Below are 144179 nucleotides of genomic sequence, written 5' to 3'. Positions count from 1 at the left end.
GGTGAAATGACAACTTTTCTGGGGCAACAGGTTCGCCAAAGCTCGGCAGGAATCTTACTGCATCAAGGGAAGTACGTTGAGGATATGCTGGCAAAGTTTGAACTTCAAGATTCCAAGAGTGCCAACACTCCCATGGCAGAAAGGCCACTAGTGTCATCTGATCTTGAAGGGAGTCCCGTAGGTCAAACATACTATCGATCGATGATTGGGTCTCTGATGTACCTCACAGACAGTCATCCTGACATCATGTTTGCAGTCTGCCAATGTGGTCGTTTCCAGGCTAATCTTAAACTCTCTCATTTAATTGTTGTTAAATGTATTTTTTAGATATCTACAGGGACAATCGAAGTTAGGTCTTTGGTATCCCAAACATTCAGAATTTGATCTTTATGCTATTGCTGATAGCAATTATGGTGGAGATGACATTGATAGGAAATCCACATCTGCCGGATGCCAGTTCTTAGGAGATCGTCTAATTTTATGGTAGTGTAAGAAACAACAGACGGTATCCACCTCAACCACCGAAGCGGAGTATGTTGCCGCATCAGCTTGCTGTTCTCGGGTTATCTGGATGCAAAACCAAATGCTGGATTACGGTTTGGAATTTCTTGATACTCCCATTTTTTGTGATAATGATGCTGCCATTGCTATTGTGAAAAATCATGTTTAGCACTCCAAAACCAAGCACATCGATATCAAAATCCATTTTATTCATGACTGTTTCGATCGTAAATTGATTCACCTTGAACAAGTTCACACTGACAACAATGTGGCAGACTTATTTATAAAACTGGTCGGAACAGCCAAATTTAATGTGCTTGTGTGTTTTCTTAAAATGCTTCGTTTCGAGGATTGAGTCTTTTTGGGTATAAATTTGTACATATTATTTTAATTTTTCACAAATTTAGGGGGGAGAATAATTAAAAAGTCAAAAATAGTGTGTGTGCGTTCTTTTATTATTTATTTTTCTTCTCACGATTCATTCTCGCTTAAAATTATGTTGGTTGCTCAAGTTGGAAGGACAGATACTTGTATATGTTTGGTCCGGTGATCTACTTGTAGATTCACAGGATAACCATTTATCTAAAGAATGAAAGCATCTGGGCGATTGTGATGTGTTTTCTTTGTTTTGAATTCTCTCACTTAAAATTCTGTCGATAATTTCAATTTGGAGGGACACGTATTCCCATATGTGTTTTGGTCATGTTAACCACCTGTGGTCATACGGGATAGCCATTTACCTGAAAACTGAAGAGTGACCGGGGCGACTGAGTTCTTAACATGTGTATCTTCTGTTACTCTCTGGGAAGTGATATGATTATTCAGTTAACAGTTTTTAGAAGCTTCAAAATATTTTCAAATGAAAATTGATCCAACCTTTGGAAAATGATAGATAAATTGTTTTTGTGTGCCTAACGGGTGAAATTATTAAGCTTAAAAGGCTCTAGAACAGTCATTGATTTTTATGGTAGCTTTCCATTATACGTAAAAGTTGAAGTGATATAAAGTAAATTTGCTAAACTTACCGTGGAGAGTCATTTGAAGAAATGTGCATGTCTCCATATAAATCTTTCCAAATGATAGGCAGAAAAGTAATTACTCATTCATACACAAGCCTGTTAGTGTCTTGATTATCAAAAATATTATATTTCTAAGTTATTTCTCAAGTTATAAAAAAAGGAAAAGGAAAAAAAATAAAAAATAATAAAAAATAATAAAAAATATATATGAAAAAATAATAACAAATTTTGATTATTGTGTTATTAAAAAAAACGTATTTTCAAAACTTAAAGGGTCAAACTAGAACTACAGAGATGGGGGCATAAAAGTAAGTCCTATCATGTCTCGAATGAAAGGCCTGTAAGTCCGGATGGCTTGTAAGTCAAACGTTCAACCTCAAAGCTCAAAATTTTGTTTAATTATCTATAAAATTTCTTTTGATCAAGCACTAGGGGTTGGAGTCAAATTGGGGTGATCTGGGGAAAGCCAAATAAGCTTTGAGAAGAGATAGGCGGCATCACTGGTCCCTGAGTGATGTCTATCTAAGCTTTATGCCGAACTAAACCTAATCCATATCACTGATGCAATGAAAATCATACTAAGTACGTTATACCTGCTATCAACCTGTTTCTTTATGTCATAATAACGCTGAACATGAATCCTAGTGACAATATGATTCCATGTTCGGATCTTTTCATAAAAGACGGCATTTTTATCAAAAACTAAAATTTGATCCCAAATTTTTGCCAAATTACAAGAAGACCGGGTGATTAAATTTGTTTTATTTGTTGTTTTTGGTCTTATTTTATTCATTAATTTTTTTATTTTTATTTTTTTTTATTAATCTTGTCGAAACAAATGTGTTAAGAAATCATTTTAAAGTCTGTTTTAGCTTTTGTCTTCAGCTCATGAAATCTGATGTCAGTTAGTGTGTTATAGTTGGTTTAGCTGGTATGATCTCATCTCAAGTCTTTTCAAGAAAAATCAGAAAAATAAAAAAATTATAAAAATTATGTCTGTCTTATTTTGTTTTATTTAATTGTTTTCAAAATATTTTGGTTGATCTTTCTATCAAAGTTGATTGTTCTTTCAAGACTGATTTCTTGCAATGGAAGCATATGAAGTATCTGAGATTCAAATTGGATGATGTTGTCAAAAAGGGGGAGATGATAGATTATTGGATGCAGATGCTGAAGTTGCTGATCACTGAAGTTGCTGATTATGCTCTAGTGAAGATTCTGAAGATCTTGAAAGCATCAGTCTAAGGGCAAGATTGTTGGGTCAAGATTTGGTTAGACTGACGCATATCAAAAGATCATGACATGATCAAAAACAGATCAAGACTGAAGTGAAATAAACAAGAACGAAGCTACAAACCAAGGGGGAGATTCTTGGGTCCATATTTGGTGGTTTGTACTTAGTTCTATGTTTGTTGGGTTTCGTGTTGGGCTATGTATGTAAACCGAGATCACTAAGTGATCTCGGTGGGCTTTGGGCTTTACTTATGGCTTGATAGTTGGCTACCTTATATATAGATCTTATTGTATAGGGTTTAGGGGTTGAGCATTTGTTGAGAGCCACCATAATCTCTAGAGAGCATTATATTGTTTGGCTAAGTGGTTTATGTATCTGACGATTTATTTATCAATAGAATCGTATGCATTGAAACCATATTTCATCGTGTTCATCCTTTATTATTTCCAAGCATTCATTGGGTTCATCGTTGTTCTTGAATCACCACGTTAACTAGATTCCGCCTATTTGACGTGTGTTGGTTGATATCATATTGTAGTGATCCAGATTCGGGACTTACAGTAACAATTTCCTTTTTCTTTCTCGCCATAAATCGAACAACGAAGGTGGAAGATGATGAATTGTAGGTGATGAACGATAAGGATGATGAGAGGTGGCCGGACGATGGTTTCGACAAGAAAAAAAGGGACGTGTGATGACATCCTTGTGATATCAAATAACACCTTGGATTGGAGGTAGTAGATGAACTTGATTTGTTTGAGGGATGATCGATCGTGAGCCGAGGAAGAGGCTGTAGTTTACGGGTTTGGGGGATTAGGGTTGGGATTTTTGTTTTAAGATTATTTTGATCCTAATTTACAAGAATGGTCCTTGTTGAAACATGTTTCAACTTAAACGAACCTTGTTACTTCCAAACTAGATTATAACGAATCATTATAACTAAAACACTAACCCAAATTTATTAAAATAAAGCCTCATTGTTATTTTGTCATCACTATTTTATAAAAGCCGAAAACGTATAAAATTACTCTCACTAAATTGCAATTTCTTGAAACAAGCTATGAATTACACACGTGATCATTTAGCACATAAATTCACACAGATAATATTATAATGTATGTCTGAGATATTAATTTCATGTTTCACCAACGCTCGAGGGTCAGACTCACATGATTCGGTAACTGCCCGAATGACTTCTATGTGAATGTTTGAGCAATAAATGACACACTTAATTAACCATAATTAAGTGAAATGCATGAACGTATGTTTGAGATAACGGGTTTGTGCTAACGGTGTTATCCTGAAATTTCCGGGTGTCACACACATAAACACCATTTGAGATGCTTAAAGATTCATATACTATTGATGTTGCATTTTTGTATGGATATGCATTTGGTTGTATGAAGGAATATCATTCAAAAAATGTTCCATAAGACTTTTTCACAGTTTATATTTAATAGTTTTGATTAGCAAACAGTTTTCCTAATTATGTTTTTTTTGGGGACAAACAACTTTTAAAGGAGAGTAATGTTAGGTATTAAATAATAGAGGGACTAAATTGTAGTTGTCAAATACTTAGGGTTATATTTGTAATATGCTTATCTCTACTATATATAAAGCATGAGTTAGGGACCTATTAAATTTTAAGAGGTACCAAACTTGATGTTCAATATACAATCCACATTGCTTAATGTTATGAAATTTTAGGGGCATTGTGGTCTTTTGGCAGGTACGATTCAATTCAAATAATCAAAAATTAGTTACAAAGTTGGTCCTTCAATTTCCATCATTTTTTTAGTTTGTATAAATAGTTCCACGTATACCCCCTTATCTTTACCAATTTATTTGACAAGTTTATTGAAAACTTTAATTTCTTTTATATCTTTTAATATAATACGTTTTTAAAAAAAATCAAACTTCTGTTGCGACGTCCTTATTTTTATCAACGTTTCAATATAAATTTTGTTCAATACCAAGACATGGATTGTAATGCACAAGTTAACCATGCATCATTATCAATGTACAAGACTAACATAATAATAAACACTTTTCCTCTTTAATTCATATTTTTAAAAGGGGCAGTCTAACAATAAACTTGTTCCCTCCAACATCTAAATAAACATATGTTCCCTCCAACTCCGCCATTGTAAACCGACATCTATCGTCTGAAATCTTAATCATCTAACTTCAATCGCAATATTCAATTATCATAATAGTCGTTGTGGAAGATCTGGCGAGTTCGTCGCCCTCACCTTTTTTGTGTTTTCAACATATTTTAATTTGTTAATTAATGGACTGAAATTGATTGTATTTTTAAAGCATGATGGATGAATGGAATCTCAAAGAGGATTCGAAAGCACTTGATCTGTTGCAGGTAATATTTACATAATTCGGCTTTATTATATCTTAATATTCACTAATCAACTTTGACCATATAATTTGAGGCTTTTTGGTTCCGGTGATAAGTTTTGTCCAACATTTGTAGCTATATAGACCGAGTTTTATTTTATTTTGTTTTATTTTATTATTTTGTCGGAAATCTACAAATGTTGTCTGCAGCCTTTCACAGCCACTACATCTCTAGGTTAGACGCAAAATCTAAATTCTTTTGTAGTTAAATTTTGAAATTTATGTGTTTGTAGTTGAAAGTGAAATCAAATTAGAATCAAGTTCGATTTTATTCGATTCGGTTATAATCCTATTCGCCATTGCTTACAAACCCTATCTCAGGATCTCGCTCCCAAGGTTTAATTATTAGGGCTTTTTGGGCATTTCCTTATTTAGTTGATTGATATATTAGAGCTATCATTACTCACTACTGGATTAATTTAGCATGATTTGTTGTAGTTTTGAATCCACAGAAACTTGGAGTTAACGAGGAGAGCTACATTGTCGATGTCAAGAAACGAGAGGTTACCAAAGGTATGAAGTTCCTAGGGTTCTATACTTTGTTCGTTCTTATCTGTTTGATAAACATTAGGTTATCAGTTTTATGTTCAATTAGGGTAAATTAAGTTTTATCTTCATACTAGTTGCCTGTTTTCATGATAAACTTATTCAATTTCGAATTGTCATAATAACAAGCTTTGTTCCTGTAATCAACAATATATAATTCAAAATTGATTTGTGGTTTAGTAATTGACCCTGCTTTATTCCTCAGTGATCAGTTAAATCCTTAGAAACTTCATATAATTAGTTAATCTCACATAATTTTCTTTTGTTGTATAGATAATATGATTATAAAACAAATATAATTGAGAAGCTAAATGTTGTGTTAACTATTGAAATGCAAAGAGTATCTTTCTTGAACTTTAAGTACTTTCAAGTATCATGTATGTGGCTTGAAAGAGGTACTAGCTGAGACCGAACCTAGAATTTGGACCCAAATGTGGCTTAAAAGACTTCAATGCTTCGAAGTTTTAAGTACTTTAAATTAATTAGATTAATCAAGAATCATTAAACTATTCATATATACAGACATCAAGTTAATTAACAACATTTCTCAGTAACAAAGTTAGGCTGAATCAAAGGACCAAACACAAATTTCTATAAGTAGCACATGATCATGGTAAACTAAGACCATCTAACGGTTGTTATTCGTCTACTTATGATATATTTTACTTTCACAAGAACTAACTGTAACAAACCAGTGTAATTGTTTTTAGCATAAATGCATTAACAATGGTTTTATATTAATCTTCTTTCACATGCAACTATATGTACCAAACTGGTGAAATCCTTTTAGTATAAATGAAAAAAAAAATGGTTCTGTATTAATTTTGATTGTTTTAATAGGATGCTTCTGTAGTGTTAATCACGCATCATCAAAAGTATAGGGGTGGTATTGTAAATAGTTGAAACTATGTTTAGTTATGATTTAATAGATGTTGTAAAGTCTAGGGTCTAGATGTGTCAAATTCGAATATTGTAACTTCCATGTACACATGTCTAGTTATGATTGGTCTATCCATGTACACATCTCAAGTTATGATTGGTCTATGTAATCCAAGTTCAAGTTATTCAATATATATTGTTGTTCATATTATCTACTTGTTCATCTAATATCTTTATCAATTCAATATCAAATATCTAGTTTCGGGCCAACATTGGTATCAGAGAATCAGGTGTTTCACGAATTGATTAATAGATTGAACAATTGAAGATTGGAGGTGGATATTTCCAAGGTTAAAAGAAATTTCCGGCCAGAATACGCATCAGCAGCGTTTTTCCGGCGATAACAACAGATTCCGGCAACCAATTTCGGCAGTTTGGTTTTTCGGTGGGATTTTTTCGGGCAAAGAAAGTGAAACCAACGGCGGTAGTTCGGTGTTTTTCTGGCCGTTGAGTTTCGGGGCAGTAAATTGAAAGTGGTGATTCTTGTTTTGTGTGTTTCTATCAAGTCGGAATTCCAAAACAAGGGAAAGTTTGTTTGAAAACAACGGTTCCGAAGTTTTGGTCAGGGGATTAAAGATCAATGCAGAAGGCGAGATTGATTGTCAACGCAGGAAGCGGGATTGACTATCAAAGCAGCGAGATTGATCGAGATCAACGCAGAGAAGGCGGGATTGATTTTCAACGCTGGAAAGCGAGATTGATTGTCAATGCAGAAGGCGAGATTGACTTTCAACGCGAGGCGAGATTGACTTTCAACGCAAGGCGGGATTGATCAGAACTAGTGGATCAAAGAACCAGGTTTTGTTTTCGGAAGAATTGTACAAGTATAATGAGGAGGATTACTTTTAGTTTAGGTTGAGATAAATAAAAGTTGATCAGATTATTACTTGAGGGAAGAAAAGTTTGCCAGAATAGGGAAAAATAAGACACGGAAGATGGTTCAGTCAAAAGATAAGGAAGTTGCAACAACAAAGGATGGAGGGACATCAATGACTTTCCAGTGCCCGATCCTTAACGAAACAAACTATATCATATGGGAAGCAATTGAACCAAAAGCAGGGACTGAGGTCGATTAGAAATAGAATAACACAACAATTGCATTACTATACCAAGCAATTCCTGAAAATTTGGTATTGCAAATTGCTAATCTTGCTTCAGCGGAAGAAATTTGGGAAGCATTGAAGGTTCGACATGTTAACGTCAACAGGGTTAAGGAGGCGCGTATTGAGACACTCGAGTCAGAGTTTGAATCTCTGAAGATGAATATTGGTGATTCACTCGATGTCTATGCTGGAAGAATAAGTCAAATTGCAACACAAGCAAGCAGTCTTGGGCATACGATGAATGAGAAAAGATTGGTTCGGAAACTTTTGGGTTCTGTACGAGAAACGTTTGTTCAAATTGTTGCATCAATTGAACAGTTTGTTGATCTTAACACTATGCCATTTTAAGAAGCGGTTGGGAGATTAAAGGCTTTCGAGGAGCGCACGAAGAAGAAAATTGTGGAGGAAGATATGTCTGGGAAGTTACTATTCAGTGGAGCAAACGGAAAATGGAAAGGTAAACAGCAGAAGTGTGAGCATTGCAGTTGTAGAAACTCAACTCAGGAGGACTTTGGACATAGACGTGGGAAAGGTCGGATGTCAGGGAAAGGTCGAGGTGATAGTGGAGTGCAACAGGACAAGAGCCACATAAGGTGTTACAGGTGTAATGAACTTGGACATTATAGGAGTGAATGTCCAAACTTGGAAGGAAGAGAGGAAGCAAACTTGGTCCAGGATGAAGACGAGGAACCAACGTTGCTGTAAGCAGGTCTTGAAGATGATGATCGTGATTAAGGGGGTGAATGTAGTGTTAATCACGCATCATCAAAATTATAGGGGTAGTATTGTAAATAGTTGAAACTATGTTTAGTTATGATTTAATAGATGTTGTAAAGTCTATGGTCTAGATGTGTCAAATTGGAAGATTGTAACTTCCATGTACACATGTCAAGTTATGTTTGGTCTATCCATGTACACATGTCAAGTTATGATTGGTGTATGTAATCTATAAATAGGGCCAACAATTGTACGTTTAAATCATTCAATCCAAGTTCAAGTTATTCAATAAATATTATTTTTCATATTATCTTCTTGTTCATCTATTATCTTTATCAATTCAATATCAAAGATCTACTTTCGGGCCAACAGCTTCTCTGCCAATATGCATTTTCAATAGTAACAAACTGGTATAATCTTTTAAGTATGGTGCAAGGATCATTGTGCAGGGCAATCGGGGGTACTAATATAAATAACCAGTCAAGGTTGAGTTTTTTTTCATCATTTCCAATGTATATTCCGTAAATAAGTTCTTATATATTTAATTAATGTCTTAAAATTTTTATGTAGTCATTCACATGCTACAGTTACCATCACGGTTTAACAAATACGCAAAAAAATTCAGGTGGTAATAAAATGAACAAGTGTATGAGTGACAAGTATCTTTGTGCAAAGTTGCATTTTGTGGACCGTGTGGGATCAGAAAGAGATTAAAGGACTGGTTCGTATGGCGTGCAGTTCAAAGAGGTGGTTCATTTTAACAAAGGCCTTCTTGCACTTAGAAACGTCATTAGTGCCGTTGGTGAAGAATACAAAACTAGAAGCAGGCGCTATCGTTCATTGCGATAGTAAATTCATTTACCTCTTACATGTTAGAGTTGTAATGTAAATATGAATTTTTCATATGATTCAAATATTTAGTGTCATTTATGCATAATATACATTTTGCTAAAATGGTAGGATTTGCTTGACAAAAACAACAGAACTGTTATGATTGGTAAGTACACTTTGGTATCAAAGTATTAAATTTGACACATCATTATTAAGTTTATAGTTATGTTATGCTTTCACGCCGTCTGTTAGTCATTCTGATATAAACGCTAAGGGGAAACTTTGAACACATGAAAGTATGGGAATCATGCACGGAACATTCAAAATAAGCACGTGGTGAATAGAGATCCAATGTCAAGTGAAATGTTAAGATTGAAACAAGAATTAGAGTGTTTGCAAGCGGAGCTTTGTGCTCAGTGGTGGTGGTTTCTTGGTCGAGTTATAGGTTAACATGTGTATTGATATATAAGTATAGACTGTATAGTTATATATTATTAAAAAATTTAGTGTTTTCACCTTTTCATTCAGGTATGGGAATGGATATCTTGGCTTCAAGCTACTAATCAGCGGGTTGATCAGTTTTGTAATCAAAATCTAGCTGTTAAAGCATTCCCAATGGGTTCTCTATCTCCATCTTTAAATTTAACTAAAAAACATAATTTCTTTAATTTATATATCATTTTTTAATAATCTTCCCCAACCCATTCCTCAATTTGTAATTTTTATTGTAAATTACGTAAATTTAAGGTATTAATATGTATAAACAATAATAAATAAAAACTTTCAGGTCAAAAGGGTCAGTCCGGGTCAACCATGTAAATACGAGTTGTGTTCGGGCTTACGTGTCTGCCATGGTTTTCGGAGCATGTTCGAGTTCACGTCAAACTTTCGGGTTGGACCCGCGAACACAACCTGTTTCAACACTCTTATACCGAGACACAACATGACTAAAATACTCAAACATGATGGTAGCAAAATTAGTCGAAATGACAGATCTGTTAGTTTTATAACATATATGACTTTGTGAAGTCAAGATTTTATTACCGCCGCAGCATTGCGCTGGCACTCTACTAGTATACATAAACAGGAATTATACGAATCCAGACACTAGCTCTGATATGGATGAGTCAAGATGCTAGAACAAATGGGTCAAGGCAATTAATGAGGAAGAAGTGTAGTGTGAAAATGAAGAGATAAGGTTTAGAAAATAAAGGCATTAATTATGTTTATTTAAGCTCTTTATTTTAGCTTTAGAGATATCATTTAATGTTTATGTTTATCAAAATCAGGGGTTTTATATCTTTTTAATCAGAGACCTCATACTTTTCGAATTAGATTAGTCTATCAATATCATCTTTTATTTTCTGGGTTCTATCGTTTGGTTCTATTTTCGGGTTTTAGAGGAATGGTGGTGCAAACAAGGGGTAGCGATGGTAGAAGTAATGCGTCCAATCAAATCACTGCTCAGTTGGCATCCATTACTGCACAGCTCAACACCATGGTCTCGCGATTGAGAGGTGATATTGCAGAAAAAAAATCCATGATGTTTCGAACACCACTCAAGTGCAACAATCAAAATCTATTTAAAGAATAAATCTAAGAAGATAACCCTAGTGAAGACAAAGATAGGCTAAAACCTATTTGGGTTGTACACATGGAAATCGAAGATGGTGTACATGTGAGGATGGAAACTATACCTCGTGCTCACATAAATTAAGGGGACGATAAAAATGATAAATGGCTAGGTATGATGGGTTGAATGATCTAAGCATGTTGAAAAGCAGAAATAGGGAAACCCTCTCGATGATTTGGAAAAATCCCAAGATCATGTGGTAAATGATGTTGGAGATTTGGAATAAACCCAAAATTGCATAAAAACCAGGCTATGTAAAGCATCTTGAACTAAATTTTGATGTTCAAGCCAATAGGGCAATCTAAAGCATCATAAACTAAATGTTGATGTTCAAGCCAATTGCAGGTCCTGAAAACTCTCCTGCTTATTATTAAAGATGGTAAAATTCATCTTCATCTACATTTGGTTCAAGATAATCGCGGGGTCCTAGAAACGGGTTAACCTATAACTGAATGGTTTATTGCTTGGCGCAACACTTCTCTTCCTGACTTGAGGAAAAATCGTTGGTCCCGATGAGATGTACTGATACGAATCCAGGCCAACTCTAATAATGGTTGGTCAAGAGGCTAGATCAAACGGGTCAAGCCAGTAAATGAGGAAGAATGGTGGTAGGAAAATGAAGAGATAAAATTTATGAAACAAATGCAGCTAATCGTGTTTATTTAAGCTCTTTCTTTTAAGTTTAGAGATATCAATGTTTATGTTTAACAGAATCAGGGTTTTATACCTTTTTAATCGGAGATCTAATCCTTCTCGAATTGGATTAATCTATCAACCTTGATGACGGGGGTAGCCCAAAGTCTGGTAAAATGGCTTTCACATAGTAACGCTAAAAAGGTTAGAAGGTTAAAAGGTTCGTTTCCCGCCCAATTTAGGGAAACAAGTACGTGAACAGTAACCACATGCAATAGTACTACGTCAAATCACTGTTCCCTTTGAAGAAGGGACATGCTCAGAAAAAGTAATATTATTATAATCGTTAACCAACGGTCAAAAGCTTCCCGCCCACAAAATGGTCAACCCTCTAGAAAATTGGAGGTTCATTTGTTTATCCATCGGACAAAAGGCTTACATATCTCTCTATATAAAGAATGTAAAATCAGCCGTTAAAGAACACACCAGATCTGAGAGTTAACATATACTCTCTGATCTTCTCTTCTTCTTTGAGAAACTAGCGCTTTGCTTGTTTCTTTCTTACTTCAAGAACATCATAGCTTCACCAAGAACTTCATCCAAAAACCGGTTCCAAACATCTTGATCTTAGGTCTTCGGTGAACTATAACAAACAACAACAAACTAGTGAACCTCTCTCTACGTTTTGCAAACGTAGAGGGACACCATGACCTGCGTTAGGTTAACCGGAACCCTTGAAGCCTGTTAGCCTAACCAGTCTATTCACTATCATTGGTCTTATAATTGTTGTAACAACAAGTTGGCGCCCACCGTGGGGCTACGCCGCTTACTTATCTTAAAGACCAGTAGTGTAGCTCCATTTTCATCAAAATCATCATGTCGAAAAGTGAATCTCCCGAAGAAGTTGACCAAGTGTCAAGAACGGCGACACCAAATGGCGACCAATAAACTCCGGCCACCACCACGCCTTTTTCCACTCCGGGAAGTACTCCGACGGGACCTTCGTTCCTCGAGTTCTCACCTTTCCGAACTCCAACTCCTTCACGATCCGGAGTTCGTTCTCCTCACGTTGTAATCTCGAACATCCCGGAGCGTGTCGACTTGACACCGGAAGGGGTAGCATGACATTTTTTGCAAGAAAGAGAAAAAGGGATAAGAATAAGGCTGGATTATAATGATCCGGAACCCTCACTGTCACTCAGACCTCCACCTTCTCTTTTTACCAGCTCACAACCAACTGCTTCTCATTTGGAAGCCGGTTGAAGTGTAACCTGCCAACCTTTTAACCCATCTCCTTATACCTACGGGAGGCCAAGCCCATCGGCCTTCCCTTTGTTCACTTCACAACCCCTCGGGCATGAAACCACTCTTGAACAAATATGGCAGTCACCAACTTCAAGTGTTCCTCCTCCTACACCCACTACATGGGAGCAGGCCATGTCGGTCTTGCCCTTGGCTCGGAGTGCAGCAATGAGCACCCCCATGGGAACAAACCAAATAGCAGCAACTACTAAAAGCCTTCAAGGCTTTAACCTCATACCTCAGATGATGGCTCAAATGATGGCACACTTACCTTGGACCCAGCTCATCAACCAAGCACTGAGTACTCACCAAGGAGCAACAAGTCATAATCTTGCTACAAGGGTAGAAGATGACCTTGCAAAGCCTTATAAGCCCGGTAACCTATCTTGTTTCTCTCAACGAATCGCCAATTATGACTCTCAAACGAAAATCAAAATGCCACCCCATATAAAAACATATGATGGGACCAAGGATCCCGAAGATAACCTCCAGGTCTTTACCGGTGCTGCCCGAATCGAAAAGTGTTCCCACGCTGAATGTTGTTTAATGTTCATGCAAACACTTGTCGGATCAGCCAGTGTATATGGTTCAACGACCTTCCTGCCCAAAGCGTTCGAAGCTTTGATGATCTGAGCAAAGGTTTCTTGGCCAACTTTTCACAACAAAGGAGGTATGTCAAGGATGCCATGGTAATTTTTCAGATAAAACAAAAAGATGACGAAAGCCTTCGAGACTACATCGAAAGATATAAGAAGGAAGGGTTAACATATGTGGGGGCCGATGAAAAAATGAGGGTGGCAGGCTTCATGAACGCCATCACCTCCAAATAACTCACAAGGGACTTTAACAATTGCCTACCTAAAACCCTTGAAGAAGCTCTTGAACAAGCTGAGGCTCATATCCGAGGAGAAGAGGCGAGGCAACAGCCCCAGGCGAAAGAAATGGAACTTCAGTCCCTATGATAGACACCCAAGGAGCTCCGATCAACGAAGGCCTGAAGGTCGGAACCTTCCAAGCAGGGAAAAGAGTGTGAACTTCACAGCTCTAACCAAAACCCCTCAGGAAATCCTTGCCACTGAATAAGTGAAGCACAACTTCCCACCTCCTCGACCCTTGCCCAAAAGCAAGAAAAATGAAAACTCCATCTAGTTCTGTGAGTTTCACGAAGAAAAAGGTCACCACACAAACGATTGCTTTCAACTCAAGAGAAAAATTGAGGAAGCTGTTAAGTCTGGAGAATTGGCCCATTTGGTAAAGGGGGTCAAGGACAAGATGGCCGAAAGAAAAGGAAAAGAAGTGAATATGGTGAATATAGACCAAAGTGTTCCCCACAAACGACAACGCTTGGAGGCTTGGGAGATTCAATGCGTCTGCTTCCAACCACCTCAATGTGACTTACTCTCAAACCCTTTGGTGGTAGAAGCGAACGTGGGAACACTCAAAACAAGCAAAGCCTACATTGACACAGGGGCGGCCACAGAGATCATGTATGAAAGGTTCTTCAATCGACTAAGTAAGGAAGAACGTTCAAGGCTTTAACCTCCGGGTCATCTATAAAAGGTATCGCCGATATACCCTTGAAGCCTTTGGGCCAACTAACCCTTGATGTCTGTTTTAGTGAACGCAAGATGAAGAACACCAAACCACTCACTTTTGTGGTTTTCAACATACCTTCCAACTATGATGTAATCATGGGAAGGCCAAGACAATGTGCGTTCAACATGGCTATCTCGGTTGGTCAAGGTGCCGTAAAGTTTCCCACCGATATGGGAATTGCAACCCTTCAACCCACCCAAGAGTTTTACACGGTTGAAGGGGAAAGCTCACGAAATGAAGATGACGAACAAGGTTTGATCATAACCCCAAGTATCCCGAACAAAAGGTACGGGTAAACACAAGCCTTTCCAAAGAAACTCTCTCACACCTTGAGAAGCTGTTGATACACTATAACGATGTCTTTTCTTGGTGCCCGGAAGACATGGCGGGCATCCCCCGAAGCATTGCAGAACATGAGCTAAAAATACCACCCGATGTTAACTCTGTTGTCCAAAAGAAACGGAGTCTGGCTCTTGAACGAAGCTTGGCAGCATGTCAAGAGGTTGAAAAGCTTGTCCTAGCTGGGATCCTACGTGAGGTCAAATATCAGTCTTGGGTTGCCAATCCAGTCATGGTTCAGAAACCCGACAAGTCTTGGAGGATGTGCATCGACTTAAAATACTTGAACAAAGCATGCCCGAAAGACTGTTATCCTTTACCCGAGATGGACCTCAAGGTTGACTCTTTAACCAGCCATCCCTTTAAGTGTTTTCTCGATGCTTACAAGGGTTATCATCAAATTCTCATGAAAGTGGAAGATGAAGAAAAAACTGAATTCCACACGGACAAGGGTATTTTTTGTTATCAAAAGATGCCTTTTGGCGTACGAAATGCCGGAGCAACCTACCAACGTTTAAATTACAAAGCATTTGCCAGCCAAATTAACAAAAACCTGGAAGCTTATGTCGATGACCTGGTAATCAAAAGAAAGACTGAGCATCAAATGCTCGATGACATACAAGAAACCTTCCAAAACCTGAGGAAGATCAACATGAAACTCAACCCCGGAAAATGTTCATTTAGGTTCGAAGAAGGCAAGTTTTTGGGACACATTGTGAGGAAACAAAGCATAAAAGCCAATCCCAACTAAGTCAGGGCTTTTCTTGAAACTAAATCTCCACAAAGCAAAAAAGAAGTGGAAAGTCTGAACGGAAGGCTTGCAACCTTGAAGCGTTTTACCTCCAAGCTCGCTAAAAGATCCCTACCCTTCTTCAAGACACAAAAGGGTTGCACCAATAAAAAAGACTTCAAGTGGACGGAAGAAGCAGAAGAAGCCTTCAACCAAATGAAGCAACACTTGGCTTCACTTCCAGCTATTGCAGCTCCCGAAACGGGAGAACTAATCTCTGTCTATCTCTCAATCGCTTAAGAAGCATTAAGCGCGATCCTAACCATCAAACGAAACAAAGTTCAGGTACCTGTTTATTTCTTTAGTAAAACGTTAAAACTGGCAGAGATCAAATATACTCCTTTGGAAAAACTTGCTCTGGCCTTAATTCAAACTACCAGAAGGCTTCGAAGGTACTTTCAAGCACACCCTATACAAGTGGTCACTGACCAACACATCAAAAGTGTGCTTGACAAACCAGAAAATTCAGGCCGATTAGCCAAATGGGCTGTGGAGCTAGGTGAGCATAACATCACCTATGTCCCAAGAAAAGCTGTCAAAGCCCATGTCTTGGCAGATTTCATTGTAGAAATCCCAAAGCAAGTCATTCCTGAAATACATACAACTGCCACTGAACCTTCTGACCCTGAAGCCTGGAAGCCTTTTACCGATGGAGCTTCCAGCATTGAAGGGTCAGGAGTTGGGCTCATTTTAATCAACCCCGAAGGGTTAGAATTCACATATGCTCTCCGACTTGAATTTCAGACCACCAACAACGAAGCTGAATATGAAGCATTGATAGCTTGTCTGAAAATGGCCAAAGAGATGAAGATCCAAAAGCTACAAGTCTTCACAGACTCGTTGCTTGTTTCAAGTCAAGTCAATGACAGCTATGTAGCAAAAGAGCCTAACATGAAGAAGTATCGTGATAAGGCAAAAGAGTTGATGAACACTTTTCAAGAATGCACCATTAAACAAGTCCCAAGATCACAAAACAATAGAGCCGATGCCCTGAGCAAACTAGCATCCCTCACATTTGCTCACCTCACCAAGAAAGTTGTGGTTGAAGTGTTGAAAACCCCTTCAATCCAAGAATTGGAGGTTCAAGATGTAATCACTGAAGATGGTCCCAATTGGATGACTCCCATAGAAAAGTTCCTCAAAGATGGTGAGTTACCTCTGGACCAGACAGAGGCTGAAAGGGTTCGAATCAAGTCCCGACAATATGTGTTGCAAGGAGAAACCCTTTATAAAAAAGCTTACCTTGCACCACTACTAAGATGTGTGGGCCCTGAACAAAGTCAATATCTGATCAAAGAGGTTCACGAGGGGATATGTGGAGCTCCTTTTGGGCCATGAATGGTGGTTGCAAAGTTGATGAACCTTGGATACTTCTGGCCCACGATGCACCGAGATGCAACAAAACAACTCAAGAAATGTGAAGCTTGTCAAATTCATGCACCGGTTCCCAAAAGCCCTAAGCACGATCTAGTCCCCATCTCCTCGGCTTGGCCATTCTACAAGTGGGGAATGGATATCGTTGGTCCATTCCCACCAGCCAAGGGTGGGGTAAAAGTTTTGTTAGTAGTCGTTGACTACTTCACCAAGTGGCCTGAGGTCAAACCACTTGCAAAAATAACAGGAAAACAAGTCATCGACTTTGTATGGGAAAGCATCATTTGCCGCTATGAGCTGCCAGGAGTGTTGATCACGGATAATGGGAAGCAATTTGCTGAGAAGCCTTTTAGCACATGGTGCAAGGAATTCAGAATCACCCACGTGTTCAGCTCAGTTGCATACCCACAATCCAATGGGCAAGTTGAAAGAACAAACAGAACCATTGTGGAAGGAATCAAATAAAGGCTGGGGAGACATAACAACAATTGGCTTGAAGAACTTCCAAATGTTCTATGGGCAATAAGAACAACCGAAAAAACAAGCCACAAACGAACACCTTGCAGCTTAGTGTTCGGATCGGAAGCCGTAATCCCAGCAGAAGTCAGAGTTGTGACTCAAAGAACACTCAACATGGATCTCGAATCAAACAACAATGAGACCATGTTGAATTTGCAACTCCTTGAAAAAATTCGAGACCAAGCCGCAGTACAAGAGGCTAAGTACAAGCAAAAAATGGAAGCTTATTACAATGCAAGAGTGAAACATGAATGTTTCAGGCCAGGAGATCTTGTACTCCGAAACAACGAGGCCAGCAAGAAAGAAAACCAAGGAAAACTCGACCCAAAGTGGGAAGGACCATACACAATCCTTGAAGCTCACAAGGGTGGATCCTACAAACTGGCCGACGCAGAAGGCAAAAAGCTTCCAAGACACTGGAACGGAAAAACCCTTAAAGGGTTCCATGTCTAGTAAAGATCATAAAATGTATTTCAAGAGATGTATAGCTCTCCTTTTTGTAAACAACAACCTCTTGAATGAATGATGAAGTCTTTATCATAACTTGTATTTACTATCCTATAATCAGGTTGAGAACCTAGCAAGAAACTCCATGGAAAGGGCCATGTAAGGGGATGAGCTCCCAGGCCACATCGCTCAATAGGTTCAAGGGTTAAATGAACCTATATAAGGGGTGAGTTCCTATATCAATCCAACTCCATGAGACTTAGAAAATTTTTCAAACAAAACTTGTCTCATAGACGGGTCTGAACAGCCTACACCAATTCATTCCTTAAGCTTTGAAAAAGTTTACGAAATAAATATACATTAAGTAATGATACAAAGGATAGCCAACATTTGCTTTTTACCTAATGAAGCCTTGAAGCTAAAGTGACTGCAGCACTAAAACTTCTTAAGGAAAGTTAGCTAAAAAAACACATCAAACAAGCAAGACAAGCAACAAAAATATAAAACATCAAAAGCTACAATTCATAAAAGAGCCTCTAAAGGCCATAACTAGCATCATCCATAATAAGCCATCTACGCTAAACAAGGAAATCACAAGGATTCCCATATAAGTGTTCAAACGGCCAACAAAGGCCAACAACAACCATAAAACATATACCTTAAGGATTTCATGTCAAGCCTAAATTGTTCAAAGTACATAACATTGTTTAAGAGTGCAAAGAAAGCTACGAATAAAGTGTTCAAAGATCAGAGACAGGCTTTGAAGTACTAGCCTCACCACTCTTGCCTTTCTTGGACTTCCTCGCCTTCAAATCACAAACGACAGCTGAACCTTAGAGGCTAGCCGCATGAGACCCCGTCACTATCTCCGGATAAGGTCTCTTCGTTGTCACCAGAACGGGAACGCTTCTTGGACAAAGACTCAAGCACCTCAGAGCAAACCTTCTCACCAAGCCCAGCTGGTTTAAACCCTGTAAAACGGAAAGAGGTTTACCGAAGCAAGATGAAACTTCACCCACGTAGGGGTAAGTAAGCCTTTCCATCGCTTGAACGACATCTGAAAAGAGCTTGGAAGCTTCATGATTGAACATAGACGATTGCTCCAAGGGTTGACCAGCTTCGTGATGTTTGAAACCAAAAACAAAGCCCAAGTGTTTCCCATAGTTCAGCAGCTTCGTGTAAACACCACCCAACACTGAGTTAAATTAGGAAGAATGAAGCAGGTAAGTCACATCCTGATGAAACCCATGCTCAATCAGCCACCGGTTGTCGTTAGTAGCTTGGGTGACTGAAGCCTTCAAGCCTTCTTTCTCCATATCAAAGGCTTTCTTCTGAACCTCAAAGGCTTCCCTATCAGCTTCCAGCTTAACCCTGTCAGCTTCCATCTTTTTCTTCAACCTGGCAACCTCAATCTCATGGCTACGAGAAAGCTCATCAATCTTCTTCACATAATCCTCCTCCTTCTTTGAAAAACTGTCAACATCTTTTTTCATCGCCACCATAGAAGCCTTCATCTTCTCTTTCTTCTTAGAAAACTCCTCATACTCTTGCATCCCCTTCTGAAAGCGAGTAACGCCCTCAGCTAAAAGGGCAGAAAGGTTGCAAGAGCTGAGAATTAACCCTGAAAGCATGGCATCACCCTCCATCTCAGAAATGGTATTACGAACTCCAGGTGGAGCAAAGTTAGCCAACACATCAGCGCAAACCTCTGGATCCTTAAAGCTATCACCAACCTTAACATTCCACCCAGGGACATAAACCTCATCTACACTCAACCCTTGAACAGTGGACGCTGCAACCTTTTTACCAACCGATTTCCTCTTCTTGGAAACAACCAAACCCTGTTCCTTCTCCACCTCTACACTTGGACCCTGATCCTCAGCAACTTGAACATCATCGCTGACATCCACTGGTTCATGTGAAGATGATGGACCAGAAGACTTCAACAAACGACGATTAGAGCGTCGGGTAGAAACTTTAGGAGCAATAGACTTAGTGAAGCCTTTAACGTTCGGAACTCCCACATACCCTGAACCTTTGAACCTACTCTCCTTTCCTCGAACCACAGCGTTTTCCCCAGCAGTAGCCACAGCATCCCCGAATCCAACATCGAAGGTATCATCACTCTTCATAAAATCCAAAGCCGACATGGCTACAAAAAACAAAAGAAGATTGTCAATAACCATATCATGGAAACAAAAACAAATGCAAGATAAGCAAATGCATACCTTTATCATCTCTCACAAGCACGGGATCCCGATTAGGCTTATCCCACAACTTGCTAATTCCTAATAAAACGAGAAGATGTTCGGGAAGAGGACGAAGACATGACGGACACTTCCTAATTGATTTCAAAAACATATAATTCAACTCCGATTCAGCCGGCTCCGACTCATTCAAGACGACCTCGGGTTGTCTCCAAACAGGTTTGAAAGGAAGAATGGAATCAGAAACAAAGAAAAAGCGATCCTTCCAAGAACCAATGGTCGTAACCGTCGAAGATATCAGGCAAGTATCAACCTGAGTATGCTCAAAGGTATACCAATCGCCGTTCTTTGCTAGACGGAAGAAATGGCGGAAACCCAATAACGACGGGTCATTCCCTAAAGCCCTACATAAAACCTCAAAATGTAAAACCCTAGTAAGACCTAAGGGGTGAATCTGACCAAAAGACACACGATACTCTAACACGTCCAAAACAAAACTGAAAACGGATGGCGAAAGTTCGAAAACTCAAAATGGCGACAATAAAGGGATATCGAACCCGCCGGACAACGGTCGATCGAAGCGTCGGCCGGTGGAGCAACCGATTTAAACTCTAAACCTATACCCCAATAGAGGAAGAACGATTCAACCTCCTCTTGGGTTAATCGGGAATAACTCACCAATATATCCTTACGAGCACCCATAATTTCGAAATAAAAGGGAAGGATTTAGACTAACCTGGTGAAAGATTGAAAGGAACTTGATGAGTGTTTGAAGAATATTGTGGAACTTTAAAAGAAAAAATGAAGAAAATGAACAGTTATTACTATTAATAAAAGCAGTTATTGGAAAGCGCAACCTGCAGTTACCATCACATCATCTGTCTTGTCAGAAATTCAAAAAATAACCAAAACCATTCAAAGCCTCGAAGCCTTTAAGCAATAACAAAATGTGTGCAAAAGTCAGAAGCCTTTGAGCCTACTTCTCAAAAACCTCTGACTTGGGTAGCCCAAAGTTTGGTAAAATGGCTTACACATATTAACGCTAAAAAGGTTAGAAGGTTAAAAGGTTCGTTTCCCGCCCAATTTAGGGAAACAAGTACGTGAACAGTAACCAGATGCAATAGTACTACGTCAAATCACTGTTCCCTCTGAAGAAGGGACATACTCAGAAAAAGTAATATTATTATAATCGTTAACCAACGGTCAAAAGCTTCCCGCCCACAAAATGGTCAACCCTCTAGAAAATTGGAGGTTCATTAGTTTATCCATCGGACAAAAGGCTTACATCTCTCTCTATATAAAGAATGTAAACTCAGCCGTTAAAGAACACACCAGATCTGAGAGTTAACATATACTCTCTGATCTTCTCTTCTTCTTTGAGAAACTAGCACTTTGCTTGTTTCTTTCTTACTTCAAGAACATCATAGCTTCACCAAGAACTTCATCCAAAACCCGGTTCCAAACATCTCGGACTTGGGTCTTCGGTGAACTATAACAAACAACAACAAACTAGTGAACCTCTCTCTACGTTTTGCAAACGTAGAGGGACACCACGACCTGCGTTTGGTTAACCGGAACCCTTGAAGCCTGTTAGCCTAACTAGTCTATTCACTATCATTGGTCTTATAATTGTTGTAGCAACAAACCTTATCTATTATTTCCCAGGACAAAAAATTTTTAAGAGGGAGTAATGTTAGGTATTAAATAGTAGAATAACTAAACTGTAGTTGTCGAATACTTAGGCTTATTTTTGTAATATGTTCATATACATAAGCAGGATTTGTGAATCAAACTAGTGCTTTGAGAGTTATCCCTTATTATGTCTTCTTCGCTATCTCTCACTCCTTTTTCTGTCTTATTCGCTATCTCTCACTAATAATTGTTAGTCAACTTGTAAATTAATATTCGTGTTTTAAAAAGTATAGTCGGAGATGGAACTTTGGTGTGGAGGTTATTGGTGTAGGTGTAGGTGTGTTAAGCAGGTCGTGTTCGTGGATTGGCGGAGTCAACTGATGTGGTCTAAATTATATATAAATTCAATATATACTTCCTACACTTTTAAGTATATTTGAGTTACTTTTTATTGAATAATATTTCAAATTGGTTCATATTTGAGTTTTAAGGGTTTTGTGAAACGAGCTAAATCGATTAACATATGAACAAGTTTTATACTGTTTAAATATGTTATTGTTTTGGTGTTATTTTAATTGTGGTACTTACAAGAAATAGAAGGAAAAAATAAAGAAACGGAATAATAGTAATAAGAAAATAAATATATTGATCACCCCATGTTGGAATTATATTCCATGAACTCCTCTTGTAACTAATTTTATTATATATATTTTTCCTTTGAATGTAATTAATTTCAAGATTTAGGTGGGCTTTTTCTTTGGACGCATGAAAACTTAAAAGTTAATTATATAAAGGGATGTTGGCTATGAAAAGGAGGACACAACATAAGGTTATTTTGAATATATATATTGGGGAGGAGGCGCCTGTTGGATTTTGGTTGTGGGTGTCAGAGCACTAATTCGACTAAGAGAATATTATTCTGTTTGTGGGGACAGCAAGGAAGAAAGGACTAAAGGCAAAGAGGATTCTTGGAGTTTAATATTTGGTTTGTTTTTTATATTCTTGACGTTAATTTAAGTTTTATACTTTCAACGATGAACTCCATTAATAAGACTTATATTTTTGTTTTAATGAATATGAGTAGCTAAATCTTTTAGAACTGTCTAGGTTTGGTTGATTGACGATGCTTTGACGATTGTTTCAAGTTGATTAACGAACATATAATTGATTTTCTATTGTCAAGTTTATATTATTGTTATTTTATTCTATGATTGCTATTGGGTTTGTTCAATATTATATTACTTAAACTCCGTGTGTTTTTATCTTTACATGAATTAGTTTCGTGTTTGATTTAGGATTGCATGTTAGACTAATTACTTGGTGTTTTCGGTTGTTTGCGGTAGACGTCACCGTAGGGTTTGATTGGTTAGAGTTGTTTATCTCAGTAGTTCATCTCTTTTTAGTCGGACCAAGACATTAGGAGTTGGTTTATCTCTTTGGTCTAGTCGATTTAGTTAGCCGTTGCGAGACCACGTGTGGTTTTCTAGCCGTTGACTAGGTTACTTTGTAAGCCAAGTTATTCAATCTTTAATATTGAATTACCCTTTATTCCCTAGGTTTGTAGGATTACGAGCTTTAGAGGAATTTGCGATTTTGATACGGACCAAGTAATATATCATTAGGGTACTTAGAAAATCAACCGTGTTTTATTCTTCTTTCTAGACGTTTTTAGGGTCTTTAGTAAAACTGACCGTGGAGACCTATTTTCCCTAATCATTGTCTAGTTAGATTATCTTTAGAACATGGTTTTATGTGTTCTTTATCACCCGAGCGTCGTTGATATTCCTTAAGATACCTTACCTAGGTGGTTCCCCTTCATCATATTTGAGAGCTTTGTTAGTGTCGTTAAGTCTCGTTAAGTTTTCTCGTTAGGTTTGTTAAGTTAAGCAAGTTAGTTAAATTAATTAAAATAAAATTAAATAAATAAAAAATAAAATCAATTAGTTGGATTAGGGTTTATAATCTGAGTCGTTCTCACGTGTCTTCGAGTTCGATATCCGGACTTTTCTCATCTTTGCTATACGCGACCGGTATACTTGCTGTTTGTGTGAACTAGGATAGATTGTTTGGTTTTTAAAGCTTAGTTGCGATTCGTGTTTATTATTTATATATATTTTCGCACATCATCAACCCAACTCAAACCCGAAAGTTTGATATGAACCCCGAAAATCATGAACCCGAACACAACACTTATTTTCGCGGATTGACCTGAACACGACCCGTTTGTCCGATTTTTTATAATGTTTTCACGTATTAATACTTTAAATTTACATTTTTACAACAAAAATATTCTAATTTATATATAAAAAAGTGAATTTTAATTATAATATATTATGCTAATATCAGTTTTAAGTTTTTACACAATACTCCCAACCAATTTATTCAATACATAAAATACAGTTTAAAAAATAAAATAAAAAAATAAATGGGTTAAACAAGCCAACCCACAAAACCGTTGGGTTGACCTGAACACGACTCATATAGGTAAAGGGGTTTGCCTTTTGACCCAAAACTGACCCGAACCTGTTTATACCAAACCCAACCACGCAAATTTCATGTTAGATTCGTGTCGGGTTTTGTGTCAGAAATTAGAATTGGTCAAAGAAAGAATTGGTCATAATACTCCTAACCAATGTATTCAATAATTTCATGGCGCAGGACTGCAAGATAGAATTGGTCAAAGAAAGACGAGTATGCAATATTTGTTGTGGTTTTTCATTGCATTTAGAATTTCATAATCGGAAAACTAAAGTATCCAAACGCTAGAAAACAAGCACAAAGCCACAACTTTTCACTCTTTCAAGCCTGCTTGCTTCTAGTTGTGCCATTGTATATTTAAGTTGACTACATCTACTGACTGTTGTTTAAGAATAATCATCATAAAGACAAAAATGATTAATAAACAGGAAAATTCTCAAAATATTCTATTTTTAGTGAGAGAATCTAAACATGTTCCTTCAAAATTCAAATATTCCTTTTATCCCTATACGAGTGACGAAACTACAGGAGGGTACGGGGGGTCCGGTGACCCTCCGACCAAGCGTGTTTTATTCCTTCAACCAGTTGGTTTTTTCTTGACTTGACCCCAAAATTTTAAAAGTAAAGATAGTAGCAGTGTGCGAAGTTGAAGAACAAAGTGTAAAAAAGGTTCATCGGAATAAATTTTTGATCTCTTAAAAGTTGCAGGTGAAGATGTGTGAAGATGATGGGTTCACACGAAAAGAGGAGGGGTAATTTAGTAATATACAGCCATAGAGTCAAAACAATCTAGATCAATCGGTCAATGTTCGTGCATATTTCTTAACTATTTACTTGATTTTTTTAAATTTTATTTTAATAAAGGAAGTAATCATACTGACTTCATAATAATAATAATAATAATAATAATAAAAACTAACAATTTAACATAAGTCCTTTATTTAATTAGAATTTTACTTTTTATTTATTTTTACTTTGTTCGATTACTTGACCTAGAAAATTAATTTAAATTTTTTATTTTATCATTCTTCGTCTTTTTACATATCAGTAAAAAGTTATTATTATATATTAGTGTATGTAATATACATAATAGATAGATAGATAGATAGATATGTATAGACCCTCTCTGTAAAAGTTTCTGGTTTCGTCACTGCCCTATACTAACTCGTCTTCGTCTCTACATTTAAAAATCGAGACGACATGTTTCTTAACCTGCCACCTCCCCTCCATATTAGCTCATAATCCGTCGCCTCCCCGCCATGTTAGCTCAAAAATCATCATCTCCCCTCCATGTTAGCTCAAAACTCGTCGCCTCCCCGATGTTTTAGCTAAAAGAAAATCTACATTATCTTTACTAAAAACATGGATCCAAAACTTAATTAAATAAATATTTAAATTTTATTGGTTTTTAAGTTCTTGTATATTGGATTTTGGATAATATTATGATTTAGAAAACTCATGCATACCATCAAATCATTTGTATATTGGATTTTGGATATACTTTTTTAAATAACAAGATTTATTAGATTTAATTTTTTTAGAAAACACAACGGGGAAGCGACGAGTTTTGGGGGAGATTTGAATTTTAGAGGGACATATATGGAATCTCTCTCTAAAAATGAGACATTTTGAGAATTTCCCCTTAATAAAACCTTACAAGAATCGGTGCTATATAAACTCCATGAATGCATCCAACACCTTCTGCAGTGAGCTTAAAAAGTTTGTAAAATGGTTGGTCAGATGATATTAGTTTGCATCGAGGTGGGTAGAGAGATTACCGATTGCGCACTCGAATGGGCGGTTCAAGACGTGATCAGGCCTATGGATTCACTGATCATACTTGCCATTATCTCTTCTCATGAGCACAATCCTCAACCCTTGAAGAATACTCAACCACGTCATAACTCCAAGGGATTCTGAAGAAGCACGGACCTAAACCAGGATAGGGTAGACCGATGATTCCACAAAGTATGGATCAAATAACGAGTAACACAATTGTACGAGTAAACTCCACAAGTCCGATGACGAAAACCTGGAAAACCGAACACCGTGAGCTGGTTACGGGAAGGACAAGAGGGGGGTCTTCCCATAACCACTCGCCGGCGTGAGAATAAGTACAGTTCTATATAGAGAATATATTTTAAGTGATGGATGTAATATGTGAAGTGTGTCTGAATACCTCATGATGATGGAGAGGGTCTTTATAGCCGTTGGTTAATGGGAATAGTATTGGTACAGCTGTCCTCTTTTAGAAGTGCTCTTTGTAACAAACTGGACACGTGTCAGCATATCATAAAACGAGACAACTGGCTATGTGCACGGTTATAACAACCTTGCCATATGTCCTTTCTCAGTGGGTTGTTACATCACGTGCTTTCCAAGAAAGGATCTTCGCGTAAATCTTCTAGAAGGAAGTTGGTTACAACTGATTTGCCAACATCACTATTTGGATGACTTTTGAGGAAGTCCTGATCGACCCACGGATAGCCTCTGGGGTTTTCTTTTGGTTTTCCACTGACTTAAGTGTGGCAATCGGCAAAAACTAGCAACAAATGTGACCGTGCTTACGTAAATAAAATAATATAATAAACAAAGGATATTATTTTAGTCCAAAAACTTCAAACTATTTGAGATATATTTAATTAAGTTTGAAAAAGACCAATTTTGTCGCGTAGCGAGCACTGCGCAAAATGACCTCAGGTGACAACTTAGAAACGGATAAAATCCTAAACGTGTCTAAATGGCCTCGGAAAATTAAAATTTATATTAGAATACTAGAGACATTATATAAACTTAATTTTAGAAGGTTCGAATCATGAAAACTAGAAAAATAAACGTTTGAAAGCCAGTAGATGACACCATAAGGACCTGACGCCAAGTTTTTCGGAATATTAGTTCCTTAGGCTTGTATTATCAAGAATCCAATTTTGTTCAAAGTCTGACAAAAATTATTACAAACGGGATTCGTTTGATTAGCTAAAATTCGTTAGACGTTAAAACGGAAACTTAAGATTATTGTTTAAACAAGAATCATAATTGATCATAATTGAAAGTTTGGATTGGATAGAATTATTAAAGATTAAAAGTTACTATAAAAGGAAACTTTTTGATTTGGTGCAAATTGCTTAATAGTTTGGCTAGATTATTGAACACATGGATATATGAATGATTTATGATTAGTATTGTATTAGTAACCACTATTGTGAATATTGTTGAATTCATAAGAGAATCATTAACGTGTTACTTGCTAAGAATGGAAACTTTTGTTAGTTAATAATGGAGAATCTAGGACCAAGTTGAAAGATGAATTGTTTGGGTTCTTTGTCAAACTAGTTGAATGAGATAAACATGAATCATACTTGATTACATTTAAAAGCTTGAATTGAATGAAAGTTGTGAATATAACCAAGTTGCTAATTATGGAAACTTTATTATTTGAAGTGTTGAGAATGCTATTGTTAGATGATGATGATAGAATGAAATAGGACCATGTTATAAGTTTTTATGATCTGAAATATTAGATGTAAAAACATCATATTAACATTATAGAAATAACATGCTCATATGTTGCTAGAAACTTGAAGTTAAGGCTTGAGCATGTTTAAATTGAGAAATTGGTTTAGTGTGCATATTTGGTGCTATATGATCAAACATAAATGTAATGGTGATTTACTTGCTATTATGTGTGTATTTGTTGTATAAAATGATTTAGTTTTCATATTATGACTTAAATAGCTTGTTGGTAACATTAACGGTCAAAAAGTTCGACTTTTAATGTGAACCGACATGAGTTTTCGGAGTTGTTATAAAACAGCCCCTAAAGTCATTAAACTCTTATATTTAACATAAGTTGAAGTATAAGAAAAACTCAAAATAGCAAAGCTTGAACCTGCACAGTTCGTGTCACGAAAACCGACACAAAAACGTTAAAATTGACGTCTTTAAGAAAACGGTAACTAAAATAAAAACCGTGTCATTTAAAAAAAGACAAATAAAACTTGACAAAACTATATAAAAAGTGTTTTTAATAATTTAAAACTCCAAGTTTTCACGAAAAGATAACCGGTTCGTTTTAAATGCAAAACCGACGAAACCGACGAAACCGACAAAACCGACAAAAGTGATGTCATATTCATAACTAAAATAAAAACATATATTTTCAAAATATTCCAGCAACTAAAAAGGATAAATTTTTATAAATTATAATATTTAATTAGAATTATTAAATAAAACAATTGTTGGTTATTTTTACTTGTTTACATTTCTAAGTGCTTATTAATAGAATTATAAGTTCGGAATTCTATGTGTTTGTGTGCTTGTGTGATCACATAGATTAAGATTAAATAGAATAAAAGTTGTTAGCGAATTATTCAAACCCGAACTTAGAATTAACAAACATGTACTAATATAGGACACGAGCTTTTTGGACATATCCCGGATTCAAATGTGAGTTTTTCTATCGACCCCTCGTTTTCGAAATGTTTTTATTTTGTTATGGGGGAAAAGAATATTCCTTCTACTGATTTTATTGAAAATTTTATAAAACATTTTATTTTACAAGCCGTGTAAAAAGTAGGACGAGTCAACAATTGGTTAAATAACGGTTAACCGAATTAATAAGATGTAACACTCCGTAAAACAGGTCATTTTCCGTACAATGCCTAAATATGATTTCTTAACGTTAATTCCCACATGATTAATTTTTGTTAAGTTTAATCACGACGAGTCTAGCATAGGCCGCATATGCATGATACATTGCATACAAGTAATTTATTTTTATTTATTTAAATTACTCAAAATTTCGGATTTGGTATGACGAACATGGACGTTGGTGATACTTTTAAACAACACGAATACATATATATATATATATATATATATATAAACAAACTAGGAGTTTGAGTTTTATGTAATACAATTATATTTTATAACTATTTCTATTATCGACAACGAACACGAAATGAACTAAGAGCGTTTGCTATATTTAAAATCCTACACGAACTTACGAACGTTTAAGTTATAAGTAGTGAATAATATTTAAAAAAAAAATCACGCACACAAATAATTCTAATATCTAAATGCATACTATTAATAAATGTCAATTTGCTTGAAATTAAATATTAAATGTCATTAAATAACAAATTTATTCCTGATTTGAATTACAAAACAAAACTTGTAGGTTCCCAGCCGGATTTACACGGAATATCTCGTTCTACGTAGGTGCGGAATCCCTACGTAAGACGATACAAGCGTAGAAGACGATACACGTTAACACGATCAAACACACGTTACAATAAACAAAGACACGTTGTATTGCAACTGGAAACACGTGATTCTCTGATCACCGATTACACAAACTCTAAAACTCGTATACTCTCGATTCTATCTGTTCTGTTCTAAGCCGTAACCTAAACACTTATAAAGCACGAAAACTTCGCCTAACATGTTTAGGCGAAGTTGTCACTAACTTCGCTTGGTTCACAAGTTCGCCTATATCAGCGAACTTGTGAGCTAACTTCGCTTAAAACAAAATACAAATCCAACTAACTCGATTACAGACACTAGACACTGAACTACTGACATCATGTACCAACAGACTCCCCCTTGGCAGTAGCTTCATATCTCTATCTTCAAGCACGTGTCTTGTAATCTTCAACAATCTTGTATCTTTCATCTTCAAGCATGAACGCCTTCTCGTACACAAACCGAAACAACTCTTTGATATTTCTTCGCTTCTTCTTTCCAAGCAAGAATATAAAATATCTTTTTCTCGTTCAGCACCTGCAGATCAGCTTGTGACAGATTCACTAAATGCATAGGATCATATACTCTCATCAGCTCTTGTTCATCTTCATCCTCCATTACTGCCTCAGCTGTTTCACAATCAACGTACCACCACTTCAGATCTTTGAGCACATCCTTGGGCATTTGTTTCATCGGCACTTCTTTTAAACACCGGATCGGCTTATACTTCATGATCATCCAAGGCTTGCCATCTGCTCTCATCCCTCTATCTTTATCTTCAATAAGTTTTCCTTTCTGTGGTTTCAATAGCTCGAACTTTTTCTCCTTTATACTTTCCTTCCAAACAATCTTTCCAATGACCCTAGCCATGTTATCATCACTCTTGTTTATCAACCCCAACCTGGCTAAGTCCTTCACTTCACATTCAGGCAATGTATTCAACGATCTCAACAGCCTCTTGAAATACTGAACCCCATCATACCTTTTAATCACAAAGAGCCTCAACTGCTCATCATATAACCAGCATATAATCCCCTTTCTCGATTCAGCATAACCCCTGATGTTGTAACTTTTCTTGAACATAGTAGGGACCGCCGGTTTCTTAGTTTTTACGAACCACTGAGCATAGCCTTCTTTCCATCTTGGCTGCTCTTCCCATTCCGTCTCATCGCTTCCCATATCTTGACCTATATCTGACTTATCAACTTCCGGAATCTCGTGCTCAACGTTTTCCTCTACAATCTCTCCCTCTTCAATCTCACTATCTATGACAATCTCAGCCCCAATCTTCTCTATCTCTTCAACCGGTAACACATCGTCATCACCTATAAATTCATCATCCATCTCCTCAACATCCACGACCACCACCTCATCACCTGTACCGCCCGCTGCACTTGTTGACTCCCCATGAGATGTGGAAGTCCCAAGAGCTTGTTCAGTTCTTGGCAACTCTCCACATGCACCTTTCGATGCACTGGGATCATCGTCTCGATCATTTCGCTTCTTAGTCCTCAGCTCATCGCCTTTACAGCTCGTCTCCCCCTGAGATGCCAAGAACTCCTTCAAAGCATCAATAATTTTTCCATGTTCGATCAGCAGGGACGACTGTATCTAATTCTCTGCAACGAGGCGCTGAATAGCATGGGTCTGGATAAGATTTACCCTTGATTGTTCTGCCACGACCCTTTCAAGCGCTGATATTCTTTCCGAGTCGGATAAGGTTGCATCGAAATCAAACCTCAGATGTGATATATCTTGAGTGTACTGAGAAGGGATTTCCAATGTAACCGGGACCTCAGAAGTAGGTGTAAACGTAACCACAGGTGGTAGCATAACCGACAACCCTGCAGTAGCAACAACTGCCGACTCAATAAATCTTGCGACGACCTCCGATGGAGTAAGAGTTGGAGGTGGCAAAGATACAATCTCCGGAGCCGATAGGTGGAATGTAGTGGGTGGGAGGCCAAAGGAAGATGAGATAGCCACCACGGGAACATCCGTGGCGCTTGGCCTTGTAACTGGTAATGGTGTAGGAACCATAGTCATACCGGACAGTGCGGGTGGAGTGAAACGTACCACCCTTGAGCTCTCACCAGCTCTCGAACCTGCACCTGCCCGTTCCCTTCTTGATCTGCAAACCAACTGATGTACTTCTTCCTCATAATCTGACTCGCTGTTATCATCGGTTCTCTTTCTTTTCCCATGAATTCGTTCTTGAGTTACCAAAATTCGTCTCGCTTCCGCCACATCATCATCAGAATCAGAATCAGCCACCGTTGTAGCTGTCCTAGTCACATTCACACTCGAAACCCTTTCAACTGAGACTTGCACATTTTCCTCAGGGTCAACCCTCTCCATATCAAAGAATCCTTGACCGCCAAACGCAGCATCAAGGTCTACATTCTCCTCCAGTGACACAACAAGAGCAGCAGGTATAGCTTGAGGTGCTCCAGCCTGTTGTGGTTGAGGATCCCGAAACTCGTCCCCACGAACTGGAACATACTCCGGGTTGATCAAGTACCCGAATAATGGAGTATGTCGAGGACGGAGCTCAGGTTTACTCCTCGCACTGGAAGATCTGCACTGGGCGAAAATCCTTTTGCTGACACTTTCTACATATCTGATTGGGCGGCGCTGAGGTAGCGTTGGAGCAACGTGATTCAAGATCATCTGAATGAATCTTGGATACATAAGAAATCTCTCACACGCCACCGCTCTTCTCTGACGATCTATCTCGTAGAAGACCATCTGACTAAAGCTGTAACGCTTATTGTAAGTCAGAGCAGTCATCGCCGACTGCATGGTCGTGCCCATCCCATCAGTACCAGCCTTTATCCCTGACATGCACACTATCATCACATGCATGAGAAAGCGCCACTGGTCGAGCAAGAACCCCTTGCGTCTCTGAGTGTCCCCCAAGGGACCAGAGTATCCCATTCTCCGAAACGCTCCATCTCGGAATGGAGCCACAAAATCTGTCGGATCGTCTCTCGTTTCTTCTCCAAACCGCAAAGCCGCCCGGATCTGTTCAGATGAGAACTGAACTATCTGATTGTTGACCGTTGCTCGCATAACCGGGGGCTCTACGCGACAGTCATACTCCACTGTCTGCTAAAAATCCTCAATGTTTGGCAAGGATATCGGCAGTGTTGTGGTAATTGCGTGGAATATACGCGAGCGTAGTAGAAACGTGATGATCTCGCGGAAATCATCAACACCGCTCGCATCCGGGTCCAATGTGATGTACATGTTATGCCCCGGGAAAAACTGTCGGTTGTTGTCTCCACCTTCATCACCACCTGCACCGCCTGCTCCAGCTACAGCTGCCATTTCTGCAACAAACAGTCTAAGTTAGAGAAACGTCAAGGCAAATCACAAGTTCGCCTATTACCATGAGCGAGGTTATGATGTATTCTGTATAGGCGAAGTTAGAGGTGGGGCGATGTTGGGAACAACTTCGCCTCAACTTGAACTTCGCCGGATAACAGTTAAGTAAAAAGGGCCAGGCGAAGTTAATGATAACTTCTCCTAACCACAACATCGCCTCATAAACTGTTACATAATTAATTGTCAGGCGAAGTTAAACCTCAGGCGAAGTTACGGATAACTTCGCCTAAACTGTAACTTCGCCGAATCTGAATCAGCAACAGTTAAGGTTTTCAATTCGATGTGTAGTTGGTGAATTTGGAGATCGCGGACTGTTAAACACAAGATTTGATGACGATTTAGACGATTAAGTTGTTTACGACCACGTAATAACAAGTAAAAAAAACGGATGTTAAGGTTTCGAAAGTCCGAGGTCACGAAACGGGTCGAAATACACTTTGATTAACGTTAAGGACAGTGATTAGATGATACTATCGACACTACACACCTATAACTCGGATTAGAAACTGAGAAAGAAAACACAGATTGATCGATGCTATATGTTCGCTTAGGGTTACGATAAGTTCGCCGGGTTACCGGAAGACAAGTTCGCTGGTTGTTTGAAAATAATGAACTGTTTGACCTTAAAAATCCTTTATATAGGGTCAAGGTTATACAGGCGAAGTTATGAATAACTTCGCCTATTGCAGGCGAAGTTATGGATAACTTCGCCGATATTAAACTTTACAAAACAAACCCCTATAATTTGAACAATTTGCAATTAAGTTTTAAAACATCCTTTAAAGAGTTAAATGATACAATCAAGACCAAGTAACCAGATATAAAGTTATAAAACGACATAAGTGGAATAAAACTTAGAAATAAAGTACACGGGATCAAATTTCAGTCTCGACAGGGACTACCACGTTTTAGAAAAGATCCGAACAGGAATCATACTAATTAAGTGATTGTCACACAGATCCATGTTCAGCTGTATTATGACATAAAGAGACAGGTTGTAAGCAGGTAAGTAACTTAAAATTGTTTTCATCGCTTCTGTGATACGGGTTAGGTTCAATTAAGCTCAAAACTTAAATGGGCAACACCTCAGAGATTGTGATGTCTCCTATCTTTTCTCAAAGCGTATTTGGCTTTCCCCAAGTCACCCCGAGTTGACCTCGACTCGTAGTGTCTGATTAAATAGTAAGTACTCGTCGATCTGTAGAGTCTTCTTCCCATTGTCTTTCTTTCATCTTGATTGAGAAGAATTAACATTATAAGCTCTAAAATGTCTCAATAACACAAATTTTTTTTTTAAACATTTACACAGCTTCAAGTAAACTACTGCAAGTCCCGAATCTGGATCACTGCAGTTTCTTGACACACCATCTTCTCGGGAATCAGAACATTCACGGGCTCGTGTATGACTGGGTAATCGATTTTCTGCCTATCATTCGGAAAGATATATATGGAAACATGCACAACTCTTAAGGAGTTTCCACGTAAAATCGATGAGATTTAGTTAGTATCACTTCTACTTTTACGCACCATAAAAAGCTACCATGACATACAATGACTGTTCTAAAGTCTTTTAGGCCTAATAACTTCACTAGTTAAGCACACAGAATCAGTATATCTATCACTTTCCAAGGTTGGATCAATTTTCTGTTAAACATAGTAAAGGAACTTCTTACGAAGTAGTAGACTTGAAAAATAATTTCATCTCCCATAAAAATTTTTAACTTCTATCGCCCCGATCAAGTCGAAGTCTTCAGGTAAACGGCTATCCTTAAGATCCAATGGATCAGCTGGACTGACCACATACGAGTATGTGTCCTTCTAACTAAGTATGAACGACTAATTTTCAGCGAAAGAATTAAAAACACATCATAAACCGCCCCGGTCACTTTCAGTCATCTGGTTAATGGCTATCCTTATATTCTACAAGTAGAAATGAGGACCAAACATATCCGAAGATATGTCCTTCAAACTGAGGCAACCGACATAATTCTAAGCGATAGTGACGTTTTTTTTTGTTTTTTGTTTTTTTAATACAAAGACGAAAAACACGGTTACTCGGGATTGATCATCCCATTCAGCTCAACAAGGTTTTGAAAACGAGTTTTGTCAAACGCTTTAGTAAACAAGTCAGCGAAATTATCTAACGTATCAACCTTTTCGAGCACAATCAATTTCTTCTCAGCACAATCCCGTATAAAATGATGACGGATGTCAATGTGTTTAGTTTTGCTATGCTTTACGAGATTGTTAGTTACTGAGATAGCAGCAGTGTTATCTATGCAAATAGGAGTATGAGTGAAATTCAGACCATAATCGCGCAATTGCTGTTGTATCCAAAAAACCTGGGAGCAACAGTTCGATGCTGCCATGTATTCTGCTTCACAGGTTGAAATGGCGACTGAGGTCTGCTTCTTGCACTGCCATGACACTAATCTGCCTCCAAGAAACTGACATCCACCTGTTGTTGACTTCCGATTCTGATTGCATCCTCCATAATCAGAATCTGTGTAGGCGACCAACTCCAAGTCTCCTCCTCTCGTGTACCACAACCCCAGCTTAGGCTTGCCTTTGAGATACCGCAATATCCTCTTCACACCCTTCAAGTGAGATTCCTTTGGGTTTGCCTGAAAGCGTGCACAAAGACAAACTGCAAACATAATATCAGGTCTAGAAGCAGTTAAGTACATTAAAGAACCTATGATTGCCCGATATTGGGTGGGGTCCACGTCTGCATCACTGTCTGAATCAGCACCCAATTTATGATTGACGCAAACTGGAGTATCAAATGGAGTGCTGTCCTCCATCTTGAAGCGTTTGAGAACGTCATGGACATACTTAGTCTGATGAATGAACATCCCATCTTTCTTCTGATCAACCTGCAGTCCTAAAAAGAAAGTTAGTTCACCCATAGCACTCATTTCAAACCTCTTTTTCATGACGGCTTCAAATTCCTGACACATGGCGACTTTTGATGCAGCGAAGATGATGTCGTCCACGTAGACTTGTACCAGAAGAAAGTCGCGTCCTTTTCTCTTAAAGAACAGTGTGCTATCGATCTTTCCTCTTTCAAATTGATTCTCAAGCAAGTAATCGGATAGAGTTGCGTACCAAGCACGAGGGGCCTGATGTAGCCCATACAGTGCTTTACTTAGCTTGTACACGTGATCAGGAAAGTCTGGGTCAGGAAAACCCGGAGGTTGCTCAACGTACACAACCTCATCGACTTTACCGTTAAGAAACGCACTCTTCACGTCTAACTGGAAAACCTTCATCTCCTTGTGTGCAGCAAATGCCAAAAACAGTCGAATCGCTTCCAATCTCGCCACAGGAGCAAACACTTCATTGTAGTCGATCCCCTCTTGCTAATTAAAACCCTTTACAACCAGCCTCGCCTTGTTGCTGATAATTATCCCTTTTTCATCTCTCTTGCATTTGAAAACCCATTTTGTGCCAATTGCATGCACATTTTTCGGTTTTGCAACCAAATTCCATACCTCCATCTTCTTGAACTGGGCTAACTCTTCTTGTATGGCTTCGACCCACGAACTGTCCTTGAGAGCCATTTGATAGTTCTTTGGTTCAATCTGGCTGATGAAGCAGGTGTACAAGCATTCGTTAATGATGCCTGTATCTTTAATGCTTGTGTAAACACAGGTGTGCTCATTCAAGCTTTGTCTTGTTTGTACACCGTCGGACAGATCACCTATCACGTTCTCCAAAGGGTGATTTTTGTGAACTCTCGTAGTCGGAACCGAACTGACTTGCAGATTGTCTTCCAGGTTCGAAGGTAGCTCATCAATGGGTGATTGTTGTTGAGAGTGAAACGGATTGAAGAATTCCTCTTCTGTAGAGGCAGCAGGGGTATCGACAGCATTTGACGAGGAAGGTTGACATTCATCGTACAGCGGTCTTTGCACAACATTTTCTTCCTCATCATAAAGCATCTTCGTAGCTATTCTCTCATTAACTTCTGCACAATCCAAGTAAGGCATGTTAAAAGATTTAAAAAGCCTATCATAGTCGAAAGCCCCAGCGGGTCCCGTGCTTGGTTTTGGTGATTTGTAACTTGTGATATCAGTGTTACACACCACCTCAACCTTGCTGGTCGATGTATTAAAGACTCGTCTGTTGAGAGTCCCAACAACATATCCGACTAAAATACCTTCGTCGGCTATTTCACCAAATTTTGAGTTCGTCTTTAATATCGAACACGGGGACCCGAATGGTTCGAGACCACTCAAGTTAGGCTTTCTCCCATGCATAAGTTCATAACACGTTTTATTCAATCTTTTAACAGTTAAAACTCTATTAAGGATATAACAGACTGTAGCAACAGCTTCAGCCCAGAACACCACAGGAAGTTTCGAATCAGCCAGCATGGTTCTGGCTCCTTCAATTAGCGTTCTGTTCTTCCTCTCAGCCACCCCATTTTGTTGCGGAGTATACGGAGCGCTGTACTGGTGGTCTATCCCTTTCTGTAAGCAGAAAATCTCCATCTGATAGTTTTTGAACTCTGTCCCATTGTCACTCCTGATGTATTTAACCTTTTTTCCCCATAATATTCTCAACCTTGGTAATCAAATTTATTACCATCTGCACCGTTTCATCCTTTGTCTTCAGGAAATATACCCAAGAATATCGAGAGAAATCATCAGTGATCACCAAACAGTATGATGTTCCACCTAGGCTTTTTACATTCACGGGACCGAAGAGATCCATGTGAAGTAGGTCTAGGGTACTGACTATTGAATTAACCTTCTTTGTGTGATGGGATTTCTTGTGTTGCTTTCCCTTTTTGCACGATAAGCATTGGTCTTCAAAGTTGAAATTTTTCAAGGGAACACCCAGCACCAGCCCATTCTTGACAATGTAGTTCATTTTCCGAAGATGAATATGCCCCATTCTTCGATGCCATAACTCGGACTCCGATTCAGTTGCTTTTGACAGAAGACAAGATTCTTCTGTTGCCATCTCAGTCGACCTCATATCCATAACATACGTATTCTTTTCCCTTGGAGCCTTCATTACTATCTAATCCTCTGGTATCTTGAAGCTAGGATACAGTACGATCGCTTCATTTTTGGTAAAGTGCACAGTGTAATCTTTGTCACAGATCTGCGATACACTCAGCAGATTATGCTTCAGTTCTTCAACAAAATTCACTTTCTCTAACGTCATTTTACCATTAGTCACCGTCCCAATTCCAGTAATCCTTCCACCACTCTCTCCAGCAAAACTTACTCTTCCTCCCTGAACAGGTTTCCATTCGTGTAACAAATTCTTGTTACCCGTCATGTGCCGGGAACAGCCGCTATCCACAACCCATAGATTGTTTGCAGCCCTGTTCAACTGTTCCTGCACGATTAAAGCAGAGGATTAAAATCTGAGGACCCAAGACCTATTGGTCTTGGGTCGATACATCCCGTACTTTGGCTGTCCAAAGTTAGTATCAGAATAATTTCTGTAAGTCCTAAAAGGATACCTTCTTGTAGATTGACTATGAGGCCATCCAAACCTTCGTGAATTAAATGAATTATTACTTATGGTTTGGTTGTTAGCAGTGAAAAACTGAGATCGTTTTCTTTGAAAACCTGGATTAGTCCAATTTCTGAACTTTGATGAGTTTTCATTTTTACCATTATTGTACTTACTATTAGTTCTGTTCTCAGTTTTTGAAGGCCTCATACCTCTGAATCTCTGCTTCAGAGGGCAATCAGCAATTAGGTGTCCTAATTGATTACATCTGAAACAACTCCTGTGTTCAACTTTCTTTTCAATAGTTGTTTTAGATGTTGAGGCTGCATTACTGCCCGTTTGTCTCACATATGGTGGGACATACGGGTTTAATGGAGAATTCTTTTCATTTGATATATGTTCCTCTCCACGTTTTGGTAATACTGCCTCTTCTTTTGTCTCACTCGACTCGGATGACTTGTCCGAGTTTGATGAGACAGGACTAGGAACCGAAATCTTAACACTCGAAACAGGCTTACTTGTTTCGCCTTTACTAACTTCTGGTTCTTTATTAGTAACCTTAACCGGAACTGTCTGACCAAAATCAACATCAACATATTTCTGATTACTAGGATCATAAGTATAGTTATGATTGTAAGGTGGTGGAACTTCATGATATCCAATTCCTCCCCTTTTAACTGGGGAACCTTGATCACTAACGAGGTGATCAAGTAGAGCGGAGGAATTTCTAAATTGCTCAAGTTTTTTGTTTAGTTCCACCACTTTCACCTGGTGATCAGCTATCTGTTTATCCCTTTCAGCTATTAGTTTGGTTTTCTCTTCTAACACTTCATAGCTAAGATCAATTACTTGTATTTTTTCAGCTAGACTTGCTTTAAGACTTCTGATATCTTTCTCACTAGCTTTTATTTTTACCTTGTAACTATTTTCTCTAGCTTTAGTGAAATGATGATCTTCTTTTAATGTTTTAAATTGAGCATCCAAACTAACAAAATGATCAGCTATAGTTGTCAATTGTTCAGACAGATTTTCACATTTCGTACAAGGGAGTTTAGTACTTACCTCGGTGAGCTGGTCTGCCACTTCTGCCATGTAAGCTTCATTTTCTCCAGTTACTTTCTCACTTCCTGCAGTTTCGATGTTCGCTAAATTGGCCTGTTCGAACACTTCCTCAACATGCAGATTCCAGTTGTACTCCTCGTTTTGTCTGGATATCATGGCTCTATTCTCATTACCACCCCCACTCTGTTGTGTAGACCTGTTCTGACTACGTTCAACTCGTTCATTTGTGCACTCCTTAGCAAAGTGTCCATTTTGTTGACAGTTATAACATCGCACCTTTGACTTGTCAAAACCTGGTCTTTCACCAACAAACTTTCTACCTGTCTTCTTCATAAACCTCTTAACTTTTCTCACAATCATAGCCATCTGCTACTGCAGATCCATCTCTTCCAGATCATCAGCATCGATCTGATCATAGTCTTCGTCCAAAGTTGCAGGAACAACAATCTTACCCTTAATGTAATTTTCATATGAAGTAATGAAAGATGCATAGAGAGCAAACTGCTGTTCAGCAGATTTAACACTCATGGGCATCTTTGAGTAGTTGTTGTTCGAAACACTTGGGGAAAAACTACTCTTGGTTGCTTGAGGTTTAGAAGCATTTGATCCACCAGCTACAAAACACACATCACCATTCATGTTGAGAGATACATGACCTTCATGTGTTGAGTTAGCGCCCGAGTCTCCCTTTGAGTAGTAAGCAGATGATTCAGACTTCGAACTTGAACTTGAGTTAACTTTTGCACCATACATTCCTGGATCCTGAACCTGATCAGTTGGTGTCTCTTTTCGAACCATGTTAAGTTCAAAAGTTCGTAGTTTGTTGACTGCTGTTTCCAAGTCATAGTCGGCAAAATCTTTGTCTTCTCTCATCAAGACAGTGTACATCTCCCATTTCGGTGGGAGAGCATCAAGAAGCTTTTCCACGATCTCATCTTCTTTGTAAGCAATGGAATAATTGCTTAGTTCGGTCATCAGATGATAATATCTAGTGATGATATCATCAAGTGATTCACTCTTCAAGTACTTGAACACCGAGAATTGGGTTTTAAGTAGTTTAATATTTGATGCACGAATCCTCACATTACCCTCAAATCGGCTTTCAAACGCTTCCCAAAGTTCTCTAGCAGTTTTATACTTCCTGAAGGTGTGAAGAATCTCTTGTGGAAGAGCCATTGTTATCACTGCATGAGCTTTGCATTCAGCCTCATACATTTTCTTTTCTTCTTCTTCCATCTTATTATATTTCTTTATCTGTTCACGACCCTCATACAAGGCAGTTGGTGGAATGTAACCATCTTGAATGCACACCCACATCTTAGCATCTTGGTATTTAACATACTGTTCAAACCGATCTTTCCACGCTACAAAATCGGTTCCCTTAAGCATCTTCGGTGCCTTAGTAGCTGAACCCGCTTCCACTTCGATCTTCACCAGTTCCGTAATATTAATAGAAGTCATCTTTTACGAAACGAAAACACAAAGAAACACGAAAATAAAAATTTTATTCTTAACAGTACTGTAGGCGAAGTTAAAGTTAACTTCGCTTAAGTCTTATCTTCGCTTGAATTCGTAACGTCGCTCTCTTTTCTAAATTCGCCTGATTTGGCGAAGTTGTGGATAACTTCGCTTGAGATAAGCGAACTTGAGAGGTAGGCGAAGTTGTGGGTAACTTCGCTTGAGATAAGCGAACTTGAGAGGTAGGCGAAGTTGTGGATAACTTCGCTTAACCTATATATTCGCCGAAACCCTACGAACAGTAGCGGCAACTTCGCCTGATGAACACGATGATTTTTCAGGTTTGATTTCTGGGTTTTGCGAGGTATGTGAAGGTGTAATGGGTTGTTTATGATGGTGGGAGGTGAGTAGGACACAAAAACTCGGTAAACTCGTCCCGCGAATAGTCGAACGGAACGATTTCTACACCCGCGTGATAATCCCGAACCACACAATCACGAGCAAAAGCTCTGATACCAATTGTAGGTTCCCAGCCGGATCTACACGGAATATCTCGTTCTACGTAGGTGCGGAATCCCTACGTAAGACGATACGAGCGTAGAAGACGATACACGTTAACACGATCAAACACACGTTACAATAAACAAAGACACGTTGTATTGCAACTGGAAACACGTGATTCTCTGATCACCGATTACACAAACTCTAAAACTCGTAAACTCTCGATTCTATCTGTTCTGTTCTAAGCCGTAACCTAAACACTTATAAAGCACGACAACTTCGCCTAACATGTTTAGGCGAAGTTGTCACTAACTTCGCTTGGTTCACAAGTTCGCCTATATCAGCGAACTTGTGAGCTAACTTCGCTTAAAACAAAATACAAATCCAACTAACTCGATTACAGACACTAGACACTGAACTACTGACATCATGTACCAACAAAACTCACGACCATTATTCCTTGGAAAATAAAATACACGCATACACCTTGCATTTATATCAAAGACTTAAATAGGTGTAACTATGGAGTCACAAGCAATTGGTCAATATTTTCAACAAAACAAATCTTTCATCAATCACCATCACCTACCCCTACCCTTTTCACCCATCACATTTGAAGATTTGATCCAACCCACTCCCTAAATTGGTTTTATAACATCACACACACACACTACATGTAACTGTTTACTTGCACTTATTATAAAAAAATGAATAAATAAATACATAGTGTGTTTGATGATTGTTAAAAGCTTCAAAGACAAAATCTTCATCACCATCCTTACGTCACTACCAACCCCTCCCATTTCTTTGACTTGAGCCCCCATCCTTACACCATCTCATGCCAGTAAATCTTTCCCATTCCATTTTGATTGAGTTTATTTTGTTTACAAGTCCACTCAACCTCCAATATCTTTTGTTTATTACTATTATTATTATTATTACTTCTTTCATTATTATTATATAGTTCGGTTCATTTATATAGGAGAACACATGGAAAATTAAACAAACTCACAACAAGACATAACATCACAACCACACTTTCCTTTCTTTATTTTTGCAATCGGAACCATCCAAGACCAACCATAATTCTCCACTTAATTTCATCAAACTCATATAAGTCAATGCTTTGAAGATATTTCAAGTAAAACAACAATGGGTTAGAAGTTTAAAAGAAGATGTACAAGTTTTAGGTGGGGAAATCAAGCTCAAGATCTTCTATTTTCTTTTTAATCTCTAATCCTAGTGCTAAGTGAGCTAAATTCCTCTAAACCTATCTTTATACTTTATATATTGTGTTTATGTTAGTTATAACACCCAACTAAAAATCTACCCACTTAACAAACTAGAGAGAACTTATAGTCATGAACATAAACATATTATGCTTGAAAATTTCTTAAAAGACTTGAAAGGGTTAAATGATATGGGTTAAAAACATGCTTAAATGTAGTTTACATATTACTAAGATTTGATTAAAGTGATTAAATACATGTTGTCATACTTTTAAAAATCACTAAATGTATTTATACAAGAATGTTGTTTATATACTTGTTAGAAAATAGGCTATTATTTATAGTGTGTTACAAAGTCCTAAAAATAGCAAATAAATTCATGTTGTTAAAACATGGGTTTTGGTATAAATTAGGCACACAATTTAGTATATTTGAAAGATGGAATATAAACCTATAAAAAAATACATAGTTTTGATTATATAAAAAAATAATAATAATAAATGAGCTAAACACGAGTTTAAAAGTTTATGAGCTTGATTTGTGAAAACGATATATAGATTTATGGTTTTGGGTGAAATGTGGATATATGGAGATTTTATACCATTTTAGTGTAAAAATATAGTTTTATGGAGTTATAAGTGAAAAGATATATATATATATATATATATATATATATATATATATATATATATATATATATATATAACAAATATGGATTTTAAGTATTGAACTTATGTATTCAAGTCATAAATGTGTTTTATAACTATAAATAAACAAAAGTGGTCTTTTATAAGTTTTTTTTATGTTGGAACGTTCATTCGATTTATAAAACTTAATTATGATTTTGACTAGTTTTATGTCATAGTATTAACAAATAATAAATATCATATTTTTTTATGATGACATCTTGTCAAACGATAGTTTTACATAACTTTAAATTTTGGAGATAAATATATATGTTAGACGTAAAAGTAATATTTTTACGAGTTAAACGAACAAAACTATATATATATATATATATATATATATATATATATATATAAAGTCGGTTTTAAAAGTTTTGAACGAAATATAAAACATTTATGATTCACAAAAATATTTGTCGTAACTTAAGGAAAAATTATCAAGATATATATATATATATATATATAATTTTAAAATATATTTATTACTCGCCCAAACAAACATGTTATATCCAAATTTACACCGACACTAATAAGAATTATAATCTTGATATTTATATAACTATATATATAAATATTTATTTTCAAAAAGAATATAAAAACTTATCACCAACGGTTCGTCCAGAAATTAAACTGAACGTTCGGTTGGTGAAAGCAACCGACACAAACATAACAAACGAAACGCTCGGTTGGTGAAAGCAACCGACACAAACATAATAAACGAAACGGCTAGTTGGGTGAAAGAGACTGGCATAAACCGACTTGCGAGTCGATAATGAACTAACTGACCTTACGCCTTTAGGACGTGTGAAGGCAGCGGAACTGTGGTTAATCTAAAATTGCTAGCAAATCAACCACTGAACTCACAATGTGAGTTCCACGACCCCCTTTTACTGTTTTTATTATTTTCAACTGGGGGGAGAAACATACACAACTGCTTTATACGATAGTTAGAAACAAAACAACCGATCCTTATACGAACTTGAGTTGAATTATGTAGTGCTATAAGTCCCTTGCTTGCATAATATAACCATTAGCTAACGTAGTTAGCCACAGGAATATACGAATAGTACTATTGGCCTTGACATTCCCCCCTATTTTAGGTTGGTCGCGCTAACCTCCGATATTGCATCGAAACAGGGTGCGTATATTCCATCTGTGAGATTTGAACAGGGCAAAACGGATATAAGTCGTGGTTTGGTTATAGGCTCATAGGTCGTATATTAATTCGTAGATTTAGCGCAGTCTACGGAGGATTACCGTATTTGTTTCAATATATTATCGTATACTTATTTGTGAACTGGTTCAACGTTTTATAAATAACGTGATTTTATATCGATTCTTAAAACTTGTGGACTCACCAACCATTGTGTTGACCTTTTAAATCGTATGTTTCTTTCAGGGAATTAACAAGCTTGTAAGGAAATCATGAAACCGGGACCACGATGCAAATTAGGATACCTATTTTGGAGGGATTTCAGATGTATAACCCGACTGATATCTGGATCATATACGAGAAATCTCTTATTATGTATAATTATCTTGTTAAAAATATTTCATGGTTTGTAAAACTCTTTTGAAAGCTAATGGTATCCTAATATTACTATGTATGTGATAATCATATGCTTACGATATTCATGACGTCACGTGCCCGCGTTTCCGCCTTGGCGGGGTGTGACATAAGGGCATAGAAATATTGGTAGATCTATCAGGATGACGCTCCCCACTTCCAATCGCGTTGGGTTAAAAGTGGGAATATTTTGAGTATGGTATACATCGAGTTATCAATTTTGATACACATACACTTGTTGCATTCTTTGCTCGTCTACAACAGTACGATTTGTTTAAAAGATAAAATGCTTCGTTTTTATGGTAAACTCGATTATTATGAAGTTTAAAGATATAATTACCATGTTAAAAAACGGTAGAAAAAGATTACCGCCGTTACTTATGGTAATAGATTTTGAACCATTGTATGGTGAGATTTATAAGCATTCGTTTACTACATTTCATGATAAGTTAGTAAAGTATTATTTACTATGATTTTTATGATGACTTATATTGAATTTTCGATTGCCATACTTTCATAATATATATATATATATATATATATGATTGATTTCTTTTGAGAACTACTTTGAGTTTTAAGAACTCGAAAGAACTCAATGTAACAATTATTTTTTTTTGAATTTTTATTACACGTATGTAATACGTAAGTGTAAGTAACGTAAAAAAAATACAGTATTTTTTTACACACCGAATCGACTTATTACACATATGTAACTAACATTTATGTGTAACTAACATTTAAACTTGTGTAATCATCAAAAATATTTATTCTCTTTCCTGATTAATTTTTAATCAGATTTATTCTTAGCCACATATTTCTTACTCATTTAGTTAAATGTGTGGCCCATATTGAGTTCTTAAAGTTCTTACAACTCATTAAGATTCTCAAAATATCTCTCCCATATATATATATATATATATATATATGATCGATTTCTTTTGAGAAACGCTTTGAGTTTTAAGAACTCGAAAAAACTCAACATAAAATTTTTTTTTAAATTTTTTTACACATGTGTAATACGTAAGTGTAAGTAATGTAAAAAAATTACTGTAATTTTTACACACCGAATCGACTTTCTACACATGTGTAACTAAAGTTTAAATTTGTGTAATTAACAAAAATATTTATTCTCTCTCCTGATTCATTTTTTAATCAAATTTAATCTCAGCCACATATTCTAACTCATTTAATTAAATGTGTGGTCTAAAATTGAGTTCTTAAAGTTCTTATAACTCATCAAGTTCTCAAAATATCCCTCCCCTATATATATATATATATATATATATATATATATATATATATATATATATATATATTAATTATTTTCGAATAAAGAAAACTCACCAACATTCGTGTTGACGTTTATTTTAATATGCTTTTCAGGTAAATAAATGAAGTATTGAAGCTTCGTGAAGAGAGCGGAAAATAGTTACGTGTGTTTGAATGAAAAATGTTGACTTTATGTTGAACTTGTAGTTTGAATAAATAATCGTGTAACATGACACGTGTAATAACTCTTATGGGTAAATAAAGTTCAACTTTTATTATAAATGTATACTTAATTGTGATTGGCTAAAATGGCGTCTATCACCATCCGAATGACTTAGTCAAAGGCTTCCGCTGTTTAAATTAAGGTTATCGGGGTGTGACATTAAGTTATGCGGGTGGCTTCTGAGGAAGTCCTATATGACCCGAAGCTATCTTTTTATGGGTATTTGAATCTTTTCACTACCTTACCTCTATAGATTCTTTTCTCGTAAGATTAACTCGCCACAACAACTTAATTAATTAGCCATATATATACGCATAATGAGTTCAAATGAAATTGTTTATCTTTATTGGTACATGGTTTACATTTTTTATATGGAAGTTGCGAAAATAATGTATCTGATCTAACTATCTATCTAATTTGTCTACCATTAAAATCATACGTGTCACCCTCACGTCGTTCCAACCCTTGTCTAAAGCAACCAAATTGCTTCCCTTACACCACGGGTCATAACAACTAGATGTATCATTTCTCCTTCTTCCCAAACCCTAATCGCACACCGGTTTCTACGCCTGCCGGCTCAGAATATCCATCCTTGAATCCAATCCAGGTATGTTTCTTAGTCGTCACAATCGTCTTCTTTCTTAATCCTCTCAATCCGCGTCTTAATTAATCAACTTAAGAGTTTCAATACTCTTTTTAATCTTCACAATCTTTATTTAAATTAACCCACCCCTTTAGGGTTTCAATATGGGGTTTGATGTGCCTAAAAATTTCCATTCCCGTCTCTAAACTTCCGATCGCTCTTCTCCACTGATAACAATTTAACATTTAAACGCGATTTCAGGTATGTATAGTTTGTCTCCTTTCATATAATTATGTTGGTTTATGTTGAGCTCATCTAATATTACGTTTTAATCCTCGGTTTAGGTTTTGAATCATGCGATTGGATCTACACTCTTTGTTTTTGGTTAATTTTAAGATGATTGATTTGATCATTTATTTTTTCACATAAACAATTAGGGCACAGCCTGATCTTAGTCAATTCACTAAGATTTATATGATAATTGCATATACTGATGTATTGCTTAGACCACTCCCATCAACAAACCATCAATGGTTTGTTTCACTATTTGAAAAAAAAGAAAATTAAAAAGTAAAGAAAATATGACCAAATCAGTTTGATGCAGCAAACCAATTTGCAAACCCATCCACGGTCACTTGTCAACATTTTAATGGATCTGTTTTTAATTTCTTTTTCCTTTTTCTTTCATACTTATTGTTTTAACTATAATATTGTTTTTTTTCTAATAACTTTCAATAATTAACTTTTTAAAAACATATAAAAACATAGTCTTGTTCAATCTTATTTTGTGAACACATTGCTATAAATTTTATTAATAACAGAGTTTGTAAAAAAATATATTTTTTAATATTAAATAAATATTAAGTATGTTTCAATCAATCAATCAATCAATCATGCCCAGTAAAATCCCACCGACAGCAAAGCTATAAGTAGGGTCTGGGGAGGGTGGGATGTAGGCACACCGTACCTCCATCCAAAGGAATAAAGAGGTGGCTTCCAGAGAGACCCTCGGCTCTAAGTACATGTTTATGAAGCAAAATAAAGGAAATCAAAGTTTAACAGTTATATAAAAACTACTACTAATTATAATAATATTAATAATAAGATCACAGTTTAACAGCTATATAAAAGCTAATAATAATTATAATAATAATAATAATATATGTAATGGAAATACCATTATGGTATGTGACCTAAATAAGTTAAGTCTAAGCCCTAAGGTATTCAATTCTCTCTAAAATTCCTTAACTTTAATTCTACTTCTCCACGAATTCCTATCCTCAACCATGTCCTCGGAGAGTTTTAGGTCTATCAAATCAAGCCTAATCCTCTCATCCCAAGTCAATTTCGGTCGTCCTCTACCCCTCCTCCCCTCTATAGTAATGTTTTCTACGGATCTAACAGGATTCGTCGTCTGTCTTCTCTTTACATGTCCAAACCATCTCAATCTCCACTCTCTTATCTTGTCTGCTATGTTCGCCACCCCTAATCTCTCGCGAAACACAACGTTTCTTATTCGGTCTAGCCTTGTGTGCCCACACATCCAACGTAGCATTCTCATTTCTGCTACCTCCATCTTCCGCACTTGTGCCTTCTTGATGGCCCAACAATCTGTTCCATATAGCATTGCAGGTCTAACTGCCACCCTATAGAATTTTCCCTTTAGTTTAGTCGGGAAACTCTTGTCGCACAATTATTATTAAGTATGTTTGATGAATATAAATATCTTTTTAATTTTTAAATTAAATATATTGTTAATTTTAAAATAAAGTTATTATTTTTTATATTACTAGACATTTTTAAAACAATAATTATAAATTATATTTATATAACAAAAAAAAAATAGTGTAGATTGAGTTACTAATGAGTGTGGAAAGTTTGGTTTGTTTGGATTGTGTAGGTGAAATTAAGAGAAATTAGTTTTATAATAAAGATTTGGTTTGGTTGGTTTGTGAATGGGGATAGTCCTAGGGTTATGATTTGATGTTGTTTGAGCTTTTAATTTATGTCTGAAATCAATTGCTCAACTTTTGAGATTAGATTGTTGATATGGACAATGGGTTTGATTGATGAACATGAAATCTGTTGTTTTCTTATCATGTTTATAACTTATTTGGAATTTTCTTTTCTGCAGGCTGTGAAATTGAAGAATAAAATGATTACTTTATCTCCAAGTTCGTTTCGAAGGAATTATCAATTTGTTGATAGCTTCTGATGCATTAACTTATCAATTTGTAGCGGGAATGAGCTATCAATGGAATTGGAGGTTGGGGAATTTCAAATTTTTTATTAGGTTAGATATGGTATTGGTGAGGGTGGATTCGGAGTAACAACATTGAGAAGAAGCGATGAAGATTGGTGCCATTTGATTTTGGTAGTGTTTGATTGATGATTGACATTTTCTGTTTTGGGGTGAGAATTGGGAATAGTTTATTGGTTTAAAGTAGGTTCAAATGGATTAATATAACTAATATTTCTAATTTACATTTGCAGGTACTGCTAAAGAAGCTCCTATAGTCACACCATTTAGAATGGATTTTGTTAGGCAAAATAGAGCTGTCATGGTTGGACCCAGGTAGGACTTTTACTTCTCAGTATGCATTTCATTTTTTCTTAAGTTATAAGAACTTTCATCTATGCTTTTGAATTAAATAATAATATTTTATGTTTTGAATATATAATAATCGTCCCACTCAAATTTGACTTTATATTTTACAAATACATGTTACATGCATAAAGTTGGTTGGGCTTTTTCAACCTTTTACTTTTAATTATTGCATTCAGTTATACATTTTTTTTATATAAGAACGGATTTACAGTTACTTTGTAATGATTACTATGGGGTAATAGAGAAAAAAACTTGATTCTTTTAAAAGCAGAGTAACATTGCAAGAGACATGAAACATAATAATATTATGAAAAAGGATTGAGCCTTTTTGGTTCCTATTTTGATGATTTGAATTGGTTAGAGATCGTAACCGAGTTAGACTGGTCAACATGTGAACCCACTAGGTTAAACTGAACACAGGCCCTTTAGTTAAACGAGTTTTATAGGCGATGATGTTGTCTGAGGCTCTTTTGTATCTATTATAAATGACTTGAATGGGCTAAAGACCGTATTTGGGTTAAATAGGTCAATGTGTGAACCTGTGGGGTTCAACCGAGCACAACCCCTTTAGCTAAACAGGTTCATGGTTAGACCTGAACATGGCCTAAAACCAGAATGTTATAAGTTTTGGTTAAACTTTTTGTCTCCTTTTGTTCGCTGTTTTATGGAGTCAGAAAGCGGAGGCATGGCAGTTGGGCTGAGAGCTCGGTCCGCGGGGCCTTGGAGATGATGAAGTTTAAGGAGTTACTTAAACGTAAAGGCGGGCTACAAGAATATATAGAGTGCAGGTTTGTTTCTATAAATCTGGTATTCGCATTCATTTTTTAATTTATTTTATTAATTCGTTTTACTTATTTCAGGAATCATATTTTACATCTTTGGAATGAGGATGAAATGCGCATATTACCTCTGTTAGAACATGGAATATCTTATATTAATATTGCAGATGAGCCACGGCATGCTTCTTTGATTAGAGATATCTACTCATTTCTTGATCAATGAGTTTTGTAAATTGCTTTACACATTTGTAAACTTCAATCAAGTCTTAATTGTTACACATGTTTCTGTTTATGTTTAACAGATTGACATAAACTTTGGAGTTGCTTCTAAAAAGGAGATATCGCTCTATCAGATGGTGGTGCAAAGCCCAATTTCCGGATTTCGGGAGACGAGAATTATGGAATTTCCTTTATTCTTGAAACTCAAAATTATGATAACTTGAATTTCCTTTTTTTTCTTGTAAAACTAAAAATTATGATAACTTGACAGATGAAATTGATACAGTTATTGAAAAAGTTAAGGACGTGGATCCATCTTCAATACCGTCAGACCGACAAAGACGTTGACACGTGGCTAGAGATTTTATAGACACAGGAGTTTCATCGGTTGGGACTTGGAATTAATGTGTCCCTGGACAAATGTGGATGTTAAACATGTTACTTTAGAAACCATTGTAATTACCTTACTGAATTCTATGGAACAAAATTGGTGTACATCATGATATTGCAAGATTCTGCTTAGCCTTTTACAATATGGTTTGAACTTTGCTTTCAGTTGATGTAATTAAGTGATGTATATTAGAAATGTTTTTGTTTTAACGATAACACTTACATGTGTTTACTCAAATTGCATTTTAGTCACTTTTGGTAGCTGTATTTGTAAACTTTGTACATAGATTTTTTCAATTGGTTTTAATCGATCTTAACAAAGTTATATGCTATGATAAAACAGAATTTTGGCTTTTTTATCTGGTACATATTTCTTCTTCCAATTATTATTAGTTAGGGTTTAGATTATTTACATTCATTGTTCATGATTTGTTGATGATGATGATACATCGGGCGGTATGTTACGGAAGACTTTATCTTTACGTATATAGTTTTAAAACAAACCTTCTTTCCACAGGTTCAGATGAATGGCAATGGATTCTTTTGGTGCAGAGCTACACCACATTTAGCAAATTACAAAATAATTGTAAATTACAAAAGACGGTCCAACCTAAACTGCTAAATGTTTTTGATAAAATGCATAGGTCTAACCTTCTGGGCACAAATCCAACCTGGTTGTCAACCAACTTATGATCATTTGGTAAGAACTATTATTGTTATTTGTTACGTATAGTGCGATATTTCATTTTTTTAGGCAAATATATATATGCTTTACGGATGTAGTAATTGATAAATAGCTAAATAACACCGCGTAACACGCGGGCTAAAAACTAGTGTAATCATATTGCATTATCTTTGTACTGATTGTCTAAGAAGTTGATGATTAATGTTATGAACCTGGGTCTAGCCCAGATAAGATCCATAAAGCCCGGCCCAATCAAGCAGCCCAACAAGGGAAATGGCAAATGAAAGAATGATCAGAAACAAACAAGGAGAATGATGAATAGTGTTTAGAATGTGGTTGTCTTCTTCTTCTTCTTCTCATCCCCTAGTCTTTAAACACTAAGCTTCTTTATTGTTATCTTGTTGTATTACGTTCGGTTCTCTGTGTGGTAATTCAGAAACGTATCATATTTAGTACCAATTGTATTACTTGTGAAATAACCATTCACAGCATTGGTGCTTTCATTGCTCCTTAGCACAAATGGCTTTGGATGATGATCTACAAGTGAAGCAATCTCTTACCCTAATTGAACGTCATGCTCTGATTGAGGAGATCTACAATCAACTAGCTCAGTTTCCAATTCCACCTCCAATTGAGCTTAACGATTTACCAGACGATCCAGCTCCACCTTTACCTCGATTCACTGGTTTACATCCAACTAAATGGCTTGCATATGCTGAAACGTAATTCACGTAGTATAGAGTCTATAACACCCATCGGTTTCCTTATGTGTCTACTTATTTTCATGACGAGGCATCAATTTGGTTTAGATTTTCCCACTTTAAGGAATGGTCAGATTTCAAAAAGTCCCTTGTGCACCGATTTGCTTTTTCTCGGGATGATCAGATTGCATATTCGTTACAGTCTATTAACGCATAATCTGCTCACCAGGTGTATGATGAAATGCCTGACTGTATTAACAAATGCTTAATGCAATTCATGAAACCATGGATGATGAGGGATTCAAGATCCAAAATGACTTAGTGGTTGATGTTCATGAGTCACTTGGAGTTATGGTTGCTCAAATGGATATATCAAATTTTATAATTGTGCTTGCACGTGTTAAAGCTTGTCTAAATCTAGTCTTGGCAGATGTATCAAAGGAGGCTGATATGGTAGAAACCAACGTTTATAATGATGATTCTTAGCTGATTCATTTGTAATTAACTCCTTTGCATGGAAACCGGGTTGGGTTGCGAATCATGTTCAGGTATCTCATAGGAAATTCATTGTCCTTGCTGTCAGTACACTTAAGTTTCAGTTTGATATTTTTGCTGTGGTAATCGCTAGTTCCAATGCTCCTTTTGGTGGTACATTGCAAGAAACTGATTCAGGTTTTGTTCCCATACCACCCACTATTACAGTTGTTTGTGACAAGCATAATAGTATTAGTACTTTTGGTAGTCTGCTGTCTGGGTCATATTTTGGGGCTGGCTGGTTAAGGAGGACCTTTAGTTTTGATCCCGGTCCAAATAGTATTTGCACGCCTTATTCTAATTGTACTTTGATTTTGGTTCAAGGCCTTTTCGCTCTTTAGTTCTACTTTTTGGATGGTGATCCAAACCCAACCGACGCTTGTACCACCCTTACAGCTAAGTATTCTACACAAATGTCTATTGCGTGGTATTACACCGGTAACCAATACATAGAGGAGAACGAAACGCTTTGTTATCAACGCGCATTGGTTGTATTTGCGCCCGATAGTTTTAGCGGGGGAGTCAATGTTCAGTCATACTCATGCACAACTACAAATTTTGCAGCTTATACTAGTTTCTTATCACCTGGTGATAGAATTATGGTGTTCGATACCCCTTCGAATGGCACACTAGTCATGGCTATTATACAATAAATGGACAGAAAGTGTCGGGAGCTTCGATTTTCTTTAAAAGATTTTCGGATAAGGTTGATTTAAAGACGTGTGTTGTGGATTTTGAGAAACATGAGGCATGGGCGGTTGATTTTCACCCGAAGATACTTGTTTGTGGATGGTTTATTTTCCATAAAAAGGGTTTATTTTCGTATAGAGGTGTGCTTTTGACTCAAGTTAACGGTAACGATCGGTGCGACCTTGAAGAAAAGATATATTTTGTTGCATGCCCTACACTTCAAGGTGGCCCACATCATCATCACAATGCAGTTTTTGACTTAATTTTTGCCTTAACAGTTGGCTTGACATGGAAGCCCCCATGGTGTTCTTTCTCTTTTGCTCTAAATCAGTGGGTTCATCATCAAGTGAGATAACCCTTATTGGTTGTTAGATATGAAACAACGAGTCTAGTGTCCCTAGAGTCTATGGCTAAATTGGTTTCCCTTTTATTAGCATGGGGTTGTATCCGGGGGGCAAAGCAAACACCAGTTGCAAACTCCTTACACATTCCTGTGTTAAAATTTTATATTGAAGATCAGGCAACCCTTGTGCTTTTAAAGGGTCTGCTTACACGGGTCAATTTTTATAAAAGTCTACTAAATGAATAGTCGATGTTGGGAACTAACAGGTCAAATTGGGCTTCTGGTTTCTTCACACAAAGTGTACCGAATGATGTTTTTCAACAGGATGGTAATGTCATTTGGATGATCCCATGGCTTGGTGTTGTTGCTACTGTCCAAAATCAACTACTTATGCTCAAAAATTTTTGGGCTGCAATTATTGACATTATGCATGCCAATTCAGGTTCTCAAATTGCTATTAATAGTTGTGATTCTCTTTGGTTGATGGTTAATACGGTATCAATTTCTTGTGGGTTGTAATGTATACGTGTCGCATGGAGCATAACACTAATGCACAGGCGAAATAATCTAAAGAGTGTCACTTTCGATCAGAGGCAGCCACGTCGATCTCACGTACATGACACGACTGAGCGTAAGGAAACGAATGGAATCAAATTTTGGATAGAAAATACATATTGGGGACGAGGTTTGATTAACACTAGCACGGTGGAGGGAAATCTTTTCTGTAATGGTGAAGCAATGGAAATGAGCTTGATGGGTTTTTATATTATTCAAAAAAAAATTACAAAAGTCAAAGTCAATCAAATCAATTTTGTCATAGTCAACTGAGGATTGCTAATGCAATGAGTATGAGTCAAAGTCAACATTCCTATTGGGTGCTTCTAAAACCTAATATGACATGGAGGATTATGCTGAAGTATTTAACCATGTATATTCAAATGGCCAAATCTACTTTTTTGAAGTCGGAGTTCTGCTGGAGATGGGCTTGTATAGCCTTGAATATTATTCGGGCCAAGTATTATACATGTACGAGGACTAGACTGGAACGACTCATTCAATTAATAATAAATGTTGAAGGCGTCGTGACTATACCGGGAAGTGCACAATTTAAGCAACGAGATTACAACGGTAACCTTAGCACATTTGGTCTTCCATTTGCAATAAAGGTGTTTGGCGATCTTTCCCAAACGGAAAACACAATTGTTTTCCTTCCTGTTATGCCATCCTTTGATGCTTGTTTTAGGCGTAAGCCACCCGACATACAACAAATCAATCCGTTACACCTTGAGGACAAGGTGTATTTGAAAGGGGGAATAATGTTATGAACCTGGATCTAGCCCAGATAAGATCCATAAAGCCCGGCCCAATCAAGCAGCCCAACAAGCGAAATGGCAGATGAAAGAATGATCAGAAGATATAAGGGAGTGAGAGCAAACAAACAAGGAGAATGATGAATATTGTTTAGAATGTGGTTGTCTTCTTCTTCTCATCCCGTACTCTTTAAACTCAGGTTCTCATCCCCTTCTCTTTAAACTCTAAGGTTCTCATCCTCTTCGTTATTGTTATCTTGTATTACATTCGGTTCTCTGTGTGGTAATTCAGAAATGTTTCAGATTTAGTACCAATTTGTATTACTTGTGAGTTGTGAAATAACCATTCACAACAATTAACGTCTTGCGGGTGTCCTTATTCTTTGTTTTGTAACTCTGTGTGGTAGGCATGTTGAGGAAACAGAGTGTTAAGTAAAACGATGTGTGTGATAATGTTGGATTTGTAGACAATGGACGTGATATACCGCAACCAGTTTATAATGTGTGTTCACAAATGACACACCATCTCTTCTCCCTTCACATTGTTGTCAAGGTATGCATTATCTTTGGGTTTATTTCACATATAGGCAACATGTGTACATTTTTATTTAATCTTCATTTACATAATGTACGTATATGTACATTATCATTTATCTTACATGTACATATGTGTATAAAGAATAATATGTATACAAATAAAAAATAAGTGTTGTAAATATATGTATAATTTTGCTAAACCGATATTTTTTATTATTTTTTTTATGAAACCGGGATGAAAGATAAAAAATTTTTGGTTTTTTACTTTTTTATTTTCGTATTCTTTTATAAGTTTTTTTGTGGTCCAAAACCGATACTCTTATACGAAGTTTAACCAAAAATTCAAAGTTTAAAGTTCTGCCTAAAATATTGAAATTTACTACCTAAGACTGAGTTTGATTAACTATAAACCTCATGCTATTATTTTAAACAACAAATAGTTATGTGTTTTTGAAGTTGATACTTATATTTTCCCATAGGGTTGTCATATGTTCAACTTCCTCAATGAGTTTTTGAACGTATTGCTGTTTGGTTTCATGGTACCAGGTTCAGTATACTGAAGTATAGGTTATAGCATATGCGCCAGTGAGGCCAGTCGCAATGGTAGCAACCGAGTTATATGAAAAATGGGTGATTCTTGATAAGTATGTATGCTTATCTACCAAAAAAATTAAAATTGACTAGAAATTGAGTTATTCAAAATATTTTCTATGTCAATGTGGCAGACGATTGAAAATCGAAGGAGATTGTTGCTTGGATCAACACTTGAATTGCAATGTCGTACTCATAGATGGACCCCTTCACAAGATTCTTAGATCAGTGAACTTTCCACATACCAAAAAGGGTGATCAAGAACAGGTCCCTACTATGGCTGATGTGTTAGGTGCTTTTTTGGCCTACAATCAAGCTCATAAAACAAGTACAGATGCATCAGATGTTACCTCAAGCTCACCTAGCTAAAACGCAAAACACTTCATCAACTAATTCGAGCTCATCTTCTGCGAGAACTGAATGTGGTCAGCAAAAGACTCCCTCTCCAGCTGCAAAGTACACACCTCCGCTCTCAAAACAGTATTCGAAATCACAACAACTGGATCAGATTTCTGAATCTGAGATTAAGGCAGTTAAGGCACCAGCTCGAAGATCGATATCTCATATTACAAAAGAAAAAACATACCAAAATGGAAATCATTTGATATTTAAAGATGGTGAGATAACTAACAATTTGATTAATGTCTCATTATGTTTAATAATTTCATGCCAATGGGATAACTATCCTTTTTGTATATAGAACAGATATGACAAGAAATGTAGATACGAAGCGAGAAATCGAAACACTAGTACCATATGCCACAAGATTAGACCAAAGAGTAAAGAATAAATTAAAAGGAGTTTAGACAACAAACTACAAGAAGGGTATCTTTTAGTCACACAAATACTCAAATTATAGACAGAACCTCTAGCGTAAGAACATGTCTCTATCACTAAAAGAGCCACCTAAAACACCACCTCTTTGTTCCATATGCAAGCATAGTGTTCCAGTTTTTGGTAGATCAACACGAAGGTTCAGCCATGAAGAGATCGAGAAAGCGACCGATGGATTTGCAACAAGCAACTTCTTGGCGGAAGGTGGATATGGTGCGTTTTGAGCGATGGATAGGTTATGGCGGTTAAGAAACGTAAGATGGTTAGGGCACAAGGTGCAGCTGAGTTTTGTTCTGAAGTTGAAGTGCTAAAAAGTGCACAACACAAGAATCTTGTCATGTTGATTGGTTACTGCATTGAGAAGGAGTGGCTACTTGTGTATGAGTTTGCTTGTTATGGGTCTTTTGGACAAGCACTTATATGGTAAATGTCTCTCCATTCCTTATTTATATTATTGATTCTGAAACATAAAAAATTATTTTTCATATTATTTTTAATACACTTGTAAATATGATATCCTATTATTTCTTAGCACTTATCTTGAAATATTTTAAGCAATACTGTGACAAAAGCAATTTGTCAGTGTTAAAATTTGCATAATTTTTGTATGACCATGCTATGGGTGTAAATGAGACGAGCTCGCTCATGAGCTACTCAGATTGGCTCGATAAAAGCTTGAATCGAGCCGAAGTTAAATGTCGTTATCAAGCTCAAATAGGCTCATGAGTCTAAACAATCCTGCTAAATTTAATTTTTATTTAATATATAAATATAAATTCACATAATAACTTATGTATAAATATATGATTAGAATGACTAAATATGTAAAAGCTAATGCAGATGTGTATAAATAACATAATTAAATAATAAATTAAAAAACGAGCCGAACTTGAGCTCGGCCGGACCCTCTTGAGCTGTACAAAATTTGTTAAAAGTGCTTATTATTGTAATTCTAGTGCATCCTTTAATAACCTTATTATTGCATTGCATACCCTCATGACCATTTATGAATAGTAATCAAACTTTTGATATGTGCAGGAACAATTAATGATGGTAAAGTGATGACTTGGGAGAATAGAATGAAGGTTGCATGTGGTACAACAAGAGCCTTAAGATATCTTCATGAAGACTGCCGTGTCGGTTGCATAATACATAGAGATTTCAGGCTTAACAATATACTCTTAACGCATGATTTTGAACCAACGGTCAGTCATCAAAGGTCACTTAGCTCTCTCTTTACTCATTTTCTTGTTCTAGTTTTCTTTATTGAAAAATGGTGCATTCTTAACATAGGTAGGGAGATTTTGGACTAGCTAGATGTCAACCGGATGGACGATTAGAGGAAGAGACGTGGGTTGTTGGTGCATTCGGGTATTGATTTACCTACCTGTTCACTATATGTTAGTGTTACAATAATATGGTAATTCATTGGAAGCGTTGTTCTATTATTTTACAGTTATCTGGCTCCTAAGTATACACAAACTGGATTAATAACAGAGAAAGCCGATGTATATGCATTTGGGGTCGTCCTTTTGGATATTTTAACTGGCATCAAGGCCACTGAATTCTCACGAACCTCTAGGCAGCAGTATTCTTCTGAGTGCGTAAGAATCTTCATCAATGCACGTACTCACAGCATACCGATTAACTGATCAGTTGGATTCTTGTGCGCATTTTTCAGGGTCGAAGTTTACTTGTGAGGTGGCGGAATACTGAATCTTCTCTTCGTCAGTACACTTACTTGTTATTACTATTGCTTCCATCTCCTCAAGCCACCTCACATTTGTGATGGCTCCTTTATCTCCGTGAAACTCCTTTGGTCCGTAATACTTGAAGTTTTTGAACGAACATCCACCGATTTTGAGTTTCTTTCGTTTCTTATTCTTTGGGTTATCGTTATTAGCTGTAGAGCTATCATAAGCTTCTTCCTTTCTTGAAGGAACATATTTACTTCGATTCCTCTTGTTAGATTTTGGTCGACTTTGACTCATAGAAAAGTCCTTCATAGCTTCCTTAGTCATCTTTTGAATTTCTTCTTTATATTGGGCGGGAATTTCATTATCCTTATCTTTATTGTTAATGTTTTCTTTGTTCACAGTTTTCTTGGGAGGACTATTGTGAGAGTTTGCACTTTCTTCTCTTCTCTTGTTAGATTTTGGTCGACTTTGACTCGTAGAAAAGTCCTTCATAGCTTCCTTAGTCATCTTTTGAATTTCTTCTTTATATTGGGCGGGAATTTCATTATCCTTATCTTTATTGTTAATGTTTTCTTTGTTCACAGTTTTCTTGGGAGGACTATTGTGAGAGTTTGCACTTTCTTCTCTTGACATACTACAATAAAATTTTTAAAAGATAAGTTTAATATTCGAAGAATTCAAAACATATCTTTTATTTATCTTATTATAGTAACAAGGGTGCATATTATTTTTATTACAATTATACTCTCTACAATTACTAATGTTCTATTTCTTCCAGCGGATAACTAATTTCTTAATCTTGCTATCTTTCTTGATAGTCTCCTTTTCTTTTCTTCCACTTTCATCTCTTCCATTATTTCTTCCTTTTGAGTGTGAACAACGTAGGAATATTGAGTTGCCGGAATATTAAAATATTCCAGGGGATATTCTTCTGGATAAGTCATTACTTCTTCCTTTGGCGTCATTGGTTTCTTGGATCTACTTGATCCTGCTCCATATGTGTTATGATTGGGAATTATTTGAGCTAGCGGAATGTCAGAATCATAGGAATCTGAATCTTCCTCCATTTTTGTTTGGCATGTACTTTCATCGCTAGATATAGGAATTGGGAGAAAATACGTTCCCATAAATCCTTTTCCTTTACCAGATCGAGGCTTAACGGATTCTTCGCTAGATTGACAATCGGACATCTGCGCGAGGTTTAAGTTTAGAGATAGGTAGACGCTCCTATCTTATTTGTTATATCTTATCCGTATTAGTTATGAATGATTTCTTGATATTTTTCAACTAAGTATCTTGTTTGCTTGAATCAATATTCGTATAATAAGTTTTCAAAACTTATCCTTAATCAAAGCCTAGGTATAATTAAATACCTAATTTGCTAAGATTGATGGCTCTGATACCAACCTGTCATGCCCCACTTTAGGGCCTAGGCGTGTGACCAATAGTTGGTACCTATTTTGTAAATACATCAGAGTTGCGGGTTTTATTTCAGCGGAAGTCTTTAATAAAATATTATTACTTTGAAAACTTATTAAAAAGTCGGGTTTAAATATTCGTCCATCGTTTAAAATGCATTTCTTTAGAAAACATAACTCTTTATAATATTGTGAAATAAAATATCTGAGCCATCAGATAGCATCTAATGACTATAACTCCAATCTTCTATTCCTTCTTGCTTGTGTGTTCTAACCTTTCTTGTTTCTCTGTAACATGGGTGGGAAAATACGTCAGCACAAAGCTGGTGAATAACGCTGACTCTAAAATCTCTTTTCAATACCTTTGTGAAACCAACAATAATACATTTGTGACTACTCATTAGGCACCCAACTAAATTGGGATCAAATTACCCTAAGTACCTTGTACAATTAATTATATACACAATATCATTTCTCTGAACAGTTCCGTAGACCTTCAGAGGCATGTTGATGATATGCATGGCCTCGGGGAAATGCCGAGTCACCATGTATGTTTGGATCTAGACACATGTATACTCTTAATCAGAGTGTCCGTTTCTTATTATTGTACACAAAGCATTTAAGGATTCGTAAATCCTATGCAAACATTCTGACTCAATATAAAAAGGTTTGGGATGTATTCACCTTTTCTGTTTATAATCAGTTTCTGATACTGATTCTTGTTTCTTGTTCTCTTCTTCTTGTTTTGTTACCTCGGACCTATAGTACGAGAATAACCTTTGTATAAATAACTAGATCAACGATCTAGCTTTAGACCTTTAGTCTATTTCGTATAGCTTTTAACCTTGATAAAATCATTTGTTTCTTTAAAACATTTAGACCTTTAGTCCTTTGCTTCATTTACCAATTATATGCTACGTTTCTTTTTCAAGAAGAAACGTCTATACTGAGTTTCTTCTTCAAGAAGAAACATTAATTTCATAATTATAATCTCTTGTATTATATTTCTTAGTCATAAAGAAATACTATTTTGACTATAACCTTTGCTCAAGAAAAATTATATTATTCTTAATCGTAATCAAGGTTTGACTATAACTTCGACTATGGTCTATGCTGTTTATAATAAAATAATAACTTAGGCAGAACCCCTTACCTCACACGGGTATTCGGAGTTAGATATTCCTAAGTTTATACGGGCAGCACTTCTACTCTATGCACGTTTATCGAGGCGTCCTTGATCCACCTTTTCTTGGCACGCAAATCGAGGCAACGTTCGAGTGTCGCCGGGTCGTGCACGTACTTCAAGACGAACGTCGGGTTACTTTTGGGTGGCACGCACTTCGAGGGTTACTTTTGGGTTACTTTTGGTCTAGTCCCATAAATTTGAATTTCTAATTAATGTCCATAATAATGTTTTGACCAACATTTACATGAAATATATATCAACATGTTTCCGATTTACAAGTTACCGTTCATACTATTACAAATTCAAATTTCGTTCTAAATGTTAAAACAACTCATAACTTCAATTCTTTATTTTTGTTTACCGTAATAGTATATAGTTTTGGTATATCATAAAAAATTAATTTGAAATTAATTATCCATAATTTGCATAATAATAAGTTCTCTAAAATTAATTGCCGATAATCGGTAGATAATAATGAGTTTACTAATTTACATAAATAAGTAAATGAAGGTCTCGAATTTCTCTATGGTATTGCTCTACATTTTTGGTACATTATTTAAATTTGAATTTCTATTTATTCTCGATAATAATTGTTTGTCAAACATAATTGTTTCTATATATGTATGACTAACATAAGTAACTAATTTATACCAAATTCAATGCTTTGAATTTGGTAATTCTAAACATTTTTTGTGTATTATTAACCATTAATTTATAATTATAGTCCATATTAATAATAATGATTTGACTAAAATATATAATTTTATATACATTTAAATTTTGACTTTATTGTTACACTTAAACAACTTAATCTAATTGTATTTATAAAGATTAATAAGTTAAGGGCCGTATACAATATATACAATATACAATATACAATATACATTTAAAATTTTACTATAGTGTCAAGGACCGTATTTTCATAAATTACAAAAATATCTCATTCACATTATGTTTAATTAAGACATTATTAAAATTATACTTTACAAGTTCGTTATTATATATATTTATCTTATAGAATTATATTCTAATATTATATTCTAAAAAGTTTGTTATTATTTACAATAATTTACAATAGTTGCCAAATGTTAGGGATGGGTTTATAATTTACAATATTTACAATAAGTAATTTCAATTTATTTCCCCCAATTCAAATTCAAATTAACTTTCCGGTAATTGTATACATCTTTGGTATATGATTTAGACTTTATGTTATAATAATGATAATTGATAATTATTTGACTATAATTTTCAACCTTTATATGAACTTTACAAAAATAAGTTATAGATTTTAATTAACAAATCGAAATTCAAAATTATCTTCCAATCTATTTCAATTTTAAATCCAATATTATAATCTCTACAACTACTACGAATTATTTCGTACTTTCGTTTTAAATATTACTCGGGTCTGAAATATATTGTTAATTCAAATACTATCATTTGGAACCATATTGAACTATGACCCGTGTTTGAAAAAATTAAGTATATATTTTGTAAGTTCTTATGTTAATGTTTTTATATTTTCAACCTTGTGTAACACGGGCTCTAATCTAGATATCAATAATCACGATTATTTATTCCCATAAGAAAAAATTAAGTATATATTTTCAAGTTCTTATTTTATTGTTTATATATATATATATATATATATATATATATATATTTCGTAAAATAGCTATTTGTGAACATGGAATGTTTCTTAATTTATTCATATTATTCCCATAAGGAAAAAAGAGTTTTCTAAATAATTCTATCAGAAATTCACAATTCTCAAAATGTGGCATTTAAAGAACAAAATATCACCAAATGTAATGAGAATTGACATTAAGTTTTGTAATTATCTCTATATTATTTAGTAAAAAAATTATCTTTATTTTAATTTTTTTCAAATTAACCAATTTGATTTTAATTTTTGTAACTATTTCTAAATTAGTAGTATTAATCAGTAAAATTAGAACTGATTTGATTTCAATTTTTGTTATATGTCATTAAACTTTGTAATTATCTCTATATTATTTAGTAAAAATAACATAACACAAGTTTATTATTTTGATATGTTTTTTATTATTCATAAAATTCAGCCATAACCTTCAATTTAATATATGTAACTTCAAAGTTTAATTAGAAAAAATTTAATAAGAAAATGTACATTTATATATTTTCGTTTTTAAATAACATCCTTAATTTATGCTTAATATATATAACATATTTAAACCTATTTTAAATTCAGAATTTAACCAATCTTTCAACAAAGTTTTAAAGATTTTAATACTTTTCATAATTTTAAACCAATTTTAAAATCTTTCTATAATTTTTTGAAGTTTTCAAATTAACCGATTTGATTTTCATTTTTGTATTTTTTTAAATTAACATATTAGTAGAATTAATTAGTATATTTATTCAAAATCGGTTTTTGTGCAATGCTGAAAGTCAAACTGTATAACATATTTTTCTAAATTTCATATAAATGGTGAGAATTGGAATTTGATATTCTATTAGATATATATATATATATGTATATATATATATTGTTTTTGACATTTAGAAATAAATATATTAATAGATTTAGTTGAATGTGACATTAAAATCATAATAACTTTAAATATTTGGTAATGCTTATTAAAAATATTATTTTTATTTAAGAAATGAATATTGAAAAATTATTATATCTTATAATTCATGTAAAATTATCATTTATTTATAAGTACAACATTTTTATTTCATTATATTTATATGATGTTACATATAACTTATGTTTTAAATATGTTCCACCGTGTGTAACACGGGTACTATCCTAACTTATGTTTAATATGTGTGTTTGTTTAATATGATAGTGAAAAAATGTTATGGTATTGTTGATCATTTTGTTGCATTTTTTTTAAAAAAAAACATCTGAATTTTTAAGATTGTGGTTATAAAGTTATGTTAAATTTTATGATTTTCTAAAATGTTATTCTTATGAAATTTTATAATTGTCTACATTTATATGGTAATTGTTACATTCACACATTTTGTTTTTAGTTTTACATAATCCTCTAGATATTAATGTTAACATAAACTCATTATGACATACATTAATATTTTCGTTTCATACTTAATCAGATTGCATGGTTTGCTTCGTTTTTCAGGTTCTAAAGCAAAATGCTTTTGTTTTTCGACGGAAATTTTTATTATCATATGTATTCAATAATTGTTTAACATAATTTATCCACAAAAAAGTTATAAAAAACGGATGAGAAAGCTTTGGCTAATTCCTGAATGATATATGTTAGGAATCAGCCATATGTCAAACACACTTAAATGAAAATTAACATGTTATTAAATATTGATTAAGACTTTATTTTAAAGATCAATTAATTATAGTATTATGAAATACTAAATTTAGGTTTTTTATTGTCATAATAGTTTGTTTTATAACATAATTCTATAATATACTTATAAGAAGAAATGTCTTATATATTGTTTATCTTTTAACATTGATGTGTAATAAATGTTAAAATTGATGTGTAAATAAACACGGGTATTATCTTAGAGTAATAAACATAACAGTTATTTATGTGTAATAAATGTCTTAGATAGAGTTTATCTTTTTAATCAACATTGAAATAAAAATTTTGGTTTATCAACATTGTAGAATTGTTTTATTGATTTGGAGATTAATTTCCTTTGTTTGCTTATTATTGTAATAATGGTATAAGTTATAAAATATTTTAACTTTTCATTTATCTTTGTTAGTCTTGGTATGTTTTTGTATTTGATTTAAATAAGTTATGATGTCTTATAATTCATGTAAAAGTATCATTTCTTTATAAGTATAACATTTGCATTCCATTAAATTTATATGATGTTACATATATATTACGTTTTAAATATGTTTCACCGTGTGTAACACGGGTACTATCCTAAATCAATATTAGAATCTAATGATATGTTTCTTTTAAGAGATTTGAATACCTTGAAACTTGCTAATGTTAGAAAAGAAATGATAAATTTTGATTTGGAAAATGAAGTTAGTGAGAAGGTAAAATGGTTGTTAGATTGTGAGAACTATGAGTCAAATTTTGATGATCTTCTAAATTTTTTGGAATCTGAAGGTTAAGTTTAAGGTAACACTTATTCAATAACTTAGTTATGTAGTTGATTACTCTAAATTTTTTACTTTCATTGTTTACTTTGTGTTTTCTGTTTAAGCTATTAGTTTAGTTCATAACTAGAAACTTTAAAAAACGTACAATAAACTTACATAATCGTTTATTTTGTTTGTCAGGTTGTGAATGTAATTTGCTTTTTTTGGTGAAATGTAAGGCCACGTTACCAGTGCCCTAAATTTGGTGTTGGATTTACTCATAAACGCAGTTCTAAATATCAGAGTTAATTAAAGCTTCACGCGGAATATAAACTTCAACCATAAACATTACATAACTTCCAATTTTTGTCTTATCAGACATTCATAGTAATTTAAAAACAAAACATAGTCTTTTAAAACATCATAACATTTCCTTGAGACGCCAGTGTCTTCAATTCGATGTCATGTGTCCTCGTCAAGCGAACTGCCTCATTCTACTCACCTGCGTGCATACTAAAAGTCAGCTACGCTGAGTGAGTTCTAGTTAATCACACATAATACAATACATACACTTACCTTCCATTATGCATCCGAGGATGCATAATAATTACTTTACTAACTTACTTTCATTACATAATTTCATACATACATTCATACTTTATTACTTTCATACTATATAATTACTGTCCATTCTCTCTCAGATATTATTAGGATCTGGTCCCTCTTCCTTTGTCTATCTCATATATTATTAGGGTCTGGTCCCTTTCTTGTCTATCTCAGATATTATTAGGGTCCGGTCCCTTTTTACTTCTCTATCTCATATATTATTAGGTGAGATAGTATTAGGGTCTGGTCCCTTCTATCTCAGATAATATTAGGGTCTGGTCCCTCTTTCTTCATCTTCGTACATACTGTCTTTACATACCCATAACATACATACTTTCTTTGATATTCATTCATATTCATATTGTACGTATATCTATCATACACATTCATCTATCATAAACATACCTCCCTTGTTAGCATGTGCAATATCCGAAGATCGTTCACATACCGACAAGTCTTCATTCACATTTAAGATATACATACATAACATATAAACCATACAAGGCATACACTTACCAGTTAAGGTAAGTGTATTAACTATCACATCGAGTATGCACACAGCCCCGAAAACATAACAAGAAAATGGGGCTAGAACTCACCTGGATTCTGTTGCGTTCACCGTTAATAGTAATCCCCTTCTTTAATTGAGCACGGCTAACTATTATTTATACATGAGTGTTAATCATCCGCATACTAATTAAGTGGGTTATATAGTTAGCCTATGTATCATCTAAGTTGGGCTTTCTGTTAGACTTAGGATAAAGGGGCCAGCTTGTTAACTATCTGGGCCTAACTTGACTCAAGACCAAAACCCAACAGAAAACTAGTCAGCCGAGAACTCTTGGCAGAGAACTCAGCTCGTGACCGAGAACCATGGTCTTGACCGAGAACCCCATGGCCGAGAACCACCTAGCCGAGAACTTGGCCGCCGAGAACTCTATTTGGCCGAGAACCCGTCTTGGCCGAAGTCTCAAGTTGACCGAAAACCATAAGGGTTGACCAAGGATCTTCACAGTTGGCCGAAAACTCCCAGCTCAGTTTATTTCCTATCTTAGGTTCCCACCTTGCCCAGCTACTTGTTATAAGATTCAAATCATGAACCTTTTTCCCTTTATTATCATCACCCATAATTGTTTTACACTCGATAGTAATCCTTCATCAAGATCTAGTCTATATTAGGTATAAAGTTTGGACCTTTAATCCTAAAACATTCTTTAAGCTAGATCTAGGGTTTCATTCATGAACCGTAACTAACCATGAGTCCTATACGTCCATATTATTCATCAAGTTTGAAACTTTATGATTTATCTAGACCCAATCTAGTCTATGTTCAATTTCCATGGCTAATCGTTCATAATAATGCAAGCTTTAAGATCAAGAACATACCTTTATATGGTTACTAGGTTACGGCTAGCTTGTTATGGAGTATTGATCTTGTATCTAGCTTGAATATCTAGGATCTATCAACAAAAGGTTCGATTTTTGATCTCGGCTCCTTGTTCTTGCTTGCGGCCGAAATGGAAAGATTTGTAGGTGTGTTTTGGTATTTAGAGAGAATAAGATGGATAAGTAGGATGGAAATGGAAAGATTTAGGGTTTAAGGGGTTTTTATACTCCCTTAAGCCCATGGACCTAAGGCCCATCTTTTCTTTTTAGTCCATAATTACTCCATCTAATTTACTTACTTATCTTTCTCTCTTAACATTATTTTATTTACTAACCCAAGTAAACTTTTCCATAATATAATATTTAAAATATTATTATTTGAAATTTGGGATGTTACATGGAATTTTGAAGAAGTTGATGGTTCGGAAAATTGACTCTGACATATTTAGATCTTCTTTTGGTCCCTCCTTTTTATGTGTATATTTAGTTTGTTTCAGTATTAAACTTGTATTAAGACAATCTGAATAATCAATAGTTTGGTTACTAAGTTATGTTTATTATGTGTGTTTGTTTAATATGACAGTGAAAAAAATATTATGATTTTGATGACCAGTTTGTTGCATTTTTTAAAAAAACATCTGAATTCTTAAGATTGCGGTTATAAAGTTATGTTAAATTTTATGATTTTCTAAATGTTTTCTTGTGAAATTTTATGATTGTCTATATTTTTATGGCAATAATTACATTCACGTATTTTGTTTTTAGTTTTACATAATCTTCTAGATATTAATGTTAACGTAAACTCATTATGACATACCTTAACATCTTAGTGTAATACTTAATCAGGTTGGTATGTTAAACACCGGTTGAAATTAGATAATACAGTTTAAAAACTAATCGGGGACTCAATTAGACAGAAAATTTTGAAGTTCATACTAAGATAATATTGTTTAAATATTTTCATGACTTTGCTAATATAGACAAGTTTGCATAACTATTAACTGTTTATGTAAACAATGTTACTCTCTAATATTTTGTTTAGGCCATATTAATGTTAATATATGGTTATCTATTTATGAAAATTTATGGTTGTCTATATTGATTTTATTATTTATCTATTTTCAACCCATGTGTAACACGGGTACTATCCTAGTAATATACTAGTGAATGATCAAAACATGCCATGAGGGTCTCCTTTTAGAGGGAATTCTAATTTGGCAGGTAATGCTAAATATAAATGCGTAAATTAAGAAAATTCGGTGAGATACGCTTAAAGACAAAATCAGGAAAGAACTGAAAATAGCTAAAATTTCGGGGATGTCTTTAGTGATAACATGAAAAGATGGATTCCATGTCCGAAAGTTGGGTCAGACTATATATATCAATCAATCAATCATACCCATCAATAGCAAAACTATAAGTAGGGTATGGGGAGAGTGAAATGTAGGCACAACGTACTATATCCAATGGAATGGAGAGGTGGCTTCCAGAGAGACCATCAGCTCTAAAAAAATATGTATGAGGGGGTATTAGAGGAAATCAAAGTTCAACAATAATATAATTAATAATAGCACGTAGTAAAAATAATAATACTAATACATAAATAGATAAAAATATATAATATATGAAAAGAAAATAACATAATGGTGTGCGACCAAAAAAATAAGGTAAAAAGAAGCCCCTAAGGTATTCCTTTATCCTTAATAAAATCCTTAACTTAATTTCTACGTCTCTAAGAATTCATATCCTCAATCATGTCCTCGGAAAGGTTTAGGTCTAGCAAATCATGCATAATCCTCTCCTCCCAAGTCAATTTAGATTGGCCTCTACCCCTCCTCCCCTCTATAGTAATGTTTTCTACGGATCTAACAGGATTCGTCGTTTGTCTTCTCTTCACATTCTTCACATGTCCAACCCATCTCAATCTCCACTCTCTTATCTTGTCGGATATGTTAGCTACCCCTAATCTCTCCCGAAACACATCATTTCTTATTCAGTCTAACCTTGTGTGCCCACACATCCAACGTAGCATTCTCATTTATGCTACCTCCATCTTCCGCACTTGTTCCTTCTTGATGGCCCAACAATATGTTTCATATAACATTGCAAGTCTTACTGCGACCCTATAAAATTTTCCCTTAAGTTTAGTTGGGAATCTCTTGTCGCACAATATACCTGTGGTTGTTCTCCATCTACACCATCCTACCTGAACTCGATGGGCTACATCATTGTCTAATTCCCCATCGCTCTGGACAAATGATCCTAGATACTTGAACTTCGTTACCTTCGGAACCACTTACCTTTCTATGGTGATCTGACAACCTCATTGTCATTTACCTCACCAAAATCACATTGGAGGTACTCCGTCTTAGAGCGACTAATCCTTAAACCTTTGTCTCTAAGGTTGTTCGCCACTCCTCTTACCTCATGTTTAGATCTTGTTTTCTCTCAGCAACTAACACAATATTGTTTGCGAACATCATGCACCACGGGAGTGTCTCCTGAATCGAATTTGACAACTCATCCAAGACTACTGCAAAAAGAAACAGACTCAGCGCTGACCCCTGGTGAAGACCTACCTCCATTGGGGAAAAATCAGTATCCCCCACGGGCGCATAGACACTTGTTGCACTCATGGTATACATATCCATAATTATCTCTATATATATCCTCGGGACCCATCTACCCTTCGGACACTCCCAAAGCACTTGGCGTGGCCACACTGTCGTACGCCTTTTCTAGGTCAATAAACACCATATGAAAGTCAGACTTGCCAGATGATCGTCTCATTGACACATTTGCTTATGCTGCTTACTGGCCTCATGAGTCGTAACTACGCTCATAGCCCAAGTTATGTCATTTTATGTTTCAACATTTATTGCCATGTTTCCTAGGTCTAGGTAGTTCAAGTAAGAGTCTGCTAGCTTTTATATTATTTAAATCAGCTCGGCATCACTTATGCGATCTAAAATAACCAGAATCAGAATATCACATAACATTTTATATTACTCTAATAATATACATTTCGGTATGAGAGTTTCCATTGTTTTACTTATGTAATCCTCAAAAGCTAAATGATACACCTATTAATGAAATAAATATGTAATCTACTATTAATGATATATATTTGAGTTTAATCTATTACTTAACCATGGTGTTTGCAGGTCTTGAGAATATTGGAAGAGAACTTTAAAGTAGAAATGCAGATGCTTAACCATCATCAAGAATAGTCTCCACAATCTTTTTTAAAATCAAGTTTAGAAAGCTATAATTCAAGTAGGGACATATTATTAAATAGGCATGAAAAAGGTCAAACTCAAACCTATACGCGCGGTTACAAAACTAAGTTCGATATCACTCAAATTGGAGAGTCACCAAGATACCATTCTTAAAACGAAAACACCAAGACACGAGCGTATGAAAAGCGATGAATATTAAGAGTACTTACAAGGGTCACTCCAGAAATATACTTACAAGAGTACTTACAATTTCATTCATTCTTGTTTACATCCTTAATAGTAAAATCATTAATTCTCACAAAAGTCTTTTGACTTCTGTTAATTTATTCATTTTGTAACACTACTTGTTTATCTAACTGCAATGATTCAAGCCATGAACAACCCATATTTTTACTTATACACGTCAACCCTATTATGCATCGTCATCGTTATCGTACTCAGTATATCTCACCAATAGCAAAGCTATAGTAGAGTCTGAGGAGGGCAAAATGTAGACAACCTTACATCTACCCTTTGGGAATAGAGAGGCTGCTTCCGGTGAGACCCCCGGCTTGATAGTAGTTTTTCATCAAGCCTAGGACATAAGGCACATAACACTCAAACCATCGGGACACCGCCGATTGGTGCATGTGCCCTTGTCTTTCGGTTAAAGCCACCACATGATGCCTGATTTACCTTTCGCCATTTTTAACATTATTTTCACGAGATTAGCAAAATAACGTCAAAATTAGTGCAATTTCACTTTTGTCCACACGAGGTTCACCCATATATACATTATATACACTTAAATTCATTAGGTCAAATACATGTTTAAACCATTATCTAAACTTGTCAAATGAGGTCTTAGTTTGGCAAGTAAAATGAGGCAGTAAGCCTATCAACTGAGTCGGTGAGTTTCTCTTCTTTTTTTTCTCCTTTTCTTTTTACCTTTTTTTTGGTTATGTCAAGAAAAGATAACGAGTCAATCTTTTGATTAAACAGGTTGGCAAGTCAACTTGTATAACTAATTAGCCTAAGCAAATTCACACAACCCATTTTTTAAATACATTAGATACAACAAGCCCTGATTACTTTCGTGTTGTGTTCGTTTTTCAAGTCATGCCGGAAATTGGCATCCCTACAACTAAAATCCATGAGGCTTAGATGTTTTACAGCACCAGTATTCTTTTCTAGGGTTGTGCATGGTTCGGTTTTTAGGTAAAACCAAAACCGAAGTCATCGGTTATTTTTGAATATAAAAACCGTTCGGTTTCACCTTTTTCGGTTTTACAATTTTCGGTTTTTGGTTTTTCAATTATTTTCGGTTTGGGTTCGGTTATAGTCGGGTTTTTTCAATTGTGTAGACATTGCAAAAAAAAATTAAAAAATACAAAAAACAAAAAACATATGCATGTTATATGAAACTATACAGAATACAAAGTTGCTAGAGAATAGAGTTTAAAATTCAACAAAATTTCTTAATCAGAAAACACTAAAAAGTTTAGTTCTAATCTTCATTAATCATCTTGTTCATCTTCAAAGTTTAGTCTCAGGCTTCATAATCTTCATCACAGGGGTGTGCGTAGTGCGTTTCAGTGCGGTTTTTTACTACAATCGAACCGAAAACCAAATTTTCAGTTTTATGACTTTTTAAAACCGTTGGGATTCGGTTTTAGGTTTTTCGGTTTTGGATTTGGTTTTTTCGGTTTTCCAACTCGAGTTAAAACATTTTGGCCAAAAAAAAAGTTGACCCAAGATATTCAAGTTGGGCATGCTATTTTTTTTCTTAAAACTAATAATTAATAGAATATTGAATATTTGGACTTCAAATATTAAAGCTAATAAAAGATATATTTAAAATCAAAATACAAAATCAAAACTAAAAAAAAAACAGTATTATTAGTTATTACTCATATGTAGAAACCAAATATTTTTGTTAATAACCATATGTTAAAACTAAACAAATAGTTATCAATGGATTTTGTTTTAATGTTTACAGTTAAAATATTATGGCTATTTGATTTTTTTTGTTAGTTCGGTTTTTTCGGTTCTTAACAATATACAAAACCAAACCAAAACCAATATTTCGGTTTTTGCTAAAGTTTAAAACCAAACCGCCAGTTTCTAATTCAGTTTGGTTTATTTGGGTTTTTCGGTTTCGATTTGATTTTTTTAGTTTTATGTGCACCCCTACTTCATCACCATTAATCGGTTCGGTTCGGTTTTTTCAATTTTTTAAAAGTGTAAAAGCAAACCAAAACCAAAAATTCAGTTTTTCAAAAAAACAAAAAATTAATCGTCTATTAATGCTTCGGTTCGGTTTTTCCTCTTAATTCGGTTTTCTGCTTACCCCTACTTTATGCAGTATTTGGAAACGCTAAACTACAACAAAATGTATTATAAAACCATAAATACTGAAGTCCATAACAAATTTGCCATACTAAAAAAGCTTGTATTCAGAAACATTCTGTAGCAAACATCACTCGTAACGAAAACGTCAACAAAGATACACGTGATGTAATTCTCCCGATAAACTCAATGGTGTAAACCGTTAGTATTAATCAAAATACTTTCAATAAACTACCTTCACTTTCAGTTAAACATATTCGGAAGCGGTCTAACCGCCATGAATGCATCAACCATCTGCAACGAAAGATAATGCAACGTGTAAAATCTAACATAAAATTCTTATCTACAAACTAGAACTCTAAACAACCTAAGGCGAGCTTGGCTTGGCTCGTTTAAGTTACAGGAGCATAACTCAGCCCACTAATAATTTTTCAAAGTCGAGCTCAGCTCATTTACCATTTATTACTATTTAATTTAACTTGTGTGAAAAATAGGCTCGTCTATGCTCACAAGCATAGTAAAGCCCTAGCTAGTTTCAGCTCAGCTCGGTTCAAGCTAACAAGCCAATCTCTAGTGGCTCAAGAGCGTTTTGAAACCCAAATTATTTATTTATTTTTTACATGTTTTTCTATAGTCAACGTCGAAATAATATAGGCTTCAATCATGACCGGTTATTCAAAAATTAAGTTGATATGGGAAATAAAAATAATAAAAAAAAACTGTGCAGTGGTTCATTTGGGTCAACTCAAATTAGTCAACGTGTCAATTTAGGCCACCTATCAGTCAACGGGTCAATTAGTCAAAACGGTCAACTATCACAAAACAAAAAAATTGTCAGAATACCTCATCTGTTACTGCCGCTCTTGCTGCCCGGTGTCTTTCCACCATTTCGGTTAAAACATCAATTAATCTCTTCTTTATTTCACCAGTAAGCATGCGTCCCGAACCATATTCCTGAAATAATTAAATTTATAAAATATTTACTTAGTGCACGGTTGAACAAATTTCAAATCTTTACAACAATATAATGACATGAAAGAATAGTTTTCTTACCTTCCTAATATTTTCAAGTTCCTCATCATCCTCCAAAAAGAAACTTAGGTACTTGAAAGGTATATCCACCTAAACAACATGTCATATTTAACAAACCATATTAGTTCACCTATAAAATAATTGTATTCCAAAAACATATGCTATTCTTACAATAATATAGTTTTTAATATCTTAGAAAAATTGCAACCACACTTGAACAGTGTTAGGATTTAGGATAGTTCTTTGACTCATCCTAACAGGAAGTCAACCGGTCAATATTTATCAAAGTGGATATTATTATTATTTTTTCAATCTAGGGTATCAACATAAGTTTTAGATAGAAATAATTAATATACCTCAAGATTCACTCCATGCTTCCTATGATTCTCAATAGAATCTTGTCCTCCCGAAAAAGCATATTTGTTTACCTGTATATACGTTAATATAATCATCATACCATTATTAACAAGACATTAGAGATAAATATTTGGAAACAGTTAAAAGGCCATTTGCACATGAACATTTCATAATATATAATCAACTCAATACACGGATAATCCCTGTGCTTTACCTATATTATGGATTTGATACATTTCTTTCATAAAAATTACACCTTTAGTCCAGTTATTTAAAAAAAGATAACACATTTAATCCCCAACCTTGGACAGGGTATCTTTTTCTGTTAAATGTGTGTGAAATGACCAAAATATCTTTTTTTTAATTCCTAAATTAAAATATTAACTGTATTATACTCTTTATGCAACCCATGTAATACACTCGTGTGTGTGTGTATAACACAACCCGCACTTTTATTTTTGAACAATTAATCTAGAGATATTCTTGTATTTTTTTAAAAAAATTAACAAAAAGATAATCACATCCTAAGGTGGGCCTGTGGGGAATAAATGTGTTACTTTTTTTAAATCACTAGACTAAAGGTGTAACTTATAACTCAATATAAGATATAAGAAACACACCTTGTCCTTAATAACCTTATGAGAGTCAGTTACATATATTGCAGAATTTGGATCACTGGCTGACATTTTGCCTGTTTCTCCCTAAAATATGTAACAAACTAAATAAATACATCACAAATAAATAAATGCAAACAAAATACTTGATAACTAGAATATGATTTTATTGTACCTGAAGCGCTGGAAAGAATAATGACTCAATTAATGCAGGCTTATTATAACCTAACCGAGGTGCAACATCACGTGTTATCCTAAAATAAGGATCCTGAAATAATAAAAATATTCAAAAGCAATTATCAAAAAATGAATATTTTATTTGTGGTAAAAGTTTTCCATCCAGAAAATCATTCTCTATTTGCTTCATTTTCTATCTACTAATCAAATAAAGTATTACAACAACTTGATGATAAAAACGAATGCACTATAACCTGTTCAGTTATCAAACGGGTTAAATTAGTCAACTTAAAAGAGCGATTAAAACAAAATTCATGTATGCAAGCAATTCTATGGGCCAATAATCTTCACAATAGTTGTCATAGTTTCGCTTATTGCGAGCACTTAACAGAATACATTAATAGTGATTATCACCACTACTTATAAAAAATCTAGAAAAAAATTAATTTCTGAACTAAAATACAAAAGGAAAAAAAAAACAGAATGTACAAAAAGTCAACCTGGTCAATTGCACACGGAATCAAGCAGCGAAGTTTATCATTGCCAGAAAACAAGTGTGGAAATGAATTCAAGAATGATGGAACAGCCTGCAGAAAAAGTGTTCATAGAATTACCTAAAACAGTTATACAAATACTACTCCCTCCGTCCATTTGAATATGTCCTATTTTGAATTTTCAAAGTCTTTATTTATAAACTTTGACCTTAATTATATACTTTTTGTGTTATATAAAACTTGATAAAAATTATACCGATAAAAACATTTTTTAAAACATACTCAAATCATATAACTTTCATCAAGTGTTATCTAACGCAAACAAAATTATTTAAGGTCAAAGTTTATAAATAAAGACTTTGAAAATTCAAAATAGGACATATTCAAAGGGACGGAGGGAGTATAATTTTGCAACAAAAATGTTACAGACAGTCCAACATTACATAAAATGATTGATCATTTGATTGTGATTTAAAAGTCTAAAAAATATTGTTCCAGCTTCTTCTTGACTCAAAAAGCATTATTTTAAACTTTTAATCATATAATTTCCAATTGTAATTCAATGAAATACATAATTATGAGCAAAAAAATAAAAAATAAAAAATAAAAATGCTGACCTGGACCGGCGGGAAACTGACTTTTCCAATATGGTCTTCACCAGTGAAACCAAATATGCCAACAACCTGCATAATTCAAACAAAGCACATTCTTAGGATAAAAAGACTCTGATAGATAGCATTTTAGTTTTAAAACAGTAAATGGATAATTTGTAAGTTTATTGCTACTAAATCTCACCTTATTGTATGTGACACATTTTGCAACCCTTACCATGTTCTCATAAAAGGCACTGCAAGTGAGAATCTTTCTTTAGATGTTTTAGTAAATAGAAGCCAATAGAAATACTAAAGGATAAAAATTAAAATGATAAAAAAAATTAAGATGTAAAAAACTGTTATTTAAAAAAAAGGTTATTTAAAAAACTGTATTATTAAAATAATATAGATTTTCAATCACATTTAACATTTAAAAAAAATGGACAAAAAGTGTGAGCCAATCCAACCCAACCCGCCCAATTTTCAACCTTAATTATTCCTAAGCATACTCAACAAAATTAATACTTGAGAATTCTCCATCAAATACTATATATAGCTTTCAAAAGTTATCACATATCGTTACTTAGTAATGAACCAAAAGTTTCCAATACAGAAAAACTGATAAATTCAACTAGATACTTAGTGGGCCACTAGGGACTAGGGAATCAATTTGTATTTTCTATACGTAACATGATCGTTTACCTAAAGTTGAATTCTCTTATTCTCTCTATATAGTCGAGATCAAGAGCAGGCTTCAAACTTATTCGAGTATCGCATGGCTCACATTATTCCATTAAACTAAAAGGTAATCAATCCTACACAGTATTTTATAACATCACCCTCCTATTTATAATATATATATAAGCGATATCAAAGAAGAGTGTTATGAAGTTTGGAGTTGTATGGAAAATATTTATAAACATGTGGAAATCTACATGTAACAAGTTGTAAGTTACCCGCCAACATAATAAAAATCTGAGAAAATAAAGGTCCTTGAGACATCAAATCCACAAGCAATAATATCTTTTGGTTTCTTCTACGGTAAGATTCTTCCACAAGAACTTTTCATCATCAGTTAATTGTATAACTAGAGGAACCTTAAATGCATCCTGAAAATATCTGCAAAGCAGTTTGAAGAGTATGTTTACAATACAAATCCATTTCCCAATTGCATAAATAAAATAAAAGTACGTATAGGGTTACTTGGTGAACATGAAAGGAACAAATGCAGAGCTTCAGAAGAAGGTGTGTAAAGATAGAACTTTTCACCACGTTCATAAGCATCCAGGATCTGATTGAGCCAACAAGTAAGTTCATTTCATTTATCCTATCCTTGAGAAATTAAAAATACCTGTGGGCGAAGAATACGTTGCGGCGGAGAAAGATACTTCCCATGGACTCGTTCTTCCTCTCGTTTCATTTCTCAAACCTCAAAAACCCTTGTTTCAAGGATTTCTTTTTTTCTTTTTTCTTTTTTGAAAATTAAGAGAAAATTATGATTCTGGGTTTGTTGGAAATTATGGACCGGTTCATAATTTGGCTATAAATATAAGACTACTAGTCAGGTGCCCGCACGATGTAGCGGGAAACAATACTTAAAGGTTGTTAGCACGTCAAGCCAAGGCTAGCTCTAGCTCGACTCGAACTTAATACCGAGCATGACTAACGTTCGTTTAATTATTTTAAATGCTTGAATAACTTGAATACTTTTAATCACATTTGTATAAAACATATAACAAGGCAAAGAAATTAAAGTTAAGTAATGTTTGGATAAACATGAGGGGTCAAAGTTGTAATTATTAGCTAAATTTTGAATTTTAACAAGTTAAAAAGATAAAGGATTAATTATGTAGTTATATGAAAACATGACATTGTAAACATTTGTTATTTAAAAAACTTGTGCATTCATGCATTAATAACTTGTATATTTTAAACCGTCGATCTGTTTTGAAAAAAAAATTATATTGAAACGTTGACAAAAATATGCTTGTTTAAATAGGTATGTTCAGATTTTTATTAACCATATTTTTGTAAAACATATATGAAGAAAACTAAAAAGGATAAAATTAGAGTAAAAAATGGATAATCATGAGGGGTTAAAGTTGTAACTAACTCTTAAATTTATAACTTTTAAGTAAAGTTGAGGTAACTATGCTTGTAATTATGTTTATACAAGTCAAATGAACGTGGGTGATATGTGTGTAAAAGACAAATATATCCCTACTTAAATATGTACATAATGATAATAAGTTATAAATCCTTTAATATGAAGTGTCTTAATTTGCCCATGTGTATTATATATAGTATAGATATAGATATATATAATCTTAAAATAACATAAATAATAATATGTTGGAGAATACTTCACCTATCCGACCACAAATTAACAAAAACCTCCAATAGGAGGATTGAAAAGGCAGCCGAAAAAGGAAAAAACAACCCTCTCGTAATCCATTTGTCTCATGCCAGCAGGTCTTTTCCTACCGTTGCCGAGAGCCACCTGTCGCTACCGCATGATGCCGATCAACCCTACGTCACCATCCGATGTTGCCGCTACCGCCTCTCGCGCCATTGTCACTCTCTGTTTCATCGGTTCGTTGATGTGTGAAAATATATATGAAAATAATAAACACGATTCGCAACTATGCTTTAACCAAACAACATAATCTAGTTAACACAAACGGCAAGTGTACATGTCGCGTGTAGCAAAGAATGAGGAAGTTCGGGTATGGAACACAAGGACACTAGAGGTGGCTTGGATACTAAAGCCTAACTAAGTCCTGTCCTAAAAGGATTTTTATTGATTTTATTTTTAACTAATTTACTTAACTAAATTAACTATCTGAACTAACTTAATTTAACGAAACTAACAGAAAGACTTAACGGAATATAACTGATGAGACAACGGAACTACCTAGGCAGGAAAATTAACAAGGATTATACGAGGCTAGGATGTTAACGAATATTGAAACCGCTATTCTAATGATGAGCTATCATAGATGGAGCTAAGGTAATTGGTCACTACGGTCAGTTTTACAAGAAAACCCTATAACATCTAGATAACTTTTAATTCACGGTTGTTTAACTAAGTATAAATCACAAATCCCTCTATGGCTCGAGCTAATTACAAACCTAGAGGATAATGGGTAAATCTATAAATAGGACAAAATAAATTAATTTAATCAAAAGCTAGAAAGCCATCTCGTAACGGTTAATCTAAATTAACTAATCAAGGAGATAAGTTAACCCCTAATGTCTTGGTCCAACTAAAAGGGGTGAATCTACTAATTTGGATGAATAAAGAAACACAAACCCTAGTGGTACATCTACCAAGCTTAATCAACACACTCAGTAGCAATCAAGCATGCAATCGACGAGTACACGAAACTAGTTCATGCAATAATCAACTACACGAGGCTCATGAAACCTAAAATTCTTCTAAGTCAGCGGACATACACGGAATAATATCACAAATCAAGAATTGACTATAACAAAACAATCAAACAAACGTTAAACACCCAAAAGACTCGTTAAAACATATGTTAAACACAAAACCTATCCGAGCAAGTTTAGCTAACCATAGTCAAACCCCATAAGTAAATAGAAGAATAAAGTGTTCGAGATGATTCATAATCGGATTCCAAAGAGTTTTGAACATAAAACCGAATTACAAACTCACTAGACTCATTAAACTTCTCGATTCACGAACCGAATGCTCTTCACCTGAAGTAGAAGCTTCTCCTTCTTCAAAATACTCCTAAGCCACCATTCCTGTCTTTTCTTGTTGCGAAAGGTGTTCTAAAGAGGCTTAAAACTTTATATACATATATATATATATATAACATTATATACAATTAAAATAAGGGTTGTGTCGGTGGTCAAACCGACACAAACTTTAAGGTACCAGGATGTTGAGACAGACCGTCTCCAAATGAGGCGGTCCGTATAATGGTTGAACTCCTTGAAACGGCTTTAAATGTCTTGTGACGTGGGCGTAACAGTGTCACAGACCGTCTAATAATGAGACGGCCCGTCTCAAACTATTTTTTGTGAGTTTCTTCAGTTTCCGTTTCCAGTCCATATGCTCGGGATTTCACCAAAACTCCACCAATATGTTAATTTCTTGTGGATTCGACAATAAATGCACTAAGTACCCAAAATCAAGTGAAATAAACATAATATTAAGATAAAAGTGTGTAAAAATCGTAATATATAAATGTGTAAACCCGAGCATATCACTCGTTAATTAGCAACATTCGTTGAACCTCAGTGTCTCAACTAGTTATTCACAAACCGAGGTATATCTTTCTCATCTATTTTATTAGATAGATATTTTTTATTTCGTGCTCATGTCGTTCGTAACCGAATCCTGTCGGGTTCGCTAAAGTATTGATTGCTCGTTTTTATTCCGCCGCGCATATATTAATTAATTTGATTAATTTTTATTTGACAATATTTATTTAACCGGACTTTAATAAATAATTTTTGATTGATCACCACTACAACTAGGGGTGTTCATCGGGTGAGCCCGATCGGGGTTCGGGTTAATCGGGTCGAGTTAGTCGGGTTTGTCTTAAAAAATATCTAACCGACCCTATTATGGTTCGGGTTATTCGGGTTTCGGATTAATCGGGTCGGGTTAATCGGGTTGACCATGTTACTTTATAACTTGAAGTTGATTTTTATGTTTGTAACTAGTGGGTTGCATTTCTCATCCCACTCAAATTTCAATCTATTTCACAAGTAATTATCTTATAATTACATATAGGCTTGTAAATGAACCGAACAGACATGAACAAAGGCATGCCCGTGTTCGTCCTTTTAACTTTAAACGAATACGATCACGAACACTTAATCAAACAAATATCTATGTTCATGTTTGTTCCTTAAAAAATGAACATGTTCTTGTTTTTTATGATCGTTCATTTAAAATCTAAATGAACAGTTCACGAACATAAATGAACACAATTAAACAAAGATAAACGAACTTGAAGGAATATGCACATACATAAACGAGCGCAAACATACATAAAAGAACATAAATGAACACATTTAAATGAACAAAATTATAGACATATCATGGTGATATAATTTCTAAATGCAAATAATATTTAACATTTTTCTATTGATATGTGGACGAACATGAAAGAATGTAAACAAACTTAAATGAGTGATCATAAACGAGTGTTCACGAACATAGATGAACGAGTGAAACATCTGTTCATGTTCGTTCGTTATTGTATTTGAAGTAAAGTATCATCACTAATTGGGTTATTCGGGTTAACACGAAACCCGATTATTTTCCAAAAATAAACCCGAAACCCGACCTTATTAGTAATTCGGTTATTTGGATCAACCCAAATAACCCGATTAATACTTTTTGACCCTATTTAACCCGACCCTAATTAGCTTATTCGGGTTCGGGTCGGGTAGGGTTAATCCGGTTCGGGTATTTTGGAGACCCCTAACTAGAACCCCAGCATTGGTACCAAAGCCTTGGTTACAACATTCGAGTCAGTAGCGGTCTTTTAACCTGAATTGGAAGACGGACTTTAATTAGTTTTTGTTTATGATCTAATAAAATTTTAGGGCAACTTTAATTTTGGTCATATTTTTTATTTTTTTTACTTGACCACCCTGTTTATTTTGTGATTGTTAAAAACTATGTAAATCTGGTCTGACCTTGTTTTGTGGTTGATTCTTTCATTCGATTTTTGGTTTTATGGTTTTGGTCACCTTGATGGTTCAAAGTTGTAATAGTTAGGGATTTTCCGTTATTTTATTTGTTTTGTAAACACTGTAATAAACGAAGACCCGAAGGAAAAAATGGGGAAACTAAATAGGAGTCATGAAGTCAGTGGGAGTTGCTCGAGACGAGTGGATGCGCTAAAGTTAATCCTTGTGGTTGTTTGCGTGTTATGACCACGTGACCCGATCACTCTTGCTATTAGGCTCTAGTAAGACCGAACAAATTTTAGCCAATAGATATATATATTATTTTGCTATTGTAGTTGTTTGTATCTTATAATTGTTATAACACAACCAACCGAATACCAACATAGTTTTCAAAAGGAGTTTTAAAATATTAAAACAATTCTAAAATGGTTTTACAACTTGTCAAATTTTGCCATTATAACAAAGTTAGATTTAAAACAAATAATAACCAATTAAGTTTTGCAAATGAAACTAAATTTAATTTTCCAAAACTATTAACTTAATAGATATCTATTAACTTAAAATTAGTTGAATGAATCGTGACACACTTAGTTTTAATAGGTTATTTAAAACTAAAAGTTATGAGAGATGAAAGGGTTGAAATTGTCTCGATTAAATATAGTAAAACTGATTTTTACTCTATTCGGTAAATATAAAAATTAAATCCCAATTTTAAATCAAAAGTCCATGCCATCCTACTATAAGTTACACTTGGTGCATACTGCGAAACTTTAAGTGTTTGGAGCCACAACACCATACTTGATTTATAGCCCATCCCTCCAAGGTTCAAGGGTTTAGTTGACACATCGCGACTATTACTTTACCTATTACGTGCCATAGCTGTTTGGAGACTAAGGTGGACATAGATGAGGCTAAACGTATATAAACAGACAAGTGTTATCTTAAAAAGCCTCATACCTGAGAGTTGTGCTTTTACACAATTGGCACCGGTTTTCAGACTGCATATCACTTACTAACGATGTGTGCCACAACTTCCGTAACTGATATAGCCAGATTCTCAAATTCCTACTCTATTCATGTAATTGGGTCATTAATAATAATCGAAAAACTAATAATGTATCTTTTGCTTATTCGATAGATGTCTTCTGAAAATAGCTCCTCATTCGCTCTCAAGTCAACCCTTGGTGAATGACACCAACTTTCTCAAATGGCACTGCAATTTGAAACTTGTTCTCAAAATGACAAAAAAATCTCTACACTCTCAATGGACCAGTTCCTATCGAGCCTGAAAATGGTACAACTTCCGCTAGAAAAGCTCTTGTAAAGTATAATGTGGATGTCGATGATGTAATATTCCAAGTTTCGTTCAGTATTTAAGGGATTTGGATTTATTTAGATGTTGGAAGTTAAAGGAAAATATTCAAAGTATGAGGGGCTAAGTGTCATTAGATGAAAAGTTTTAAACAGTGACCAATCTTATAGTCACTCGGCTTTGATACCAATATGTAACTGTAACAACTCGGTTTTTTCATTTATTAAATAAGTATATAATACCCGACCCGTTTTCGTTTTCGGGTAAATTTAATCAATAAAATATCGTATTTATCGAGTTATTATTATTTTATTATCATTGTTTATTATAATTAAACTAGGTTAGGTACCCGTGTGATACACGGGTTGGATAAATTATATTATAAAAAAGTCAATGAAACTAAAGGTTCACTCAAAACATCTAATACATTACAATTAAGACAAATAGAATTACATGACATAGCTCTCATAAATCTCTAAAAATCTCTTTATATACAAAGTTTGTAGTCTTATTTGAAACTTGACCATCTTCATCAAAAATGAGTACTTTGAGCCCTTCTCTTGTTGTAACTCTAGACAGCGCAACATATAACTGGCCATGGGCGAAAACTGGTTGTCTAAGAAATAAACCAACCCTAGAAAGTGATTGACCTTGGCTTTTATTGACTGTCATTGCAAAACAAACAGCAACTGGAAACTGCCTCCTTTGAAATCTGAATGGAATTTTTTTATCTGTTGGTATAAGATTTGATCTTGAAATATAAGTGCGGTCACCAATATTGGTTCCAGATATGACAACAACTTCAATAAAACGATTATAATGTAATCTTGTTCCATTACATAGACCATTTTTTTGGTTAACATTTCTAAGTAGCATGATCGGTACTCCAACTTTTAGTACTAACTTGTGATTTGGCATTCCAGAAATTTTTAATCCATTTAAAACATCAGGAGAGTACAAGTTTTCTTGAAGCGTGTCACGAACATTTTCATCTGGACATATACTATCAGAGCTAAGGTATTCTTCTTTTCCTGGAAACATGGACAACAAACGATCGTTAACTTCCTCAACGACCTCATTTGTTGGTGCAAGTAAGGCTCCTTCACTAAAGAAATTTGGATTTTCATAGTCTTTGAGGATAGAAGGATATACAAAGTCAATTAATTGTGAAATAGGATCAATGGTATCCTTAATAAGAAGATCGTTAGGAATATCAAAAGTCGCGTCACCATCATTTTGACCACCAAGTTTTCCCTCTCCTAGATCCAAAAGCCAATTAGCGAACTCTTTTGTTTCTTGTATTTTAGATTTGTCACTTCCAACGGTTAACCTCATGTTTTTTGTTAGTTTAAGTACTTTACAAGTACCCCAAAGGTAGGATGAACACAAAGATGCATTAACAATTTCTTGCCTCGTGCCACCTTGAATAACAGGAAGAGTTTGTCTAAAATCACCACCAAAAACGACAACTTTCCCACCAAATGGCCTTTCATTATTTATGTTACCACTTTGACCCAACATGTCTTTCAAGGTTCTGTCCAAAGCTTCAAACGCATGTTTATGAGTCATAGGTGCCTCGTCCCATATAATTAACTTTGTTTTCTTTAATAAATGGACAGCCTCAGTGTTTTTTTTAATGCCACAAGACGAAACCTCAGTAAAATTTATAGGAATTCCAAACCTTAAATGTGCTGTTCGTTCTCCTGGCAATAATAAAGATGCAATGCCGCTTGAAGCAACATTCAAAACTATTTCTCCTTTGGATCTTATTGAAGCAGAAAGTGTCTTCCACAAAAAGGTTTTACCAGTTCCACCATAACCGTAAACAAAGAATACACCACCATTATCACCTTCGATTGCTCTGTTAATATCATCATAAATTAGTCGTTGTTCAGCTGTTAACTGACTCAAAATACACCGAACCTCATTTTGTAAAGTTGGTATGTCATACGATAGCTCCTGACTAATCAAACGGTTGTTAGAAGACGATAGCGACACATTATCAGGATAAGGCATAGTCGAAAATCTTCTTAAGCTATAATTGTTGCGTAGTAAAAATTTCTCAATCTCATATAAAGTCAGGTTTTTAAGTTGCTCTTCAGTTAGTGATAAATCTGTATATAATTAAAAACAAAATCATAAATACATTATTCGAATAATATTAAAACACATAAAAAAAGTTGAAGCTTAAATTATAAAGTAGAGTATAAGGTAAAAAAGAACCTGAAATATTTAATATACTTCGTTGTTGGTAAAGGATGTTGTCTGACAAATACTCCCATGTCTTCTCCCAAACAAATTCTGGCCTCGAAATACTATTTGACATTAGCATATAAGCAAATAAATTACGAAGAAAAAAACCAGATCCCGATTGACTCGCTTCTTGAATTGCCTCGATATATTCGCTGTCATCATCTAAAAGACCAAGTGCATAACACGCATCTCAAAAAGTAGCATAAATTACACCATTAACCGTTTTAATTTCGTCGAATGATCTTGGTCCTTTTACTTTGTTAAGAAGAACTCTTAAAAAATATGCTTCACCAAGAGAAGGAGAAACATGATGGATTCTACCAACTGAGAACCCTTTTTTTCTTCGTTCCCATTTTCGATCTTTAAGTACCCAAATAAACTTACTTGGAAATTCGACATAAGTAAGTTGTCGTGCAAGATCGTCATGTTGATTACAAGCCATCTAAGATGTGAACATGGAAGAATTTACAGATGCTTTCTCCAGCACATTCTCAATGTCCTCGTCAGCCTCATAAACAACTTGTTGTTGTCCAGAAAGATGAAATGGGAGGCGCATCACAGAAGGATACCTATAATGAATATCAAAAGAAAAAATCCTCCATGATGCTTCACACAATCATAATATTCTTTTATTTCATCTTTTTCTGGAAGATCATCAGCTCCTTCATTGTTTTGTACCACTGAAACAGTAGCCCTGTCTGGACCTTTGTTAATATACTTAAACAAATACTTGATGGACCCTGCTTGGTTGCACCACTCAACATTTATATGTGCCTGATATCTTTTTAAAAGTTCTTTGTTATATGGAACCACACTACGATTATCTAACTGTATATTTGACCTTTCAACATACGATCCGGAGTCCCTTCTTCTATATATAGGGAATCCATCTGAATCAAGTGAAGTTGCATTAGAAAACTTCTTTGGGAAGTTCTTTGAACATCTTTTATCAATCATACATGAACACTTTAAATTAGCAGCCTCACATGGCCCATGCATCATGAACTCCTTCACGAGTGAATATAAAGTTGGATCTTCTTTTTCATCTGGAATCTCGGCACATATAAACTGGTCAACATTCTCAACAAAAGGGAGTTTGTGATCGGGATGCAAAAATAAACATAAGTGGGCATGAGGCAATCCACGTTTTTGAAACTCCACAGTATAGACAACTACAAAAACGTTAAAACGAATAAAACAGTAGTTTTGTAGATATTGTAAGTGGTTATATGATTACTATACACAAAAATTAACAATATATAAAATGCTAATATTTATTGTATAAATATTACATAATAATTAAATAAATTGAAACATACCTACTGAAACTCTACCAAGTAGTTTTTTATCTTTTAGGTCCTTAATAATTGAATCAAGCTTCATTTTAAATATTCTAGATAAGATATCAGGTATGTCTTCGAGATTGATGTTGGTATCTTTAAGAAAACGTTTAATTTCTGGCCATTTTGGATTACATGTGATGGTTATGAAAAAGTCTGGACACCCAAACCACTTACATAGAGCCATTGCATCTAGATAATTTTGCATCATATATCTAGCACCACCGGTGAAAGATGAAGGTAATATTACACGGGTTCCAATGCTAGAAACATCAGCATTTCCTTGGATATGTAAATTGCGTAGGTTCTCATAAGTTTCACATCGAAGATGTTTTTGTTGATGACGCACCCAAAAAAGTCTTTCACTTTCAATCATTGTGTACCCATCAACTAAAAATTGTTGATACAACCTACGAGAAATAAGAATCAACGAAAATTCGTTATCCCTATCTTGAATTCTATAAGCAAAGAATTCTCTCATTGTACATTTTTTCAAATTTTTAGTAGATGAACTTGATGTTCCTCTGTGAGGAATGTCAATTCTGTAGCAATCCTCTCCATACGGAAATATTATAGGATAATGAAGACCAGTGTACGAAGGATGCAGTTCACTAATGCGTTTAAGCTCTCCGGACGCATTTCTACAATAATATCTCGACTTTCATATGAATCAGTAATGTCTCCAACAATAAGAGCTGCAACTTCAGATATGGTTGGTAAGTTATATGTTCTTCCATCTTGTTGCCTTTTTCCAATAAGACGGAGTTTTAGGTTGCAATTTGGATTTCGTTTGTAACAATCTCTAACCATTCTGTATGTTTTGACCAAAACATTTTGAGAGTCTAACATACTCTTCAATTCTGTTATAATTTCCAGATCAATCAAGTCTGAAGTTGAGGTAGATCCCCTGGTTGTGTCACTGCAAAATATTATTATTATTAGACCAATGTCTATATAAACAATGATAAAACCAAATAATAATAATAATAATAATGTATATGAAAATTTATTATACATACCCACATACTGTCTTTCTGTTTGATACTTCATTATCCGTGTCATATATGTATAGTTGGGAGAATTTAGGTTTTCCCTCTTGGAGAGGTAGAAGACTTCCAATACGATGAAAATTTTGTCCACCAAGTCTAAAAATGTAGGGGGCTTTACCAGTAAAACTAAATATTTTAGACCGTTATTAATGGAGTTATCAACTTTTCCACCCATTGAAGTAAAACTAAATATCGAATTCTAACGACGAATATTGTTTAAAAAGTATTTGCTTTTAGAGCCAACACCAGTAAACAAATTTTTATAGTTTAGATCAGGAGATTTTAAGCTTGGAAGTTGAACCTTGCCGTAACCACAACATAACAAATAATTTGTTATCCCATTATTTGTTCTACCATGTACTCCTTCATTTTTCCATAACTTTGCGTAACAACTTCCACACGTCAAACTTTGATCACCATGGTCCAAATAATCTGTTACACGATTTGAAATAAATAATTATAACTTTGTTATAAAAAACTACTAAATTTTTGATTTTCTGAAATATATTTACCTCTAGATATTCCTACAAACAGGTCCCTAACAATATCGTCAACATGTATATCTTCGTTATGCATAATGTCACTCGTATTAGATGCACCTGCTAAAATTAAAAAGTTAAAATTATAATAACGAAAACTATTGCTAAAATTGGAATGTTGTATGTGGATGTGTTCATCTATAACTTCAGTTTTCGTAACCGGATCGGACATTAAACCGGACGCATCACTGGTTCACTACTCGGAACGGTTGAACCGGCCCGCTCGGATTTAAGAACCGGACAACACTTATAAACTGAAATTGCACAATATATAAAATATAATAAAAATTCCCGATTTTTAGGAATATAATTTGAAAAAAAGAGACTACTATCAGATTATGAACATATTAATAGTAAAAAATTTCTAGATTAAAATTTTATTATTAAAATAAGTAACGTGCAATATTTTTTTTAAAGTAAACTTAGTTTACATTTGAATAATTATTTGTATTAATATTGCTTCTTATCAAATTAAGTAAACAAACTGCTAGCCCAGATGGCTTTGTACATTCCTTATAATTAACAAGTGTTGAGTTCAATTATTTGTGATAGCATTGTTTTTTTTGTTTAACAATTTATAATATTAAATAACTTATGTTTGAACCGTTTCATCTAGACCACTCGGACCGGCTGGACTATCGAATTCCGGTTGAACCGGTCAGACCGGCCGGTCCTGTCCGGTCTCCAAAACAATGTCTATTACTTTCAATTTTATATTCATAACAAAAAAATAATAATAATTAATATCTAACTGCATACCAGCATTTACATCCGATGAATTTATACTTTCGTTGACGCTAGAGATGGATGTACGTTGATGTCTAACAGACGTATTTGAAGAGGAAGCAATTTTTTTGTCATAGGATATCCGGTTATTATTTGTATGTAAGAGTGTAGTATTTTGAAGCCATAATGTAGACGCGTGCAGTTTAGATCTTCTATTATCCAAAATTAGTTTTCGTGCTTTTCGTTTCTCAGCAGCAATTATGTTAACAACTGTAAAAAAATATGAAACAAAGGGAAAAAATATGAATATTAATAGAATTATACTGAATTACAAAACAGAATCGTAAATGCGACATGCCGTTCGAAATATCCAATAAGGGAGTTCTAGATAGCTCAACTGCAATAACAAAAATTAAATCAAATCAAATAAATAAATTGTAATTAACGTATCTAATTTATGCAGGTAAGTATAATGTGTGAATTTAATATAAATAGTGAAATCTTACTATTTGGTGTATGATTACGATTTAAACCTCCACCGGTAGACGGACAGTACGAATTTGATATATCATGTACAGTTAATGTTGACGCATGCACTTTTGGCTTCTCAACAGCTTCTTTATTGAAAACTGTCATATAATTGCAAGACATATATAAAACATAATTTATGACAATAATAATAATAAAGAAAATAATAATAATAATAATAATAATAATAATAATAATAATAATAATAATAATAATAATAATATGTTACAATGAAATTGGGTATAGAAATAAGTACATATTGTTGTAACTACATGTACCTGGTTTTTGTATAATGTTTGACACTCCACTGGTCGAGGAACCATCGACATTTGATGTATTATGACTGGTTAATGTAGACGGATGCACCTTAGCTTTTCTATTATCCAAAATAAGCTTTCGTGCTTTTCGTTTCTCAGCAGCTTCTCTGTTATAAACTGTTACAAAATTGCAAGCTATATATCCTTAATATAAATAAACATACTAATTCTATTTTAGACCTAGAATGGGTCTAAAAATCAATGAATATTTGCATATCGAAAAGGGTGCATGTGGTGTACCATGTGAAACGTCTGAAAAGGGAGTTCTTGTTACTAAACCTAATAAAAAAAGTTAGAAAAGTGAGTTAATATATTCCTATTTATATTTCAAATTTTGGTGTAACTATAATGGGTCAAATTAATAAGAATGTAAGTTTGTATATCTTACTACTTGGATATATACGGGCTGATCTTCCAATGGTAGGCGAATTATGGTCCTTTGACAAACTATCAGACGCATTATATTTTGATTTTCTTGAATCCAAAATGAGTTTTCGTTGTTTTCTTTTTTCAGCAGCATCAAAATAGGCATTGTTTTTATTAAACACTGCAACATAGATAAGTATTTTGAGTCTTTGTTGTTTTCTTAATTTAATTTAGCAAATTTAAATTCATGTTAAAAAAATCTCACTATCAAATGGAATACCATTTGAAATGTTCGACAATGGACTTTCAGATGCATCAACTGAAAAAAAAAACAAACAGGCACAATCTTTTATGTTAGATGTAATATAAAATAAACTAATATCCCATAAAGTTGATTATAAACATGTATACGAATAACTTACAATTTGACCTTGTTGTATATATCTTGTTAGAAACATCGTTCTCCGAATTCATAAGGTGAGCATTTGATCTTTTAGACATCGCCTTGTTATTTAACACAATAAATACATTAAGTGTGAATTTAAAGCGTCAACAACATGACATAAATTAACAAAAAAAAAACATTATGCAGTCCAATTGGGTTTATAGGCAAATAAATTTTAAAATTGTTAAAGCAGATAGTTTGTCACGAGTTCACACAATTTTTCTAGTGATGTTCAACATTAATGTATATTGTATGTTTGACGAACGGTGGTGTTTTAATAGAACAACTTAATTATAATATTCTAGTTTAACATGTATATAATGTATAAAATTGAAATATAATCTATATAATTGAAATACACTAAACATAATTACAAAAATACTAACACATGTATTATAACTTAGCCAATGGTCCACCACCGTTTCCGAGCGGGCCTCTCGGGCTTGACCTCTGGTACGAATATATTATGTATACTCTATATATTTTACAACTATTACTTCACACTTTGATTACTATACACAAATATGCATTTTATACAGAAAATACGTTTGGATATAAATCCATCCTTCACTTGCAACTAAACACTATCCTACACCTCAACTATAACAATAAAAATGGCTTAATATAACATCTTTGCCTTCAACTTTGGTCACTATTATCGTTACACTATTCGCACGAAGTATGCATACTTTTTTTTAACAAAAGTGAAAAAAAAGAGAGAGAAACTATAACTACGTATAATGATGTGCAAGATCATAAAGGGCCAACAAAAAAATACAATATTAGTATATGATGTGCAATAAAAAAACGTACTTGGATCAGAGCACATGAAAGGTTCTTGAGGTTGTATGATTGACGGATATTTGTTTGTGACTGCAAACACAATCAAATAAATAAAGGTGTTTCCTAAGGGGAAAGAATAAGACCAAATATATTTAATTTTAGAAGTTGTTGGTGATATTGAAATTCAAATTTTTATTTTTAGAATGAGCAAATTGAATGGCAACTAATAGGTAGCGTTTCTTTTTAGTCAATCATTTCCTTATTTTTGTTTAAAAAAATCATTGTTTTCTTATTTTAAATGTTTAGATTGATTGTTATTTTTGTACACAAAATAAACAAATGTGTTTGTGTACAGTAAATCTATGGAGTCCTCACTCCCGGACATAAATTTTTTTAAACAATATATTTCAAACTTTAGAAAAACATAAAGATAAAATACAATATTATTATACATGTTTTATTGCCTAATTATTTGTTAAATTGCATAAAAAAGACGTACTAAAATTTAAAGATAGGTCACATGACACCTACATCACATACAATGTTCAACAATGACTTCCATATGTTATTTAACTTAATTAGTAGTGCATAACTTAAGCGAAGTCATTAATTATTAATTGATATTGAAATTTTGTTTCCATAACAGAAATACGTCAAAACGATATATATATGAGTCTTAATTGTTGGTAAGTAAGTTTAGGGAATTCACTAGTTAGAGTTGACTACTAATTTTTAATTTTATATATTTTATAACTAAATATATACAAACCAGTTATTACTTTTTAGCTGTGTATAACTAAATATATATGATTCATAATTTTTACTTACCTGACATATAGTTATTAAAATATGTAGAGTTTATTACATAATATATTTTATAGAGTGTGTTTTGACTTACAAAAATACATGTATTATAACTTAGGCAATGGTCCACCACTGTTTCTGAGTGGGACGCTAGGGTTTGACATCTGCCACGACTATATTAGTCAAACTCTATATATTTTACACAGTTAGTTAACACTTTGATTACTATACACATATATGGATTTTAGAGCACACGTTTGTTTTTGCCCTGCTTCCAAGCATGCTGCTCGGGTTTGACATGTGACTCGAGCATATAACCTGCAACAAACATTCAGAACAACAAATATACCATATAATAGAACATTGATCTTTAATATTAATATAAAAAGTTTCAATTCAAATTCAGACACACAATCCGAAACAAAACATCAAACAAAATACCAAACAAAACAAAAAAACAGACGACTTATTAGGAAAAACAAAACAAAAACTTGAAACAACCATACTTGTCGTCTTGCACCAATCTCCCAAATTCAGAATATTCAATCTTGTTTTTCAAGCTTGGGGATCAACAACTTTGGAATCATATTTTCATCAGGTTCAGTAATCTTGATTCCCGGACGTCCCTTATTGGAGGAAGCAACCTCAAGTTCATCGACATCATAAACGGTGTAATGGTTACGTTTAGTGGGTACGCTATCTTCACAAATCTTCTTTCCCTTGACTTTATCGGTAACAAAAATTGGGGTCTCATTATCAGCAGTAAATGAGGTAGAATCCTAACAGTTATCCATCCAAAAACAAATCAGTAAGTTATATTCGTTAAATGTATAACATAATAAGTTTGTTACATACCTTTTGAGAAACAGAATTTTGTGAATGAAACCCCGACATACTCCCAAGTTGTATTGACTCAGACTCTAGAGGCTGATTTGAAATATAAAAATAAAATATTAAAGGCCAACTCAATATAATGACAAATGATTATATAAACAAAGTATGTATAGGTAATTGTTCATACACGATCAGCATTAGCCTTCTTGTCGAGGTCTTGTAAAATGGTAGTGTCATTTGTTAACTTGGATATCGTGTAATACGGCTTATTTTTATCCAAGTTATAGTCAGACACTTCAATTTTGAATGCAAACTTTCGTTCAAGCAGATCGTTCAACTCCTCAGGATAAAGTTGAAATGGAGCCTCCTGTTAAAAGTAATAAAGTTTTATTATTAACTACAATTTGATAATAAATTTAATTGAGCACATACATTTTCTTTTTTATCAAGCAAACACTTAGCAGTTTGCTTTAACAGCTTGAAAGCATCTTTGTCAAACAGAGTTAAAGAAGCAATCCCGGTGTGATCCTGAACCCTTATAGGAATCCTGAACCTGAAAAGACAATTAAAACAATTAAAAAAATGTTAATTAAAAATTTTGTTCCAAAAAAATGTAAAAAGTTGGTTACAATTTTTACCTAGGAACAACTACAACCGGATCTGAGTTGCAGTTGGGATTTGCACACTCATACTCCGGTTTGCAATCATTTTCAAAGTAAGCACCGGTTTCTTGTTTTTCAGCATCAACCGTCTTAGAAATGACCTTGAATTTACATTGTTCACATGCATAGTAGTACCATAGAGTGTCCAAACTGATTGTCTTGATAGTACCAACCACAATAACATTTTTTTGCCTGCAATATCGATCATGGTTAAACATTTTAGACTATAAAAGAAATAGATAGTATTGGTTATAAAAAGCAAAGCAATTAGTTGATCTGCTTAATGTCGGCAATATCAGCAACAAAATTGAAATCATTGTCAATAAGGAATTCATCATGAAGAGTTGACAAAATTGAAGATCCTACACCATGTTGAGCTGATGAGGTATTTTGTAGCTCAACATCTCCGAGGTACCTATTCAAATATAATTAACTTTACACTCATGAAACTAAAAATTTTATGCGGTGTATCCAAATATTTTTTCACCTTTTCTTAAAAGCCTTAATCTCTTCAATATCGCTATTGATGAATAGACGAGACACGGTATAAGCATTGTTATGGTATGCTTTATCTAACAAAAAAAGGGTAATCATTTATTATAGTAACATATAATGTGTATTAATTTTAACAACAATAAAACATAAAAACATACCTTTGTAGAATTTTATGACACCAAACTGAAGTATAATAACAACATGTGTTTCATTTTTATTGTTAGTCAAATAAGAGTTCAACTGCGACGCATACTGATCCCATAAAGTTACATTAAGTTGTCGACCCCTACAAATTAATAAATTTATAAAACGGAACATAAAATCTGAATAATAAATTTGAATAAACTAAACTACTTACTCCAAATCCACAATTCTTAAGTTCATGCGTTTACCAACATTGCCAGTTCTTGTGCTGGTATCTTCAATCTCGTAACATTTTTTAATATACCCAATAGCATCTAAAAAAAGAAAATGTTATTGAAACTATATGAAGAGGTTAATAATATGTTATAGAGTTTGATACATACCAATGGTTACATTTTCAGGTAGCCTCTTTTCTTCCACAGATTGAAACGATGCAAAATTGAAACCATAGTAGGATCCAGCAAAGTCTTTGCAAAGTAGAGCAGCAGTGTAAGGCTGGAAGCATATCTTATTGGAGTTATCCACATATTTCAACTTGCCACGGTTGTCACCAAGTGTTGGCTTTCTTATTATTAAAGACTCCTTCTCTCTTAAGAATGACCTAAACTTTGGCAACCATTTCTTGGGACATATTGTTTGCATTAAAGTACCATGCAAAAATGAAATTAAAACAAATATAAAAATACTTATATATTATTAATATATACTTATATTTCTTGGGATATATGTCATTTTTTTATTCATACCTCCTCGTCAACAACTATCATTTCAATTGCATAAACTTCATCAGGTTTATACTCTGATCATGTAATCGTCTTCCAGCACACTTAAGTCCTTCAACATTGTTGCCTTAGTTGCGTCCATCACAAATCTGTAAAAAAGTTAAATTATCTCAGTAGAAGACATAAAATGTTTCACAAAGCTAAGAACAAAATGAAGAAAAGGTAATAACATATCTCTTACAGTTGTTTAGAGAGAGAAAGAGATCTGATTTTGAAATTGAGTGATTATTAACATAAATAACGATTGAAGAGGATCTGAGCACATGAAAGGTTCTTGAAGTTGTATGATTGACGGATATTTGTTTGTGACTGCAAACACAATCAAATAAATAAAGGTGTTTCCTAAGGAAAGAATAAGACCAAATATATTTAATTTTAGAAGTTGTTGGTGATATTGAAATTCAAATTTTTATTTTTAGAATGAGCAAATTGAATGGAAACTAATAGGTAGCGTTTCTTTTTACCCAATCATTTCCTTATTTTTGTTTACAAAAAAATCATTGTTTTCTTATTTTAAATGTTTAGATTGATTGTTATTTTTATACACAAAATAAACAAATGTGTTTGTGTACAGTAAATCTATGGAGTCCTCACTCCCGGACATAAATTTACTTAAACAATATATATCAAACTCTAGAAAACATAAAGATAAAATACAATATTATTATACATGTTTTATTGCCTAATTATTTGTTAAATTGCATAAAAAAGACGTACTAAAATTTAAAGATAGGTCACATGACACTTACATCACATACAATGTTCAACAATGGACTTCCATATGTTATTTAACTTAATTAGTAGTGCATAACTTAAGCGAAGTCATTAATTATTAATTGATATTGAAATTTTGTTTCCATAACAGAAATAAGTCAAAACGATATATATATGAGTCTTAATTGTTGGTAAGTAAGTTTAGGGAATTCACTAATTAGAGTTGACTACTAATTTTTAATTTTATATATTTTATAACTAAATATATACAAACCAGTTATTACTTTTAGCTGTGTATAACTAAATATATATGATTCATAATTTTTACTTACCTGACATATAGTTATTAAAATATGTAGAGTTTATTACATAATATATTTTAGAGAGTGTGTTTTGACTTACAAAAATACATGTATTATAACTTAGGCAATGGTCCACCACTGTTTCCGAGTTGGACGCTAGGGTTTGACATCTGCCACGACTATATTAGTCAAACTCTATATATTTTACACAGTTAGTTAACACTTTGATTACTATACACATATATGGATTTTAGAGCACACGTTTGTTTTTGCCCTGTTTCCAAGCAGGCTGCTCGGGTTTGACATGTGACTCGAGCATATAACTTGCAATAAACATTCAGAACAACAAATATACCATATAATAGAACATTAATCTTTAATATTAATATAAAAAGTTTCAATTCAAATTCAGACACACAAACCAAAACAAAACAGTTAAAAGCATGTTTAATATATATTTAGTTACTATATTAGTAGTCAACTAAAATTGGTGATTTGAAATACTATCCATAATTTCAGAGATCTACGAAACAATACACAAATGAAAATTACAGAGTTTACCCTTAACATGAAACATACTCTTTTACCATTTTATAATTAACATGAAAATAGAATAATGAATAGTTCTTACCTAAATCTGCGTCCAAGAGGAAAGTAGATGTTTTAGTTTGGGGCTATTTTATTGATAATGTAACTTTTTATGTACTGCGTCCAAATTTGGGCTATGTTATTGATAATGTTTCTTAATTTTAATTGGTTTGCATTTGTTTTAGTTTTTAAGATGACATTCCACGCAGACCCTCATCAAGTTCTTACCTTGAGAAGCCAAATGTACAACAACATAAAATAAGTTTAAAATTTTATGATAATGTGTAGGATGGATATGCTTACTTTATTCTTTAAATACTCGGGATTTGTTGACAGAGATTGAATGAGGGCACTTCGGTCCTGTTTAGATGAGAAAAAGGTCGGATCATTATATTAGATGATGATGATATGTTTTATAATATAAGAATGATAGATGAAATTAAAAATAATGTCCAAACAAATCTTTATCCATATTGCTGAACAATCAAAGTTGGTTAAAAACCTTTTATGGCAGTTCATGTTAAATGAATCGGCTTCTTCTATGCCATTCAAATGATGACGATATTCAGGGCAAATACAAGCACTTCCTGCATATGCAGCATCCACATGACACCATATTTCATATTTCTGTCAAACAGTTAACATAGATATCATTTTAGAGATATATTAAAATGGAAAGCATACTTTGAATAATAATAATAATAATAATAATAATAGAAGTATTAGAAGTTTACCAACAAATTGACTTGTATCAACAATTAACTCAGTTTTACAATTGCTGACAAAATCTGATCCAAAGTCAAATTCCCTTTTGACCCGTATTAGATTTAACCCAAAATCTGCCTCGTAATAAAACTGTCCGAAACCTGTACTTTGACCTACCCAGTCAAAACTACAAGTTCTCCAAAATACCCTTGAACCAATTTACACGATAAGTATATTGAATCAGATTTGTAAAACACTGACCATATTTGCGATCTCAAACATCTGCAGCCAACATATTACCATCCATTTTAGTTATACAAAGTAATGAGTTTAATGAAATTAATGTGTAAATGCGTCTGTAAATTAATACTTTCTATCATATGGATGCGTTAAAAAAAGTTAAAACAGCCCCCAAAAGGTTTTAAATTTCCTACAATAAACCCCCAAATTTGCCAGAAATATATATGTTTAATACACTTCCAAACAATTGTTTTAGAAAAGACTACGGATCCGACGGTTGGTACTTTGTTGATGACATCCTATTCATTAGATTATTAACAATTTGAAATAGGGATATGGGTTATTAAAGTATTAGGGTTTGCATACAATCTGAAACTATAGATTTGAATATGGATATGTATAATGATTTCAAGAATCGTTATTTAGGGTTGGCAAAACAATAAAATCAATCTAGGGTTTGGAAACATACCGATTTGAAGATCCGGATTTGGTGTGCAAACTAAAGATGGACAACGATTTGAACCTTGAATAGGTTTTAGGATACTGGTAGTTGTCAAATCGTAAGAAGAAAGATGAAGATCCAGAATCAGAATTTGTGTAACAGTAATTTGAAATAATAGTAGATAGATAGGGAATGTTTTAATGTAAATCTTAAAAATTAAGATTTTAATTTAATATAATAATTTAAATAGAAGTTCTATGGGAGTGCCACTTGGCATAATATTGAACCAACTAAGGGGAATGTGGGACAACCAATATTTTCATATATTATAATAGTAGATTATTATTATATCTTTGAATTATATTCAAATTTCACCAAAACTTTAGTTTAAACCCTTTTTGTATCCACACCTGAACTGTAGGGGCTAAATTGTAAATATGCTTAAACATTTTGATTATATTATTAATCCAAAACCCAAGCCAATATTCGAAACCAATATCCAGCTTCCAACTCGTAACCTGTTTAATATCTTGTACCATAATCTTCGTCATATACATTGAATGGATCACTGGGAATCGTTTATATTACCTAAACAAGCATCATCGACGATTTAATTAAAGAAAAAAAATCAAAAACGATTTCGTTTGTAATACTAACAAACCATAATTATCAAAATTGGTATTATACGATTACAGTTGACGATATCACAATTAAACTTGTTTACACCTTGATCATAACCTGGCTATCCTAAACCCTAAGACAATTACGTCATACTTGCTGCCCAGAACATGTTTTTGGGTTCGGGTTTGGCCGCTACTGCAGCCTTGTCGTTCGTCGTCAATTTATCATCATTCTAGGTAATTAAACTATGGTTCTTGATCGTTTTGATCCGTATTACATTAACCCTAAAGGTTAATTAAACCAACAACAAGCAGAGTACTCAATTTCAGATTCTAGGGTTCTTAATTTAAAAATTGGGATTTATCAGTTCTTGTATTTAAGTTATAGTTCTCATACTTTAACCAACTGACCTACCAACCCAGTTGGCTAGACTTGGGCGGGCTTTATGTTGAAATGTTGAAAAAGAAACAAACTATCTTAAAAACTGAAACCCGAAGTTCCTGCAAAACCAAAGCCTATCAATTCATAAGCACTATTGTTTTATCGGTTGATAAAACAATCACATATCGGTCCTTAGAAAGCATTTGAAGGGCTAAAAACTTAATTAGGGTTTGAAAGATTACCTCGGTCGCCTCTATCTGCTGGGAGCAGGACATGCGCCACCCCAATCTAAGCCAGAACTCCGCCATTATCGACATGTTCGCGAAACAGTCACATCTGAGCCGGATATGCTTCTTTGCTGTCAACGGGTTCACGTCGCAGGAGATAGGCGGGGAGTGGGAAACCAGCTAAAGAAGATGAGAGAGAGAGAGAGAGATGAGACGTGAAGATGAGAAATGAGAAGAACGAGACTGATGAGAAACAAAAGTGAATTCCAAAACCCATTTCAAAATTCAAAACTACAAAACATTGGAGCCAAATGTTCCGTGATACGTCTTCTCCTTTTATGTGTTTTAAAGGATTGTACACAATGCATTAAAATTTATACACTCTTAATTTTCAACATCTTAACATTCTGTCTCCGATATCTATTATATATAGTAATAGATAAACCAACATTATTTTTTTAATTCACGTTTCTCGTCATTGAACGTCTTTACAAACTTATATTTATTACGTATGTGTGTGTATATATATATACGTATTATATTCTTTAAACAAAAACATAATAAATGTGTTATAATTGTTAAATATATTTTCACCACTAATTGTCGTTAAAAGATTTGAAATAAACTATTAATTTATATTATAACTTAATTCTTATTATTGTATATTTTAAATGATTATTTGTTTATTTTCGATATATTTATTTAAATAATATTATCACATATATTATAATTAGTTAAACATTTGTTCACTTATATTATATTTATTTAATACAATACATATTACATCTAATTAGTTACACATTATTATCATTAAAATAATGTATTTATATTTATAAACATTTATTATTATATTATATCAACTCATATTTATTTATTTAAACTAATTATTTTCAAATTCGATCATATGATTATTATATTTAGTTTAATGGTATTTTATAAATAATAAAAATAATAACTTTATAAATAAATGATAAAGATACTAACGATTTTTCAATAATAATAACGATAGAAATTATTTGTTTAATTAATAACATACTAATCACAAACATAACTCAAATCGCATCGAAATCCTAAATTTATTATTGATGTGTGTCTAAAGGGTGTTTCTTTCTACGGAACTCACAACTAATCTTTAAATTCATAAAACGGATTTTCCTAACAAAACTACACACAACCGGCAAGTGTACCGAGTGTAAGTACTATAGAACTAAGGAAGTCCGAGTATCGAACACGAGGACACGTGAAAACGTCTATGATTACTAACCCTAGAAAAGACTTTCCTAAGAATAATATTTTTTTAATGATTTTTAATAAGTAAACTACTTGACCTAACTTACTTTAACTAAATTAAAATACTTAACTTAACAAGATTTAACGAAACTTTACGAATGAGACTAACAATGGAGAAAACGTCTACCTAGGTAAGAATCCTATTGAAGGTCTAATAAGTTAATGGAATGAAAAATCTCACGACACCGGTATCTAAGGATGACAAACTAAGGTTCGCTCAAGAAAGCTAGATCACCTCTCGGTCTCACTAACAAACCCTAACTTATACTTAGTTGATTTTAAGAACAAACCGGGAAACGAATTGCTAAAGTGTTCTAATGTCGGCTCTCCTCTCGGTCTCACTGACACACGACCCTAGTGGAAACTAATACTATGCAACCAAGGATAGAGGAACAATTTGGTTTAACTTAAACTAGATCAACTAATCGCTCACAAACCCAAACCCGACAAGAACCGAACCCGCTCTCGCGCGATCCTAATCCTAACAAGCTAAAGCTATGAGACGACCTTACTTCCTATCACCTCTTGGTCTCTAAGAAGGTGCTTACCCGTTGAAATATATCAATCAATAATCTCAACAAAACCCTACGGTTGATCCTACCGCAATCAAACTCTAAACCCAAAGTAAAGAATTGAACATACAACTATCAATCAAAACCAATTCAATTAATCAAAGTATGAGATTATGAGATGATATAAAAAATATGGCAGCCACTAAACACAACCTAATTCATCATTAAACCAAACTATCAATAGCTATTCAAGTCATATTAATTAAACAAGTCATATTAATTAAACAATCTATTTAGTTCATCAAAACCGAACAATAATCATCTAACCTAGGTAGAACAAATAAGTTTAGCTATTCATAACTTTTGGACAGCAGCTATAACTCAATATAAACATCATATTAATAATCAAAAACATCATCCAAATCATTCAACAATCAATGATAATCAATAACAACTCAATCTCTAACTCAATTGCAAAAGAATTCAACTTTAAAGATCAAAATCAAAAGAGTTATGAACACAAACAAGAACACAAAGTTTATAAATGTATACTATCAATATGAGCAGAGCTTTGTGATGAAAATCAGTCCTGAGCTGCTGTCCCAAGTCTCCTTTGGTCTCCTTCTTCTTCACTTGGTCACACAAGATGCAAAAACGACTTTCTTTGGAAGCCTAGAAGCTGTCGATCGGAAGTTTTTTGGCTGGTTGCTGCTGATTTCAGGATTTTGGGGCTGGTTAGGGTTTGTTTTTTTGTTGTTTATTATATTATAACACATATGGGCTTCACAAAATGGATATGGGTCGGGTCTTAACTTGATTCTTCAATAATAGTGCATAAAAGGCCTCTAAATCTCTTTCAAAGCTCGGTTTCTTTCTCTTTAAACCCGTAACCTACAAAATACATATTAATGTAAGATCATACTAAAACAAGTTAAAAACATTAAATATTAGATAAATAAGCGATTAAAAAAATGATAAATAGAGAGGAAAACTACTGTATTTTACAACACATCAATTAAACATGTTATATCATTCATAATCAACTCATAATATTATATTATTTAACTAGGAATCCTTGACGGTAAATCCCGAAGGGTTTAACATTCTCACATCCTCACTTGTATCTTGTGCATCTAATCAGGTTAGTAATCACTCCCCAATTTTACTGTTTTCAAATGCTTTTGGGGACTTATGCGTACCTACAAATAATCGTTTACATACTGCATCATACTATCAAACGCAAACTGTTAATATTTGTGTTGTGTATCAATTGAATGACTACTTGCTATTTGTTAACATGTTTAGTTGTTTATTTTATTGCATTCGGATAGGTCCATCGTTATAATCTATCATATCATGTCGTAGTGACCGGCGTTCGATCGCATGACAATGGTTTCACCGACAACTCAATTATTCTATCATGGTAACCAATGCCCGATGCGCATGACAAATGTCTAGCCACATCATTATTTGTTTTACAGTGTAACATCACATAAATTTCAAGTTCAAAATGTCAAAATCCAAAAGTTTAGGGATCAAATTTGCCAAATTCCAAACCTTAGGGTTTAAAATGAAAAATTATGTTTTCTTGTCCTCTAGCGATACGCGACGGGACAAATGACAAGCCCATCGCGTATCGCGAAGGGCTTGGTCAAAAAGTTCTAGATAGAGTCAACAGCGATACGCGATCGCTGTTGAGCCAACGTCATCGCATATCGCGATGACGTGGTCTGACACAGTGTGACACGTGTGCCACGTGGCAGACGGTGCACAGCGTGTCGCCACGTGTCACCACGTGGCAACACGTCCGCCACGTGTCTCCACGAGGCATAAAGCCTGCCACGTGTCGCACGTGGCAGGTCTACGTGGTGACGCAGAAGGCCTACGTCGCGATACGCGACGGGCTTGGCCAGGAGGCCATCGCGTATCACGATGGGTTCCAAAATTTTGCCTATAAATAGCAAGGTTGGGATCTCATCTTTCCACACCACAATTCAGTACAACTCTCTCTCTCTCTCTCCAACATCTCTTTAGAATACCATAATCACATACTTGATCCACCTCGTAAAACGTGCCCTAATTCCTTGATTTTCGTGCCAACGTTTCCTAGAAGTTCGTGCCACCCTCCACCCACATACGACCAAGAAGGTGTTTGTGTTATCTCGATAACAAGATGATGAGTCTCGTAAGGCGTGTCGACAAGTGGTGAAAGATTGGTGTTATCGTTGGCGTGCCAAGGAAGGTGTACCAAGAAAAAGAGTTGATCAAGAAAGTGAGCGGCGTTGGAGTGCTTCTAGAGTCATTAGGGTTTCAATATGCCAACAAAGGTAGGCTTAGGCATAACGCCAATGAAAATAATAATAAATTATTATAAAAGGCTTAAACCTTAAGTCGAGGTTATACTCTATACCTCGATAAAATAAAAGAAAACATAACAAATAAAGAATAAAGAATATAATTGTGAATATTGATAAATATACATACGTGTGTAAGTATAATTCTTTGTTATGAAAATATTATTTAAGTAATAAATAACTATTTCTTAAATAATAAAGAAAAAGAATACGTTTCTTAGAGAAGAAGAAACGCCGGGTTTTACAAATAAACTAAAGGTTTATAAATTACTTTCTAACTAAAGGTTTTAAAGTAAAAAGAGATTATGAACTAAAGGTTCATCGAGGTAAAATTTATAAAATAAGACTAAAGGTCTTAAGCCGGATTGTACATCCGACTAACAATTGGTTATACTCGTACTATAGGTGCAAGATAGCAACGGGAAAGACCCTCGGACGGTGTTTGAAGCCGATCCAAATCAAAAGGTGAATACGCCCCAAAAATTTTCAAACTTGTTTACAAACGAGTGAACATGTTATATGAAAAACTTTACATGAGACTGAGTGTCTCTAAAACATTTATAAACAAGGGTATAAATACTGGCCTCAGGCTATCTTGTACGTTTGTCTGGATCCTTTCATATGTGGTGGGCACACCACACCTGGTCACAATTACGCTCGCCTGTGGGGAGTATGACCTTGTGTACTCGTATGGGCACTCAACTAGTCGAATGATGCGGTGTTTCGCTGGGGGAACCGAGTATAGAGACTTGAGTTTATAAATTGTGTTGTTTTAACTTGATTATTCCTAAGCCACGTTGGGCCGAGGCCTACATAGTCTCGAGGGGTAATTAAGTAAAGAAAATATTTTTAGCGTCAGCATATTCACCAGCATTCGTTGCTGACGTAGTTTCTTACATTTTGGAGGTGAACAAGGATAGCGCTTGGAACAACGAAGTGCTATAGATATCCGATGGCTCGAATTGTTTTATATAAACTTAAAATATTAAAATGGTGGTTTGTAATTAAAAACAAGTAATAGTTTTTGTTATAACTTAAACGGGTATTTTATAATCCCGTCTTTTGTAATATTACTCTTTAAACCCACAAGTTATAAAGACTTTCGTTAATTAAACGTAACTCTAATTTAATTACACTTGTGGTACCAACATATGTGTCATACACCTAGGCCGTGGTTTGGGGTGTGAGAAGTGTTGGTATCAGAGCCATTGATCTTAGCGAATTAGGTATTACAAGATAATACCTAAGCTTCGATCCAAGTATTGGAATTAATTGTTTATTTGAAATAGGGATAAGATAGGCTGGTAAACCTTTTCTTTCCCTCTTCATTCTAAACCACCCAAAATTTATTAGATGTCATTCAAGAACATGATGGCAAACTTTGTGCGCAAGGCTAAAGAAGCTGGAATCGCCGAACCATTCTCCGAGGATAATATGAGTGAAGGTTACTATGAAGCATACTTCGACCAAGATGTAGAACATGATCGAACTAAACTCGTATACTACCCCGGAAGCAAGCACTATCCAATAAATCTTCCCGATAGCCCACCGTAACAAAGAAGTGAACCACCGAGGCATTCGAGCCACCATCCACCAAAAATACCCATGTACCATCCCTCTGAAGTTCCGACGTACCATCCATCGGAGATCCCCATACCAACCATCGGAGATACCACCCTACTACTCAAGCAATCCAATATATTTATCACCAACTCCTCATCCATCTTATGCCTTCCTTTCCAACTTACCCATCAAGGAAGAACCAAGATCCTCATCATCTGATTGGATGCAATGCCACTCCGACCAACGAAGATGGCATACCGGGAGCTCCGCCTTTAATGAAGTTAACTCCCAACCAAACAATGGTGAAGGGTCGTCCTGCAAACCCAACATGAGGGTGATGATGCCCTATGAAAGTTTCCGAATGCCACCAATTGTGAAGGAGACCGTTCAACTCATGGAAGAAGAGGAAGATGAACCAGAAGAGGAGGAGAACCTCGAAGAAGAGGAGGACCCGGAAGAAGAATCTGAGGAAGAACAGGAAGAAGAGTATCCCGATAATCCCAACGAGATATCAACACCGATGGAGGAATCACTCACTTCCCAAAACCCAAGCTACGGTTATGTTGATCCATATGTCCAATATCTCGAGAAACTCAAGAACCAAGCTACATCAAGTTTCCCACCATTTCAAGGCGTAATCCCAACGGAAGAAGAGCAAGCAAATGAAATCCGAGAACAGAATGAAGCTGCTGAAGCTTTCTTCCATTACCCATCCGACGTGACGGCATCTCCGTATCCCGAACCAAGGAATTATTATGAAATGGTGAAAGTGGGTTTCCGCGACCCACCTCCGTGATATGGATACCCCCAACAAAGTTCTGCAGTCATACGAGGAACACTTGGACCGCGCTTTACATGAGTCGGACGATTGGAGGAAAAAGATGGCCGTTGAAGGAAAGAAAAAGAAGAAGATGGGAGAGACGCTTCTTTAAAAGTGCAACAAGTTGACAAAGGTGGTGAGGAAGTTCATGAAAGATTGAAGATGATGGAGAAGGATGAAATGTGAAAGTTGTGTGTGTAAAATAATCTTATATGTAATGTGATGTATGTGTAACAAGAATGTTGAGATGTTCTTGAAAAATAGATAGGATAATCAATATATATCTATCAAACGATATATATATATATATATGAGTGTTGTAAAATAAATACATATATCCTTGGTGATATATACATTAATGTGAAATAAAATATATGTTTAATAAAGGAAACTTTGTTAAAATTTCAGATATAAAAAGATATATTGAAAAGAAAAAGAAATTGTCTAAACAAAGTAATAACAATGAGAATGCACGAAAAGAAGAAGAGATAAGAAAAGGAAAGGGGAAAGACCCCGTAAATAAACAAGATGACCCAATTCCCGAAAAACATATGAGTCAAATACAAAAGATGATTAAAGATGCGGTTAGAGAAGAATCTATGGCTAGGTCCCAATCGAAAATCTCAAAACATTCTCATTCCGTTAATCCTTCTCGAAAATCCGTAAAATCTCGTCCGAAACCCTCCCATGTCGAAGAGAGTGTTCACGAATCGAATGCTGATGGAGGAATTAAACAAGAATTAAAGAAACTCAAGATTGGAGGATGTTCGTTTAAGGATTTCAAGTATTATGGACCAAAGGAGTTCCATGGTGACAAAGGAGCCATCACAACCGTGAGGTGGCTTGAGGAAATGGAGACAATTGTTATAACAAGCAAGTGTTCGGATGAAGAGAAAATCCATTATTCTGCTCTCATGTTCAAAGGAGAAGCGCTTGAGTGGTGGAATACGATGATTATGAGTAAAGGAAGAGATGTGATGTATAATCTGACTTGGGATGAGTTCAAGGCGATGTTAATGGAAAAGTTTTGTTCCATGCATGAAATCGACCAAATTCAAACTAAATTTCTTAATCATAAGGTCGTGGGGACGAATCTTCGAGAATATAACACCAAGTTTCACGAATATTGTCGTTTGGTTCCCCAGCTGGTTAATCCTAAATCCAGCAAGGTTACACGATACATTTGGGGACTGCCGCGGGAAATCCGCGATATGGTGAGGTCTCATTTACCTCAAACCGCTGACTCTGCGATGGAGTTAGCTGGTTACCTGATGGGCGGAATGGTCCGCAACAAGGAAGAGGACAAGAAGATTACAACGACAACAACTCAAGGGAGAACAAGTGGAGGCGCCAACTACAAAGGCAAAGGCGCAAATCAAAGTCGACCTGGGTTTAACTCGAATGCCCATTTTTGCAAGATTGCCGAAAACGTCATCGAGGGCATTGCCGACATGCCTCAACAACCATGTGTGAATCATATCAAAGACCGAGCCATGCTGCTGTTGACTGCTGGAAGAAGAAGATGACGTGTTACAACTGTAAGGAGATGGGACATCTTAGTTTAGAATGCCCAAAGAACAAACCCGTGACTGGTGGTGCGGGTGGAAGTGGCCAGAACAAGAAGGGAAACGGAAGAGTCTTTGTACTCGACACGAAAAAGGCCGCCGACATGCCGGAAACCATTACCGGTACGTTTCTAGTCAACGACACCTATGCTAGAGTTTTGTTTGATTCGGGTGCCTAGATTATAGCTTTTGTAGTCTATTAAACGAACCTTTAACAAAGTTAAATAAAACTCTAAGCGTCGGGACTTCTAGCGGCGAAATCGTTAAAATCTCTGAAGCCCTTGAAAACGGAAAAATTCATTTAGCTGGTTATATTCTAACTATCCAACTCTTACCAATGGCACTTGCTGGTTTTGATATTGTACTTGGTATGGATTGGTTATCTAACAACCATGCTCGTATCATTTGCAATAGCAAAACCGTTGAACTTCAAGCCCCCGATAAACGAACCATTCAAATTGAAGGGGACAAAGAGATTGGCCAAGTTAGCATAATTTCCATGATTAGGGCTAACAAATGTTTGAATCAAGGATGCTTAGCATTCATGGCCTACGTCACTGAAGAATCAAAGCCAAAGGAGATAAAAGACGTACCTGTAGTCTCCAACTTTTCTGATGTCTTTCCTGATGAACTTCCCGGAATCCATCCCGATCGTGAAGTAGAGTTTAGAATCGACCCTATTCCTGGTACTGCTCCGATTGCAAAAGCACCATGCCATCTCGCTCTGACTGAAATGAAAGAATTAAAGAAACAACTCGATTAGCTACTTGAGAAAGGTTTCATTCGACCGAGTTCGTCACCATGGGGAGCGCCAATCTTATTCGTCAAGAAGAAGGATGGATCTATGCGTATGTGTATCGATTATCGTGCGTTTAATAAAGTCACAATAAAAAATCGTTATCCACTCCCTCGAATCGATGCTTTTTGACCAACTTTAAGGTGCTAGTTTCTTTTCAAAAATCGCTTCGTTCCGGCTATCACCAACTCAAAGTCCAATCCGAGGATATTATGAAAACTGCGTTTTGAACAAGGTATGGACATTATGAGTTCACGTTCATGCCGTTTGGACTTACTAATGCTCCAGCCGCGTTCATGGACATGACGAATCGTATCTGCAAGTCTTACTTAGATAAATTTGTTATCGTTTTCATCGACGACATACTTATTTATTCTAAGTCTAAGGATGATCATGAAGTCCATCTCCGAACTTTGCTTGAAATTCTTAGAACCGAGAAGTTGTATGCTAAATTTTAAAAATGCGAATTCTGGTTACACGAGGTACAATTTCTTGGTCACATCATCAACGTCAACGGTATTCAAGTCGATCCCGCTAAGATTGAAGCTATCTCTAAGTGGGAGATCCCAAAATCGCCAACCGAGATCAGAAGTTTCTTAGGTTTGGCCGGCTATTACCGTAGATTCACAGAAAACTTTTCCCGAATTGCTGTTCCCCTAACTTTTTTGAATCGCAAAAATATCAAGTATGAATGGGGAGCAAAACAACAAGAGGCGTTTGATATACTTAAACAAAAGCTCACCCAAGCACCTATTCTGGCCTTGCCAGAAGGTACTGAGGACTTTGTTGTATTTAGTGATGCATCTCACTCCGGCTTGGGATGTGTACTAATGCAATGCAAGAAAGTAATCGCTTACGCCTCTCGTCAACTCAAAGTACACGAAAAGAACTATACGACTCACGATCTAGAGTTAGGCGCCATAATCTTTGCACTTAAGATATGGAGACACTATCTCTATGGAGTAAGATTTACCGTGTAGACTGATCATAAAAGCTTAAAGCACATCTTTGATCAAAAAGAGCTTAACATGCGCCAACGACGATGGATGGAAACTCTCATCGACTACGAATGCGAGATCGGTTACCATGAAGGCAAAGCCAATGCTGTAGCTGATGCCTTAAGTCGCAAGGAACATGAAAAGCCGAAAAGAGTCCGAGCGTTGTGTCTAGAACTTCAAGTCAATCTTCTCGAGCAAATCAAATCTACTCAAATCCAAGCGATCAATGAAAACCAAATCTTCGATGAAAAACGTAACGGCACCATTGACTCGCTAGTCAAGGGTGACGATGGTATCCTTAGACTCGGTAATAGAATTTGGGTACCAATCGTTGGGGACATACGTGAGAAAATTTTAAACGAGGCTCACAAATCCAAATATATGATGCATCCCAGAAGCGACAAAATGTATCATAATCTTAGATCAAACTATTGGTGGAATGGGATGAAAAGGGATGTTGCTTCGCATGTTGCAAAATGTTTAACTTGTTTGAAAGTCAAGGCTGAACACCAAAAGCCTTCGGGATTGCTTCAGCAACCCGAACTTCCCGTATGGAAGTGGGAGTTAATCACCGTGGATTTCATAACCAAACTCCAAAATACGACTCGACAACACAATGCTATATGGGTAATTGTGGACCGCTTAACAAAGTCCGCACACTTCATACCTATCAATGAATCATACTCAATGGATAGACTAGCGCGTATTTATGTGAACAACATCGTTGCTTTGCATGGAGTACCGCTGTCTATAATTTCTGATCGAGACAGTCGCTTCACATCTCATTTCTGGAAAAGCTTCCAACAAGCGTTAGGCACCAAACTCAACCTTAGCACCGCCTATCATCCACAAACTAATGGGCAAAGCGAAAGGACAATCCAAACGTTGGAAGACATGCTCCGCGCTTGTGTGATTGACTTAGGTGGAAGTTTGGATGACCACTTACCCCTAATGGAATTCTCATATAATAATGGCTATCACACAAGTATTCAAGCCGCACCATTCGAGGCGTTATATGGTTGAAAATGTAGAACGCCCGTGTGCTGGTCTGAAACCGGAGATAATCAATTATCTGGACCCGAGATAGTCCAAGAAACCACCTACAAAATACTTCAAATCCGAGAACGACTTAAGACGGCACGTGATCGCCAAAAGACTTGCGCCGATGTCCGTTGAAAGCCGTTGGAATTTAATGTTGGTGACAAAGTTCTTTTGAAAGTCTCGCCTTGGGGAGGCGTCGTTCGCTTCGGCAAGAAAGGAAAATTAAGTCCTCGATTTGTTGGACCCTTCGAGGTATTTGAACGAATTGGCACTGTTGCATACCATTTGCGACTGCCCGAGGAAATGCAAGGGATACACGATGTATTCCATATTTCAAATCTGCGAAAATGTTTGACCGACGAATCTCTTTCAATGCCATTAAAAGTTGTTGAAATTAATGAAAACTTAAAATCTGTTGAAAAACCAATACAAATAGAAGATTCGAAATTAAAGAAACTCAAAAGACGAACATTGAAAATTGTGAAAGTTAAATGGGACTCACTAAGAGGGCCCGAGTATACATGGGAACTCGAATCGGAAATGAGAAATAAAATACCCCCACTTGTTCTTGTAAAGTAATCTCGAGGACGAGATTTATTTCAAGGTTGGGAGGATGTAACTTCACATAAATTTCGAGTTCAAAATGTAAAAATCCAAAAGGTTAGGGATCAAATTTGCCAAATTCCAAACCTTAGGGTTTAAAGTGAAAAATTCTGTTTTCTTGTCCTATCGCAATACGCGACGGGACAAAAGACAAGCCCATTGCGTATCGCGAAGGGCATGGTCAAAAAGTTCTAGATAGAGTCAACAGCGATATGCGATCGCTGTTGAGCCAACGTCATCGCGTATCGCGATGACGTGGTCTGACACAGTGTGACACGTGTGCCACGTGGCAGACGGTGCACAACGTGTCGCCACGTGTCACCACGTGGCAACACGTCCGCCACGTGTCGCCACGAGGCACAAAGCCTGCCACGTGTCGCCACGTGGCAGGTCTACGTTGTGACGTAGAAGGCCTACGTTGCGATACGCGACGGGCTTGGCCAGGAGGCCATCACGTATCGCGATGGGTTCCAAAATTTTGCTTATAAATAGCAAGGTCGGGATCTCATCTTTCCACACCACAATTCAGTATAACTCTCTCTCTCTCTCTAACATCTCTCTAGAATACCATAATCACATACTTGATCCACCTCGTAAAACGTGCCCCAATTCCTTGATTTCCGTGCCAACGTTTCCTCGAAGTTCGTGCCACCCACCACCCACATACGACCAAGAAGGTGTTTGTGTTATCTCGACAACAAGATGATGAGTCTCGTAAAGGGTGTCGACAAGTGGTGAAATATTGGTGTTATCGTTGGCGTGCCAAGGAAGGCGTACCAAGAAAAAGAGTTGATCAAGAAAGTGAATCGGCGTTGGAGTGCCGCTAGAGTCATTAGGGTTCCAATAAGCCAACAAAGGTAGGCGTAGGCATAACGCCAATGAAAATAATAATAAATTACTTTAAAAGGCTTAAACCTTAAGTTGAGGTTATACTCGATACCTCGATAAAATAAAAGAAAACATAACAAAGAAAGAATAAAGAATATAATTGTGAATATTGATAAATATACATATGTGTGTAAGTATATATATATTCTTTGTTATGAAAATATTATTTAAGTAATAAATAACTATTCTTAAATAATAAAGAAAAAGAATACGTTTCTTAGAGAAGAAAAACGTCGGGTTTTACAAATAAACTAAATGTTTATAAATTACTTTCTAACTAAAGGTTTTAAAGTAAAAAGTGATTATGAACTAAAGGTTCATCGAGGTAAAGTTTATAAAATAAGACTAAAGGTCTTAAGCCGGATTGTACATCCGACTAACAATTGGTTATACTCGTACTATAGGTGCGAGATAGCAATGGGAAAGACCCTCGGACGGTGTTTGAAGCCGATCTAAATCAAAAGGTGAATACGCCCCAAATATTTACAAAATTGTTTCAAATGAGTCAACGTGTTATATGAAAAACTTTACATGAGACTGAGTGTCTCTAAAACATTTATAAACAAGGGTATAAATACTGGCCTCAGGCTATCTTGTACGTTTTTCTGGATCCTTTCACATGTACTGGGCACACCACACCTGGTCACAATTACGCTCGTCTGTGGGGAGTATGACCTTGTGTACTCGTATAGGCACTCAACTAGTCGAATACTGCGGTGTTTCGCTGGGGGAACCGAGTATAGAGATTTGTGTTTATAAAAATTGTGTTGTTTTAACTTGATTATTCCTAAGCCACGTTGGGCCGAGGTCTACGTAGTCTCGAGGGGTAATTAAGTAAAGAAAATATTTTTTAGCGTCAACATATTAACCAAAATTCGTTGCTGACGTATTTTCTTACATTTTGCAGGTGAACAAGGATAGCGCTTGGAATAACGAAGTGCTATAGATATCCGATGGCTCGGATTTGTTTTGTATAAACTTAAAATATTAATATGGTGGTTTGTAATTAAAAACAAGTAATACTTTTTTTATAACTTAAACGGGTATTTTATAATCCTGTCTTTTGTAATATTATACTTTAAACCCACAAGTTATAAAGACTTCCGCTAATTAATCGTAACTCTGATTTAATTACACTTTTGGTACCAACATATGTGTCATACACCTAGGCCGTGGTTTGGGGTGTGACATACAGTATTTACATGCTATGATTTGATTGTTTATACTCATGAATAACAGTTTTGCGGCTTTTCTTATATATTATTGTAGTGTCAAAACTGGTGATTTTCTCACTCCACCTCGTGTTGACAAAAAATATATTTTGTACGTACTTTCAGGATATCAGGTTGGATTGTTTATCAAGATGAACATCATGTAGAGATAAATTTTAGGATTAATACTTATTCAAGAATTATTTGATCTTGTATTGTAATTTCTTTTTACTTGATGTGCTTAAATAAATTAATTGATATTGTCACATATTAAATTGCATGATAGTATCTTGTGAGCAAAGGACAATCAGTTCGCGGCCCAGCATTTCCGCCTTAGGTTGGGGTGTGACAGTAACACCCCGACCTTAGACGTAATATGCCGGGGCAGAATATGTCGGGGTGATACGTACAGATTGCTCACAAGCTCATGGCACTATTATTGTGAAAAATAAAATTACTTCATTTCATTAAATCACAAGTAAAAAAATTTTGCATGAATCAAATAACAACACAAGAAATTTGTATTTCATTGTGATATGTTTCTAATAACCTGATGATCCAACTACCTAGTCTTCAATCCTCAGATTAAACTTCAACCTGCAACATGTTTAAAATAATATACTTTGTCAACAATGATGTTGGTGAAATTTCATACAGTTTTGCATATGTACATAATATGAAAAACTAGAAAACTCACAAGTCAAGATATAACATCTCAATCATAAAGTAAAATAAAAAAAAAACATGATATTCCCGTTCACTTACGATAAGCCAAATCTACTAGCGACCCCCCGATTCGCCACGCTAGTAGGAGTATTAGATGAAAACCACCATGCGCACCAACATAAGTTGGAGAATTAAGCCGCACATGTACGTCCCGTTAGACCCTCCCACTATGAGTATACGTACGTGTATGAGTCTCTTCCACCAACGAAAACAGTAACCAACTAGCACGTAATCACATAATTTACAAGCAATATGATATGATACAATTACATACAAGACACATATGTGACTTTGGTGTATAACATGAACATGAACATGAAATAACAATGAGAATTTGTAACGTGCTACACCTAAAAATATTAAAAGAAGAAAAAAAGGGTTATGAAAACTCACATGATGAGTATCGTACTTGAAAGGTAAAAAAATAATACTTAAACGAGTGAAGTTGAAAAGTTTGGTTCAACGAACGATCCTAGAAAATATAAAAGACTCTAGATTCAGTGAAAGGTTCAAGTGAAATGAAATTAAAAGAAAAGAAATGAATGGTTCGATTCGTCATTTGGGGTTTGAAGTAATAAAATTTAACTTTTTGGAAGAATATATATTTCACGATAATTGTTTAGATTTTCTTTTTGTCGTAAAAGTTATTTCCTTTGTTTTTAGTTTTTAAGAAAAAATTATGTTATGATAATTATTAGTCAAGTTTAATTCATTAGACTCGTTTCATAAAGAGGACGAAACTGTGACAACTGCCAAAAATTAGACTAATCTGGTAATTATCTTAACCGTAATCGCGTATTAATTAGTAAAATAAATATATAGAATATTTTTGTCCAAAGTCTTTTATTTTAGTTTAGTTTTAAAATATGAAACCCGAAAAATGTCAATTTTGTCGTGTAGCGATCACTACACAATTTGACACCGGGTAAAGACTCAGAAACGAATAAATTCATAAATGTGTCTAGATGACTTCGAAAAATTAAATTTTATATTAGGATATTAGAGATATTATATATAAACTTAATTTAGAAGGTTCGAATCGCAAAAATTAGAAAATAAGTAACCGAAAGCCAGTAGAGGACACCGTAAGGACCTGACATCAAGTTTTTCAAAAAATTATGTTTTTAGGCAGGCATTGACTGTAATCTAGTTTCGCTCAAAGTCTGATGAAAATTATCGATAATGGACTTCGTTTGGCTAGATAAATTACGAGACACGTTAAACCTTAACACCTAAACTATACCACATATAACATTATTAACCACAAAACTCTTCCACACACCCCTTTGTTTCAGCCGACCCTCCTCACACTACCCAACCCACCTCCCAAATCCTCCACTTACATTATTACTTACACACACACACACACACACAATCATTGCTAGATTACTTGATAGACACATATTGTTACAGCACACCTATCCTATATACCAACTCATAAGTCTACACCTCCCTTTCTCTCTCATTATAATCGGCCATCACCACCACCCTCCCATATTATCACCAACTCAAATTATTATACCCACCATATTGAATATTAGGAGGCCTTGATGGAAGATTAAGCAAAAACAAGAGATTAGGAAGCTAAGGAAGGAGTTATAAGCTAGCACAAGACCATATTTTCTTTCTCTCAGTCACCAATCCGAAAATCCAAGGTAACCCACTTCAATATTGGGTATATTAGTTGTTATATGATGTTTAAAGCTTGATGTTAGTGTGCTTGATAATGTGCATGCAAGTGTAATATGGATGTGTGCATACATGTGTGTGAGCCGTGAGTTTGTATGTGAATGTATAAGATGGGTTTTGTTGATTATAGGACTTGTTATGGTTGCATATTAGCTTGCTTAGATTGTCTATAATGAGTTTACTTGAGTTTGTTAAACAAATGGGTTTAAGTATTGTTTTAATGGTGAAAGTAAATATAAAAATGGTTAAAAGATTGAAAATGGAAAATGGGCAAAAATACCCACATGAGCCTTGGGTATTGGTATGGGTTATGGTTGGGAGTTTGTTAATTATCTACTTAGTTAAATGGTTAAAAATGTTTGTTAAATTTGAAACCCACTTAATTGATTTACTAAAAAGATTACTTGAAAAGGTGTAAGTTATGATGGGTTGAAAAGGAAGAGTAAATAATAGGATCTTGGAAAAAGGGTTGACAAAAGTGGTGTGGAGATTTGATAGTTGATTATTTTGAAAAGTTTACTTACACATGCAAGTAATACAAAAACTTGATTTTGATCATAAAGTTAATACTTGTCTTGTATTGATTTTTGGTGTGGATTGAAGATGACAAATTAAGTGATTGAATGGGACATATGGAAATGAATAAAATCAACTAGAAGTACTAGGATGCATGAAAACTTGGTAACTTAAACAAACAAGAATTTGTGTTAAGACTTACTAATAAAAGAAACTTTGTAAATTGTACAAAATGTTTTGTAAGTTGGTTTGATAAGTGAACATAATCTTGTATAAGTAATTAAAGACTTGTGGTTAGGATTACTTTAGTAAACTCTATTGTGAAAATTGTTGGGATAATAATAAGATTGTTAAAAGTTGCTACTTGCTAGTAATAGTAACTTTGTTAATGGTAAATGGAAAATCTAAGAACAAATGTTCAATAAATTGTTAAGGGTTTTCTATCAAACTAGTTGAATGCGATAGATATAAGTTATACCTAATCACATTTGAAAGCTTGAATTGAATGAAAGTTGTTAAAATAACCGATTTGCTAAATATAGAAACTTTGTTGTTAAAGAACCAAAAATGTTTTTGTTTAAGGATGATAATGGATGGATTAGGACTATATTATGGGTTGTTAAGATCTGGAAAGTTTGGTACATAAACACCTTGTAGAGATCATAGAAACAACATGCTCATTGTATTGTTAAAAGCTTAAGCTAAGGCTTAAGCAAGTGTGGTAAAAATTAGTCTTTGTGTGCATACTTGGTGCTAGATGATTAAACTTGAAAATGATGATATATTACTTGTTATTATATGTATATTTACTGTATCAAATGGTTTAGTTTTGACATTATGACTTATATAGCTTGTCGGTGACATTAACGGTCGGAAAGTTCGACTTTAACGTGAACCGACACAAAAACGTTAAAACTGACGTCTTTAATAAATCGGTAACAAAAATGAAAACCATATCATTTTTATTGAAAAATTAATAAAACTTGATTAAAAACTATATAAAAAGTGTTTTTGATAATTTAAAACTAAAAGTTTTCACAAAATGACAACCGGTTCGTTTTTAAGTCCTAAACCAACGAAACCGGCAAAACCAACTAAACCGACTACAATAAAGCCAAATTTTTAAATAAATTAAAATTTTAAAATTTCCAAAACACTCCAATAACTAAAAGAAATAATTTTTATAAATTATAATATTTAATTTAAATTATTAAATTAAACAATATTTGGATGTTTATTACTTGTTTATATTTTAGGTGTTTATTATATAATTATAAGTTAGTAACTATTGTGTTGTGTGCTTGTGTGAACTATTAGACTAGGGTTATATATATATATATATATATATATATATATATATATTTATATATATATCATATATCATATATAAATAAATATAGTTAACCAAGTTTGGTCAAACCCGAACTTAGAATTAACGAACGTGTTTTAATATAGGACACGGGCGTTAGACGAACACCTGAATCAAAGGTGAGTTTTCCTCCGTAAAGCATATTGTATATCTATATTCGTATTTATATATATGTTTTGAAAGCGCATTATACTTTACAAATTGTCGTTATTGTGTGATGAATCAATTTGGTTAAATAACTGTTAACCGAATTAAGGGCACATTAATGTTGGTAGATCTATCGGGGTGACGCCCCCCACTTCATTCGCGTTGGGTTAAAAGTGGAAATATTTCGAGTATGGTACGTTTTGAGTTATCAAAGTGGTAGTCATACACGCGTTGTACTCTTAGCTAGTTTACAACTAACGCTTTTTGTGCTTAAAGGTAAAATGCGGGTTTCGTTGTTGTTTTGTACCGTGTACAGATCGGTACTGTTGGGAGTATAATAGACGTACACTATTATATTCATGTGTTGTTTATATATAAATTGTCTTTATATATATAATAAGTTTTTCCCGGGAATAACTCACCAACATTCGTGTTGACCCAAATATTATTTAAAAATGTTTTACAGGTAAATGAAGATATCGCGAGGAGGCGTGGAGCGAGGTGTAGGTGTTCGAATAAAGAAATGTATGGGACCGTAATGTAGTCTTATTAATAAAAACTACGTAAACTCTGATATTTAAATAATATGTTTAATATTATATATTAAACGTTGTGTTATTATGATTGGCTATCGGTTAACAACAACTGTCACCGCCCGAAAATTTGTTTAGTTATAAAGACTTCCGCTGAAGTTATTGTTATGAGGTTTTTGGGGTGTGACAGAAACGAACCTAAAAAGTAAGAAAAATAAGTTAAGCGAGTAGTTTAGTTCGGTCAGACACAAACTTGACCTTTTGTCGGGTTTTGTTCCAACATGTTAAGAATGTTGAAAAGTTGTTAATAAGATGAAATAATTAATTTATAAAAGTTGAATATCTTGTTGATACATCGTTTGTCATCTTGGTCTTTGCTTAGCGTATTGGAAAATAGATTTAATGTATAGGGGTATTTTGGTAATTGTAAGGCTCATTAGTTAAAGAGTATTTAATGAATGAGACCGAATGTTTGATCCTCATTCGTTAGTGATGTTAACAAATGGAGAATAATGTATGAAGGTCATTCGCTATGGTTTGTATAGCGAATTGCGTAACGAATGGGATGCTCATTCGTTAGGCATGTCTAACGAATAAGCCATCGCCTATATATACTTTGTACATTATTTCTAATAAATGAAGTTCTTTTTTTAATCACAGTTAGCCTTGTTACTCTGTCAAAATTCTCTCTCAGTACACACTACACAGTTAACCTAATCGAGTCATAACGCGATGACATCAAAGACTATATCATTATAAACGAATCATCCATGGTTTCACAAGTGGTATCAGAGCCATGGCTTCTGATTGATCATGTTTCAGAACTCTAATTAGGACAACTGAATTGTGTTTTGTGATATAGTTGTAACAGAATTGAACGAAAATCGATTTAAGATTTTACAGACCTAAAATCAATTAATTGAAGATGATCGAGATGATAATTGATAGTGATTTAGTTATAGGTGTGTTCGTAATGGTCTATTGTTGATCTGGACTGAATTAATTTTATTAATATGGTGATTTAGATTGATTTCAGATTTAGCGGAAAAGTGTTGTTGTTTAAACGTATTGATTTTGACTTTCGGAGTCAAAATTGGTTTTGAGTTTGACGAAATTGTGTTGTTTTGGTATACATTTGTGTTCGGATTTGGTTCAGAATGATGTGGATTTGAGTTGAGAGTGGTATGGTTTGTTAGGATTAAACGCAAACACGAAACGAGCACACATGCGAAAGCAATTCACGAACACAAGGATTTAACATGGTTCGGTCTAAACTGACCTACATCCACCGGTGGCAACTAGGTATTCTTTGTTGAATAACAAATGGTTACAAGTACATAGAGTTGTTTAAATAGAAATTGAACTAGGGTTTGTAAATTATTGAACAAGAAATCCAAACCGGGTCGGGCTTTGGTCTGGCCACCCTACACCCTTTTGCCCTTTGGACTTCAAATAATAAATCGGGCCACACAAGGCCTACGAGCCCAAAAATCTCCCACTCGGAGGTCTTGAGTACTCTCGTATGCCCTCCTAATCGTACTTCTGTAATCTAAACATTAAACTTTTTCTAGTTTCCACCAACTTCTCATCAATTAACAGGCCCGTTGAAGCTCCCCGGAGCTGCAACACATCAGTCACGGCTAAAACTACTCCTAACCCGTTCTCTGTCCCTACTGGCTCCCACTGTAATGAACTGCCAGAACCTGAGATATGCTGAGAACTAACACTCTCCATATTCAGCAAGTAATTCACCGGAGAGAAATTTATAGCTGGAATACTGGTTTTCTTAATCCACTGTCGACATGGAACTGTAACTGAAACACGACATGTTCTCCCACTATAACGATGTCCTCCGACTGATTTAACCTTCCTAGCTCGGCCATCCTGAATCTTCACTTTGGCTCTGGGTTTGTTACTTGCAAAACGAACCTTCTTCTGCCCAAGAGATTCTGTGAACCGAATTTTTGTATTTCACCATAACTGGATCCAATCCTTTCAGTGACATATCGACCTTATACGAGAAACCCATTTTCTTTCCACGAGCAACCACGAGATTCCCTTTGAATACTTTACATTGCCCATTCCCGAACTTCACATCGTAACCCTGATCTTGCAACTGTCCGACTAAAATCAAACGTTTATTCAAACTTGGAATAACCCTCACGTCTTTCAAAGTCCAAGAAGTACCGACTGAAGTTATCAAATCAACATCTCACATACCCTTAACCTCTAGAATATCATCGTTCGCTAGTCGAACCTTTCCAAAATACCTAGCCTTTAGATTCTTGATCGTTTCACTACAGTGAGTGGCATGAAACTATGCACCAAAATCCATCACCCAAGAATCAACGTTACTCACAACACTACAAACTAAAGCCTCATCACTGGTGACCCCATCATCTGTGTCATCTTCTGTAATGTTCACCTCTTTCACACCATTCAGACACTAATTCCTTAAGTGTCCTTTCTCTTTACAACCCCAACATTCAATATCTTTACGAATCTTAGATTGACTCCTCTTCCTACTCCCACTGCCATGTTCTTCTCCTACCTCTGCCTTCTGTGACTAACATATTGCTTGATGATTCACCCAAACTTTTGCGTCTAGAATTTTCTCCAAGAATCAAGTCTCGAATCCCATCAAAAGTAATTTTTGAAGACGAACTACAAACTGCAGTCACTGTTTGCAACCAATTTTCGGGCAAAGAGGATAATAACAATGAACCTTGAACTTCATCATCATACTTAATGTTGACTGACACTAAGCAAGACAGGATCGGATTAAGATTATTGATATGCTTTGTAACTGATCCACCCTTTTTTATTCTTTTTGTCACTAGCTCTCCGATAAGATAGACTTTATTCGCTGCCAAAGGCTTCTCATACATGTTGGATAGTGCCTCCATCATACCACGGACTGTGGTTTCTTTCATGGTGTTAAACTCCACATGTTCCAACAACGACAGTGTAATACAAGCCCTAACTTTCTTGTCTAACTTCTTCCACTCTGCTTCTGACAACTTTTCTGGTTATTCATCCTCAAGCACTACATCCAAGTCTTTCTGATAAAATAGTGCCTTAATCTGCATATTCCACCAACCAAGTTTTCTTCCGTCAAACTTCTGTATCAAAACCTTTCCATCTTCTACCATGGTAATGACAAAAACAAAAACCTGGATAAAAACAGAGACAGACACAACAATGGCACGAGCCTGAACTTAATGGCTATTCTACTGAACTCTGTTAAACGCAGCAGAATAACGAACTGAAACGATAAAACTTGACAAACGCTGTTGACACTGAATCCGATTTATTTGTTGTTTCTTCTGATTAACAACGGTTCTTCAACAAAAAATAGAATCTTGATTGAACTATTCTTTGGCTCGTACTTTGCAAAATATGATATGATTCTCTATTCTCGACCCAAAATAGAAAAAGTGAAAACTAAAACTACTATAACCCGAGTTCTGGCTCAAGACAAATTAAAGTAACTGCCCAAAACATAAAAAGTTAATGGGCTACTAAACTTATATGATGACCCAAAAAATAATAATAGATCTTGTCCAAAAGTCTTCTTCTAATTCACGACCAAACAAAAAAGTGCATTATACTCAAATTTTGGTGAGATCACTTTTTTGTCAAAACACCCTTCACAAATCACGATCCAAAAGTTACAAATTCTGAACACCTTTTCAATAATCTACCTATTCTAATGAACACGCCCTGCCTTCCCCTTCAACTTGATATTGAAACCTGGTCGGCGGTGCTTCCTAACGGTGATGCTAGTGACGGTATACTGGTGGTGATGCGATGGTTAATGGCATTCGTAAACAGAACATAACCTGATCGATGGTGGCTGGATCGACAAAACCTAACCAGCGATTCACAGGTGATGACTCCCGTGGCAGCATCAAAACTATGGTGGCGGCGTCTACCGGCGGAACTCTAGCTCCGATCTCTGGAGTAGCGACGACGAACCGGACTGGTTCAAACGTGTTCTTCATGTGATCCCGAACCTAAGCTCTAGATACCACTTGTTAAGATTAAGCACACACACGAAACGAACACACATGCGAAAGCAATTAACGAACATGACGATTTAACGTGGTTCGGTCTAAACTGACATACGTCCACCGGAGGCAACTATGTATTCAGATGGAACGACATTGGCTACTATCAAAACCGATGAAGACCTTACCTTCCTTCATGATGAGGATCTAAAAGACATTATGCACTGGACACTTCCTGACAATCATCCTCATCAACAACAAATTTTTATATTTAAGGAAAAGGCATGTGGAGTGAGAGTTGAAAGAAGACAAGCAGCCTACAATTCGAGAAGATGAAGATCATGTTTAGATTAGGCTTTTCTTTGTAATGTCCATTGGACATAATTCTCACTTTGTAATATATTTTTACTTTGTTATGTAATTTGGCTTTTGATTTGATGTGTATTTTGATCTAAGTGTAAGTAACCATAGAGGTGTTTTGGTGTAGCTGAGGGTTTCCAATCTAGGGAGAGATTGTTGGGATGAGAAAATGAACTAAAGGGAGATTGGAATCTTCTCAACCTCCCTGAATATGGCAAAGTGTGGACATCGGGCACACTTGGACATCCGAGCAAGCTTTTACTTAAGCCTAGCAAGGTATTTTGCCTTCCAGGCAAGGTTATCTTCTTGATGTCCTCCTAAGTGATAATTCAAGCATGGTTCACTTTGTCAAGCAAGGTATTCTTCAGGTCAAGCATAGTTTGCTTACTAGCAAACTCTTGACTAAACCAAGCTAATGAAGCCAAGTAATTTGGAAGATCTAGCAAGGTTTGATTAATAGATAGTAGTCCGAGCATGCTTTGGGAAAGTTATTCAAGAAACATTCAAAGGATTTTCCCTAGCAAGATTCAACTCCGAGCAAGCTACAGTGCTACTAGCACAAGTTAAACAGTGTTACCAGCACATTTTAGTTTGCTTAATAAGTTATTCTTTAACAATGAGTTGAAGGGATTCATGAAGAATAGTTTGCTTGTACGATCATAATGAGCAAAGTTTGCTATGATCACGAAGATTGAAGTCTGCTAGGTGAGTATTTTCTAAGGAAAATACTCCAAGTAAAGTCTACTCGGAGAACTGTTCCCCAGCACACTTCAATGTTACCAGGTCTACTCGAAGAGGATACAAGACACAATGTCTACCTGAAGACATGTTTTATACTTAGTTTATTTAGTAATATGATTTTCTAAATATGTATTAATGATTAGGGTTTCTAGAAGGAATTACAACTGTCAGGAGGCAGGCCTATAAATAGAATGGTCTAGGACACGCCTCCTAACGGACAGAAGACAGACACCTGAATTGATTGACAACGATTTGACGGCTGCCATATTCGTAAGGATATTCTGCCTAGAATCATATCATTCCTTTCTTAGAAGTTAGAACCCTAATGATTTCTGTTCTGTAATTGACTTACTATTAATAGAAATCTTTTGAGTATGTGTGTGAGTGTGTCTTTATTGTGTCCTTCAAGCAACAATTAGCGTGTCATTGATTCCGCCTTTAATACACTATTATTCTTCTCCAATCTAGCTGCGTCGTTAACCTTCTTGTCAACACTCTTTGTGTGGGTTATGACATAGAGACTGAGATATTATATCAGGGACCGGCAAGTGGTATCAGAGCTGAGCTCGACTATCTTGGTGAAGAATAAGTTGCTGAAATGTTTGATTTGAGGATAAAGGGTGACGTCAGCTGAGCACTGTTCCATTGGAGAGTGACGCCAGCATCTCTGCTCTTCTTTTCTCATATCTGTCTTGTTTTACGGTTTAAAAGTTTCTTTTTCCTTATATCTTACTTGTTTTTACTCTTAATCTTGCTTTATTAGGACTAGATTCATCAGATCTGAGTATCATACCTCAGATCTGATAATTTTTAGAAAAGTTTAAATTAAGGTTTTAAGTCAAAATTTCTTTTAAGTCTTTGTATTTACTTTGAAATATTTTTCAAAATGTCTGGTTACGAGGAGCAGGAGGTCTCCACTAACAAAATTCCTAGGCTCTATAGACAGGAAAACTATGTTAAATGGAAAGTTCTCTTTGAGGCTGCGGTTTGCTACAACGATGTAGACATGTGGAATTCCATCAAGAATGGACCATATGTACCTGAAACAGGAGCAAATGCAAACCAAGCTGTTGGTGATAGAATGAGGAAAGTGGATGATAGAGCCCTTGCAATAATAAAATTGGGTATATCTTGGTAAATAATGACCAAGGTTGCACATCATACCACTTCCAAGGCCATGTATGATGCAATTCTTGAAATGTCTGAAGGAAACTCGGAGCTGGAGAAAATCAAAAGGGCAAGACTCAAGCAACAACTTGAAAGATTCAAATACAAAGAGGGTGAAAGGCTGAAGTCAATTCTTGAAATTTATTTGGCCATTGTGAATGATCTCAGAACAACAGACTATGTGATGATTGATCCTGATCTAAACACCAAACTATTGTCATCTTTGCCTAAGGAATGATACACAGCAAGCAAGTTCAGTATTCAAAAGGCAAATTTTTAACAACTCAAGCTTGATGATGTGATCTATTTTCTCGAAGCTTCTTAAATTGATATGATAAAGAATGAAATGATAAAGGAGGAAAAACCATGTTTCCAGATGACAAAGGCACTCATTGCTCCTATGGGAAACCTAACCACCAAAAACCAACAACAAATACCTATCATTGAAGAACCTACTGAACATGGTGGTGATGCACCAAAAGTATTCGTTGGTGGTAATTCAAGTAACCATGGAATCCAATCAATGTTCAATGTCCAACTCATAGATGATAATGATTCAGCCTCCATGGCAAGTGGAAATTTACCTTATACTAGTGGTAATGGTGGTCAAGGAAGTGACACTCATACATTGTTTTCTATGTTTACTGAATCATACAATGCTTTTGTAGCAAAGAATATGCTTCATACTAGCATTGTTCAAGATGATTTAGAACAGATAGATGCTGATGATCTTGAAGATATGGACTTGAGAAGTAAGAGGCTGTATAATAGGACTGGTAGATCTTTTGAAGATATGGACTTGAGAAGTAAGTGGCAGGAAGCAATGTTAGCTTTGAGAAGTAAGAGGCTGTATAATAGGACTGGTAGATCTCTTCTATCAGGGCCTAATGAGAGAATTGGGTTTGACAAGTCAAAGGCCATTTTTTATAACTGTCAACAACCTGGACACTTTGCCAGAGAATGCAACCTGCCAAGACAGTATAATAACAATCAAGGTCAGCAAATTCAACAAAGAAATAAGAACCAATTTCAGAATCAGTATCAACAAGGTCAATCAAGAACATTCAACAATAACCCCAACTTCAACAACTATCAACCTAACAATCAGCAGGCTGTGCCTCAAATTCAGAACTATCAGAGAATCAACAACCAAAATGCTCCAGTTGGCCCCAACAACACCAATAGAAACAATCAGGTTCAGCCAAGAAACTAAGAAAATGTGGCACTTGCTGCTCAACAAGAAGGTGGTTTTGATTGGAGTGATCATGCTGAAGACATTACCAAGGCCAATGTTGCATTCATGGCAAAAGTTGAAAATGAAGCTGGATCTTCTTCTTCACAGGTACATTCAAACTCCACACTTGAATTACTTGAAACAATTGATGCATTGAATGTGATAGTAGGAAAGTAGGAGAGTGATTGCTTTAGAAAACAGAGCATGATAAATGTATATCAAGAAAGTGAGGCAACCTATGAAGAAAAGATCAAAAGTCTAGAAGAAGATTGTATGAACAGTTACAGAACTCAGTCAAGGTATGTAACTGAAATAGAAGGACTGAAGAAAATGGTAGTTGAAGAAAAGGTGAAGAATACCAAACAACAAGTTGAAAATGAATTTCTGAAGAATCTAGTTTCTATTGGAAACATATGTGGTATTCTGAACAAGATTAAAGAAGAAGATAAATACAAAGTTGTTCCTCCACCTTTTAACAACAACTATTCTCTTAAGGTTGATATCTTCAATGACAAAGAAGAGTTCATTGAGCATTATGACAAGGTTACTATTGATGAACATGGAGAGTTTATTTTGAAAGCAGAAGAGAAAAATTTCAAGTCAATTGGTGTGAAAGTTTCTGAAGATGATTTCAGTGAAGATGATTTGAATAAGGATGATTTAAGTGACTCTAGTGATCAAGTTTCAATTGAAGAAACCCAATCTGTAGAAAGAAATAAAAGGCAGAAGAAACCTGATTCAATTGATAAACTTCCTAATCTGCCCAAGATGACTCCCATGATGATCAAAAATCATGAAAGAATTAGAAGAGAACATGTGTCTTTTGACATATGTGAAAAGTCAAAAGTGAGCTACAATGCAATTAGACCACCAAAGAAAGAACTGTTCCAGAAGAAAAAGGTGAATGAAGTCAAAAAGGCTGAAGAAACAAGTGAAAATGTTCCATTCATTCCAGTATACCCTGTGTTCTCCAATCAAGAACTAATTGACATAGGGGAAGTGGAAACTGTTGAAGAATATGAAAGAAGAGAGTCAAGACATAAGGGAAATTTGGATGAAGAGCCTATGAGTTTAAGGAAAATAATCTTTGTGAAAAGCAAGATTGAAAGACAACACATAAAGATTGAAGAGTTTTTGCCTTTCTCAATTGATTTTGATGGACTCAAAACAAAGAAAACACTTGGGATTGAACCACCTAGACCAAGTGAGAGATTCAAAAAGAGAAATGCTCATGAAAGTTTCAAAGGAAAGGTGTGGTGTAAAAAATGTGATGAATATGGTCACCACACTGATTCTTGCCAAGAGAGGTTCACTTTCAAACCATTCCATGTTCCCAATGGAACAAAATTTGGTCAAGACTTTGGTTTTTACAAACAGAAGTATGATGAATATCTGGAAAAGGAAAAGTGAGTGAACAGGAGAAAGAGAACTGGGGTGAACCAAAGGTTATTAAAAGTGTGAAGAAAGAAGGGAAGACTGAAGAGAAACCAAAGAGGAATCTGTTTGATCAAATCAAAAGAAACAATCCTCCCGTCAAATCTGAAGCAGCTGTGAAAAGAAACACACAGCCATTAAGAATTGTTCTCAACCAAGACTCAAGATCAGTCAAATCTGATGATTCTCAAAAATCACCAAACAATGGGAAGAAAGGGAAAAGGGATGCTTTCTCAAGAAAGAAACCAAAAGAATTAAATGGTGATGAGAAGTTTCTAACGAAACATGGGTTTGAGCCTCATGGACTTCTGTGGAAACCAAGAGGTGAAGTTCAAGAATCAAAGAAATTTGAAGTGAGAGATTTTTCTAGTGAAAAGGATTATGTGGTGCAAGAATGCAAAAGCATAATTCTTTATGTGAAAACTCCAAGCCCAACTGACAGTGGATATGAAACTTATGAATCTGATGTTTGTGAAACTGTTTATGAAGATCCTAAGCCTATTCCTCTCACATCCAATGCAGCTATTGTTATTGAAACTGATGATTTGCAAGTTAAGACAACTTGCATTTCATCACCCAACTAATCAATTTCTTTGATTTGGGCAGAAACCATCCACTCCACTGAATGAAGTATGGTACATGGATAGTAGGTGTTCCAGGCACATGACTTGTGACAAAAGGTCACTTGTTAACTATGAAGAGAAATTTGAGGGTCCGGTAGCTTTTGGTAGTGATGAAAACGGTGGAAAAATTGTTGGAAAAGGGATCTTGACAAATGGAAAGGTCACATTTGACAATGTCTTTTATGTGGAAGGATTACAGTTTAACCTTTTAAGCATATCACAAATGTGTGATAAAGGTTATAAAGTTGGGTTTGATTATTCTCACTGTTTCATCTCAAACCTGATTTTGTAATCCCTCCAGACATGATTATGATGATGGCCCCAAGGAATGGCAATTTGTATGAACTGAACATGAAGGATGCTGTTTCAAGGGGTGGTACCTGTTTTGTCTCAAAGCCGCTGAAAATGAATCAAAATTGTGGCATAGAAAATTGTGTCATGTCAACCTCAAGAACATGAACAGACTTGTGAAGGGTGAGCATGTAATTGGCCTACCTACAAGAGAATTCAAATTGGATGATGATTGTATCTCATGTCAGAAGGGAAAGCAGCACAAGTCTTCACACAAGACAAAACTCATTAACACAATTGATCAAGTACTTGAGATGCTTCACATGGATCTTTCTAGTCCTATGAGTGTTCCAAGAATAGGCAAGAAGAGATACTGTCTTGTGATTATTGATGATTTCTCAAGATACACTAGGGTTTATTTCCTAAGTACGAAAGATGAGGCTGCTGAGTTGATTAAGAGTTGTGTGACTAGAATTGAGAATCAATTGGATGCAAGGATAAAGATCATGAGAAGTGACAATGGGTCAGAGTTCAAAAATGGAGTAATGGAAGAGTTTTGAAATGCTAAAGGAATTCTTCAACAATTCTCTGCTCCTAGAACTCCTGAATAAAATGGTGTTGCAGAGAAAAGAAACATAACACTCATAGAAGCTACAAGAACCATATTGAAAGATGCTTTTCTGCATGTTATCTTTTGGGCAGAGGCAATTAATACAACCTGCTATGTTCAGAACAGAGTCCTTCTCAACAAAAGTCAAGAAAAGACTCCTTATGAGATTTTGTTTAAAAGGAAACCCTACATCAAGTTTCTAAAGCCATTTGGATGCAAATGTTCACTCTTGAACACCAAGGATTATCTCAATAAGTTTCAAGCAAATTCCTCGGATTGCTTCTTTGTTGGTTACTCTCAAAAGCATACAGAGTATATGTGAAAGATCATTTGAGTGTGATTGAATCATCTGATATTGTGTTCAATGAAAATCAATTCAATACAGTTGATGGTGCTGGATGGCTGTTTGATCTTGAAAAGCTAATCAAGTCCTTCAAGATTTATCCTGAGGACTTTGATGAAACTATGCATAAGACAAGTGTGGTTACAGAAGAATCTTCAAAGAAACTTGATTTAGAGAAGCTGTGGTGAAAGGTTGCTGGAAAAGGACCATAATACAATTTCATAAAGCAGCCTTCAATTGTTGAAAATGAACAAGCTCCAGATCAAGTTCAAGAATAGAATCAAGAACAAGCAGATCAAGACATTCAAGAAAACCAGGATGATAATGTTTTGAATGAAGTAGATCCTGATAATCAAGGTGGCACTGAAGAAGAAGCAAGAAGAATTGAAAGATTTGAGGACTTATTTGAAAATCTGAATATTGGACACAATGGTGCATCATCCTCTCAACAAACAATGAAGAAGCACAAGAGTTTCATGATGCAACAACTGATTTGATCATTGATGAACCTGATCTCAATGACTCAAATCTTGATACTTATGTATCCACTGATGTGATTATTCAATCCTCTTATGTTGAAAAGAATCATCCTCCTGAAAATATCATAGGAAACATCCATGAAAGAGTAACAAGAAGTGCTTCTGAATCTGCAAACATTTCTTTGTACTCCTGCTTTCTATCCCAAATAGAACCTAAGAACATTGTTCAAGCATTGAAGGACAACAGCTGGGTAGAGGCTATGCAAGAAGAGTTGGCTCAATTTAGAGATCTGCATGTCTGGGAACTTGTAGACAAGCCAAGGAACATATATGCCATTAGAACCAAATGGGTTTTCAGGAATAAAAGAGATGAAAGAGGTATTGTGATTAAGAACAAAGCAATAGTTGTTGCTTTGGGATGCCTACAAGAAGAATGGATTGACTTTGAGGAAGTCTTTGCACCAGTTGCAAGACTTGAAGCAATAAGAATTTTCTTGGCTTAAGCTGCCTCAAAGAATATAAGGGTATTCCAACTTGATGTCAAATCTGCAAACCTGAATAGAAAAATAGAAGATGAGGTGTATGTAACTCAACCACCAGGATTTGAGGACCCTGATTATCCTAACAAGGTGTATAAGTTAAACAAAACCTTATATGGACTGCATCAAGCTCCAAGAGCTTGGTATGATGAGTTATCCAATCATCTACTTGAAAATGGTTTCCAAAGGGATAGCTATTGACAAGACCCTCTTTTACAAGAAGAAAGGAAGAGATTTTCTTTTGTTGCAAGTCTATGTTGATGATATCATTTTTGGGTCAACCAATGAACAGATGTGTACGGAGTTTGAAGAGGTGATGAAATCCAAGTACAATATAAGCTCAATGGGAGAAATGAACTTCTTTCTTGGATTGCAAGTTCAACAAAAGGCTGATGGGATTTTCATATACCAGTCTAAGTATGTGCAGGACATATTAGACAAATTCAAGTGTAATGATCTTAAAACTGCATCAACTCTTATGGACACAAAAGAAAAGATGATTGCAGATGAAAATGGGGAGCCAGTGGATGAACATGAATAGAGAGCAAAAATTGGATCTCTAATGTATCTAACTGCTTCAAGGCCAGATATGATGTTTGCTATTTGTGTTTGTGAAAAATTCCAGTCAAGTCCTAAGGTTTCTCATATGAATGCAGTGAAGAGGATCTTTAGATATTTGAAGGGAAGACCTGATCTGGGAATTTGGTACCCAAAGAACCAGTCCTTTGATCTAACTGCCTACACAGATAGTGACTATGATGGGTGCAACATGAGTAGAAAGTCCACTTCTGGAGGTTGTCAATTTTTGGGTGACAAATTGGTGTCATGGCAATGCAAGAAACAGACTACAGTGTCAATCTCAATTACAGCAGTTGAGTATATTGCTGCATCTGCTTGCTGTGCACAAGTCCTCTGGATTCAGAATCAGATGCTGGATTATGGTCTGAATTTCTTACGCACCCCTATTTACATTGATAATACTGCTGCATCTTTTATTGTTAAGAATCCTGTACAACATTCTAAGACTAAGCACATTGAAATTAGACATCATTTTATTAGGGATTGTAGTGAAAAAGGTCTAATTGAAGTGAAAAGAGTTAATACAAGTGATAATTCGGCTGACCTATTTACAAAACCACTTGATAGAACCAAGTTCAACTTTCTTCTGAAAGCCCTGGGAATGATCAACTCTAATGAAGTCTGATTGATGATGTGTGCTTGTTGTGCAAACTGACTATCTTTTCAAAGTCTTAATGAATGTTTGTTTGATATGTGCTCTATGTGCTAATTAACTATCTTGATTAAGGGTCTAGAGAATGTTTGTGTTTGAATATGTTACTGATAATTAATCACTGATGCGTGCTTAAATGATTATCTGGATAACTTAGGTTAATGATCAGTGACTCCGTGTGATGTCATGATAAGTGTTCTAATTGACTATTCTGCATGTATGCTTACCTGATATCTTGATAATGTTTTTAATGTGTTTAATCTGATCTGATGATGTTATTAGGATTTGTTAGACTGTTTTGTGTTATGTCTGCTAGTTTTAATGATGTCATTTATGATTGTGATTTGATTATGTTACTTTATGTTTGAGTTAAAATATGTTTTTGTATCAAAATTTGCATGCTCAAATAAAATTTCAACTGAATTTTGCTTAAAACATTTTTGACAAAAACAAAGCAAGTTGTTTAATGGTGTTGAGATATGATAATATTATTCAGATTAAAGCTTTATAGAAGCTTAAAAGGGTTTTAAAATGAAGAGATCTCACAAGGTGTTTATATTATGAAACTATTCATTTTTGCTTAAACTTATGTCATCTGCTCAAGTTAGAAGGACATATACTTGTGTATGTTTGGTCCTGTCATCTATTTGTAGATTCACAGGATAGCCATTCACCTACAGACTGAAAGTATTTGGGGGCAATTATGATGTTATTTTCTTTTGAATTTTTTCACTTAAAATTTTGTCAGTAACCCTAAGGTGGAGGGACATGTATCCTCATATGTGTTTGGTCCTGTTAACTACTTGTGGACAAACAGAATAGCCATTTACCTAAAAACTAAGAGTGACTGGGGTTACTGAGTTTTGAAATGTGTTTAATTGGGAAATGATAGTACATTGACTATTTAGCCAATCATATGGATTTAATATGCTAAAAGGACACTTAGTGCAGTCATTAACATGTGTGGTTGCTTACTCATGATGTGTAAAATCTAAGGTGATATATACATAAAGAAACCGATAAGCTTAATGTGGAGTTACATTGTTGTATCTGCATGTTCCTAGATACATCTTTCCAAATGATATGCAGAAAAATGTATATCCAGTCATACACGAGCCCGTTGGTATTTGGTCCCCAAAATGAAGTATTTATTGAGAATGACAAAGAACACAAGTGAATAATATGTAATGTTGTTAGCTATGTTCACAATCTGATAAAAAAATGGCATTAAAAGTTTTAACCAAATATCAGGGGTCAAAGTCAAATCGGGGTGATCTAGAGAAAGCCAAATAAGCCTTGAGAATATATATGGAGCATCAGAAAACAATATGTGTTATCCATTTAGTATTATGCATCTTAATTGAACCTAAATCATATCACCAAAGAAATGAAATTCATGCTAAGTCTAGACCTGCTGTTAACCTGCCTAATCTGTCATACTAATGTTGAGAATGAAGTATTGAGAAGCTACTTAGTCAATATGATCCCATGATTGAGATCTTTTTCATAAAAGGAAGAAACTGTTTTGAAAGGAAAGATAACTGAAATTTGATCTCTTAATGCACCATTTTCTCTTAAACAATAATCTTTGATGATATATATGTTTGATTTTTGTTTTAGGACAAAAAGAGTTGCATTTTACCTTCATAAGGTCTGAATATGTATTTTCGAGTAAGGTTTGAAATTTCTTAACCTTTTTGGGCACACTTGTAACATCCCGAAATTTCTAAAATAATATTTAATATATTATTGCGTCGGGTGAAATAAACAAGTTAGTGGAACGATAATATTAATATACGAAAGAGTGAGTAGACTAATTAGATGGAATTAATTATGGACCAAAAAGGAAATATGGGCCTTAGGTCCATGGGCTTAAAGGAGTATAAATACACCCTTAAACCCTAATCCTTTCCATTTCCATCCACCTTATCCATTTTACACCTTAAAACACACATACCCTCTCCCTATTACGGCCGCAAGCAAGAGAAGGAGATCCGAGACCAAAACAAGCTAGGATCTTGATAAATCTTAATCAATCAAGCAAGATACAAGATCATAGTTCATAACCAAGCTAACCCGAAGCCTAAAAACGCTTAAAGGTACGTTCTTTAACCTTAAAGGTTACTTTTTTATGAACGGTTTTCCTTGAAACTTAAGCATTGAGTAGATCGGGTCTAGACAAATCATAAAGTTGCAAACTTGAGGATAAAGGTGGTTTTAATCTATTCATTAGCTAGGGATCTAGCTAAAATGAGTTTAAAATCGATAAAGCTTTAAGCTTTATACCTAAAACGGGTTTGAAAGTGATAAAGGTCCAAGCTTTATGCCTAAAACGAATTAGACCTAGATAATGGAATAGTGACGGGTGTATAACGGTTTGTAGGAGTAGAAAGGGTAGTTAAAATACTGGTTATAAACTATAAAACAGTCCACAAAGATGGGTAAAAATGATTAAGTTAGAAAGATGAGCTGAACACACCAAATCTGAGGGATCTCGGCCAAGACTGGGTGTTCTCGGCCACGTTCTCGGCCAACCCGTGTTTTCGGCCAAGTTTGGATTTTGGTCAACCCACGTTCTCGGTCAGACCTGCGTTCTTGGTCAAGACCATAGTTCTCGGTCACGAGCTGAGTTCTCTGCCAAGAGTTCTCGGCTGACCAAGTCCTCTGTTGGGTTTTGGGCTGAATCCAGTTGGGCCCAGATGAACAGTTGGGCTTGAAACAACTAAGCCCACATCATGTAAAGCCCATAAGTTAAAACCATATCAGCCTTCATTGTGAACTAAAATAAATAAGCCCAACTTAGAAGCATATTGGTTAACTTAAATACCAACTTATTCAAGTAGAAGATTAATTAACAAAATATATACTTAACAGTTAGCCGTGCTCAATTAAAGAAGGGGATTACTATTAACGGCAAACGCAAGAGGACCCAGGTGAGTTTCTAGCCCCTTTCCTTGTTATGTTTTCGGGGCTGTGTGTATACTCGATGTGATAGTTAATACACTTACCTTAAATGGTAAGTGTATGCCATGTATGATATATGTGATAGATACGAATGATTGCTTGTCGGTACGTGAACGATCTTCGGATATTGCACGTACTGTCAGGTTATAAATAAAGATATGAATATAGTAGGCAATGTAAGGATGATGTATGAACGTAAAGAAGGAAGTTTGTCGGTACGTGAACGATCTTAGGATATTGCACGTGTCGGCAAAGGAAATGATCTCTAAATGATTATAAGTGTGTGGATGTTATGGTGTGACTTGCTTATTATGTAAATGTTAAACTGATAGAAAGTGTGTTGTAGACAAGTAGATGAAAGTGTGATAGAAGTGGTAAGGGGTCTATTAAGGGTGTTAGTGGCATGACGATAGTACGTGGTAGGGTAAGCCTATACGTGCCTTCGTTATTAAAGTGGCATAACGTGAGTGCGTGGTAGGGTAAGCCTATACGTGACTTCGTTATTAAGTGGCATAACGTGAGTGCGTGGTAGGGTAAGCCTATACGTGTCTTCATTATTAAGTGGCATAACGTGAGTGCGTGGGAGGGAAAGCCTCTATGTGCTTTCGTTATTAAGTGGCTAAGACGTAAGAGGCAGTTAAGTGGTTAAGTGGTAAGGTGAGCAGTATAGATAGTGGACTATGTGTCTTCGGACACGTATATAATTGCATGTAATGGTTGTATGTAAGTTGCTTGATTAACTAGAACTCACTCAGTGTAGCTGACTTTTAGTATGCACGCAGGTGAGTAGATTAAAGATCTAGCATGAGGATGGCACATGGCATGGATTGAAAGACTGGCATCTGAAGATGAAAGAAATGATGTTTTATAAGTAATGTCTTATGCTATGGTTTTAAAGGAAAGATTGAATGTTTCGTAATAAATTATTGATGTTTTATATTCCGCGAAAGGTTTTAATAAACTCTGATTTGTAGAACTGTGTTTATGAGTAAATCCGACGCTAAAGAAAGGCACCGGGAACGGGGTCTTACAACACTTAGATGGTTTTGTCTAAGTTTATGTGTTTCGAGCATGCTTTGATGTTTTACCTAATTTCGGGTAGACTTGACTGTTTTAGTTGAAGTTTACCTCTTTCAGGCAAGCTTGGAATTTGAATATGTGTGAATTTGTTATTTCGGGAAAGCTTGGGTGATTTATGAATTTTCTAGCATACTTAACTGTTTATGGGAGATTTGAATTATTCTAGCAAGCTTTACATTTCAAAATGTTGAATATGAATTTTCTAGCATGCTTTGATATTTTAGGCAATTCTAGCAAACTTTCTTGTTTTGTTTAACTGTTTGAAATATCCGAGCAAGCTTGATGATTATGTTTGTGCTTAAATGACTTACTCATGTTTACGAGTACACTTTGTGTTTAGATCATACTTTAATATCTTTGGATAAAATAGTCTTCTCTATCACACTTTGCACTTCTACAGTTGTTTCGGGCACACATTTGTGAGTGTAAAAGACCTTAAATGAATATTTGTTAACTGTTTTACACTTCAGGTAAGGTTTGTGATATGTTCAGTTATTCGAGCAAGGTTGACTATTAGAAATATTTCTAAGATGTTAATTTGGGTATCTTAATTGATTCCTAGCAAGGTTGCCTACTTGATGCTTTATACTTGATTATTAGTCTTGTGATTTATTTCTCGAGCAATCTTGTATTTCGAGTAAGCTCCCTTCCTTTATTTCTTTTTAGATTTATTTTTATCTTTATATTTTCTGAACAATTCTAAAACGAGCAAGGTTTTTAAAATATGTTTTTTCTAGCAAACTTAAGTGAATAAACTTTTTCGGGTAAGTTTTCCTAAAATGTGCTTTAACGAGCAAGGTTTTTAAATGGGAAAACATTATTGAGCAAGGTTACAAGTTGAAAAGATATTTACTTGGATAATGTTACTGTTTGACAGCTATTAACTCACTACAAGACAAAAAAGCATTTAAAACCCACTTTCAAAAAGGTATATAAGAGGGAGTTAGAGAAATTTTTAACACTTTCGTCTCTCTCTCCTTCCACTTTTGCTCTCGTTTCAGAAACCCAACCGACCTAATTCAATCATCTAAAATTCCTAACCCTAATTAGCCAGCCCACACAATCCGATTCGGTAAGCATCTATTAAATGTTTTCCGACAATGATTATGCGATAATGGGCATTTAATTTTCAACTTTACTAACCCTCTGTTTCTTGTGTAGGTTATTAATTTTTCGAAGATCAGGTTGTTAAAGACAATTCTTCTCTACTTCTTCAAATTATAACCTAATACCATTCGAAGATATAAACTTTATGACTAATCTTTTCTTTGAATGTATTTTTGTTTGAACAGATATGGCGGATGATGAACCGACATACCCTTTTGAGCACAAGCATAACATGTGTGCTCTGTTTCAAGTGACTCCGGATAATGAAGAGGTGGCGTACATGATAAGGTGGCTACAAAGATCAAATATTCGATTCGCCTTGACAGAGTCCCCTGTACTTCATAGAAATCATCTTTTGGATTTCTAGCGCTCTGTTGAACTCATGGATGATCAATATTGTAGGCGTTTGGAGGCTATCATTGCAACTCAAGAGATACGGGGTACTGAAAGACTGATTCGTAGATGTCTACAGTTACATGATGATGACCATAACCCAATAAAGTTTACAACCGATCATCTGTTGAAGATCTTTACACAAACCATGGGTTATCAAGGGAATGTAAAGGAAGGACGGTTTCAAAAAGGAATGTTCCCAAACTTGTATCGGTTTTTGATTCACCACATCATTCAGGTGTTTGCCCCTAGGAAGGGATCATGGAATCTTATGAGTCAGGATTTGGCAAATGCAATAGTTGTAGTTGTTTATGACCATCCATTTAATTTCTCAAAGATGATCTTTGAAAGAATGGTCAGTATGTTGAAGAAGCCTAACAAAGAAAAATTCTTAACCTATCCCAGATTCCTTCAAATTATTTTTAGCCAAGTGTTACAGGATTTGCCTACTATGGGAACAACTCATGTGCTTCAGAATCCTAATGTGTACAAGAGGATTGCTACCTTAGCAAGCAAAAGCCACTTCAATCCAAGAGCTGAGTTTGATATGCTACCATGGTTAGTTGATCATGATGCAGATATAATGCCAGTGCCAGAGTTAACCTCTAAGGAGGAAGAGGAGGATGAGATGGATGTGGATAATGATGACTTTGATAGTGATGGTGGAGATGGAGGAGATGAAGAAGGAGTTGGAGAAAATGTTGTTGTACAAGTTCAGGGGGAGATTATGCATATACCCACACCACCAACCACACCCTTACCTACACCCCCAGCCACACCACCTTCCTCACCACCCCATGACCAAATCAACCAATCCCTACCCATCCAAACACCACCTAACCATACCCTTAGCTCACCTGAAACCCATAACCAAAATGACCAAACCTTTGACCAACCATTAACCTAAACCTAAACCTTTATCCAAGACCCAAGCCATGCCATACATGAACCTTACATTCCTCAACCAATTCCTTCTCACCTATTAAACCTACCAAACAAACTATTTCAATCCCTAACACATTCACAGACCTTAGACCAACAATCAACCTACATTCCCAATCATCCATTCCACAACCCATACCCAAACCATAAACCCTGAACCTTCAACCAGTACTAAAAATCCAACCACTGACCAATTCCAACATTTACCTGAATTATTCTCTAACTCACCATCACAAATCCCTTCCTCTGGAATTTATCTTTTTCAAAGAAACCTGGACTTCATGATTGAATACATTGATTTGAAAAATAAGAATGCTGAGGTGATGAAGGAGAATGTTGAACTAAAAGAACAGTTGGCACAAGCTTTATTGAAAATTTAAGCCCTGGAGGCTGAGGTTGAGAAGACCTCAGCTGTACCAAAACAGGGGAGAATGTTCCAGTTGCCACAGTTGAAGATGAGGAGATGGTAGATGGTGAGGTGGAGACTGAGGATAGATTGAAAAATATTCAGAATTTGTATGGTGACAGTGATGTTGATGATAGTAATGAAAGAGGATTTGATGATGAAGGGTATGAAGGAGATGACTCAGATGAAGGTGAGCAAAACTATGATGCTCAGGATATATTATCAAAGAAGAATGTGGTAACTGAAGAAGGAGAAAAGGAGGTAGTGAATGAAGATGATGTTGTTATGAATGATCAATATACTGAAAATATTTTAACAACAGAAGCCATAGCAACTGATGTTGTTGCCACTGATGAATTGACTGATGAAGTGATGGATGAGGGTGTAGCAACCGAGGAACTGATTCTGACTGATCAAGAAACAATTGAAGAAAGTTCGAAGAAGGTTGTGAAGGATAATGATGAACTGAATACCCTGTATGGAGATTTTGATGATGATTTGTTAAGAAAGAAGAAGGAAATTGTGGTTGAAGAAGAAGAATTAAAGAGATTGGAGGATGAGATTGACAATTTTCCCACTCAATCTAAAGAAGAAAGAATAAGAAAAGAAAAGGGAAAGTTATAGTTGAAACTGTTGAGCCTGTTGATACACATGATGTAAATGATGAGGATGGGAATGTACAGGCTGCCAAGAGGCATGCCAATATAGTGAGAGAAACAATGGAAAGGGAAATTTATTGCCCAGACCATGTCTGCAGAAGAGCTGGCTGAGCAAGAATCTTTGATTGAACAAGCGAACATTGCCAAGACTCTTGATCAGAATGATGATTTTGACCATAAGTAATTGAGGTTCTAATAAAATTAAAACAAGCTGAGGAGGTTGACAACACCTTAGCTGCAGTTACGAGCAAGTTTGTTGAACCTTAAACTCCAACCACTGCTGAACCTACAAATGATGATTCATCTAAGCAGTTGGTACTTGACAAGGTTGGAGAACCTCTCGTAACTATAGCTGCCAAGAGATGGGTAAAAGAAGTTGAAGAAGATGTAGAGAAAAACCCTTCTGCATGGAGCTATGTGGATGATGTCAAATTTGGAAAGAAATATACAAGGAAGAGGTGCAGATATGATGGACGAGATCATAGTGATGATGAATTGGAAAAGAAAAGGGCTAAGAAGGATGGTGATCCTGAATATGTTGTTGAGAGCCCTAAGGAACACAGAAGCCATGCAATGGATGTTCCTATTCAGATGATTATGCCTGAAGATGTACCTGATCCTAATGAGCCAAGAATAGATGCACTTGATGAATCAACTGAACAAGAAGATGACACTGAAGTTGATGAAAGTGGTGGAGATGATGATGATGATGATGATGATGATGAAAGTACTGATGATGATGAGGATGACAGTGCTGAAAATGTGAATGATGATTATAATAGTGACGATGACAATGATGATGATGATCAAGATGATAAAGTTGAAAAAGTTGATGTTGTCTCACCTCAAATTGAAATGACTGATGAACAGAGGGAGAACATTCAACAAAGTCTTAATGAAGCAGGGAGGAATAATCCACTGATTGTTAGTCTGATAGGACATGGGTACAAGTTTTCAAATTTAACTCCTTTATCTGATGAGGAGTTGCAAAAGTTGATTGATAAGGAAGATTATGAAATCAGGAAAAGGGGTGAAAAGAAAAATACAAATTCTATGAAATATAGAGAATATTTGAGAAGACATGGTTTGAATGAAAAAGATTTGAGCAGAATGAGATTTAATGATTTGGAAAGAAATTATAACTTGACCAGAGAAACTATTGAGAAAGAGGAAAAGGAGAGATTGGCCAAAGAGATAACACACACTGAAAAGATCAATGAATTGTCAAAGAGGTTTGGTGGAAAATGTAAATATTTGATTGACAAAGGAATGGCTCTAGAGTTAGTTGACAGTCTGACAAAGGAAAAAAGTTGAATCTCATTTCAGAAGACTATCAATGAAAGATCAACCAGAAACTTCTACAAAAAAAATCAAGACTTGTATCTTTTGCTGAGAAGAGTAAAATTGAAAAGAAGAGAAAATGTGGAAATGAACAATTGGAGTTGTTGTATAGATTGATGGAGGCAAAGGGGAGGCTCAGTGTACTTGAAGGCATGAGCAAAACAGACAAACTGGCCCTATACATGTCTGAGCTTGAAAAGATTAATCTAGAAAATGCTGAAGCATTGGAAACTCCTATCCCTGAATAAGTCAAACCAGAGCCTGTAGAGTACAGAGAACCATGGGAAGATGAGGAGATGATCAAGACCCTAAAGGAAATAATGAAAAACAAGGGTACGAAAGAAAATGCTTTTGATATGCTGGGAAAGGCACAATTGAAGCGGTTGTTTTATGAAGAAAAGGCTGAATGGGAGAAATTATTTATAGTGGAAAGGAACACAAGAAGCTTCATAGCTGGACCTAGTGGAGTAAAGTTTGTACCAGCCGGTCAGCTTGGGGATGAGGTGAAAATGATTGGAAGATTATTCCGAGATGGATGTGAAAATCTTGTGGATTTGATAAATATGCCAGTGGAGATGGTGATCTCCATATATGAGAAGAAATTTGGATTAGAGAGGGCCACTAAACCCAAGAAAGCTGTTCCAACAAGGCCTTCAGCTTCAAGAGGACAAAGTTCTTCAAGAAGACAGAGTTCTGCAACCAGAGTTACTCAACAAAGATAAGAAAGGCCACCAACTGATGTCGACCTACCAATAAAGCTGTTCTATGACTCTATTTTTCGTACATTGAAGGTGGTGATGGAGAGTAGAGAACTGAAGGAGATTATTTTCAAAGATGACTTTGCAGACTACAAGACAGAGCAATTAGAAAAGATGGAAAGTATGAACTTATATGACTATCATGATAGAAACAAACTTGCTGGAAGGCAACAAAATGAGTTGTCAAAGCATTTGAAAAGAGAAGCTGAATTGGGATTCCCTTTGTTGGAGAAGAAGAAGAAATGGAAGCTGACAGGGAACGAAAAGACAAGAAGAGGAAAGAGACTAAGTGACATCAAACATGCTGAGTTTGATTATATTTGCAAAGTAGGGAACAGAGATCCCTTGGTAAATAGTATGAGGAGAAGAATGACAATGCCAAACCACGAAGTTCAGCAGAATGATAGAATTGCAAGAATTGACTATAATGAGAACAATGGTTTCTACATTCTCAGGAACTCAGATGGAACGACATTGGCTACTATCAAAACTGATGAGGACCTGACCTTCCTTCATTATGAGGATCTAAAAGACATTATGCACTGGAAACTTCCTGATAATCATCCTCATCAACAACAAATGTTTATATTTAAGGTAAAGGCAGGTGGAGTGAGAGTTGAAAGAAGACAAGCAGCCTACAATTCGAGAAGATGAAGATCATGTTTAGATTAGGCTTTGCTTTGTAATGTCCACTAGACAGAATTCTCACTTTGTAATATTTTTTTACTTCGTTATGTAATTTGGCTTTTGATTTTATGTGTATTTTGATCTAAGTGTAAATACCCATAGAGGTGTTTTGGTACAGCTGAGGGTGTTCCAATCTAGGGGAGATTGTTGGGATGAGAAAATGAACTAAAGGAAGACTGGAATCTTCTCAACCTCCCTGAATATGGCTAAGTATGGACATCGGGCACACTTGGACATCCAAGCAAGCTTTTACTTAAGCCTAGCAAGGTATTTTGCCTTCCGGGCAAGGTTATCTTCTTGAAGTCTTCCTAAGTGATAATTCGAGCAGGGTTCACTTTGTCAAGAAAGGTATTCTTCAGGTCAAGTATAGTTTGCTTACTAGCAAACTCTTGACTAAACCAAGCTAATGAAGCCAAGTAATTTGGAAGATCTAGCAAGGTTTTATTAATAAACAGTAGTCCGAGCAGGCTTTGGGAAAGTTATAAAACATTCAAAGGAATTTCCCTAGCAAGGTTCAACTCCGAGCAAGCTACAGTGCTACCAGCACAAGTCAAACAGTGTTACCAGCACACTTTAGTTTGCTTAATAAGTTATTCTTTAACAATGAGTTAAAGGGATTCATGAAGAATAGTTTGCTCGTAGGATCATAACGAGCAAAGTTTTCTATGATCAGGAAGATTTAAGTCTGTTAGTTGAGTATTTTCTAAGGAAAATACTCTAAGTAAAGTCTACCCGGAGAACTGTTCCCCAGCACACTTCAAGGTTACCAGGTCTACTCGAAGAGGATAAAAGACACAAAGTCTATCCGAAGACCTGTTTTACACTTAGTATATTTTGTAATATGATTTTCTGAATATGTATTAACGATTAGGGTTCTAGAAGGAATTACAACTGTCAGGAGGCAGGCCTATAAATAGAATGATCTATGGCACGCCTCCTAACGGACAGAATACAAACACCTGAATTGATTGACAACGATTTGACGACTGCCATATTCGTACGGATATTTTGCCTAGAATCATATCATTCCTTTCTTAGAAGTTAGAACCCTAATGATTTTTGTTAGTAATCGACTTACTTTTAATGGAAATCTTTTGAGTATGTGTGTGAGTGTTTCTTTATTGTGTCCTCCAAGCACAATTAGCGTGTCATTGATTTCGCCTTTAATACACTATTATTCTTCTCCAATCTAGCCGCGTCGTTAACCTTCTTGTCAACACTCTTTGTGTGGGTTACGACATAAATAGACTGAGAGATTATATCAGGGACCGACATATTATGCATTGGCCTCTAAGAATGAAATCATGCAACATATGTTGAAATATGATATTGAGATTGGTTCTCATACCAAATGCCCGAGGCTTAATAATCTCTGTGATTTCGAAAATGGGATTTGAAATTTAGAGTTCATTTGTGAGAAGTTCATCCCAAATGCATAAAAATCCTGGAGCACACTTATATACAAGTGTTAGTTAATTCTCCTGGTAATGATCGGATGGAAAAGCTAATTACTCGAATGACGGCTGCGGAAATAAAAGCATATGAAATAGAGACAAAAGTCTATTCCACCTTATCATTGGCTTTACCTGGGCACATTTTTCATCAATTTAGTCATATTAAACAAGATGCTCCATTGTATCAACATTTAAAAGCAAGAAGCATGGGTAGTACACAAGAAAGTAAGAAGTCAATGCTGAAGTTTCAATTCAAAAACTTCAATTTCATACCTGGAGAAACTGTTGGAGAATTGCTGATCAGGTTTTGTCATTTGATGACTGAGCTAACCAGATTTAATATGAACTAGGATTAAGATTGATACCTTGAAGAATGCTCTTCCAAATTCGTACTCAACTTCACGGAAAATGGGTATTTCAAAAATCAAATGCTCCCTTCTATGGATTTTGTGCCGAAGTAGGAAAAAAGGGAGTTTGAATTGAAGTGTCAAGGTTCATCTAAGGGTAAACACGATCCAACATTATATGGTGGGGCACTTCTTGTGAATAAGAGTGCATCTGTTCCATTTACTGTCTTTTATTCTTAAGAAACTCAAGAGATTTCTCAAGAGGTTGTTTCTGAACCTCATATGTTCTTCAGTTGGTATTGGTACTGGTTCAGTTCCTCCTATTACACCACCTAATGTAAGCATCAAAGAGGCTGAACAACATTTTGCGTTTATGGAGGCGTTTATTTCTTCATATGAGCAATTGGTGAGTAGTCAAGTTGCAAATTGTGACATGACTTATGAGGATTATGATCAGATAAATATTGATGATCTTGAGTTGATGGATTTGAAATGGAACATGACCATGAGCGTTAGAAAGATCAAGAAGTACATGCAGAGAACTGGGCATGAATTACCAACCATGAGTTGTAAGGTCCCATTACCGGTGCCTCACTTTAACGCCGGATTTACTCATAAACACAGTTCTTACCAATCAGAGTTAGTTAAAACTTTCGCGGAATATAAACCTTTCATTAAATATTACCTATTACTTTATAAACATGTCTTAACAACATTCTTGTCTTTCAAAATA

At 35.1% G+C, this 144179-nt stretch overlaps 4 protein-coding genes and 2 pseudogenes across 5 annotated transcripts; 2 read left to right on the top strand and 4 right to left on the bottom strand.

Annotated features, from left to right (window-relative positions):
• Positions 1 to 5077: 5077 nt before the first annotated feature.
• Positions 5078 to 8456, top strand: LOC143547169 (uncharacterized). The gene is made up of 4 exons (XM_077038657.1): positions 5078 to 5128; positions 5616 to 5676; positions 7807 to 8027; positions 8121 to 8456. Exons 1-4 carry the CDS (start codon positions 5078 to 5080, stop codon positions 8454 to 8456), a joined length of 669 nt encoding a protein of 222 aa, XP_076894772.1.
• Positions 8457 to 57392: 48936 nt separating this feature from the next.
• On the top strand, positions 57393 to 58806 carry LOC143547167 (inactive protein kinase SELMODRAFT_444075 pseudogene; annotated as a pseudogene).
• Positions 58807 to 73113: 14307 nt separating this feature from the next.
• On the bottom strand, positions 73114 to 77770 carry LOC143547166 (tryptophan--tRNA ligase, cytoplasmic-like; annotated as a pseudogene). Its single transcript, XR_013137727.1, has 12 exons — positions 77702 to 77770; positions 77554 to 77647; positions 77307 to 77469; positions 76553 to 76604; positions 76375 to 76440; positions 75764 to 75850; positions 75262 to 75354; positions 75093 to 75173; positions 74472 to 74543; positions 74137 to 74205; positions 73927 to 74037; positions 73114 to 73377 (listed from the first exon to the last, which is right to left on the bottom strand). The product of XR_013137727.1 is annotated as a tryptophan--tRNA ligase, cytoplasmic-like (transcript).
• Positions 77771 to 83803: 6033 nt separating this feature from the next.
• On the bottom strand, positions 83804 to 87412 carry LOC143547165 (uncharacterized). Its single transcript, XM_077038656.1, has 4 exons — positions 87109 to 87412; positions 86161 to 86763; positions 85562 to 85753; positions 83804 to 85452 (listed from the first exon to the last, which is right to left on the bottom strand). Exons 1-4 carry the CDS (start codon positions 87410 to 87412, stop codon positions 83804 to 83806), a joined length of 2748 nt encoding a protein of 915 aa, XP_076894771.1.
• Positions 87413 to 92870: 5458 nt separating this feature from the next.
• LOC143547164 (uncharacterized) lies at positions 92871 to 94202 on the bottom strand. Its single transcript, XM_077038655.1, has 5 exons — positions 93961 to 94202; positions 93755 to 93875; positions 93510 to 93689; positions 93344 to 93415; positions 92871 to 93267 (listed from the first exon to the last, which is right to left on the bottom strand). Exons 1-5 carry the CDS (start codon positions 94200 to 94202, stop codon positions 93031 to 93033), a joined length of 852 nt encoding a protein of 283 aa, XP_076894770.1. The 3' UTR covers positions 92871 to 93030.
• LOC143547163 (replication protein A 70 kDa DNA-binding subunit A-like) lies at positions 94177 to 95283 on the bottom strand. The gene is made up of 5 exons (XM_077038654.1): positions 95007 to 95283; positions 94838 to 94937; positions 94638 to 94765; positions 94472 to 94556; positions 94177 to 94399 (listed from the first exon to the last, which is right to left on the bottom strand). Exons 1-5 carry the CDS (start codon positions 95263 to 95265, stop codon positions 94252 to 94254), a joined length of 720 nt encoding a protein of 239 aa, XP_076894769.1. The 5' UTR covers positions 95266 to 95283; the 3' UTR covers positions 94177 to 94251.
• Positions 95284 to 144179: the final 48896 nt, after the last annotated feature.

Source organism: Bidens hawaiensis, unplaced genomic scaffold, assembly GCF_021521415.1.
Source record: "Bidens hawaiensis isolate Kalapana, Puna unplaced genomic scaffold, B.hawaiensis_p1.1 tig00014652_1, whole genome shotgun sequence".
Taxonomy (NCBI): Eukaryota; Viridiplantae; Streptophyta; class Magnoliopsida; order Asterales; family Asteraceae; genus Bidens; species Bidens hawaiensis.
The sequence above is the reverse complement of the archived record's forward strand: the minus strand, read 5'-3'. Positions and strand labels throughout refer to the sequence as shown.

Excerpts from the sequence above, each read along its gene's own strand:
- LOC143547169 (XM_077038657.1), top strand. The coding sequence starts at position 5,078 with ATGGATGAATGGAATCTCAAAGAGGATTCGAAAGCACTTGATCTGTTG. Across the intron at positions 5,129-5,615 it reads AAGCACTTGATCTGTTGCAG|AAACTTGGAGTTAACGAGGA; the intron begins GTAATATTTACA and ends TTGAATCCACAG. Across the intron at positions 8,028-8,120 it reads TTCGGAAACTTTTGGGTTCT|GCTTTCGAGGAGCGCACGAA; the intron begins GTACGAGAAACG and ends GGGAGATTAAAG.
- LOC143547165 (XM_077038656.1), bottom strand. The coding sequence starts at position 87,412 with ATGAGAGAATTCTTTGCTTATAGAATTCAAGATAGGGATAACGAATTT. Across the intron at positions 86,764-87,108 it reads TCTAGATGCAATGGCTCTAT|TTGTCTATACTGTGGAGTTT; the intron begins GTAAGTGGTTTG and ends ACGTTTTTGTAG. Across the intron at positions 85,754-86,160 it reads TCTTTTGATATTCATTATAG|ATGATGACAGCGAATATATC; the intron begins GTATCCTTCTGT and ends TTGGTCTTTTAG.
- LOC143547164 (XM_077038655.1), bottom strand. The coding sequence starts at position 94,202 with ATGTTTAACCATGATCGATATTGCAGGCAAAAAAATGTTATTGTGGTT. Across the intron at positions 93,876-93,960 it reads CCGGTTGTAGTTGTTCCTAG|GTTCAGGATTCCTATAAGGG; the intron begins GTAAAAATTGTA and ends TTGTCTTTTCAG. Across the intron at positions 93,268-93,343 it reads AAAATTCTGTTTCTCAAAAG|GATTCTACCTCATTTACTGC; the intron begins GTATGTAACAAA and ends GATAACTGTTAG.
- LOC143547163 (XM_077038654.1), bottom strand. The coding sequence starts at position 95,265 with ATGCAAACAATATGTCCCAAGAAATGGTTGCCAAAGTTTAGGTCATTC. Across the intron at positions 94,557-94,637 it reads TGTCATAAAATTCTACAAAG|ATAAAGCATACCATAACAAT; the intron begins GTATGTTTTTAT and ends TTTTTTTGTTAG. Across the intron at positions 94,400-94,471 it reads ATTAAGGCTTTTAAGAAAAG|GTACCTCGGAGATGTTGAGC; the intron begins GTGAAAAAATAT and ends ATATTTGAATAG.